This window comes from Nuphar pumila, chromosome 11, assembly GCF_984573655.1.
Source record: "Nuphar pumila chromosome 11, dmNupPumi1.hap1.1, whole genome shotgun sequence".
Lineage (NCBI taxonomy): Eukaryota > Viridiplantae > Streptophyta > Magnoliopsida > Nymphaeales > Nymphaeaceae > Nuphar > Nuphar pumila.
This window is the reverse complement of record NC_143259.1, coordinates 117,592,040-117,735,078: the sequence shown is the minus strand read 5'-3', so window position 1 is coordinate 117,735,078 and position 143,039 is coordinate 117,592,040. Positions and strand designations below refer to the sequence as shown.

Below are 143,039 nucleotides of genomic sequence, written 5' to 3'. Positions count from 1 at the left end.
CCTTCAGTCACCCATGTGGCGATAAGAGATGGCTACACTTTGCTTGAGGCTATTCCACTCTATGTACTATCTTTCTTGTATCCACACACACACATGCAGACTTGTCCTGATCACCTGAATGGTATCTAATATCAGGAAAAGGGCACTTCATAAAGGTGGTCAGATTGACGAGAAAAGGCTGCAGAACATCCACAAAAAGAATGAGGCAGCTTTAGTTGCAGGGGCTGATGAAGTCAGGATCTTCGTTGGGGACACTATCCTGCATATTATGAATGCCATAGGCAATCTCTCTCTCTCTCTCTCTCTCTCTCTCTCTCTCTCTCTCTCTCTCTCTCTCTCTCTCTCTCTCTCTCTCTCGTGCGCGCACGCCAGTCCATCGTCAGTCGACTTACTCTTATTAGGGCACATCATGTCCTCTATCCCAGAATTTTTTATGTTCATGTTTTTTATGCCCAAGAGTGTCGACCTACCATCTATTTTGTGTCTGCCCAATCTTTGTGAATCTCTTTAAAAGTATGTGGAATCAGCTTGAAGCCGTCGTGAGACAGGAATCCTTCGCGCTCGACCTTCTATGGGGTCCGCCACGGGTTCACAGTTGCAAGCGGTGGAGGCTGATCTGGAGAACTTGGCTTCTTACTTCCTTGTGTGTTGTGTAGATGACTCGCAACAAAGCGATCTTCCACCAAATTTCGGTTGCCTTCAATAAGCTCGTTCATTGTATCTTGGCTGATGTGTACGCAATTCTGTGCCTCTCTTTTCATGTTATCCACCTTCTCTTCCTCGAGACCTTGGCTGATCTTTGTGTTCTATTTTTATGTTTTGCCTTCGTGCTTTCGGCCCTTTGTTTTGGGTTTATTGTTTTTTTGTTTTTGCGAGCTAAACTTTTTGTTGATCCCCTGCCTTAGTAATGTTGATGTTTCTTTCGGCTCTCTCTCTCTCTTTCATGCTTCGTCTTATTCTGCAGTGAAGCACTCTCAATTGGCTAACTATTACGTGGTCACCGGGATCTGCCATACAGAGAGTAATATTTTCTGCTAATTTACTTTTTTCCAAACATTCAAGAATTCCAGTTTTGATTGTCCAACTCATTAGCATCCAACATGTTTACTTGCTTATTTATCTTTGATTTCACAACAGCTGCTGTTGGTTGCCCAAATGCAAACAAACTGGGTACTGCAATTTAGTTTATTTTCCCTTTCTAAAATGCATATATGTTGCATTCCAATATTTTAGGCATGATCTTTCTAACTTGCAGGCGGGCGAGCACCAAACCGAAGCACCTTTATGCAAGCACCTACACTGCACTGCTCCAGCAAAAAGCACCACTGAATGATGCTTGTTGAAGGACCATTTGACGAAGCAACTAAAGATACTCAGATTTACAATGGCAAGCATGTATAGCTCTAGCATTGTCAAGTTCTTGATTGGTTTTACAGTGGCATGTATAGTTCCAGTCATTGTTACGTTCTTATACTTTTTCATGTGTTTTGATCGTCTTTCCTAATCGTTGCTTAGGCTGTTTTCCTAGATGTCAAACTAATCCATCTGGTTCCTAAAGCTTCTGCTGTGAGAAGTTTTTCACTTGATTGGTGCCTTTGAAGCATTTCTGATGTGAGATGTGAGTAGTAATATAGCTGTTATAGATTATATTTTTTGCATCTTTTGATATCATCAAATGGCTTGCCTCGATGCTCCGTTTGGGAGCTAGTAGTTGGGTAAGGAGCTGTGGAATCGGGATGGTGGGTCACAATCCTCTCAAAAGTGGTTGTTTGGGAGATGTTTTACAGAATCTTATGGGGAGTTGAAGAGACGGCTTACAGTTTTGCTCTTTCATTTATGCACCCCAAAATAGGATGTATTTGCCAATTTGAAGAATTGGAACACCTTCATTTCTCCAAATCTCTCCGATGCCTTTCACCCAAAACAGTTCCTAAACGCTTTGCTTTAGCCGCTCTTAGTTTGATGGTTCACATCGATTATCTTTTGATCGTAGAGATGATAATTGAGTGCTTTGATCCTGGAATCTGCTTTGAAAGCGCCTGAGTGGAAGATTTTTTGGTGAAGCAAGCTATGCAGGATGCTCTTAATAATGACAAGATACAACCAACATCATTACTACACTTGTCAATTAGGGATGCAAATGCTTCGGATCCAAAACAGCTATATACATGGGGTTTCAAATTTTGGAACAGTCAAAGTGCAAAATCTTCATCCTGGAAGTGACCCATTTGCATCCCCATTGTCAATACCAACATTACCACCAGCATAAAGAATCCACAAAATAACAGAATTCACAACTTTGTCAAACATGATTCTTTTTCTTTTGCAGGAAGCAAGCAAAAGGACATGACATTTTTTAGCAGTTTATTAAAAAGTTAGTCCCTATTGCATCTTATAATTAGAAGTGAAATCAAACTCTAAATCTTATGCAATCCAGATAAATTACACTCTTAAAAAAAAGGAGATTTTTGCCTGTTTATCCACTTGAATGTGATTCGGCAGCATGAAAATACAGGGTAAAAGCAGCACGTACCATGAGAAAAAGCATTTCTACCAATACAAGAAAGCCCAACTGGCTAAAATTAGTCTTGTGACTGAATTACATATCACAATGAATATGAAAGAATAGACAATCCATAAAACCGCAGGAAATTGAAAACATTAAACATCATGACCGAGTGAACAACTACAACTTATACAGCATGTACATTTGAATCCATATACTAAAGAGTTGAGATATTGAGTAGGCCCATCTTGGGATTAAGTCATTCCAGTGATGAGCTAAGATCAAGCAATCCATTGGATTGCAAGGGTTTGATCATGTGCTGTATTGAAGATAGTTGCTCCGTGGACCCATTAACCAAAACCCAGACATCCATTTCGCTACTTGTATATGGTAAAGCCATTAACAAAAAATGACAGCTAGAAAGTGCCTCATCACCTACACCTTTGATTTCCAATCATGTCTCACGCACACAAGATCATCCAATCTGTTGCCATCCATTTTATACAGGGAGACACCCTCCATTTCTGTATAGTGTTCTTGTGCTTCTCTCCTAAGTTTTTCTAATGACATTACTTCCCACTTCATGTAATTTGAATTCTTACGAGTGTCAGTCATATCAGCTGATCCTGAAATCTTGCCGACTCCTGAGGTTGCAGTGCCCCACACCTTACAACTCCCAAATTGTCCCAACCCTTCCATACCATCGTCACTTCTCTTTAAATGCAGTGCAGCAGCATGGGCAGTTTTTATCATGTCTCTGCCAGGCACATCTGACCAATCTTGTTTCCGGCTTGCCCTCATAGGTGAATGAATTCTAATAACCTGTTCAATTCTCCCACCAAATTAATCAAACTTCACACACACACACACACAGAGAGAGAGAGAGAGAGACGTACACCAAGGCACTCAAGAAGCTGATAGTAAGCCCTCCCTTGCAGTGGGTTGTGACCCTTTCTTGGTGTTGAAAAGTAGCGTGTCCTACATGGTATACATATATGCATAAAAAGAATGCCAAAGATGACTAGATACCTACAAGCATATTAAAATGTATTTGCCTACCATTCTGTATAGCCAGGATCAACTGTGAAGCCATATATGTCAATAATATCACACATTGAGAGTGCTAGTTCAATTGATTTCATTCCAGTTCCTTTAGCACCTTTTCTAAGTACAATACCTTGAAAAAGATAAACGGGATTTGGAAGTGTCTGCATAACATGCAAAAGTTACATTAACAGATAAAACAAATCCAACATAGGATTTCCTTTTCTAATCTCTTCTTTAAGGCAGATAGAGTTTATATTGTGGACATGGTACGGATGTAAGACTTTTACATGACCAATTGACTATATATACATGATAAGCTAAAAGCCTAAAAAGCAAATATTAATGACCATGCATGAGGAAAACCAACCACCAATACAGTATAAGTTGATAGACTGACTCTTTTCCTAAGATCTATACTAATCATACCTTTATCATTGTGTTAAAGTCTCTGTGAGTCAAACTTTTGATTATTAGAACCTCATCAGCTGCAAAATCAAATGTTATGCACATAAGTCCAATCTGGACTGAGAATATGCACATGATTTTTAAAAGCAATAAATCACATCACATGCAGACATAGTCATTGTGGAGTACAACATAACCCATGAGCCATCAAACATAAGACCTATGTCACAGGGATTCGGCCAAACAGGTGCCACACCCACGTCGACGCGATGCGGGTGCAGCACCCGGTGCGGTCAACCCATCCCTGGGTGCGGTCAACGCACCCAGGATCATTTTGGTCCATTTTTTGATTTTTTTTAAAAAAAAAATTGCCCCAGCGGGACCCACACCGGGGGAACCCCCGCTTATATATATATATATATATATATATATATATATATATATATATATATATATATATATTTTTTTTTTTTTTTTTTTTTTGCAGCACCCCCGCACCAAGGTTTTTGAAAGTGCCGCACCCGCACCCATGTGACATAGCATAAGACTAATATTTGTTTAGAATTTTAAAGGAAAGTGTTTTTAAGGAATGATGAAGTTAATGAACTGAAAAACCAAAAAGAAAAGTGTGTCCAATGAAAGAATGAGAGTCGAGAGCAAAGGGCAAAAACATGAGGGAAATAAAGAACGAGTCCCCTTTCATCAAGCTGGAAATGTTTATCAACAAGAACAGTATAAAATACAAGACATGAACATGAAACTGAACCTTAATAAGTCGGGCTTTTACCTTTAAATTGAGCACCCTCTCTGCAAACAATAACAATTGTATCTATGTCTTAAGCCGGAAAAAGAGGTCTCAGTCCATTCAAAATGGGGTATACAAGAATATCATAGATGAGCTATGTCACAGGGATACGCCTTTTTGGCACACTGTACATGTGCCGAACAGATGTGGTTCCGATGCGAACAGGATACGGTCAAACCATATCCAGCACGGTTTGACCCTATCCAACCCATTTATGTCTGATACAGGGCAGGATGGACCCAGACCCATACCGCATGACCCGTGACCCGGATCCAGATGGGGCTTTTAAAAGCCTCATCTAGGGTTGCGTGCAGGAGGACAGATTTTTGGTGAATACGGCAGTCTTTCTTTTTGGCTTTTCTTTCAGCATTTGTTCCCTTTTTCCCCAGTCGTTCTTTCATTTGCTTAATATTGTTCAGAGTTTTGTCTTTAGTCTTCTTTAATATTCAGCATATTGTTTGGTTAACATTTGATTGAAATAAAATCAAGCTTCGTGGGCATTGCTATTCCATTTGTTCTGTGCACGACTGTGTGGGTCATGCCTTTCACAACAGCCATCAAAACTCGTGAAGGCTGCATCAAAGAGTCGTGCCTTCATCGCCACCAACAAGGATCGTCAAGGAACGAGGAAGCCGACACCCCCACTGCATCAAAGTGATATCAAAGCCAGCGCCTTTCCCCTCGTCAGCAAGATGGGTTCGGAGATGAGGGGCGATCCGGCGACGGAAATCGAGCAGGAGGATGTCGGCAACGCAGATCCAATGTTGCGGATGATGGAAATGATGACGAAGATGCAAGAGAATGTGCTGCGTATCAGCGGGGACGTGGCCGGCATACCCTGACGACTTGATGGGGTCGAAAATCGGGTTGCGAGGATCGAGTCGTCGGTGGCAACACCTATGCCTTCTACACAGCAAATGGATCCGATTAGGGGCGGCAGTGCTGGCATCCTCGTTGAAGCGGTGGCTAACAGTCCAGCCCAACCAACTCTTCAGGCTGTCGCGCCATCAGAAAACGCAGGGAGGGAACTGCGCAGGAACGCCAGCCTCGTATCGCCCCACTCCGAGGTATCGATGATGGCCTGTGGCGAGACGACCACTCAATTGGGGGAAGAGGGGGGTCCCAGTGGCAGCTTGGGTGTGTCTGCCTCGCACTGACCCACGCAGTAGGGGATGCAGGTCGGGCACGGCACGCGTGGCCCGAACGTGATGTCGGACCAGACCGAAGCGGGGCTCCCCAACCGCAGTTTGGGTGCGCCTGCCTAGCACCAACCCACGCAGTAGGGGCTGCAGGTCGGGCACGACCCGCGTGGCCCGACCGTGTCACCGGGTCAGGCAGCCGACGCGCCAGCCTTAGCCCGGGCTGAGGAGGGTCTCTCGACCTTCCCAGCACCTGCACGCAGGGGTACTTTCACAACCCACCCGCGGGTTAAGGGGGATGACCCTTTGTGGGCTGGATCTGACCTCTCATGGACCGGTCAAGACCCTATGTTAATTGAGTCCAGACCCGGTTACCGAGGAATACCCTTTGGGTTCTCGAGAGCGGGTCCGAGTCTAACACCCTCCTACCCAGTCTGCCCAGTTGGGTTTGGTTCGCAGTTTCCTACGAATCCGCCCCAACCCGTTAATTTTGAACCCCAAAACGGATCCTATACCAACCTAAACTTGTATCAGACCCGGACGGAACTCCAGTTTGATTTTGAGCCGGGTCAAAACCAGATCCATAATCATATGGATCGTGGATCGAGTTCAAACCAAGCCTTTTACCCCCACAACTCGATCCCCGATCCAACCTATCCAAATTTGGGTCCGACGAATAGTTTAGGATTAGGCCCGATCCATATCCAGTCGGGCGAATCATCTCAGTCCTATACCAACCCAACCAGATACCCGAACTCAAACCAACCCATTAACCCCTTATCGATCCAAAACCAGGTCCAACACCCTTGTCATAACCCAAACCCGTTTTACCCCGTTCCTACCCACTTAGAGCTCGAGACCCAACAAACTCGTCCGCCTTTAGTAGGACCTCCTTACATCCCGATGCAACAACATCATCCACAGATGGCCCCCACCCGCGGGCCAGCCAGACCGAGGCAGATTCAGCAGGGACCAGCGCGACCTGAGCGTCGTCCACACGTCGTCGGAGTACCACAGCACCAGCAGCCAGGCGAGCAGAACCGCGATGATAGAGCAGTGTGGGACAATGATACTTTTTGGAACGAGTACCCTGCAGGCACAGTGGAGGCCCGTCAGCAGAGAGCACCAAAGCGCCCCTCCACGTACGGGGTGAAGTTGGAGCTTCCAGAGTTCGCAGGTCGGTTCGATGCGGAGCAGTTCTCCAATTGGTCATATGTCGTCCAGTTCTTCTTCGAGTACCACGAGGTCGTCGAGCACTGTCGTGTCTCCCTAGCCTCTACTCGGTTGAGAGGACTAGCACAGACATGGTGGATTGAGCTGCAAAGGTCGAGGGAGCGACAGGGATTAGGGCACGTACAGACTTGGGAAGAAATGCAGCGGTTGATGCAGTCTCAGTTTGTGCCGTCAGATCACGTCGAGAGAGCCTACAAAGAGTACATGACCCTGCATCAAGGCACCAATACTGTGGCGGATTACACTGCTGAGTTCCATCGTCTTTCCCTACAAGTGCAGATCGAGGAGACCGCCCACCAACAAGTCACGAGGTATATTTTTGGTCTCCGTCTTGCTATTTCTGACGACTTCAGTTGTATCACAGTTAGTCATTAGATCAGGCAAGTGGTTATGCCATGAATGTAGAAGAGAAACTGAAAAAGAGGCAGGAACATAGGACTTCCCGTAGTGATCAGTCCAGTCACCCAAAGTCGAGTTTCCCAACCAGGGGAGCGAGCTCCCCTAGGAAAGAAGACTCAAAGTCCACCCCAGGAGTCGACCCTAGCAAACCCGATTAGTCTGGACCTGCGTACCACACCAGATCCAAGGGTAAACCTAGTGAGTCCACCGTTCGTTGTTTTAGGTGTCAAGAGTTAGGTCACATTGCGTCCAAGTGTCCCACCATGAGTAAGAACACCCATCTAGCAGAGGGCATTGTTGAGTCTGCGTTCGATAGTGAGAGCGAGGGTGAGTCGCTTGTTGAGGGGAATGATGAGGTGAAAGTCGTAGAGTTCGATGGCAGCACATGTGTTGACCACATCCCGAGAGTCGGCCCCAACAAAATGGTGGCGAAATAATATTTTTAGAACCCGATGCAACTGTGAAGGGCGTGCGTGTGATGTTAATCATTGATATCGGGGCGTGCAAGAATATGGTGTCTGAGAGTGTCGTGTCCACCTTGAACCTAAATACGAAAAAATTGCCCCAACCTTATAAAATGGCAAGGTTCAAGAAAAGCAACGAGGTGCCCATCACCCTGCGTTGTCTAGTTCGGTTCTCCATGGGGGAGCATTACCACGATGAAGTGTGGTGTGATGTGGCGCCTATGAGTGCTTGTCACATCCTATTGGGACGTCCTTGGCAGTTTGACCGTAAGACCACCCATGATGGCCGTAGGAATACTTACACATTTGTCTTTAAGGGTCATAGGATAGTTCTCCTTCCCACCAAGGAGACCGGGTTGCCTCGGCTAGCGGGCCTATCTGACCGATCTTCCCTCCTTGGGCTGCCTGAAACTTGGTATCTTTCTCCTACATTTAATGTGTCTGATCTATATGCTTACCGTGGAGACAAGTCGTCAGAGCAGACTTCTATCCCACCAGGGGAGAATGATGCAGGGCAGGATGAACCCAGACCCATACTGCATGACCCGTGACCCGTGACCCGGATCCAGGTGGGGCTTTTAAAAGCCTCATCTAGGGTTGCGTGCAGGAGGACAGATTTTTGGAGAATACGGCAGTCTTTCTTTTTGGCTTTTCTTTCAGCATTTGTTCCCTTTTTCCCCAGTCGTTCTTTCATTTGCTTAATATTGTTCAGAGTTTTGTCTTTAGTCTTCTTTAATATTCAACATATGGTTTGGTTAACATTTGATTGAAATAAAATCAAGCTTCGTGGGCATTGCTATTCCATTTGTTATGTGCACGACTGTGTGGGCCGTGCCTTTCACAACAACCATCAAAACTCGTGAAGGCTGCATCAAAGAGTCGTGCCTTCATCGCCACCAGCAAGGATCGTCAAGGAACGAGGAAGCCGACACCCCCACTGCATCAATGTCTCAACCAAATAATATTATTTGACTAAGCCTTTCATAAACCCCTACCCTTTTTTATCTATAACCATATTTGACTCATTTGACCATCTTTTTTAGGCCAAACAATTAATCAAACACTAGATTTAGAACTAAAAAAGTTGACTCCAGTGTGGATAAAGTTTGCACCTCCGACCAGACCACTTACATCCAGTCTGCCACTATCACCAACAATGTAACCATCATTCACACACACACACACACACACACACACACACACACACACACACACACACACACACACACAGATATATATACCCGTATCCCCGAATCCTGTTTTACAGAAATTGCCATTTGTACAATCCAAGCCTGTGCATATCCTGTTTCCACCACATCCGTATCAATGTGACATAGCATATGAGCAATGAGATGGACACACACATATGTATATTATACGTTCTCAAAGGCATTGTCACATGCATCACATGCAAGCATTTCAAGTCAAATCGCATTGATGGACTATACAAAAACTAAAATTCAAAGGAAACATCAAATAGGGAATAAGAAAATAAAAAAGAAGTGCATAAAAAATAAAAAATATTGTCAAACATTACATAAATACAATCAATAAGATTGTGGTGCTCACTTCAAGCAAGAGTAATTCAAATACCAGAATAACAAGCTTACCAGATCCATTGACAACAGCAATCATGTTGCGGGCAACACCCCTTGCTACTAGGCGGAAGTCCCTCTTCAACCCAACATACTTTGCATATTTCTACAATCATATAAATGCAGAACAAACATGGTCAAAGTACTGTAGTATGAAATTAAGTAAAGGCACAAATATGAGCACTGGTCTTTCTGTTAGAATAGAAAAAGCACTATACAGGTCATATTTTCAATGTGATTGCTGATAACAGCGAAGTTTATTAAAAATTTATAGATATGAATCTTGTCAAAATTATATCTTGACCTAAGGAACAAAAAGAAGACAAGAAACTAAAGGCAAATAATAATCTATATAGCAAGCCTTGCAGTGTTGCTTCATGTTCAGTATAGAGTGCAATACCTAAGTGCTAATATGCAATCATACACCGCCAAACACAAAGAAAACAAGGAAAAAGGAAAGAAAAGGAAAAATAACAAAGCAAAGTCACCAACGACATATTGAACCACATTCGACTATTTGTCAGTTGTGACCAGCAAGTAGTTTAGCGCTTGTTTTGGTCTTCCAATGCTGGGGCAACTTTTGGAAATTAAAATTCTTTATCAGAATTGATACATTGTCTTTAGACAGTATAAGTCTATAAGATAATAATAAACAGTAATGATATTATATTTTTATTTAAATTTTTATAACTTTGGATTTCCCAGTAACATAATCATCACCTATGGCCATGTGGTTAAAGGAAAGGATGGGGGTTTTGCCACCTAGACACCACCTACTGCTTTTAGCTCTAATTAAAACTAAATTGCAACCACCACATTATAGAAAATAATACTTCACCAACTGCAATAGTTTCAGAGCCGCATGGATAGTCACCAATCGAGCAGTGCTCTGAGTTACTTCAGTAAATATTATCCATCAAAACCCGAAAATAAAAGAAAGAACAAAGGTTAATTATGTATACCTCATTAACTGGTGCTTCATTATCTCGAATAACAGCATCATGTGCATCAATCTCTTGTCCAAACTGTGTCTGTAGAAGGTCTCCTGAGTTTCCAACAACTGCACAGGTCCTAAATTGGCGTGGATAGAAAGGTGGTTTGGATGGCAGAACCAATTCAAGGTGCTCCTCACAAAGCGTACGGTTGTAGCATTTATCGTCCCCTCTATAGTCAACATAATCAAACAAGTTAATTCTGGAATCTCCATGAGACTACAAAATTTGATCTTAGGAAGCTAAGGAAAACCAGTAAAGGTCTTTACCAACATACAATTGTGCAATCCTTTTTGCTGCATACTCTAGCCAACCATCAGGCCGAGCATCTAGATATTCCCTTGTCAAGATTGTAGTCATGTTCCGGTACTGCAATTCTTGAATGTTAGGATACATAACTCAACAGAAAAAATATGGCACCCATCTAAAAGAATGGCATTACCTGTTCCCATAACATAATAGCCTCACAAACATCATACGGATACTCAAGGGGTTCATATATTTTGAACTGTTCATTGTACTGCCAGATAGAGTATGTGAAAAGTCAGACAACATATGTCCCAACTGATGTACCAAAAAATAAAAAGCCACAACACACCAGGAGCTTACCCAGGTACTGTTTGTCCCTTCAGGAAATTTAAGGATCAGCTTGCAGTGATCAACAATTTCTGCAGTAAGACCAAGGCCTTTGTTTGCCTAGATATTATCTAACAGTTAGAACATGGCCAGACATATAGAATTAGAAGTTTCATACACCTCAAGAACTTAAGATGATTGATCTTATTGTGCAACATCAGCATCTACATTTGTTATTTTGTAGAGAACCAACTCGAACCAAATCAATTAAGCAGTGAATTGAACTTCACTGCTCTTATAGGAAATCTTATAATGATTAAACTGCAACTTGAAAATGAATAAATTCAATTCAGCCTACGCACTAGGACATACAACTGAGTTTCTATTGGCATGCCGAAAGATCCCCTTAATTTCTCAAAATTCTTACAAATTTATTTCTCAAAGATAATTGGGAGATGAAACTTGCACCAAAACCACACAGACCCAACAAAATAGAAACAATTGCATAAGGATTCAAATCAAGGTCTGGGCAGCTCATTGGCATCTCATACCCGATTTTCAACTCTCAAAGTTACTGTGAAGAAACAGATGTTGTAAAAGAGACCAAATTCTGTATACGAATCCGTAGACACCCCAAATTTTTCAGAATGCCCCAAAACCCTAGGAAGTCCTACCCCGAGATGGACATTTCTCGCCTTGTCCCGGGTATGGGCTGGGATGGCACCACTCTTGTGCCATTCTGCCCGTCCCATGTCTCATTCACTCAGTTCTGGGCTCGGACACACATGGTGTGTCGTCCTGACCATGGGGCGACACTGTATGTGTCATCCCGCCCCCCTTTGGTCCCAGTTATGGGCTGGGACCCTGACCCATCTTTTTGTTCTATGTATTACAAGGACGACAGTCCATAGATGGGCCGGCACACCGTCCCCGTCCATCGTGTCCAGGCTTTGTCACCCCCGGTCCTAGCCATCCCACCATAGGATGGCCCTAGGTCAGGCTAGATCCCCACCTTGGGATGGCCAGACTGGACTGGCCTGGTCCCACCTTGGAACTGCCACCAAAGGTTGTCCTTCCCACCATGGGATGACCCGTCTGGTCCAACCCGGTTCCGCCTCATCTTGCCTCATCCCATCTTGGGACGGCCTCCAATTTGGCCATCCCAGCTTGGGACGGCCCCATGGTTTGGCCGTCCTATCTTAGGACGGCCCTCAGCCAAACACTTAGTCATCCCATAACCCGAGTGAAGGGATAAGCCATTTGGCTTATCCCTATCGGTCTTTATTCCTATCCTCCTCCCCTCTTGAGCGTTTCTCAGGAGGGAAGGTCTCTTCTGGATGAGTCTTATCTCCATTTGGGATAGACTCAGATCTATTTGGATTGGATTTGAATCCACAAAATCCAATGATCCAGATTTCGCTCAAAATTCTATAATTAGGGGTTCACTCATACAGTCTAATCATCTTGAAATTCCCTATCCGATCGCTGGCCTTAAAGAGAATGAGCCCTAGCCTTGCCATACCCCTTATTCTCAAGTTGTCATATCTACGCAGAGGTGTTGCCGAAGCTACTGCAACAATCCTCGTACCTAAGTGGAGACGTTGTTGGACTAAAAAGAGCTAAAAGGAACAAAACAGGTTCTCGAGTCCGAAAAATATATTTTTCAAATCTTTATTTTGATTTTATTTAATCTTTTGATTGGTGCTTATACACGTTTGATTCTTATTTGCATACTTGAATTCGCGATGGTGTGATTCAAGTCACAAAAATCGAGAAACCTGTCTGGGCTTTACCTTTCTCTCATGCAAAGGACGATTAAGACTTGCATATGGCGTCCCCACATATTTCAAAAAAGGATGTAAATCCGGGTAAGTCATTTCTTTCCCAACTTCAAAATTTGCGGGTGCGGGGATTCGACACTTCCAAAAAACCCGGGTGCGGGAGTGCGGTAGGGGCAAAAATGTATATATATATATATATATATATATATATATATATATATATATATATATATATATATATATATATATATATATATATATATACCGTAGGTTCCCCCGGCGCGGGTCAGGGGTCCAGTTTTTTTTGTTGGTGTTTGTTTGAAGACTTGTTACCCACGTTCTGCTTGTGTACTTTGGCGCAACGAGACAAAATTGATGAACCGAAAGGATTGGCAATTTGATCGACCCAGCCTGCTGCGTTCTGCTGACTGTGACTGTCATGATTCAATCATGTCTGAAACTCCAACGAAAAAAAATATTAGCAAAGGTTTGATGTGGTTTGTTGAAGAGAGTCTTCACGAGGCCTACGACTCCACCGCCACTGCCACGCCACTGCCTAGGGTTCTTCAAATTTTATTTTATATACAGTTGCACACAGATGACAGCTAAAAGAAATTTATTGGATTTGACATGTGGAAAAGAGAGGTCTACACAAGGCTACGGCTAGAGCACCCATCTCGTCAGGAGAAAAGTGAATACTAATAGCCACCAAGGCTACCACCACCATTATCATTTATTATGGAGAGAGAAAATCCTTGACGAAGAAGGATCTGGATCGTTGAAGCCTTGAAGGATAAAGACTTCAAAAGGCTCTTGAATTTTGGTTTTAATTTTTGAGGAAGATGGATCATCATTTCCAAGTTAACAGTATGTTTTCCAACACTGCGAATTAATTGTTTGGAGGCATGAATAGCATGGGATGCCAACAAAGCTCGTCAGATGTTGTGGACACAAGTGCCCCTTTATAAAACAAGAGCAGCAACAACAAGCAGTTGTCAGCAGATTTTTTTTTTAAATTCCACAGCCCATTTCGTAGGGCATTTTTTTTTTTTTTAAATCCAAAAAAATGGACCGAAATGACCCTGGGTGCGGTCAACGCACCCAGGAACGGGTTGACCGCACCCGCGTCGAGTCACGTCGACGCGGGTGCGGCACCCTGCTAGCCGAATCCCTGTGACATAGCACTACGTGTATTTGTGTGCATTTATGTATTTATATATAATATAGATAAAAATGGACTTGATTAGGGCTAACTGAATCTATTTTTGGATAGAAATTGACCTCAGTGTGGTTGACTTCACTTAATATAAAGGAAGTTGTGTCCAAGTGTCGCACCCGCCCACGTGCGGGTGCGACGCGGGTGCAGTGCCATATTAGAAGAGCCTGTGTGCCATAGATCTAAAGCAAACTTAGATAGAGTCAGCAAATAGCCTTTAGAAGAATAAGCAACTTCTATACCAAGAAAAAAGTTTAAAAAACTAATGTGTTTTGAGAAACCTTTTAATGTTTTCAACTCTATGTTTATCACTTTCAATGATCATCATATCGTCTACGTAGAGGAGAAGGATAATAATATCTTCATCAGAAATCTTAACAAACAAAGTTGTGTCAGTCAAACAAGATTGAAAACCAAATTCAATCATAACTTGACTAAACTTGTCATACCAATCCTTTGGTGTTTGTTTAAGCTCATAGAGGGCCTTATCTAAATGAAGAGCTTTTCCTTTAGGGATAACAATGAAAGGTAACGATTCCATATAAACTTTTTCACTTTCCATTAAGAAATGCATTTTTGACATTCATTTGATATATAAGCCATTTTTTTACAGAGGCAAGAGCTACTAAGGTCCTAACTGTAATCATTCTAGCAATTGAAGCAAAAGTTTTCTCATAGTCTATTCCATACTTTTGCGAATATCCCTTAGCAACTAATATGGATTTATACTTTTCAAGAGTTTTGTCACTAGTTTTAACTGTGAAATGTCTTGAATAGTCCAAGTATTCGCCTTTTCTAAGGCATTTAATTTTACTGTCATAGCTTCTACCCACTCAGGATGTTTCTTTGCTTCAGCATAGTTAGAAAGTTCTATATAAGAATGTATTAATGCAATGTAGGTTTGATACTTAGGTGAAAAGGACTCATAGGACATAAATTTTCTAGGGATTTTTCTAGATGACCTTATTTGTAGCCCTTCATGTTTTTCATTAATGGTATATTTTTCGAGAGCACATAGATGTTCTAAATTATCACGCCTAGAATATTGAATACAATCGTGATCATTATAGGATGATTCTTCACTTATCATATCATTTTTAACTTCTTGGTTTTCATCAATATCACACTTATCAATCTTTGAAACTAAATCCAACAAAAAAAATACTCATTTATTTTCTTAGTTTTTTCATTTTTAACTTTTTTGTTTTATAGTTAAAAATGGCACGATGAGAGAATTTGTCATTTTTTTCAGAAAAAATGAAATGCTTGCATCCAAAAACCCTTAACCTAGAGTAATCTGGGATTTGTTTAAAAAAAAAATCAATAGGAGATACATTTTTTAAGGAAGAGGATGGCATTCTATTAATAAGGTAAACTACAGTTAGAGTGGCTTCAGCCCAAAAAACTTTAGGTACTTGATTTGTAATATGTAAAGTCCTTGTTGTTTTTATAATATGTCTATGCTTTCTTTCAGCTAAACCATTTTCTTGAGGGGTATAGGGACATGAGTTTTAATGTTGATACCGTATGGATTTAAATAATCTTTAAATTTTTTGATAAAAACTCTCATCCTGAATCAGTGCGAAAGATGAAAATATTATTCTTAAATTGATTTTTGACTAGATTATAAAATATTTGGAAGTGTGAAAAAACTTCAAATTTATGTTTAAGAAAATAAATCCAAGTGTGTCTCCTAAAATCATCCACAAAAATTATATAATACATAAAGTCACCCTTTGATATAATAGGTGCAGGTCCCCACACATCTGAATGTATTAACTCAAGTGGTCGAGAAGAAACAAAGGTCCTTTCTTGAAAAGGTAATCTCTTTATTTTACCAAAAATACAATTTTCACATGTAAAATTTTCAAAATTACAAAAAAAATCCATCTTTGAAAAAAACTGGATCTTGGATAAACTAGGATGGCCAAGTCTCTTATGATATAGATCCAAATCCACTTTCTAAACATTACAACAAAATGTATTCTTTGGTATTTCCAAAAAATCCATGTAGTATAAGCCTCCTCTATGGCCTTCCCCAATCAGCTTCCCTAACTGACGATCTTGCACTCGACAAGCACAAAAGAAGAAGAAAACATTACATCCATGGTCAGATAATTGAGAAACAGATAAAAGATTTAAGTTAAGTTTAAGAATATATCTAATTTGTGGAATACAAAATCTTTTTGAGTTGAGAGATATTTTCAAAAAAATTATTCCTTTTATCTTAAGAGATGTTTCATCGACAGTGAAAACATTTAACCCACTTGAATTATGACATTCAAATAACATATCATTATTTAGTGTCATATGAAAAGATGTATTGGAGTCAAGAAGCCAAAGAAATTTACCGGGATCGAAGACGCCAAAGGAAGAGACTGCGGCTCCAGTGGATGAAGATGCTCCTTTAAGTAGAGGTTGAAGTGCTTCCACTAATTGCATTAAGGATATGTTTCCAATGGATGGTTCACTTGATTTTTGTGGAGGTCAAACAGAGACAACCTTCTTCTCATAGGGCTTCTTCAATTTTGGATAATATGTTTTTACATGTTTCGATTCACGACAATAGTAACAAATAACTTTATTTCTTTCAAACTCATTTCCTTACTTCTCATCATTTGTTCTTCCATAGTGTGGGGGTTTGTAGGTACGAATATAGTTTCTGAGTCTAGATACGGCTAGGACCGAGTCATCATCACACAATGATATTCTCCTTTTAAGCCTATTTTCCTCCATACTTATATTTTCTATTGTATGTTCTATCGAAGAGACTTTCCCTCGATGAAGAAGAGCTTATTTGGTGGATTCAAACTCCGATCTCAATCCATTAATAAATTGAAAAAAATGCTTTGTAGCTATTTGATTTTGACGGAGTTTTATGTCTTCTGAACAATGCCATTTGGTTCAAAAAGAATCAACTCTTCCCATAATTCGGACAAAGTATTATAGTATTTTCTAATGCTTTTGTGCTTTTGAACCATATTTCGTACATTATCTTGTAGATTGCACACATGCAATATCTTTAAAAGAGTACATTCTCTTAAGATAATTCCATGCATTGTTTGCATATTCAAATTTTGCAAGACTTGAACACTTCTTGATGTCGACGCTACTAATGAGCTAAGACAGAATCTTGGCATATCTCGTTCTCCATTCCTTCTACGTTTTCTCGTAAGTGGTTATAACCTTATTTTTCTCAACCTCCGTAAGAGGTATCTCTTTCTCACCTTTAGAATTAGTTTAGGTTCTAAATCAATCACATCCACTAATCCCCACAACCCTTTTTCTCATATAAGATGTTTCATAATTGAAGCCCGTGTTATATTGTTGGAGTAATTGAGCTTAATGGGTTTTATAGTAACATTATCATTGTCATCGATTTTTACAAGGTTTGAGAAGAGAAAAGAAAAAAGAAGAATAGAGAAGGAGAAGAGAAAAGAAAAAGAGTAATGGTGAAAGTCACGATCACTTTACCACCACGCAAATGCCACCAATCACGAACACTTCAAATGGAAAATATAAGAGAGCTCCAACACTTTCAAATTTGGAGTGGCATGCTTCCCAATGTTCCGAACACAATTTTCAGCTTGATCACTGAGCGCTAATACCATGTAAAAATACGAGATCCTTCAAGGATATTCACTGGATCACCAACAATGGACACTCAGAGTTCCACTAAAAATACCGAAATGAACACTCAAAAGAACCACAAGAAAGGTTCATACACAAATACCCACTAAATGAGTTTCAAGAACAAGAGGAAAAAATAGTATTTTTATTGATTGTAATCCACACAAAAAACATACCCCATATTTATACACAAAAAGGAGGACGAGAGGAGAGAGTCGTTGGGCTCCCGTTGTTGGCCTCCCAATGGCTTTATTTAGAGTCGTTGGGAGTCCAACGACTCTTTTGTATTGACTAGTCAATGCTTTGACTAGTTCAATACAAACCTAACTGAAAATAAAAAAAAAGTAAAAAAAAAACTAAAAAATCCTAGTCAAGTTATGATACATTATTTTTAACAGGTTCCTCCCCCAACATCCTAGCACAAAAGGCCCATCGCAAAAAAAGATGACTTTCATGTCCGGCCTGTGTTGACCCAACCTAAGAAGCAAATTGACATGTCAATGGTTGGGTCAAAGGAGGAAACGACCTCATCACGTACCTCAATCATAGACGTGGCATCATCCAACTCGGCCCAGGTGTTAGTCAAAGATCTCTCCAAAAGGCCGAAGGTCTCAAGACCCATAGAATCTCACCTCAAGGGTCACCCCTTATATCAACATGTGCAAAAATGTGTTAATGGAAGGAGGATCCCCTTGCACATGGGGTACCAACCTTTTGAGAGATTGGGAAAAAGCCAACAAGGTATAAGAGACTCTCCCAACAGTGTCCAAAGTGGGAACCCAAGGTCTAGGCTACAAGGGAAGCAGATCAGGTCATGTTGAACATAAGAGTTTTTGCTCATGCCAGCATCGTGGCCGTCGGATTTGCATTTTGAAAAGCTAAAAAGTCAACAAAACTACGTGGCATTCATCCAAAATGCAAACAGATGGCCACGATGTTAGCATGAGCAAAAACGCTCATGTTCAGCATGACCTGATCTGCTTCCGACTACAAGGGGCTTAAACAGAAAAGAGGTATAAAGGAAAAACTCTCATGGGTCCTAAAGGATCACTTCAGAAAAGAGTCTATCATCAGCAGCTCAGTAAGAGGTCGGGCTACATCAAAAAACACATGATTAACTTTTCCTTTGTATGAACTCAGTGTTGGATCTCAAAAGTTGAACAACAATCTGAGCCATTTCATCTTTCCTCCTGAAGAAGGTCAGCATTGTTGGAGCAAGGCTACAACAAGTCAAGGCAGAACCACAATGCTATGGAGGAGAAAAGACATCATGCATGGGTCATCATCCCACGGCCTCAGGTAAGCCTTCAAAACCTGGATTCTGTAAAATAGCTTTTGAAAAAAAAAAGTGAAAAAAACTTTAAAAAATGAAAAAGTTTTGAAAAACCCAAAAAAAATGAAAAAGTTTTCAAAATCCAAAAAAATCCAAAAAATTGAAATATTCCAAAAATCCAAGAAAATGAGAAAAGGCAAGAAAATCCAAAAGATTTTTTTCTCCCGAGTCCAAGCTATCATCTTTGTTGCAGGAGTATGTTATTCCTATTAACAAGACTAAGGAAGCCTTTGTCAAACCACTTTCTTTGTTTTCTCTGATCACTCACAATGACGCATTTCTATCAAAATCATATAGGGGCATGTCAAAAGCGTCTGAACATATCTAAAACCCAAGGATAAGGCACCATAGAGCCATCTAAAGTCCAAATCTCATAGACAAGAAAGGACCTTTAGCAGTCAATCATCCAAACATTTTCTTTCAAACCAACTCAACCTCGTTAGACAAGACCCAAACGGTCTTAAAGGTCCGATTTACCTATAGACACTGGTTCGACCTCGTTCGGTAGGACCCGCAACGGTTTTTACACCCCAGTTGTCCTTGAACTGGTCAGACCTCGTTCAGCAAGACCCAGTACAGTCTTGACAATCCAATTCACCTAGACTCCAACGATCATAGGAAGAGCATAGAGCTTCATCGTGATGCAAGGCATATCACTGAAAGATTGTTAAAGGTCAGAAATCTTATCCCAAAACAGATCCAACTCTCTTTAAAATGGTCCTTCCTGCAAGTGTATCCTTGCACACGAGAGTCTATCAGATAAGACATCCAAGTCTTAGGAGAAAAATAAGGCAGTGATACAGTGAGGCCAAGGTATTTTAATATGATAGATCTAACCCATGAGTTTATAAAAATGAATTATAGGGGCATGGGATTATTATCAATGCATGAATGTAGATCCAGTGGAAACTTACCTAGGCGACCAACTCTTTAGAAAAAGGGTTAGGTGTTGAATACCTTCGATGCTAATCTGCCTCATAGGTTGGCCCCTGAGGAATCTTTTTCTTTTATCTTAATAAGGAAAAATATTGAAAAATCATGAAAAAAGCAAAAAATTTAATAAAAAAATGTCAAAAAAAAAAAAAAGCACAAAAAAAAGAAAAGTGCATTTAGGCTGACACTTGCTCTAAGCCCATGGCAAGGTAGCAGGCTCCGAACATGAGGTTGTCTTAGGGGTAGAGGTTAGAATAGAAAATTGTGTGCTAGGAGAAAGTCTATACTTACCTTTAGACCTATGGCAAGGTGGCAGACTCTAGTCATATGGCCTTTTAGAGGCAAAGGTCCGATAGATAGCAGCATCCCTTTTAGACCAGGAAGCTATGAGAGCCATAGCTGCTAAGGCTCAAGTCAAAGAATGACAAGAGTGAGGAATAAGCCCTTTCGAGCTAAAAATAAAGACTAATAACTTACCTAAGGGAAAAAGGTGTACTTGAATGCATTTTCACCTAGTTCTAGTCCTTTAGAGTTCAAGCCTTAATGGAGACCAAGAGACCCAACGGGAATGCCTTGAAACTTAATCTCATACCAATTGCTTGAAGCAAAGGCGAAATTAGAGGAGAAAAATTCTTGTGAAGACGAGTGTCGCTACCTTATACCAACCTGGGAAAATGAATAGGAATCAACTTGTCTGGAAGATCTAATCTTTGGGAAAGCGAGAAAAGAGAAAGCAAATCTTTGACCCTAAATGATCAATCATTCATAACTGTCATAGGCTACCCCACTCTATTATAAATGCATGAGTCACATTGCATATCATAAAAGTTTATTGCATGCATCATAATGCACCAAAGAGTCTAGCAATAGGGATCCTGAGTCTGAGGAGTACACAGAAAACTTTGTTTTTTTCCCTAATGTCGCTTGACCGAAGTATACCTGACTCGCCTTCTTGAAGCAGGAAGTCTTATGTCTAAATTGATCATACTAGAAAGGAGACCTCCGCCCTAAGGCCTTACTGGGGCAACCTTGAACCCACAAGAGGTGTAAGACTCCTGATGTTTTTCCTCCATAAATTCTCAACAAGAAAATCATCACCAAGGCATCAAAGTTCAAAATGAGCTTAAAAGGCATGAAAGGGAGTTGCATACCTTGTGCTACCCTCGCCTGATGCCCAACATTTTATGCTCGCCTGCATGAATAAAGTTGTTGATGGGAGTCAACAGTCGTTGTAAGTTTTTACCAAGTCAGCAATATCATGCCTTATCATATAGTACAGCCTACCCAACAACATCCAAAGTCACCAGCTCCTGAGAGAAGTTTGGATCAATACCTAGTGATCTTCCAAAAACACCGGCTCAATCTCATTCTACAAGACCCAAACGGTCTCCACAACCCAGTGGTTTTCAAACTGGTTTGACCTCGTTCGGCAAGACCAAGCACGATCTTGGCAACCGAGTTTTTCTCCAAAACCATTGCCCTGATCTCATTCGTTGGGACCCAAACAGTCCAAATACCCAGTGGTTTTCAAATTGGCCTAACCTCGTTCGGTAAGACCAATCACAGTCTTGGCAACTCAGTTTTTCTGCAAAAAAAAAAAATAACCTAACCTCGTTTGACGAGACCAAGCGCAGTCTTCACAACCCGATTTCTCTCTAAATATTGGCCCAACCTCATTCGGCGAGACCAAGCACGGTCTCAGCAACCAAGTTGTTTCAAAAATTGGGCGTGTCTTTTTCTTTGTCATAAATCGAATCACATCGATCAATGACAAAGAGGGGTATCTGTAGACGGCCCAAATTTTTCAAAATGCCCAAAACCCTAGGAAGTCCTACCCTGAGACGGGCATTTCTCGCCTTGTCCCGAGTATGGGGTGGGACAGCACCACTCTTGTGTTGTCTTGCTCATCCCATGTTTCATTCACTCAGTTTCGGGTTAGGACAACACATGGTGTGTTGTCCTGACCATGGGACAGCATTGTCTATGTCGTCCTGCCCCCCATTTGGACCTAGTTATGGGCTGGGACGACAACCTTTTGTGCCCTGACCCATCTTTATGTCCTATGTATTACAAGGACAGCAGACCATTGATGGGACAACATAGTACGTGACATCGTGTCCAAGCTTTGTTGCCCCCCAATCCTAGTTGTCCCACCATGGGATGGCCCTAGGTCAGGCTATCTCGGCATGATCCCCACCTTGGGATGGCCAGCCAAGGTTGGTCGTCCCACCATGGGATGACCCCTTGGCTGGGTCATCCTCTTCCATCCTGACTGGACTGACCATTCCCACCTTGGGACGGCCACCCTTGGTTGGGTCGTCTCGTCTTGTCTCATCTGGTACAGCCTGATACTGCCTCATCTTGCCTCGTCACATCTTGGGATGGCCCCCAATTTGTTAGTCCTGGCTTGGGACGGCCCCATGGTTTGGTTGTGCTATCTTGGGACGACCTTCAGTTTGGTCATCCCACCGTGAGAATGCCAAACACTTAGCCGTCCCATAACCCGAGTGAGGGGATAAGCTATTTGGCTTATCTCCATCCATTTTTATCCCTATCCTTCATACATGGCAAACTCATGACTCGGGCTCGGATCGGAAGCCTACTGGGTCACCGAGTCAGCAGGTTGACTCGATGACTCGAACGAGTTGGGACCTATATTTTATAGTGTAAGCACATGAATAAGACATGAAAATAACTAAACTTCAAGCTAATATATCAATAGCTAAGTTACAAAAACATATAATTATACATGAAAAAATGAGTGTAGCTGAGATGCGTATGCTGAGATGGATGTGTGGAAATACAATAAAAGATAAGATTCGGAACGAGGAGATACGTAAGAAGGTAGGCATTGCACCCATTGAAAATAAGATGAGAGAGAATCGTTTACGGTGGTTTGGACATATTCGGCGAAGGCCTAATGATGCTCCAGTTAGAAGGATGGAGAAATGGAAAAATATATTAGTAAAAAGAGGTCGGGGTAGGCCTAGGAAGACATGGATGGAGGTGATAGGAAAGGATATAAATGCTTTAAACCTCACCGAGGACATGGCATTGGATAGAAATGATTGGAGGAGAAGGATTCATGTGGAAGACCTAGAATGATTTTCTTTTTTGGTTCATATCGCCGACCCCAATTGTTTTGGGATGAAGGCGTAGTTGTTGTTGATTAACTTTTTTCATTGAACAATATAAGATTTTTTCATAACAAGTGACTTTAATTATGCATTAAAATAATAAAATACATGATAGCAATTTTATTTAATGGGTTGGATCGGCATTCCTGAATCGTGACCCAGTTGGGATTCGATCCGGGTTGACTCAGGCAATTTCTGAGTCGACTCGCCGAGTTTGCCAACTATGCTATCCTCCTTCCCTCATGCGTATTTTCATAAAGGAAGGACTCTTTTAGATGAGTCTTATCACCATTTGCGATAAGACTCGGATCTATTTGGATTGGATCTAAATCTGAAAAATTCAGTGATCCGAATCTCGTCAAAATTCTATGGGCTCACCCCTACAGTCTGATCATCTGAAAATTCCCTGCCTGAGCGTCGACCTTAAAGAGAACGAGCCCTAGCCTTGTCATACCCCTTCTTTTCAAGATATCATAACTACGCAGAGGTGCTCCTGAACTAATGCAACAACCCTCGTACCTACGCGGAGGAGTTGTCGGATTAAAAAGAACAAAACAAACCCTCGAGTCCAAAAATGGTATTTTTCATATCTTTAGTTCATTTATTTTGATTTTATATAATCTTTCAATTGGTGCTTATACATGTTTTATTCTTATTTGCATACTTAATTCACGGTGGTGCGATTCTAGCTACAAAAATCGAAAAAACTGTCTCGGCTTTATCTTTCTCTCGGAAAAAGGACGGTCAAGACTTGCATATGCGTCCCCACATATTTCAAAAAAGGATTTTGCGAATCTCGGTAAGTCATTTTTTGCCCAACTTCAAGGCCACTCAAATCATTGTTTGGGTTGTACCATAGAGACCACTTCAAATCATTGCTTGGGAAACTCCATTGAAAATTCGTAACTAATTTCCAACTCCATTAACAAACGGATGCATTAAAAGCTATTATAAAATCACATGGACTAGACACACTGCTCAAGAACCCAGATCAAAATGTGGCAAAATCAATGACTCTCGATTTTCAGCTCTCCGGATCACTGGAGTTGCCAAATGTAGAAAAAGGGTTGAACTTTATAAACTAATGCATAAATGCCCACCTATAAGCGCCCAATCAAAGCTCCTGTGACGACTTTATCAAGGAACTAAACCCACTTTCCAACTCTCCAAATCACTAGGAAGAAAAAAAAACAGCAAAATAAGGAAGACCCAAGTCTCTGTTTGAGCTCAAACCCGTAAAGACAAAAAACCCATCCGTGATTACCAACAAATCACGCATGGTAAGATCCAAAAGAAGAAAAAGAGAATAAAAAGATACAAAGATGAGGAATAAAAACGTTAAGAGAAAATAGGCATGGATCTATGCAACAGAAGGAATATCATATTGAAAGATGTACAAATTTTCGGCCAAATCTACACAGAAAAAACAAAAACGAAATGGGTGTGAATCAAATCGAGTAAAGAAAGCACTGACCACGCATTGCTGAAGTTGGCTTTGGAATTGGTACAGCCTCAGAACGCTCCTCTCTCTCAGCTCGTTTCTCCTCGATCCTACAAAGGCAGTCAGGAAACAGGATCAGAAAGAGGGTACTGAGGAGTAGGAAAGGAAGATGGAGAAAGGAATGGGAGGAAAAGAGGGAAATTAATTTTACGAGTGAATGAGAGTTGAATGGCGAAGATCAAGAGGGAGAAAGTAAGAACGATGAAGAGAAGGAGGAGGACGGTGGGGCGTCGGTGGAGAGGCTTCATGGTGGTTGCAGAATCCGTTTTGAGAGAGAGAGTCCGATCAATGAACACCAGCGCTGTGTGGGTGTTTAGCTGGGTTTGCGAACGGGTCGGATTCGGGTCACGTCTGGGTCGACACAATCGGATTAGCCTAATCGGGTTCAGCGATGGATTTGAAGATTGAACACGGATGAAGGACTTTGCTGAACCGGGATCCAGCTAGTTACGTATCCAGGGATGTACATGGATTCGGATTGGATGTTGCCAATACCATATTTGACAAATCGGATGTTTGCTAGACGGATTCAAATTCGGATGGTAAAAAGCTAATACCAGATCCGCATTTTTACATGTTCTGATTCGGTAACCAAAAATCAAAACCATCTGGGCATCCTATTATAATTGGATATGGTTTTGGCTTACCAAATGCAACTAAACACAATCAAATATGGTCAGATATTGGATGAGATTTGATTTTTTTTTTTTGAAAGATCAAGTTGGAGAGGGTGTTGTGTGTTCTCCCCCGAAGACAAATTTGTGTATTCCGGTGTGTATGAAGAAATATCTTGGAACCCGCGATAATTCATGTCAATGTTATCCGTGATGATTTTATAATAAAAATAACATATAAAAAAGGTAGATATGTGTTTGACAAAAATATTTTTTCATAAAATAGATATTCGTTTGACAAAAATGCCTTCTCGTAAATAGATTTGCACATTTTTGTGACTCATATCATTGTTTGAGTCGAAGTTCATCGGCTCCTTCAAGGGGATAGTGCCTGAGCTAAAGTTTATGAAGCATATTCTCAAGAGTGCATTATTGCTAGAGACTCTAAGAATCAGCCTCAGTCCGAGAAGAGTGGTGTAGTAGATTGTCATTACTAATAAGCTCATTTGTTTAGAGATGATGTATCATCAGTTGCACATAGAATAGCTTTGCAGCAGAAAAATGAACTCGACGATGAACGATATAGATGTTTTGGGGATCTCTTCTGTAAAAATGAGAGTCTCTAAAAGATATTCGTTTGACGAAAATGTTTTATCATAAATAGTTTTTCATATTCTCGTGAGTCCACATTCTCGAGGGTCTACGTTCTGGATCACCCTTTGACAACACACTCTCTGATCTGATTTTTACTGTAAATTGTTACTCTATGATCTGATTTCTACTGTAAATTGCTACTATATGATCTGATTTCTACTGTAAAACGCTACTCTCTGATATGATTTCTACTGTAAATCGTTACTCTTTGATCTGATCTCTGTTGTAAATCATTGTTCTTTGTCTACTCAGTTTGACGCTGTCATCATTATCTCTTCTATAAATCGTTATTTTATGTATACTTAATTCGACGCTTGCATCTTGGTATCATGATGAATAATAGATAAAATATTAATTTTTCTGGTAGTTTAACTATTTCTCACGAGCAAACGACGATAAAGGGTGCTCTGATGGCAATAAACGATGACAAAGGGTGCTTCGGCGGCAGCAGATGACGATAAAGTGTATGTCGTCAAAGGGAGCCCATGTTGTAGCAGATGGTGTGTTGTTAAAGGGTGATCCAGAACGTTTAGGGTGAAATATTGTGAGGAACTTCTATTACAGCAGAGGACTTTACTGCTTAGGGCAAAAACAAAACGTTTAAACTTTAAAGAGTTAAGATTTTCCTCCCTTTTCTAGATGAATGATATTTTTATCCTTTTCTAGAATCATCATTTCATGGCAGAAATAACGAGAAAGGGTACTTAAGTCTTTGCAACCGCACCAGACTCTGATACTAATCGATGCCAACACACACGGGGATACAAGCCTCACATGCTTACATATGTGGCGCTCATTCGGACCCCCAAGATGCACCTACGTGTCCAAATGAATTATATACGACACTGATCAAAATTATACAAGACTTTTACAAGGTATATATGTATCCTATGTGTTGAACCTACGACAAGCTGACCACTCTTGCTAAAATTTGATTAATTGACTTCCCTATATGTGTCACAGGCCAATTTCCTTCAATGGGCCAGTGTGGCGCGACGGTCCTTCCCCACCGCCGCAAGCCTACTTGTTAGCTCGCTCGTCGATCGCGGAAGCTTGTAATCAGAGTGCAAGAGAGCAAGAGAGAACAGGAGGAGAGAAATTGCAATCACAAGAAGCAATCACAACGAGGGTAAACAAAAGAAAGCTCAACGCATTTACTTCATTCACAATTTTGCCCGCAGGCTATTACAGTTCAAGTATACAGGCTACCCCTTTGGGGTATTGATTCACCTAAACCAGACAGCTTACATCAGACTCAACAAAAGCAAAACAGACTTTAAGCGCAACTGTACAATGTAAGTCACAAGAGAACATGCTCCCTCCTTCAAATCATGTGTTGTCCCCGGCACCATTTGTTTCGTGGTAAGCTCTGACTTTAGCCGGGTAGCGGTTGTTCATTCAGAAAGCAGGCTCCCACGTTGGTTCCACTGTTTCCTCCCACTGCACCAAGTATTTTTTGCCTCTCCCAAGTAGTTGACTTTGTGGAGAAGGATCTGACTGAGGTGCTTTTCGGCTTGTTGTGTTGTCGGGACCCTTTGCATAATGGAAGCGCGCTATGGCACACTACATTCCGGGTCTCCATCATCCGGATGAAACTGCTTGAAGTTGCACACGTGAAACACCGGGTGCACCTTGAAGTCTGGGGGCAACTCCAGCTTGTATGTCAGCTTTCCCACCTTCTTTGTGATAGTGAAGGGTCCTTTATACTTTCTGAGCAGTCTGCGGTGTCGCCTGCGGAAGATTCATGTACGACCAGGATATAGCTTCACCAACACTTGGTCCCCAACTTGGAAACATGCAGGCCGACGATGCTTGTCCACCCACTTCTTTATTCTCTTTGTCGCCTTGTGTAAGAATGTCTTCGCCAACTCATTCTGCTCGTGTCAGTCGCGAACAAACCGATAGGCGAAGGATGGCCTTCCCTTTTCTTGTGCGGCAAGAGTGTGCGGGTCAGTGGCTGCTGCCCCGTGGCTATCTCAAATAGGTTATGGCCTGAAGACTCGCTCTTTTGCAGATTGTAACAAAACTGTGCCACATCGAGGAGCTTCACCCATTTTTTCTGATTGGCACTAACAAAGTGCTTAAGATACTGCTCAAGTATCCCGCTGATGTGTTCTGTCTGTCCATCTGTTTGCGGATGGAAGCTTGTTGAAAATAGCAAATCAGAGCCAAGTAGATGAAATACTTCACGCCAGAACTTGCCCGTGAAGCGAGCATCGCGATCACTCACAATGCTCTTTGGTATGCCCTAGTGCTTCACCACATGCTTTACGAACAACTCTGCAGTCTTCTCTGCAGGGCACTCCTTAGAAGCTGGGATGAAGGTGACATACTTTGAGAAATGACCCACCACAACCAAAATAGAACTAAGGCCCTCTATCTTCGGCAGACTAACAATAAAGTCCATAAAGATGCTATCCCAAGGATGTTTTGGAATTCGTAGAAGCTCAAGGAGACCGACAGCTTTCTGGTTTGTCCTCTTATCTTGTTGGCAGATGAGGTATGTCCGCACATACCTCTCAACGTCGTCTCTCATCTGCGACCAATAGTAGCCGCGCTCAAGGAGTGCTAAGGTATGCTCCTAACCAGGATGGTCGGCCCATAGTGTATCATGGCACTCCTTAAGTAGTTCTCGGCAAAGGCTTTCCCACCGCGGCATAAAGACACGTCCCTCTTTTGTTACGAGGAGGTCATCTTGTAGTCAAAATCGTCAAGTCTTTCCTGCCTACGCCAGAAAAACAAAGTATTGTGCAATCGGATCCTGCTGCATACATTCGCGGATGCGGCTCAACAATGCGCTCTCCAAGTGCACTTCTAAAAGCTCTGCACGCGCAGCTGCCTGTTCAGCCCTACGACTCAAGGCATTTACCATAACATTGATCTTTCAAACCTTGTACTCCAAGGCAAAGTCGAACTCATCCAAAAACATCTGCCATTGAGTTTGTTAAGCGTTAACTTCTTCTGCGTCTGAAAATAGCTCGTGGCCACATTGTCCGTCTTGACGACGAACTCAGCACCCAAAAGGTAGTGCCGCCAGGTCCTGAGGCAATACACAATGGTGGTCATCTCACGTTTATGCACTGTGTAACGCCTCTCTGCATCTTTCAGCTTGCGACTCTCATATGCAATCGGATGACCATCTTGCATAATAACTTCGCCAATGGCAAAGTCTGAGGCATCCGTGTGGACTTCAAAGGGTCTCGAATGATTAGGCAGTCGCAGCACTGACTCTCTCACTAAGGCTTTCTTCAAGCTATCAAAGGCATCTTGGCACACTTTTGTTCAGAGCCATACCCGATTCTTCTTTAACAAATCTGTGAAGGGAGCAACAATGAGGGAATAGCCTTCGATGAAACACCGATAATAGTTTGCCAAACCGAGAAATGACTGCAATTCTGACACTTTGCTCGGCGGAACCCATTCCTGAATGACCTTTATCTTCTGCCCATCCATACGCAGCACGCTACACCCCACAACGTGGCCAAGAAAGCTGATCTCCTCATGCCCAAAGAGACACTTCTCTCGTTTGACACATAGGTCATTCTTCTTCAGCACCTGAAACACTGTTCGCAAGTGCCCGACATGTTCTTCCATGTTGTTGTTGTAGATCACGATATCATCCAGGTAGACTACCATAAACTTGTCTAAGTAAGGGTAGAAGATCTGGTTCATTAAAGTCGTGAACGTGGCTGGAGCATTTGTCAACCCGAATGACATTACTAGAAATTCGTAAGCACCATAGCGGGTGACGCAAGTTGTCTTTGGCTTATCACTTTCAGCAATTCTCACCTGCCAGTAACACGATCGTAGATCTAGCTTGGAAAAGATACAGGCACTGCCTAGTTGATCGAACAAGTCTGCTATCAGTGGCAATGCGTACTTGTTCTTCACCGTGACCTTGTTCAAAGCACGGTAATCCACACATAATCGTTTGAAGCCATCATGTTTCATCTGGAAAAGGACTGGGGCACCAAATGGGGCTTTTGATGGACGAACAATGCCTGCGTCCAATATCTCATCTAGCTGTTTGCGCAGCTTCTTCAGTTCAGCTGGCCTCATACAGTATGGAATTATTGCGGGAGGCTTTGCTCCCGGGGTCAACTCAATCTTGTGGTCGACCTCACGTCTTGGCGAAAGACGTTTTGGCAATTCTGGAGGCATCACCCCCTGAAACTCCTCCAATAGTGGGGCTAAAGTCGGTGACACTACTGCTTCTACCTTCCCTTCGTCTGCGCGCACTGTCACTAAGAATGTCTGCTCCCCCATGCTTGACACACTTCTTCAGCTGCATTGCCAATAACACTAAAGACTTGCCTTTCTGCATAAGGCACTACAATGTGTGAGACAGGTTTGACCCCATGATCGTCAATGTGTTAAACTTTGGCAGCATCATAACATTTTAGCTTCGCAGAAACTCCATACCCAAAATCACCTTGAAATCGTCCAGGGGCACCACGAAGAAGTTGGCTTTGCTGACCCAACTCTCCACTTGAATATCCACATCTCTTGCTTCACCAAGGATGGGCTTGGCCTGAGAGTTTATTGTCTTGATGGTCCTCTGCTTTGACCCATGCTTCAAGCTCAACTGTTCTGCCTCTTCCCGTGAGACAAAGTTGTGTGTGACCCCGGAGTCTATCATTGCTGAAGTAGACTTTTCATTCATAATGGCTTCCAAGTACATAAGTTCCTTACTGACCTGCATGTTCTTAGTCACGCAACTTCTAGTTGCATTAATTGATCGCATGACCCTTATCCTTGGCTGCATCCATTCAGTGTCACTGCATTCAATAACGTTGCATTTTTTTTGTGCAGTATTGGCTTGCCCGTCGTCCTTTACAAGGTGCTTTGGGCACTGCTTGACGATATGTCTATCGTCACAGAACCAACATGTCACAACCGCACTCTTGTTGATGTTGTTGTGTTTTGTGAAGTTCTATTTCTTTTCGGATTGATGGCGTGTCGACGCCTCACCTTTATCATTGCGCTGCTTATCCTTCTTGCCTCCGTGGTTAGGTTTCTTCTCAACTTTGGTTGATGGGGTGAAAGGTTTACGCTGAGTGTCAACTAAGCGCCCGACCGCCATATATGCATCTTTCAAAATACGGGGGTTGCTCCTTTCCACTTCAGACTGTGCCCATGGCTGAAGTCCCATAATGAACCAGTTGAGCATATCGTCTTCTGGCATGTTAGGTATCTCCAGCATAAGCTTCTGGAACGTTCTGACATAGTCTTGCAACGAACCAGAGTATTTGAGCTCACAAACAATCCGGTATGCCTGTCTCTGCGCATTTCTTGGCATGAAGTAGTTACACAACTCCATTTTGAAGTCATCAAAGGTGTTTATCACACATTGACCCATCTCCATGTCATTGCGCTTCCGCCTCCACCAAGCAATAGCATTTCCATCAAGTAAGGCCGCTGCAGCTTTAATCCTCAAAACTTCAAGGGTCACATTCTGGATATCCAAGTACTTTTCTACTTGGAACAAAAAATTCTCAATGGCCTTGCTGTCACGAGAACAATTGAATTTTGTGGGTCTTGACACATCAATCTTTGATGGCCTCTCACCATTTTCGCCATTTAGGGTCACCGTCCGCTGCAACATACAATTTTTCAACTGAAGCTCCCCTACTTCAGTCTGCAAGTCGGTCACTGTAGTCGTCAACGAAGTGACCTGCCCTATTAATAAGGTTACCTGCTCTTGCAGACTCGCCACCACATCATTCAGTCCATTGAATGATTCACATGCGCGTGAAATCGCTTCCTCATGCGAAGTCACCTCTTCCACGAGTTTGTTAACAGTTGCAACAAACTCTTCTTGGCCCCGAGGTGAACTCATCTCCTCAGCTTCAACAACTGCCTTGCCTTTGGTGTTGCGCAAGTTTTGATAAGGCGCCACGATGTCTTGCTCACAAATCGCAGCATGTCGACGTGTCTGTCGACACCGACTCCGGAGTCCATTCCCCAACACGAGAACGGGCTTTGGTACCACTTGTCACGGGCCTATTTCCTTCAATGAGCTAGCGCGACACGACAGTCCTTCCTCACCGCCGCAAGCCTACTTGTTAGCTTGCTTGCCGATCGCGGAAGCTTGTAATCAGAATGCAAGAGAGCAAGAGAGAATAGGGAGAGATAAATTGCAATCACAAGAAGCAATCACAACGAGGGTGAACAAAAGAAAGTTCAACGCATTTACTTCATTCACAATTTTGCCCGCAGGCTATTACAGTTCAAGTATACGGGCTGCCCCTTCGGGGTATTGATTCACCTGAACCAGACAACTTACATCAGACTCAATAAAAGCAAAACAGACTCTAAGCGCAAGTGTACAATGTAAGTCGCAAGGGAACAATATGTATCCTTTTTTATTTACATTCCAACTGACCACTCTAGTCAGATCCAGTCTCAGAATTGGTGTCTAATTTGAGTTCGCGTATAAAACCATATCTAACTAGTTTATCTAGACAGATCCAAAACTCTTTTGTTGAACCCAAGTAAACAGGTTCAGGTCAGTCAAGATTCAATTCAGGTATCTGACCAAATCCTAATCCATTTAGTCAGATTCGGTAGCCAAAGTTGGATCCTATTAATACTTGGATCTGGACTTGGAATAGAGTTTTGCACCAGAATTTAGAGTTTAAGTCTGAATAAAATCTGGATCTGACTAGGATCCAAATCCAAATCAGATCCGAATTTGAATTTGACTGATGCCCATCCAACTACAGATCTGATTAGTTCAGACTGGCTAATGCCTAGATCCAACACCCATTTACATCCCCTAGTTGGATCTAGGTAGAGATCTTGGACGTGTGTGTGTGTGACAAATTTCTCCAAACAACCAAATTGATCCCAAACGAGGACCTAAAACTTTTTTCTACTTGATTAAAGTTGAGTTGCAAGTAGGATCGAGTCACCTGGTTCAGTTAAACAATGTTCCGAGGAAAATGAGCCAGTAAGATTGCCAAAATCCAACCATAGCTATGATGAAGATAATAACCTTCTTGCCAAGGTGGTTTGGTTCAAATTTTCTCATTAAGTTGCTCATTTGTTGATTCCAAAAGGATACTAATATTCATTAACAAATTTTCACACCTGAATTAACCCATTTATACCAATTCTTCCCATTAGTAAGGTGAGCTGCAAAGAAGCTTACGGGAGGATCTCATGTAAGTGACTGAATGGCCATCTATGTCCCCTGTACAATAGAATAAGGGCAGGCAAAATCGATCCTTCCACTTTGCCTTCTCTCCCATCCAAAAGGATCCTACCCTTGACATATGATGAAAGAGGATCTATGTTGATCCAAGCCATCCAATTGATGCATGTGGATGGCTAGGTCCACATCCATACGAGGGTGAGGGCTAACCATAGTTATTGGCTGAAACGACTATGATTGAATGTAGGATGGATCTCACTTTATGCCAGATGGTGCTGTCTCTCTCTCTCCATAGACAATGGCTAGAAAAAGTAAGGGCTCATATGAGAGCAGTTACTGTCATATTGTACATGACGTTATATCCAATCCCCACCGTACATCACTTGAAAACCTTGGGGCATGTGGGAGTGAGGCATGATGTGCGGCAGTGATTGATATACACACAATAACTGCTCCAGCCCATATTGGGGTTGGATGACATATATGGATACAGTGGAAATATGATAAATAATATTATATGAGTTCAAGTATCAAGTGTTGAGATGGCCGAGTTGGTCTAAGGCGCCAGATTAAGGTTCTGGTCCGAAAGGGCGTGGGTTCAAATCCCACTCTCAACACTCAATTTTTTGCCCCTTTCTTGCTTCCTTTACATTTTTTTTTTTGCTTTTCAAATTTTTTTAATCCACCTATTGTCTTTTGTCCGATGTCTGTCTCCTCTCTCCCTCACCTTACCCTAAACCCAAGCTCCGACTCCGACCCCTCTCCTCCTGCCTTCCCCAGGCCGACTACCCCAAACCCTCCGACGCCGATCTGAAACCCCGCGATTGGAAGTCCAGGCTGAGCCCTAAGCTGAGCCGGTGGTCTCGAGCCCGGGCGATTCGTTCCGGCCGACCGATCGGAATCAGGCGAAAACCCTCCGCTGCGTGACTGCGTCTGCGACCACACCGGAGGCGCTGGCTTCGCTCCTCCTCCTGAGCGACGATGAGGAGGAAGAGGGGGTGTACTCGACGGCAGTGGCGGAGCCAGGGGTGGGCGGTCGCCCACCCCTGATTTTTTTATCGGACCCGGGTCGGATATGGACCCAACCTGGATCCGAGAACCCATTAGGGTTAAAATAGTAGGATCACAGGAAAACCCCTCTCGTCCGCCGCCGGCTCCCTCTCGTCCTCTCTATTTCCTTCCCAGCTTCCTCCTCTGCGATCCCCCGCGGCTCTCTCCACGCAAGTCTCCCTGTAACCCTATAACCCTAATCGTTGTCGTTATCCGATCGGTTTATGTGTGTGTTTTTTTGTTCTCTTATTTGATCAATCTCTCATTTTCGTCGCTTCTGATTTCTTCAGGAGAAATTCGAGGTTCTCAGCAAGAACGACTGCAATTTGGTTGGTGAGTTTATGATTTTTCGTTGGTTTCTTCTTATAAAGATTTGGGATCTCATGCGTATGGTTAATCAATATATGAAGATGTTCTAGATTTTGGGTTCAAATGGTTCTTCTTCTTCTTCCTCTTCTTTTTATCTTCTTGAGTGTTGAGCTTAGGGTTGTAGTAGAATCTGGCCCTTTTCAATGCGGTATGCTGAATGCTCTAATCAGGGGAAGCAAAAGCACGGAATCTTAACACCTCAAGTCTCACACGCAGTTGTGGGTTCTCCACGGAGGCCTTATTGAGAAAACTATTGCTATCGATGTCGGCAGTGAGTTGACTGGTTGGAATTGTATCGGGAAGTGTTTGTGTATATTCGAGAACCAATGTTTTTGTGCAATTGCTTTGGGTTGTGATTCGATTTGTGCATGTATTAGAAGATCAATGTGTTATTTGTTTTATGCCTTATCATATGGCCTGCTACGGCTTTCTTTGATATGGTTTAGTTTTGACGTATCGTGGTGATTTTGGTTGTGATGGCTTCCTGGTTCTCAATTGTAAATGATTAACTTCAACCAAAATATCAAAAAAAATCTGCATGAAGATAATGATGCTGGAGCCTTTGCTGATGATTTCTTGGTCTACATTAACACGCCTTTTTCTAGTACAGTAGTAGTTCAAGTGGAGGAATTGCATCCTTACTTGCATTTCATGTCCTACTTAAATTGATGTGAAGCCTTCTCTATGGGGGCATTTGGTTGCACCCACTTATCCAGAAAAGTGGGATAAGCTGGAATATGGCATTGCTGCATAGTGAAACATTCCAACTTGCCCCAATTACTAGGTAAGTGGGTGGATCCGAATCCTATGGGAGGTAGGAAATTGTTATGAAGTTATTAGTTCTGCATCTTGATTTATCTCAAATTTTTGAATTGCTCTTGCAATTGGAAATAGCGAAAGGTATTTACTTCTGAGATTTGATGTAACATTTGATTTCTTATGGATCTTTTGGCATGCCCAGAATGTGTTTTGTCCTATGCTAAGGAGCGCAAATGTTTACCAAAACAGGGTTACACATGTTGCTTCGTAAGTACCCAGATGTAATGCTGATAAGCCTTGGTGTCGGTGACACAACCCACCCTATTCCTGGAATCATAGCATAAGTTATGGCAGAGATATTAATTGTTCTAAATATTGTGTCTCATAAATTTAGATCATTATGTACTCTGTTATAATGTACAATTTCTACTGTTCTTGCATTTTTCCTGGGTGGGGTGGGAGCAGGAGCAGGAGCAGGAGCAGGAGCAGTGGATTATTGAATCTGTCTGATTTTTCACGAGATCAGTAATATCAGTCTCCTATCGATGAGACTGTTGTGAGGTGGATGTATCCAACTTAAGGAACAATATCTCCTCAATGCTAAGATGTTCACCAACACTAAGTATCTTACCCATGTATATGCTTATCAAGGTGCACTTCCACCCTTGTTCTTGTTAACCATTTTCTATATAGAGTTTGGAAAGCCTTTTTCTTTCCCTTCCTCGTGTTGATTTAGGTTAGCTCATGGAGTAGAAATTAATAGCAGTTTAGGATCACATCAGAGAAAATTGTGAACTGAATCAATAGAATATTTAATGATTTGTCATTACTTTATGCTTTTCTTATGTGATTTTTCATAAGAAATTGTCCAATATGCTTTATGCTTCTCTTATGTGATTTTCTTGAAAAGTGCAGAACTTGGATAATTTTTTTTATCTTTTTAATGATTTGTCATTACTTGCTAGAACTTGCAAACTGAAAATCGGGTTTGGACTTACTTGGCATTACTTCAGATGAGGTAAACTGATTATTTCATGTAAGAGGAAGATCCAGAGATCACTACATCAAAACAGTGCCTTCAAGGTCTGAGAGATAATGGATGGGACTCTCTCATAAACAAAGTGTCCATATTTTGTAAGAAATTTGATATTCTAATTCCTGATCTAGGGGACTCATATACACCTCAAGGGCGACCAAGATGTAAGGTTGAAAAGATCACCACATTGCATCATTATCGTATTGATGTATTTTGTGCTATTATTGATTTGCAACTTCAAGAGTTGAATGATCGTTTCATTGAAGCAAATACAAAGCTCCTCTTTTCAATGGCATGCTTGAGTCCAAAGAATTCTTTTTCTGCTTTTAATAAAGATAAGTTGTTTCGTTTTGTTGAGCTTTACCCTAAGGACTTTTCTAGAGTAAGCATAATTAGACTTGAAAATCAATTGGATATATATATATATATATATATATATATATATATATATATATATATATATTGCAGAAATGTGAAACAATGATCAATTTTCAAGTATAAAATCTTTAGCATAGCTAGCGGAGATAATGGTAGCAACTCAAAAGCACATTGTATTTTCTCATGTGTATCTATTGATTAAGTTGGCATTAACTTTGTCAGTTGCAACAACAAGTGTTGAAAGAGCATTTTCAGCTATAAACAATATCAAAAGTCGTCTACGTAATAGAATGGGAGATGAATGGATCAATGATGCTTTGGTTATTTACATAGAGAATAAGACATTTGATACCATCAGTGATGATGCAATTATGAATTGTTTTCAAAATATGAAAAATAGAAGATGCTCGTTGTAAAATTTTCATGAATTTAGTTGTTTGCATTTCTTAAGTGAACAATCTTTATTTTAGTTTAAAAGTACAATTTAAGGTTTTATCTTATTATGTTCATAAATTTAGTTGTTTATGTTTGTAACAATTGTTATTTTAATTCAAAGGCTTATTAAGTTTTATCTCTCCACAAATGACTGTTCCTCCAACGAAAAATTTCTGACTCCACCACTGGTCCGAATAAATGGATCGTCCTTCAAGACCATAGCATTGTCCCTAAGACCCGAAGTCTGCCCACCCAACAAAAAACTTCTGGCTCCGCCACTGCATGAAAGTCTCTTCCTCAAGCCAGAGCTGCCACAACCTTCACAAGACCTCTACTACTGCTAAACCCCCACAAAGCAGGCCAGTTAATCCATGGCAGACCGTGTCCCTCAATTCAGGTCTAATCCTTGCTCTCACAAACATGAGGTTCAGAACTATGATGGCTGTCAAGACGAGCCCCAACTGATGCCACCCCATGCTCCAAAGGCTGACAGGCTCCAGTGCTTCCTCAGGGCCGCACTGTGAAGCTGACATGCAAGAGCAACACTGACTATGCATTGGGTGTCAGGGACAACATGGTGGTCATGGTGTACTATGACCCCAATGATCTCACTCAGGTACTTTTATCAGTACCATCCCACTAATCTACACTCTTTGGTGCAAGTATGTGCAGTTTGGCAATAAGGCAATAAACCTAGCATACTTGGACTGCCTTCTTAAGCTCTTGTTGATGCCCCCCAGTATGGCACTTATTTTATGCATGCATCCTCCCAGAGTCTGCATTGCATGATACCATACGTAGGGTTGGTCCTGCTTGGTGCCAAATTCACACCAATTGAATATATATATATATATATATATATATGAGCTTATGGCTACCGATTATTTGTGATTACATGCATCATATTTAGTTTAATTCTCAACCTTATGCTGACAAATGAGTGCGCTGATCGTGCAGCAATGGATCAAAGATGAGTCATGGTGCACAAGTGTGAGGGACTCGGTTGGCCACCCAGCCTTCTGCCTCGTTAACAAGGCTACAGGGAAAGCACTTCGTCATGGACCAGGGGCATACCAACCGGTAATTAACATGACTAAATTGGATTCATTTGGTAGGGAAGGAATTACTCAGGTTCATGATTTCCTGAATGATGTTGATCATGTTTTCTTCAATTTCCCACTACTTTTATTGATTGTGTTCATTATGTGAAAAGAAGAAACAAGAAGGACGAGAATGCCCAGTCCATTTTGTCTTAGAAGTATTACATGCATGTAGCATGTAGCCCGTGTCTGTGTGTGTAATTTACAGATAACAAGAGATTGTTTAACTATGCATGTGCGTGATGCACCCATAGGCACATATTCATATATATACAAACTTTTCTAATAGTAAATTTCATTACTGTGTAGGTCCTATTGACAAATTACGAGCCTGGGTCCTACGCTGAATCAGTGATGTGGTCGCAAAGTGAGGAGATGGGATGGGGATTCAAGACCGTAAGGATGGCTCACAATATCCAGCTCAACCTTGACGTCTTCCAGGGTGACGTCATTCAGGGTGGAATCAAGGATGGGAACGCTTGCGTACTGTGGACCTGGAACAGGCAGGACAACCAGCTCTGGAAGATCAACCCCGTTTACTGAACCAAAATGCGGCAGCTACATACTGCTTTTAATGTCCGTGGTGCTTGTACGAGGCTATGTGCCTCATACTATAATATATCCTTCAGTGATAATAAATAAGAAATAAATGCTTATCCTAAGAGATTTTTTTTTGAAAGGCAAGCTGGGGTTAGGCGGACCCCTACCAGAACAACAGCCGCCCCATGTGGCAGAGGGATTGGATCCTGGGCCATCAGCTTGACACAGGACCCCACTTACCACATGGGATACAACCTCGATGGTTATCCTAAGAGAAAATTCCCCTCGCTAAACCTACTACAAGGAATACAGATGGTTAATTGGCTGTTCACAATCCATCTAAGAGTAGTAATAGAATAAAAAGAAAAAACAGTTCGCCCATAAATTAACAAGTTCTACTTCAAACTCTCAATCTAGGGTGCTATTGGGTCACCTTCATAACCTCTAAAAATTCAAGGTGATTTTCTGCCTTCATGATCTTGAAACAATGTGGAGCTCTGTTTCTTAAGCAGAAGGTCTTCTGTCCAAACCAACAAAGCTTGGATAGGCCATATATGGATATAGCACAAAACGTCACTGCTTTCTGGACATAGATTTGACCTACACAACTTACCAAATGAAGGTTCACTTGGAAAGCATATCATCTCTTGAAACAATCAATTAGAAGACAGAAAAAACATTAACTTGAAGAATTATAAAACTCCCATCTGTGAATAAAGTTCAATTGGTAGACCACTCGGCCATCCTGACCGAATGGTCTACAAATTAGCATTAACTTTGTCAGTTGCAACAACAAGTGTTGAAAGAGCATTTTCAGCTATAAACAATATCAAAAGTCGTCTACGTAATAGAATGGGAGATGAATGGATCAATGATGCTTTGGTTATTTACATAGAGAATGAGACATTTGATACCATCAATGATGATGCAATTATGAATTGTTTTCAAAATATGAAAAATAGAAGATGCTCATTGTAAAATTTTCATGAATTTAGTTGTTTGCATTTCTTAAGTGAACAATCTTTATTTTAGTTTAAAAGTACAATTTAAGGTTTTATCTTATTATGTTCATAAATTTAGTTGTTTATGTTTGTAACAATTGTTATTTTAATTCAAAGGCTTATTAAGTTTTATCTCCCAAATTTCTGACTCCACCACTGGTCCGAATAAATGGATCGTCCTTCAAGACCATAGCATTGTCCCTAAGACCCGAAGTCTGCCCACCCAACAAAAAACTTCTGGCTCCGCCACTATCAGGTAGTAAAATATATTTTCACATTTTACATGTATTGTTCTGTGATTATATTTCTCTCAGCTCTAAAACAATATATATATATATAAACAAGCCAGCTCGAACTCGGTTAGTTTAACTCGAGCCCGTAATGAGCTCAAACTCGGCTTGGCTCACTAGAAGAATGAGCCAAACTTGAACACTTTAATTTGGGGTCGTTCTACTCGTTTATTAGCAGCCCTAGTCAGAGTTTAGATAGTGTTGCTACTAATGGTTTGGGCTGGTAAATAAATTTCGCAGCTTGTGAATTGAGTTCACGAAGCCTAAACATTTTTGTCTCTTTCTTCCCTAAGCTCATGAAGGCTACTTCTCTGTTTGGGATCATAGAAACGCTATTTTTCATGTGTTACCAAAATATGGTTTTGCCAAAATGTGGAGTTAATAAGGATGGAATGGTGGAAAACATCCTCTCGATTTCGGCACTGTCAACTCCGCCCCAGGTGCAAGTGTTTTGGCAACACCACTGGTCTCAAACAGCAGAGAGTATGAGAGCACTTGGGAGAACAACAGCTAATTTGGCTATATCAACATTTTAAAATTGGAATATTGCCAATTTAAACATGGACAAAAATTATTGACTCATTTGTTTCTACAAACTAAACATGATTTTTGTTCACATTTCTTATGTTTTTTCTCGTTACATTTTTAGAACTTCTCTATCTTTTCTAAATAGTTAAGAAAATCTATGCTACATTGTTTGCTTATCTCAATTATTTGTTTTCGATAACATAAGAGATGATCCAGACGAGCCTGGACTCAGTAGGGGTAGTTCGGGAATGTTTTCCTTTACCCGAATTGCCGTTACCAATGCCTAAAATGCCTGTTAATGGTGCTGCCAAGTAAAAGCACCATTAGACACCATCTGGACCGTAGGTCTTGAAAGCTGACGGCTAAGATCTATGAGGGGACCCAGATCACATCATACAGAGATGGGCCACAAAAATTGCTTATGGACCATCATAAGGCTTTTCTAGTGGATGCCAAACAACCAGATTCAATTCTTGTGCATGTGGAATGCCTCAGAAATTCTTAGATTTTTTTTTTGGAGTTTCAAATGTTAAAGAGTAGCAGTGATGGGTTTTTTTCATGGCCCCACTGGAAACAGGACAATCTTAGATATTGTGGAGCATGAAATATCCAGATATTTGCAAGATGATCCATGTGTCCAGCTCTAAGCAAAACAAACACCTAGTGCCATCATAAAACTGCACAATTTAGTTCAGAAATTGGAAATTTGTGAAACAAAGCATAAACTTACAATATGTGACTTTTTTGGTTGGGTTGGGTGGGGGGATGCAGAGGTGACAGGGAAAGCAATGCAGTGGTGTGGTGGTAAGGATCTATCATGACCGGAAGCAGAAGTTTTGGATACCAAGGATCTCAAAGCGTTACTAACATGATGTGTGTGACCCTAGTCATCATGAAGGGAACTGTTGGCCTTAACCCAGGTGACATAAGTCATCTCAGAGATGTTCAACTTGGTGAATTTGGTTCAAAATTTAACCTATGCCTAAATGTGATAAGGAATCAACAAGACAAGCAAAATTGGAAAAAGCAGCCCTGTACGTATCGCATGCATGCAGAAGATCATATTTTGTATAGATAAAACTAAATAAAGTACAAATTTGATAAACTTTTTGCTAACTTATTCAATATCTTGATCTTATGGCACCATGAAGCCTAAAATCCTCACAGCTCAGGGCTCCGACCAGGCCTGTAAGAGACCATGTTTCAGGTGGGATTGTAGACTTTGACTTTCTGTTGTGCATGTCTAACGTAAATAGGTAGGCCGATTTTAAGAGAAAATCTACCCAACAGAAAAATAGGAATTAACAGAAAAATGCAGAAAATAAGAAAAGAAACTGAAAATTCAAGGAAATAAAATAACTAAATTTATATCCCAATCAACTACCCAATTACAAAGATCTCTCATCTATAAAGAATTGAGATTTTTTTAAATCCTAAATCAAACAAATTGCCTAATTTGATAACCTTCTAAAAAGATAACACTTATCTTAAATATATGAATCAAGGATAGTGATCCAATATCCAAATACATTTTTTTTAAAAAAAATCTAAAAATTAAAATAAATCAAAATGAACCCAAGTCTTCTGCTCTGCTCCTGCATGAACGTTCGTACTTTATGAAGCCACATGGGGTAATTAAGAAGTCGAAAGTATTAATGCAGCATTTTTCTTTAACTAAGACCCCCCACATTTACATCAAAAACTTGATGCCAAATGAATCTCCAACAGTGACATGGGGATGATTACTAGTCCCTTCTCTTGGAGTCGTTGAAATTTCAAGAGAAGTCATAATAAAAAATAATGAGTCATTCAATTCTTAGGTTAGGATAGCCGATACACCATTTAAATATCATATTCTCAAACAAGTAAAAACCCTTTTCCTAGCAATCAGGGTGTACCAGAAGAGACGGCTTGGATTGCTCAAAATTAACCATTTTCGTAGTAATCATAGTAAGAGTGTACTACAAGGGACCATACCTAGATTTCTATTAATAGCAGAGAAAACTACTGCAATTGCTTCCAAATAACAAGCAGAGTAGACCAACGATGTTTTTCAATTTTCTTTTTTTTAAAGTCAAATGACATGATCAATTAGATTTCAAAAAACTTTTGAAGCCCAAATAGTAGACAATAAGTACCACGTGGTGGCTACCGATGTGGTCAGTGGGGTCTCTCAGTCAAGCCGAAGGTGCAGGAAAAAAATGTTACTGGTGCATGGGGGCTGCCGTTGCTTTATCGTGGTTGGGACAGGATAAGGCTGCATGGTCGTGTCCTGAACCCAAGTTTTACCTCACAGGAAGGAGGGCCCATACCCCAAAGAGGTTTGGTGCAGGTGATCTAGGTTCAAATCTCATGGACATCATCCCTTGCACAAGCTAAAGTGAGATGACTCTATAAGGGTAAAGGGTAAGCCTACAGCATTTTATGTTCGCAGAACAGCGACTGTAAGTATGGTAGGCAGAGCCAACACTGCTAGGTCTCTCTTATATCCTGGAGACGGTTTCTCTCTGTAAATATGTGACCTGATTCTCGATGAGGGTTTTATTTCACCATAAAAAAGAAACAGTAAAAAGAATAAAGTCGTATGAAAGCATTCATGACTAGTATTCTTCTGTGTGCATCACTGCATGTGCTGTGGAGTGCTGGCGAAGGGAGAGACAAGCCAAATGCATGCACAAAAAAGAGACGGGGACACAAGCGGAGAACCTTGAAATAAAATGGTAAGATCAAATTTCTATGGTTGTCTTCGTTGAACTTAAGAGGTTCTTGCTTAGGCATTAGGTCAGATGACTGTGCCTCGTTATTCATGGGTCATTGAACTCAGGAGAGAATCCTGCCCTCGCATCTCTTGCTTACGCATTAGGTCACATGATTGAGCCCCATTTGTTTATGGCTATATGCAGATTGCTTGCTTAGGCATTAGGTCACATAATTGATAATCTCTCTCTCTCCCTCTCTCTCTCTCTCTCTCTCTCTGTGTGTGGGTTACTGTAGAGGTGCCAACGGGACAACCTTGGTTCGGAATCAAGTGAGACGAATCTCATATTCGATTTGAGATGCTGGTGCTGGGTCCAACCCGAGTTCAATTAGTCATATCATAAGAGAAACCACACGACAGATCCCGTAAGAATTACATGAACCAGACCCAGTAAAATAATCTTTTTTCCTCTTTTTTACATTGAAAATTTTCAGATCTTAGTTGAAACTTAGGTCGGGCCTGAGTCTGATGAAATTTCACAAACCATACTCAGCTCTATATATTAGTCTGACCAGTATTCTAATCGGGCCTCCTTATTTATCGCCAAACCCTAACCCTATAGGGTTTGATATGGGTCGGGTTTAAGTCAAACCCCGACCAATTGTGACAACCCTAGGTTAATTACTCCAAAACACTATAAGAAGATGAGAAAAATGTTTTCTAGACAACCGTATCCAAATAAAAAAACACTGCATTTCTGGAACACCAAAAGATTTATGTTTCCCATACTGCTACGACGGATCCGGACCCACCATTACCAGGCTGTCCTCTGATTCATTCACAATCCAATTTGCACATTGCGATATCCAAAAAAAAAAACTGATGAAAGGCCACACCACATATATATGCCTATACACGCTCAACACTTCTCTCCTTTATTCCCTTGTTCGAGTGAAAAAACTGTACAGTAGCCACAGTACATGAGCGCGCGCTCTGCTATCAAAGAATTATGGAAACCATTGGGAATTTCTGCAGAGCAACTCTACTTCTTAACTCCTTCCTCCACTAAAGCTGTATAAACTATACAGAAAAAGGCCAACCCACAAAATTTCCTGATTATTTTTGTGCCCGGGGTCCCACACCTTACATTGTGGCAAAAGGCTTAAAATGCCAAAAAAAAAGGAAAGACAAAAAGAGGGAAAAGAAAGAGAGAAAAGAAAACTCCTGAGAATCTTGTATCTTCTCCTTTTCATGATCCAAAGAAATGCTGTAGTATCATAACAGGTTGAGGATTTCCTTCTCTCGTTAGGACTGGGCACCATCACCATTGATCTTTCCGATTGTGAGAGTGAAGTATATCAGCAATATGGTTCCCATGCTTGACCTGGGAAAGAAGAAAAAATTCATAGGAAAATGAATCACCAAAAGAATTGAACCGGATCGGCTCTAGATAAGCACCATCTCCTATATCCACCATTTGGTCACCCAAATGAACCCCCTTGGTGGAGGATATGGATTGTAAACGTTTCGGATTCCATTTGGATGTGGCCAATACCATATTCAATCAATCGGATGTTGACTAAAAAGATTCGGGATTCGGATAGTGAAAAGCTCACCAGATCCGTTTTTATTTCACATGTAAACAGGTTTGAATATCTATCAAATTCGTATGTTTGTCAGACTTGGTAGATCTGATTATAATTGGAAATTGTTGTCTTGCCAAATGCAACTAAAGGAAATGGCGGAGTTCGGTCAGATATCAGATAAAATCCGATTCATTGACGTCCCTAGCGCGGAGAAGGTTACTTACAAAGAGGCGAATATCAACATGACTCTCCTGGGATGGAGCCAAGGCCGCCTGGACCTCTTCGATCTGCACTCTCCCGTCATCACCTGTGGATTGTACCCCTCCGAGCATATTGGAACCACAACCGATTGACATTTCTCATCCAAAGAAGAAGCTGACACCCAAACAAGCACATGTAACAATAATCAAATCCCCCAACTGAACTCAAGTTTTTCAATTAGCCACAACGTCAGAATGATAATCGCTGTAAGTCTAATGAATTTAAAACCCTTTGTTTGGTTCGTTCAGATAGTCTTGGTGGCCTGACATGCAATTGCTTATTTAAATCCAAAATTCAAGCCATGAGTTTTCTCAATGCCAATTGTAAAACTTGTGTCATCATCATCATCATCATCCACAGAATCTACAAGACACATTTTCCCATGGATTCCGAAGTACCATCTTACATGGGTCAGACAAAAAAAAAATTACAAAAAACATGCCTCACTTTTGGCCTATTAACAACCACACGCCCAACATTTGAGATATTATGAATACATGCCTAGACATGTATTTGTAATTTTTTCTGGGGCAGACAAGGCAGCACTCATGCCGACTTTGATTTTAAACAAACCCATCCAAACAGAAATAACAAAATCTTCGAAATCAATCAAACCACCAACAGCTTGCGGGTATATCTAATACAAAAAGAAAACCTTTTAATTACTTGTGAAACAAACACCAAAATCTCTTTTGATGGGAAACCTTTAATTTTTCATATGATTTTTTCCCCTTTTTTTGTGTCTGAAGAAACAAACTTCAGCTTTCCATTGATCACCATGTGGCAGACTTAATTTAGTGGTGGGCTTGAGTTTCAAGTCCAAAACATGTTCAAGATATACCAACCCAAAGTATAGCTCGACTTCAAAATCCAACTGAATAGTGAATACCTTTACATGGTTTGGAGCATTCGTCCTGATGAGCCTTCCTTTCGCCTCTAAACGATCCTTTGTGAGAGTGACTTCTTTGCACCTTCACACAAAGACAAAACCCAAGGAAAAATCTTGTTGTAGTTAGTGTCCTTTGTTTGGTACGCCCCCCCTCATCATGATTCATGGCATCTTGGAGCACATGAAGAATATCAAATTAAAAATAAGAAAACAAACAAACAAACAAACAGGAATAGTGAACTAAGAGACAATTTGACATATGGAGCAGATCCAGTGATCGGAACCACACAAAACATCACTGCCCCGTGTAGCGATTTTCTGTGTTTTGTGTGGCCCGAGTACTTTGTGAATCGAGGAGCTTCTTCGCACTGCTGAACATGTAGCCGCGTTTTAGACCAGACAGATGGATCATGGATACAGGCTCAACCGAGACGGCAGTCGGAAAATTTTTCGTGTTTAGGAGAAGACACCTGCCTGCCATCATCACCATCGAGTCGGATGGAATCCCCGACCCGGAAATATCTACCGAGTCGTATCCGTGTATGTAACACCATGTTCTCAATGGCGGAGATGATGGTTGGTGATGTCCATGATGGAAATATTGCAGAATCTGAAATTAATAAAACCGACCTTGTATTGGGGGCTTGATGGTGAGGTACCATTATCGTCGACTTGTATGCATACACCCTCCATGTCCAACAAGACATTCTCGAATTTCTCAAGTCGGTTTTGGGAATCCATCGAACCGGAAGTCGTCTTCTTCAGGGACGTCTCCACCGAACCGGAATTGCGAGAGACGCTCAGAGACGATTCATCGTCACTCTAGAGAGAGAGAGAGAGAGAGAGAGAGAGAGAGAGAGAGAGAGAGAGAGAGAGAGAGAGAGAGTCAACAGAAAGATCTGAGGAAGAAAATGAAGAAGAGTTCTTTTTTCTCTTGGTTTCTCTTAGATTTTCAAGACATTTAAAACCAAAGCAAGAGATAAACTGAAAAGAGATCGATTAAAAAACAACCCATATGATTCTCCAAAGTCCTTTCTTGGTAAAACCCCATATGCAAATTAAAGGGAAACCTCTCGCTCTCTCTCTCTCTCTCTAAAAGCTTGGAAAACAAACAAGACCGAATGGGGTCTTGCTTGCTTCTCTTCAATCAAACAGAAAAAAACTCGTTTTTGGATCTCCATAAACGCCCCAAAGAAACTACACAGAACCCAAAAAGAAACATGCAAATGAAAGAAACAAACTTTAAAAAAAACGCTTCATGTTTTTCTTGGTGTGAAAAGCATACCTGCGTTGGGATTTCCACCATGGCTGGAACTCAAGAAGAAGATGAACAAGGGGAAGGAAGGAAGGAAGGAAGGAAGAAACGGCCACAACGTTTGCGTGACTTAAACCTGACTACAAGTTGATGATATATACAAACAAATATATGAGACTCAAAAGGTGGACATATATATATACACGCAGGAGTGATAGCTTCCTACTCCCGTCCATACCGTGTGAACCGTTTTAATTTTTCAAATTATTTATTTTATCAGATTTTTTTTGGGGGAATTCAACCTTTCAAATGTGGTGATTGTGACCTATATGGTTTGCATAGCAGGAATCAGCTTTTGGATAATTCTGTTACGATATCTGAATTGTTTTTATAAGGCCTTAAATTCAATTGACGGAACATCACAAGTTCGAAACCCACAAGTGCATTGTGTGGTATTCAGTGCAATGTTGTTAGTACCGGTATCGGCCTTGTATTGTTTGGCCAACGATTCAAGTGAATCGGGCCGATACCGATACTCAAGTGAATCGTTATGAATCGGCCAAAAAATAATTTAAAAATATTATGTGTCAATCGGGATGTAACACATGTTAATTAAAGCTATTAAAATAATATTAAAAATTAATTTAAAGTAAATTTTATATTATTAAAAAAGAGCCAATTCTTCAGGGTGAAGCATATCGATTTTCTGGTGATTATGATAAGTATCGGCCGATATACACCGATACTGACAACATTGATCCGGTGGCAGGGGGACTTCAAAGGGTTATACCAACGGCCAGTCTATGTTAGGTCGGTGATGGGGGTTTTCCTTAAATTATCCAAAAAATAAAGACTTAAAATTTTCATAAATTTTAAGACTCATAAAATTGTATTTTTCATAAATAAAACATAAATTGTATTTCCTACTGAATGGATCATCCTTAACATATCATGTGGGGTCAGATTTGCAAAAAAATACTTAAAATACTAATGATCAGCAGTGTCTATACAGTATGGATGGTAGGAGGAACCGATTCCTCATAATTGTTTTACTCATTTATAAATAAATCAATTTAAAAAAAAGAGGTATACATATGGGGAAATATTCAATACTAGAAGTTAAGGCAAGTTGGGTAGTTAGACTTTCTTCCATGGGAGGCTGTCTGCACCCAAAATCACAAAGTGCGGAGACGTATGCATCACCCAACTACAAATGGGCTGTCAACAGACTTGGACCTTTCAAGTAGGTCCAGTGGGCTTATCAGGTTTGGTACCATCATTCTCCTGCTTCGGCAATGGTCCTGGTCTCAGATACTGTTTGTAGTTATTCAAGGATAATGGGATCGCCAACGATCTGGACCGGACCCATTTTGCATGTGAAACTAATGAATTAATTAACCAGTTTGAGTTGGATACAGTTGAAGCTGCACCAGATCTGGATCCACTCATATTGGATGGATAGAAGACTTGGAAGGTTGGACAGAATGAGGACCGTGGATATACCCAAAGAATCTAACCAAAAAGAGTCTCTCACTCCATGTTATCCAACTGCTTTAGGTTGGCTAGTTTACCAAATCAAAAAAGCTAGTTTTTTAGATTTACCAAACTAACACCAACTGCCCATTTGGTGGGCCTGAGTTGGGTGAGATCGAGCTGCCCTGGGTCCCTTGGCTTAACTGGGTGACCCATGCAAAGTTAGAGGATTGACCCAGCAAGACTTGGTTCAAGCCGCTTGGATAAGATAATTCTCAACATAGTGATGAAAGTTTAAAATTGGAATTATTCGGCTGTGTTTTTCAAAATTTCACTTTCTCAGTTTTTTATCGAATAATCTCCGGAAATAAATAAATTCAACAGTTAAAAAGCATAAAAAATTAGTTTTAAAAATATGTGAAAAGTAAAATAAACATCTTTTCTAAGACTGCTGATAAAAACATAAAATATCACAATAAAGTTGTCATATCGTCATTTAAAAGATAAAAAACATGATATGTTAAAAAATTTGCGATATATTAAACATTTTAAAAAGGTGGCACAGTATTCTTGTTGATATTTTTTTATAATATCACAAAATTTGTCACTATGGTTATCAAGCATTTTAGTCAGGTATATGTTGAGTAGACTCAACTGAACTCAAGTTCAGTTGCAACCTGTCTGGTACAACTGAGCTTGGCTACCATCAGAGTTGACGCCATCCCTGCCCTTAGTAGACCATTACTGCTAGGGGTGTCAATGGGCCCGGTTTACCCGGACATGACCAGAACCAAACCCTATAGGGTCCGGGTATGGTGATAAATAAGAAGACTCGATTAATTAGGCCCGGGTTCGGACTCGAAGGTCCGATTAATACATGGACCAGGGTATAGTTTGTGAAATTTTATACCGGACCTGGACACGACCCGAGTTCCGATTAAGACCTGCAACTTTTCAATGTAAAAATGATAAAAAATATGGTTTTACCAGGTATGGTCTGAGTTTGGTTCATGTAATTTTATCGGGTCCGGGTGTGTTTTTTCTCATAATGGACCTGATTAAACCTGGGTCCAGACCCGATACCACACCCAAAAATCTGGTCCAAGTCTGGTTCCACCTGGGTCCAAACCAAACCCGACCCGTTGACACCCCTAATTACTGCCCTCAAATCGGACCTAATCCACTTCCTATATAGAGGTGGAGTTAAGTAAGCACTAGTGACCCACGTTGAGCCAATAAGATTGGTGGTCCATACACCTAAACCATAGTCAACTAAACTGGACCTCATATATTAACCCTTTTTTTTTTTTGGCTAGTCCAAGGGAAAACTGGCGTATTTGGATGGGAACTAGGCCGCTAGGCAGGTGGTCTAGGTTCAAATCCCATTGGCATCTTCCCTTATGCAAGCCGAAGAGTGGTGACTCCCTGACGGCAAGGGGTAAGCCCACTGAGTTTTATGCTGTTAGGACAGCGACCTTAGTACAGCAGGCAAAGCCAGCGTGTCTGGGTCTCTGATCTTGGGGGTAGTTTCTCCGTGTAAATATCAAAAAAAAAAAAGGAAGAAGAAATCTTTCATCACCTAGGGCTGGCTGGCCTCCGGTTTGCTCCTAGTGGATTCATAGACATACCGAAAAAAAAAAAAAGATTTAGGCACCTAAACCTTATTAAAGTCGACTCGACAACGATCCTGGTCAAGTCTTAAACTGGACGCAGTTTTTTTATGTGTCAAAGCAGTCTAAGTCAGGGTTGGCTCACTAGAGGACCTGGGCTCAGCATAATCCAAGCCCATGCCACTTAGGTTCAAGTCCTCGTCTTTAAGGAAACAATCAGTAAAATGAGTTCATGTAGATGCTGCTCTTGGTGATTCAAGTTAAAGATTGGTCTAGGACCATCTGGGTTCAGCTGGCCTGAGTCCAGATACCAGCCGGCCATTTGAGAAAACATTTTTTATCGCTTTCTTTTGTTATTAATTATTAAATAATGATGCGATGATATTACTAATCATAGAGTCCCGATCAGGTGCAATCACATGGCACAAAATTTGTGAATTAAGTACCGGATCGCCCTCCATCAGGCCTTAGGATCAGGTGCTTAATGCACAAATATTTGTGCAATCATATTGCAGATCTTTTCACCTAATCATGGTAGGTAAACTGTCATTAACATGGCAATTTTGACGTCAATAACAAGATTTCTGATTTTTGCTTTCCCTTTCTAGAAATGGAGTTACAGTTAGGAAGAACATGTCAGGGAGGGTAGGAGCTGTCAGTGCACGTCTCTTTTGTGGTGAGACGTTGCAGGTTCAAACCTCTGTGGTAAGTTGAATAATAACTAGTGGGGGCCTCCCTAACCCTAGCTTGCCTTTCAAAAAAAAAACAAAACATGTGAGAGGGTTGACAAAAGAATACAAGAACTAAGGGCACGTTCGGTTGGATCATTCTGATTTACTGTATCATCGTTTGAATGCAAAAGTCAATAGAATTTGTATAAACTAAGTTGTGAGAAAGTGAATCTCATTTGCCTTTACAAAATTAAGTTACTTTTTAATTTGCTTAAGATTCAAAATCACATGAGACCCCCCATGTGATTCTGTATCTCAAGCAAATTAGAAAGTAATTATGAATCATATTTTTTAAAGGAGCAGCGAACGTACCTTTTTTTTTTTTTGTGTGTGTGTGTGTGGTGGTGGTGGTGGTGGTGGGTGTGTGTGTGAAATTTCATATCAGACTTAGGTCCGACCCGAGTTCCAACTAAGATCCGCAATTTTTCAATATAGAAAGATAACAATTTATTATTTTACTGAGAATGGTCTAGTTCATGTAATACTTATAAGATTTAAGTATGGTTTCTTTTATGGTGAGTCCGATTGAACCCGAGTCCGGATCTGATACCATCATCTTAAAATCAAGTCTGGGTTTGGTTCTACATGGATCTGAACCAAACCCTACCTGTTCACACCCCGACCATTATTTTCTAACCCCAGAACATCTCAAACTTTCTAACCCCAGCTTGCCTTAACAAAAAAAGAAGAAGAAGAAGCCAATCTTGTCTTCTTCAAAGTACAAAATCAATTATAGAGAGCCATTTGGTGAACAACTTTGGTGCAGTTTTTTTATATGGATACATCTAATCATTTGTTGCCAAGTGTTTTATTTTTTAATAGGCCAGACTAGGTTCAAGTTTGACCCAGAAAACCGCCCCCCTGCTCACTTGCTCAGGTCTTAATCAGGCTTGTGCCAGCAATGGAATTGAGGGTGTATGTTATCCACAAATCTGGGATAAGTTGGGGAACTGCATAAGGAGTAGGGGTGTCAATGGGTCTGGTTTGATTCAGATCTAAGTAAAACCAGACCCAGACTTGATTTGAGATGTTGGTACCAGGTCTGAATTCGGGTTCAATCGGACCCACCATAAGAGAAACCGTAAATAAATCCTATAAGGATTACATGAACCAGACCCCCGGACCAAACCTGATAATATTTTTTATCCTTTTTACATTGAAAATTTGTGCATCTTTGTGGGACCCGGATCTAGTATGAAATTTCACAAACCATACCCGACTCCATATATTAATCACACTTTGGGTCTGACCCAGATTGTAATTGGACCTTCTTATTTATCACCAAAACCTGACCCTATAGGGTTTAGTACGGGTCTGGTCCGAGTCCAACAAGTCCCACTGACACCCTTAATAAAGAACATGACTTAAATTCCCATTTCTCAACTTATCCAACCTTTTTCTGGATAAACATGTTCCTCCCCAACAAAGGAATTTCATGCTTCACAAAAAATGAAAACAAGAAGGAAACAAATATGGACAACTGGTTCCTTATATCCCAGTTTTGCTTCTTCTTTTTTCTCTGCACTTGCAGATATTGCCAGGAGTTCTGCACCAAATTTTCTCCACATTGCACGCATCCATCGCTTTTGGCTTTTTTTTTTCTTTTTCAAACTTTTAATATGTTTTTTTTTTAATGTTCTCATTCATACCATATTATTTCTTTTCTGGATCTGAGTGAGAAAAGCCATTGGTTTCGTTTCGTTTCTATCTGGTTCCCTTCTGTACTTGATACCCAATGTAGGACTAAAGCAAGACATTAGATGTGTGGGGATAATAAATAAATAAAAAATGCAAGGGATGATATTTAAAGGGAAGTCATATTTTTTTAACGATAAGAATCATGCCATGTTTTCAACATAAAATATGTGATGTATGTCTCTAGCACTATGTTCTTAATTAATAAATCATAACAGGACTCAATGATTATAGAAGTCTAAGGAAAAATTATTTGAACCTTGCTTGCCCACGATCATTAAGGTTGGTGATAAATAAGAAGGTTTGAATAGAATCTGGGTTGATCCCGAAGACATGTATGGTTTGTGAACTTTCATACCAGACCCAGGTCCATCCTTAGTTCTGACTAAGATCCACAAATTTTCAATGTAAAAAAGATAAAAAAAAATATAAATTTACCAGGTGTGGTTTCTCTTATGGTGGGTTTGATTGGACCCAAATCCGAACCAGCATCTCAAATCAGGTTTGGGTCTGGTTTCATCTGGATCTGAACCAAACCCGACTCGTTGACAACGCCTAATGATCATGTGCGTGAATCTTCATTCTTTTCTTTTGTTTGTGTAAAGAGAATTGGTGGTACATGAGAAATCACTGACACGGTGGGCATTTCCTCCCCCTTTTCCCTACTGATTGTTATTGTTCTTTGTGTCCGTTTGGCAAGTCACTCAAATCATGGTCACAAATCTGGTGCTTGGAAAATTAAGCCCTGGTGATACATGGCTGTCAACCAAGGTTGTTAAATGCGATGAGGCGAAGCGAGGCGTTGAGCCTGCGCTTCGCCTCTGAGGCGTACGCCTCAGGTACTGAGGCGTACGCCTCTCACAACTGGTATGGAAGTGAAGCGGTGGGAGGGGAGGCAGTAAGAGAAGGACCACACGCCCAGTTGGTACGGAAGCGAGGGATATGCCGGTCGTCCGGTGGTCAGAGAAGACTGAGCAGCAGCTGCAGCACAGCAACTCCGATGGTCGGTGGTCACAACTGGTCGGAGGTTGATGAGGGGCACATCACAGCAACGCCTCAGTACCTTGAGGGTGCGCCTCGCCTTGCGTACGCTTCAGGTACTGAGGCGTACGCCTCTCACAACACTGCTGTCAACCAGCTGGTCCCTGATAATGTGAATTCATCTGAAAATTAAACCCTGGCTTGTGACACCTGTCAATTGATCAAAGTTAAGCCCTAGCTGTAAATTGGTAGGGATTGAGCTGGACATAGCTAGGTGCAGATCTGACCCGGCCCGCTGTAGGCCGATTGATTCAATAGTCTAGGGGTGTCAATGGGTCGGGTTTGGTTTGTACTCAGGTAGAATAAAACCCAAACCTAATTTGAGATTATGGCACCAAGTCTAATTGGTCCCATCTTAAGAAAAATCATACTCGGATCCCATAAGGATTACATGAACCAGACCTGGTAAAATAATATTTGTTATCATTTTTACATTAAAATATTATGGATCTTAATCGGAATTTGGGTCAGTCTCAGGTCTGGTATGAAATTTTACAAACCATATCTGGCTTCATATATTAATCGGATCGTTCGGGTCTGACCTGGATTTTAATCGGGCCTTCTTATTTATCACCAAACCCTGACCCTTATATGGGTCGGATCTGGGTCAAATCCAACACATTGACACCATACAATAGTTCCAAGATTTACTCCCATGATGAGTTGGAACCTTAAATTAACCTGATTGGAGTCACTTAGTGTGGGACAGGGTCAAGGTGGATTCAACATATTGATTTGTTGGTCCTAACCAGATTCAACGTGAACAATAAGCTGAGCCCTACTCAACAACTGGCCCTGATTCTGATTCTTAAAAAACAAAAGAGAGAGAAAAAATTTGGTAAAATTTACATTACAAGGTGGAAATGGTTCAGCATGTTGGAGCCATTAATGATAATGGTCATAAAGGTTAGCTTGCTTCAATCTAGAATCGAGTCTGATCTTATCTGGATCCAAAGAAACCGATAGAAACTGTTTATCTGACTGCACATCTCGATATGAAAAGGTATAAGAAGATATATCCAATCTAATCGGAATACTCAAATGGATCTAATTGTTAGACCTGCATCAAAAGGCATCAGATCTGGATCAAAGATCCAGCTGAACCCGATTTGTTTCCAACCCTATGATGAACTCCAAAACCTAGATTTTTCTCACCAACCAAAAATTCTAAAAGACCATAGATGTCAAGGGTGTCCAACCACACCAATGATGCATGTGAACTCAAGTTCAGCTTTTTTTTTCTTCTTTTTCCTCTTTTTTCTTTTATATAATAGCTTTGACCCATAGTGGCAAAAAAAAAAACCCAGCAATTTATTGGCTTTGTTTTATCATGAACTTTTGACTTCAGATTTGTTGCATTTTTATTAGAAAAAGTCTCATCAAATTAGATAAATCAAATAAATAAAAAACATTATTAATATTTTAAGAATGAATATAAAAATCAATCTAAATGTTTTCCCCAAAATGATATTAAAAATTGTAAACGTCATTTTTTGAGATATTAATAATTGAATCTTGAGACTTCAATGTATCTTGATATGTTAAACGTATAAAAATCTTCCAAAATTATTTTTCAATACAAAATGTCACATGTTTATGTCTATCAAAGAAAAAACAAATATTGCATATTTGTCACGTAACATAAACCCTTGATCAGGGGCACATAGACAGCTAAGGTGACCACCGAATCAGGGAGGCATTTTATCTGTGATCGGAGCCGAACACATTGTAAGTGTTCAACCCTTTTGAAGGAGGTGTGGGGTCTCCTTTAAAAGAGGGGAGCACTGTGTGACGTGGCATCCAGTGGTTGGTGTTGGACCCGGATCACTACATCTGCCCATCAACGACTTCACCAGAGAGGTGTCCGATTGGACCATCGATTGTGGACCTAAGGTGTGACAAGAAGACCACACTCATGTTCTTACTGATCCATGTAACGCAACAGGTTATTTTATCGTTATCTTTACGAGTTGATAGTTGAGATGGACTAGCATCAGATGAACTAGCATGAGATGAACAAAAAGGGTGTTACTATGGGTGTCAACGGGTCTGGTTTATCCGGACCTGATCCAAACCAAATCCTATAGGGTTCGGGTATGGTGACAAATAAAAAGACCCAGATCCAGACCTGAAGGTCCAATTAATACATGGACCCGGGTATAGTTTGTAAAATTTTATACCAGACCCGGACCCAACCTAAGTTCCGATTAAGACCCACAAGTTTTTTAATGTAAAAATGATAAAAAAAATTTATGTTACCGGGTATGGTCCCAGTCGGGTTCATGTAGTTCTTACCACATCCAGGTATGGTTTCTCTTATAGTAGACTCAATTATACCCGAGTCCGGACCTGATACCATACCCGAAAATCTGGTCCAAGTCTGATTTTACTTGGGTCCGAACCAAACCCTACCCGTTGGGTCGGGTGATATGTCAAAACTTTTTTGTTTTCTTTTTAATGTTTTGAAATCAACACCGTTCATGGCCTTCATTGCCACTATTAATGAAACCCATGGACAGTGGTGACTTCAAAACACAAAAAAAAATTATGTTTTGACTAGGGGTGTCAACGGGTCAGATTTGGTTCAGACCCAAGTGGAACTAGATCCAGACCTGATTTGAGATGATAGTATCAGGTCTGGATTTGGGTTCAATTGGACCCACTATAAGAGAACCAATACCCTATAAGGATTATAGGGGTGTCAATTGGTTGGAACCCAAGTGGAACCAAACCCAGACCTGATTTGAGATGCTGGTATCGGGTCTGGATCCGAATTCAATCGAACCCACCATAAGAGAAACCATACCCTATTAGGATTACATGAATCAGACCAGACCAGACCTGGTAAATTTATATTTTTTATTCTTTTTACATTGAAAATTTGGAGATCTTAAACAGAACTCTGGTTGGGCCCGGGTCTGGTATGAAAGTTCACAAACCATACCCGGCTCCATATATTAATCGGACCCTTTGGGTTCAACCTGGATTCTATTCAAACCTTCTTATTTATCACCAAACCCTGACCCACAGTATATAGTATGGGTCCTGTTTAGGTCAAACTTGACCCATTCACACCCCTAGTTTTGACATATCACCTCATCTCACTTCTAGGTAAGAAGCTAACCAAGTAACCCAATTCTCGGTGAGGGTTCTTTGTCATAAAAAACAAACATACCCGAACCCATTCAGAGACAGCTACAAAACGAGCTGGATGAACTGAACAGAGTGTGTTCAAGTTCGGCTTGTTCTCATGGCGAGCCGAGTTCAACCTGGCTTGTTTAAAAAAATTACAATTTTTTAAATACAAAAAATAATAGAATTTTGGATTCTAAACCTACTGAGCCAAGCTCGAACTGACTTGTTTCTAGGAATGGCAGTGGACCAGGGGAAAACAGGGCTCCGCCCTGCCTCATCCCGTTTGGAACGGGGATGGAGAACATAAAATGTGGATGGAGGTTAAAATCAAAACTCGCAAGGCAGAAAAACTACCCTCAGAATCAGAGGACTAGTCGCGCTGGATAAAACCTACTGTGCTTACAGTCATTGTCCCAACGGTGTAAACACATAGTACACCTCTTGCCCTCAGGGAGTCGGCAAGCTTTGGCTGAGCAACGACTTATCATCATAGGCGGGGCATTACATTCATTAATGCAAGAAGTTGGTACTCATGGGAATGGAACCTTGATCACCCGTCTGATGGCCTTGCCCTCTCCACTGTGCCAAACACCTTGGGGCCACTGTACACCATCTTACTTTTTTAGTGGGCTTGCTCATGATGACAGGAAACTTTGTGGCTACTTATTTAAGCTTTAAATAGACTACTAGAATGCTGTAGATGCAAGTCGAGCACTATGAGATAGATTGGTGAACAACCAGAGGGGTTGTTGCTCCCACTTCCCACCATCTTTATCCCTTGCCTATCTACTTCTCTTTTTGAATAATGAGGAGTCACCCAAGTTTCCACATTCATGAGAAAAACGACTCACACAAGGATGGGGTTGGGCTTGACTGCCAAGATTCTGCAGCCACATTAATGCGCATCATGGCAGTGCATGGAGACTTCTCCAATCTTTGTCATGAAAGCAACAATTGTGGCCCAAGAAAAGCATGCAAAAGTTTAGCAGTCACATTGTTCTGATGGGATAAATGAACATATCAGATATCATGTTCATCTTGCTTTTGACAACATGAGGTGTCCTAATTAGGACAAGATAACTCTTGTGAATCAGGCGCCACTGTAATGATGGAGCAATGCTTCTTCAAAGCAGCATTCATGCATCACATTTAGGGGTGTCAACGGGTCAGGTTTGGTTCTACCAAACCCAAACCTGATTTGAGATGATGGTACTGGGTCCGGACTTGTGTCCAATCGGACCACCATAAGAGAAACCACACCCGGATCCTATAAGGATTACAAGAACCATACCTGTTAAAATAATAATTTTTATCTTATTTACATCAAAAAATTGCGGATCTTAGTGGGAACTCAGGTCGGGGCCCGGGTCTGGTATGAAATTTTACAAACCATACCCAGCTTCATATATTAATTGGACCCAACCTAGACTCTAATTGAACCTTCTTATTTATCACCAAACCCTGACATTATAGGGTTTGGTACAGTACGGGTCGGGTCAAACCCGACCCATTGACACCCCTAATCACATTACAATCGCCTTGAAAAAGAACACCTAATAATTTACCTTGAAATGAAATCCTTAATGCTGCGTTTGAATTTGGGACACAGCAGTCTGCGGGGACCGTTGTGTCCCTTTCCTTGTCTGCCCCACAGTGGAAGCAAACACAAGAAAAGTAATCTAAGACAGTTACATTGCCCAGAGAATCCTTGTGTCCTCATCTTTTGGGGGCAAAAGAGACACATGGAGGTGGCAAAAGAAGTGGAAGCTGGAATTCTTAAACTGCACATATTTTTTCCTACACGATGGCTTAAGAAGTTCTATTGCCCAGCAACTTGTTGCACGCCCCCCGATCAACTCAAAATGAACAACTCATCCCTTGGCAATCTATTTTGAGAAGACGCTTGAACATAAATTCAAATTGGGTAGGGGAAACTTCGTAGAGTACTAGCCGCAAAGATATGAAATTACATTATTTTGAGCCTTAAGATAGCTTGTTTTTGCCTCCTGTTTATGTGCCCAATTGTTTGTCTCCATGAAATTCATTTCCCTCAACTTTGCACTGTTGGGTTCGTCCGGCGTCACCGTCTCCCCTGATGCCGATGGCTTGCGCTGAGACAAAGAAAACACAGAGCACATTGTGTTAAGCAGAACAAAATACAGGGAACGCTTTATACCTGATCCGGCCATTGCCGGGCTGTGGTTACCGGAGATGGAGGTCGGCTGGAGCAGAGGAAGGTGATGGCTATTGAGGACGAAGGGAGTTCTCTTCTGAGTCGGGCTGCAGCCACCACAAGCGCAGGCTTCCTTAGGCAGACGATGAGTAGACCTATTCCCTGTTGGATGCACATTCACTACACTTCTGTTTCACACCATATCACCATATGAGGGTCGCTCATGATACCCTCTATTTATAGAGCATAGGGTGAGAACGATTTGCGTAACCGTTCCCCCTTATCCTATGCTGGTTTATCGGAATGGATCACCCCTGATGTGGGGATGTATCCATATTGTGAATAACCATCACATAAATCGTGGTGGTTAATCCAACATTCTCTCACTTGATCCGACGATAAACCTTTTAACCAGAAAACCTTATGGGAATAACTTGATGAATAAAATGACCTTTTTATTCTATTCTATAGGTTCTTAGTTAAATCTCTAATCCTTATGAGATTAACAACAACCATAATGAGAATAAAAAACTGAAAGTGATCACTTTATTTATATGCATATGTCAAAAAGAGTTTAACAATCTCATCCTCATTACATGTTCGAAATATAATTCTGGTGTTAGCCCTTTAGTAAGAGGATCAACGATCATCTTTTTTGTACCAATATTAACAATATGCACTAAATGATTCTCCGTTTTTTCTTTAACAACAAAATACTTCAATTCCATATGCTTACATGACGTAGTACTTTTGTTGTCCGAAAAGGACACTGCAACTTCATTATCGCAGTAGACCTTCAGTGGCTTCCCAATGGAATCAATCACCTTTAACTGTGATATGAAGTTCTTTAACAATATAGTCTGCGAGGTAGTCTCTTACAATGCTATGAATTCTGCCTCCATGGTGTGAACAACAGTGGTCGTCTGCTTCCCACTCTTTTAAGAGCTCGTGCCCCCAGCAAGTAAGAAGATGTACCCAGTAGTAGACTTTCTACTATCAAGGCATCCTCCTAAGTTCGCATCTGAGTAGTCAATGACCTCGAGGTGATCAACTTTATGATACGTCAACATACAGTCTTTTGTCCCTTGCAAGTACCGCAAGACTTTCTTGGCAGCCTTCCAATGAGGTATACTTGGGTTAGACTAAAATCTGTCAAGTACCCCTACTGCAAAAGAAATATCTGGTCAATAATATGTTTGCGCGTACTGCAAGCTGCTAACAACTGATGCATATGGATAAGCACAAATCTGTGCTTTGTCAATATCGTCTTGTGGACAATCCTTTAGGCTCAACTTGTCACCTTTTGATATGGGTGTTGAACTAGGAGAACAATTCTCCATCCCATATCGCTTTAACACCTTATCTATATAGAATCTTTGGGAGAGACCTAGAAAACCTTTTGCTTTGTCTCGACGGATCTCAATGCCAAGAACATAAGTGGCCTCACCTATATCTTTCATATCAAAATGTGATGCAAGAAACTGTTGTGTCTTTGAAAGCAACTTTATATCATTAGTTGCAAGTAAAATGTCATTCACATACAACATCAATATAATGAACTTACTCTCACTTTTCTTAAGGTATATACATTGATTAATAATGTTTTTTGTAAACCCGAAAGTCACAATGACTTGAGAAAATTTAATATACCACTGTCGGGAGGCCTGTTTAAGTCCATATATTGATTTGTTGAGCTTGCAAACCAGATGATCATTTTAAAAGAAACCAAGAGGTTGATCCATATATACCTCTTCATTCAGATCCCCATTGAGAAACATTTTCACATCTATCTGGCGTAGCTCTAAGTCATAATGAGCTACGAGGGCCAAAATTGACTCCTTAGTTGAGACAAGAGAAAATATCTCATTATAGTCAATGCCCTCCATCTGGGTGAATCCTTTAGCAACCAATCTTGCTTTATGTCTTTCTATGTTATCTTTGGAGTCCTTGGTCTTAAAGACTCATTTACACCCTACGGGCTTTACTCCCTTAGGTAACTCGACAAGATCTCACACTTGATTTTTAGCCATAGAGTTTAACTCTTCTTTCATGACTTCTATCCAGTGTGTAGATTGTTTGCTTTGCACAACTTCCATAAAAGTCAACCGATCATCATCCATATCTATGAAATCACTAGGATCCTGAAGGTACACCACATAATCAGGATATATGCCTGATCTCCTAATTCTTGTGGATATCTAAACAGGTCATTCTTCAGGTTCAGATTGAACCTGATCATCTTGTTTGTGCTCTTCCGCATTGTCCACAATAGGTTCACTTTGGATTTGTGCATCAACAACCGAATGATCAACCAGATCATCATTAGGAATAATAATGCGTTATCTTTCGGTGTTTTCCTTAACAGGTGACGAAACTGAATCTTGTACTTCTTCGAAACCAAGGCTTTGAAGTGCACTTAATCCTACTGAACCATCTTTAAAGAATTTTGCCTTATCCGTTTCAACAATCTGTGGTGAATGAGATGGGCAATAAAACATATACCCTTTTGATCTTTCTGGATAACCAATGAAATATCCACTGGTTGTTCTTGGATCAAAAGTTTTAATGTGAGGGTTATACAACTTAGCCTCTGCAGAACATCCCCATATGTGCATATAAGACAAAGATGATTTTTTACCTGTCCATAACTCATAAGGAGTTTTAGGCACATATTTTGTAGGTACCTTATTTAAAATATGCAGAGTTGTCCTTAAGGCTTCACCCCACAACTTAGGGAAGTGTTGAATAATTCAACATAGCTCTGGCCATTTCTTTAAGCGTTTGATTTCTCCTTTTAGCTACACCATTCTGGTAGGCACTACCAAACATGGTATATTGAGGCACAATGTCTTCCTCTTTCAGAAATCACGCTAATGGTCCTTCCATTTGCACCATCTTAGTAAACCCACCATAATATTCGCCACCTCTATCAGACCTGACTATTTTAATAACTTTATCGGTTTGTTTCTCCACTTCTTTCTTAAATTCTTTAAACATCTAAAAAATATCAGATTTTTCAAAAATCAAGTAAAGATACATATACCGTGAATAGTCATCAATAAAGGTTACAAAATATTTCTCGCCTATGTAACAGGGGGTAAATGGTCCGCATACATCCGTATAAACTATCTTCATTATCTCACTGCTGCGTTTGACACCCTCTTTATATGTGTTTGTATGCTTAACATTTATGTAATCAACACATGGGTCATTGTCGGTAAAATCTAGAGATTTCAAGATTTCTTCATTTACGAGTCTCTTTATTCTCTTTTCAGAGATGTGACCCAACCTTCGATGCCAAAGCATGTAAGATTTATCATTTATCAAGCTACGTTTATTTCCAACCAATGCATATTTGAAAGTCAGGGACTCCTGAGTTTGGATCTTCAGATGCAATCTATGCAAACCATCATAAACTGATGCAGAACCAATTTCAATTGAATTTCTATAAATAAACAATTTAGAATTTTTAAACTTAAAACAATATCCAAATTTATCTAATTTTAAAATTGAAATTAAGTTTTTACTATATGATGGAATATAAAAGACATCATAAAGATCTAAAACCACGCTTGTATCTAGAGTAATCCTGCAGATTTCAACACCCTTCACATGTGAACGCATCTTGTTTTCTGAATAGATGCTCTTCTCATGCATTGTTGGTTGTCTTCTGCTTAGGAACAACTGTAAACAGTTGAAAATATGAACAATAGCACCAAAATACACTAAATCATCTAACTATCCTTAATGCCAATATTAAATATAATACTTTGAACAAGTTGTAACTTGATGCTTATGCCCATATCCATATGAAAAAAATGGTAAATCGATGAATATAGACCTTGAAACGGTCACCAATTTATTGAATCGGTTCTCAATCCTTATGAACTGACTATAAAACCTTCAAAATGGTCCAAAAACTGGATGAACCAGCCATATGACCTATGAACCGGTCCGAAAACTGGATGAACCGATCATATGACCCCTGAACTGGTCGAATCAAGCTCTAAATCGATTTAGAATACACCGAACCGGGTCCGTAACACTCTGAACCGGTCTCTGTAGCAGTGAATCGGTCTCAGTTGTCTGAGAACCAGTTTCAGAGATATCCAGATCGGTTCAGAAACAGGTCAAACCGGCTGAACCAGTTCGTATCCTATTACAGTTTATTCAGATTCGATTTTGTCAAACTGACGGATCTAGAACCATATAATCTGGTTTTAATCGGATTTTGGATCAGTCACTGAAAGAACCGGGTCCGGCTTACCAGGATCTGATCCAGAGAATGTTTTCGGATTCAGGATCTGAGACCCAAATAATTGAATCTGGATCCGACCCGAATCGATATTATGGCTCGGTACGGGTCATCAGGTCCAGGTCTAAATCGCAATCTGATCCAAAAGGACTCAACAGATCGGTTGCAGTTCCAAAGAGATCCAAATGGATCTCTTAGACCTGACCCGAATCCAATCATCATATTGGGTCAGGGTCAAATGAACTTTAGATCCATTACCCGAGAATCAGATCTGATCCAAAAAACTTTTTATGGATCAGATCTGGTAAAATGGATGAGGGCATAATATTGACCTGATCCGGATCCAAAGGGTTACGGATCATGGGTTGAAACAAAGCGGGTCCCCCCACCCAAATCTCATATCTGATCCATATAAACTGTATGGATCAAATTCGGGTGGGGCGAGTTCGGTTCAGAAATTGAACCTGACCCAAATCGTTTAAAAGAAGCCTTATACGCGAAATAGGGGTTTTCAAACCTTATTTGTGTTTTCTTCTCCAGTCGCATTGGGGAATGGCTGCCTTCGGCCCTGGCAGTCCGAAAATCCCACGATTGTCGGATATCCGTAAAGCAACCGGTGGAGTTCCACCACCGCCAGTGACCCGACGATCACTTTCTTTCGACAGTGGGGGAAAACATAACCAGTGATGTCGGCGACTCGATAGTCACTGACAAAAGCGGAGTCGACTCTGCAACACCTAGATGGAGAAGAAGGAGACCACGGGCAGCCGGCGTACCCTGCCCGATTGAAAACCACCAAAATTTGAGGTAAGCCTCTCTTTTTTTTTGTCTGTCGCCCAACGGCGACCAGTTGCAGCATCGCCCCACGGCAACCTGCATTGCCAGACGACCAGAGCACACTCCGCACAATGAAAGCATGGTGGGCCCATAACCCAATGTTGGGTTCGTCCGGCGTTGCCCTCTCCCCTGATGCCGGTGGCCTGTGCTGAGACAAAGAAAACACAGAGCACACTGTGTTAAGCAAAACAAAATACAGGGGACGCTTTATACCTGATCCGGCCTTTGCCGGGTTGTGGTTACCAAAGATGGAGGTCGGCTGGAGCAGGGGAAGGTGATGGCAGTTGAGGACGAAAGGGAGTTCTTTGCTCAGCCAGGCTGCAGCCACCACAAGCGCATGCTTTCTTAGGCAGCCGATGAGTAGACTTATTCCCTGCTGGATGCGCATTCACTACACTTCTGTTTCACACATTATCACCTTATGAGGGTCGCTCATGATACCCTCTATTTATAGAGCATAGGGTGGGAACGATTTGCGTAACCGCTCCCCCTTATCCTATGCTGGTTTATCGGAATGGATCATCATCCCTAATGTGGGGATGTATCCACATTGTGAATAACCACCACGTAAATCGTGGTGGTTAATCCAACATGCACTAGTGCAAGTAGAACTTCCGAAAGAATCACGTGTAATATGTAACTCGTCCAGTTCCTCAAATATGGCTTGCAGAACTTTGTGAGAAAAATGGTTTGCTCCAATTACATGGATAATCACTATTAGTTACACAACATAAACAAGCGGATATGCATGATGCATGAACAACATACGCAATTTTCTTGCTCTGAAATTTTCTATATACATGCAAAAATCATATCAACAAACTGCACCTCAAAATTCCATTTCCAGTCATAGCTCAAATGTCCTTTATTATGTTTCTCGACCTCAGGAAAATCATCAACTGTTCACGATCAGTAACTTTCGCAATATCTCTCAACCACTTCTTCCTGAATTGTATAGAAGAAAGAATTTCAACATGAAAGATCCGCACAGAGATGCACGGAATATCAATAAACAGTAACTTACCATTACAGAAAAGAAAACTAACAGGAAGCACATACTCACCTATGTGAAGCCCATAGTAGATCATACGCAATGAAACTGGTGACAGCAACAAAACCTACCATTTCCAAACCTCCATGCCCTAAGCAAGACAAAATTATGTGAATCAATTATGATGATGAAGAAATTGTTACTGATAAGACAATGATATACCTCCAGTACTTAACATTCCCAAAGCGCCTGCTCCCATAGCAATTGCTGGCATAGCTCTATGCAGAGCAGCAGCCTCAGCAGATACTTCCTCCTGTTTCAACAGAGTAAAGACGGTAAAAAATTTAATTCAGGTAATCCTTTATGGTTCAGTGAAAAGATTCTAGAATGTTGTACTACATCATGAATTCAAACTTCAAACAATGTAGGTGAAGCCTAGAATCAGCTAGCAAGTCAGAATATAAAGCCTTATTTGATATGATTGCCAACAGTTCACCATAAAGACAGTCAGAATGCCACATTCAAATAACCAAGAAAGGTCATTTCATAATTCAGGAAAATGTGCATAGCAACTATGGATGACTGGACACCAGCTTGGGTATCGTGACATAGATCACCATTAAGAACGAGAAGATTAGAGTTGCTCCACCTGGGCATATCTCTCTCTCTCTCTCTCTCTCTCTCTCTCTCTCTGAAGCAATGGAGTCCTCCATTATCAAGATTGAAGAAGGAAGGCCTGCAGCAGACGACTTGCCATCCGTCGGCCCCGTCTACCGAAGCATCTACCCGAAAGACAGGATACTGGAGCCTCATGAAGAAATCAATTGCCCCTGGGATACTTCCCCCTTCCTCGTCATTCTTCCCCTTTCTTCTTCTTCTTCATTCTTCCCCCTTCTTCGTTCTCACCCCATCTTCTTCTTCTTCTTCGTTCTTCCCCCTGCCAAACAGTCTCTCTCTCTCTCTCTCCCTCTAGAATCATTTTGGATTCTCCATTTCTTAGTTTGGTAGATAGCAAATGTTAAAATATATGTAATCATCATACCCGATAAAGGGTATTTTTGTAATTCTGCCCATTATGGGCATTTTAGTCTTTTTATGGTATTTTATTTTTCATTTTCATTTTCTTTTTATTATTTATTTTTCTTTTTTTATTAAATATAAAATGCATTTAATGCATTGCATTGGGGGCCCAACCAAAGGAGTCGTTGGACCCCCAACGGTCACAAATGTGACCGTTGGGGGCCCAACGAGTTCCTTTTGAGCCTCCCAAGGTCCTCTCTCTCTCACTCCTTTGTGTATAAATAGAGGGGTTATCCCTCATGTATTTTATGACCTTTTAGGCCCTTATTCAATGAAGCATATGCAACTTATGTCTCTTCGTAGGCTTCTTGTGGTGTTCCTTAGTGGATCATTTTGTTATTCCCCATTGCGGGGCTGTGTTTGTCCAATGTTGGGCCTTATGAATGCATTATGCATTCTTGTAATTCATTTTCGCATACTTTCTAACATGGTATCAGAGCTCAATTGGGATCGAGTTGTTCTTTGGTGCATCGGTAAGCGTGTTATTCAAGAAATTTTTAATGGTGAAGTATTTATTTCTCTCTCTTTTCTTTCTTAAAGTTATTCGGTATCCATTCTATTTCTTTAAGTGTCGTATGGAGAATTTGATATGTTTTTCATGTGTTCTCTTTGTCATTATGTTTTTTTATAAGAATTTGAGTTACTTGATACTCCATTGAATCTTTTTCGTATACATACTTTTTCGTATGTTTTTCTTTGAAAATTTTAAATGATAATTTCTAAAAATCGGTGAACTTATTTTTCGAAAAATTAGATATATGATTGCTCCAAACTTTCTTTAATGGGTCGGTAAAAATTTATGACCATTGAAGCTTTGAATTTATATTTTATGACTAACTTTGTTTGTAAGAATACCTTTTACATGAATGGTAAGTCTTTAAAGAAAGGTATGTTAAGATTAAAATGTTTGTGAGATATGTAGTTTTTTGGAAAAACGCTTGACATATATGAAAAATTCCTTATTAAGTTTTGATTCACTTACCTAATGTGTCATTTTCATATGAGCAATATTTGATTAAGAAGGCTTTTTATAATACCGGTTGAATTAAGTTTTAAAATGGTCTTATGGAATATGGTGATTCTCTTTGCATCTTTATACTCTTAAAGATTTTTCAATTTGATTTAAAGAGTTTGTCTCATTGTAAAATTTATGGTCTTCATTAATGTTTGTTGCGTACTTATTGCATTAGAAGTTGGTAATAACCTATTAAGTCATATGTTTTTGATAAACTTATGAGTTTTGAATTTTTCCTCCTCAATAAATGTTTAATTTTATAGATTTATGCCATAGTACAATCTTATTTTGTCATAAGGTTTTTTAATAAATCTATTATTCTTCTTTGTTGAGATTTCTCCCACTTTAATGAAGTTTTCCCCCTCCTTTGGAAATTTTATGTGTTTTTGTGTTTGAGCTCTCTTTAAGGAGCCTTTCGGTCCTTATAATCTTCTTGTGAGTATATACTCTTTTGTGAAGATTTCATGGTTGTTGTGAGAAGATTGTTTGTGAGTATCTTTCTCTTGCATAATATCCTTCAAAGATTCATTAATACTTGTAAACCTTTGTGGATCTTTTGAGATTGGTTGTGAGCATCATTTTTAAGTTACAATTGTGGATTTCATAAGATTTTCAAACTTTATAATCTTACCATCTTTATGAATACCTATATTGGCCTAAATCTGTTATTTGCTCATTCAAGATTATTGTCATTTAACATCTTGTATTGCATAAAAGTGCATCTATTATCATTTGGTGTGCATATAATTGCACTTTATATCTATTATAGTTGAGGCTTGTTTTGACTCTTTGATTATTCCAAATCGGTTCTTACACATGATGTTGCTTAATATTTCATGTTGTGTTTGTTGCATGATAAGCCTTTTTGGTATAAATGACTTCTTTTGAAGAATTGATCATGATTAAGCATAATTCGTGTTTATGCAAAATTATTGTTATAAGGCATATTGTTGTGATTGATTATATTGGACCTTTGATTTGATTTTTTTCAAATCGGCCCTCTTTGTAAAATCACCTATTTGGAAAATGATTTCCTTATGTGTTCATTGCCTTTTTATGACATTTATATTTATCCATCACAAGTTGTTATATGATGCACCAATCCTTTTTGGCCTTATTATTGTTACATTAGAGATGTTTGTTGCCTCGTGTTATGTCATTTTAGGTTGTCAACTTGTAGTTTGACTCTAAAATGATTTGTTATGTGATCTCTAATTATGAGTGTGTCACTCATTTGTTTGTGGTCGTTTTTATGGATACTTTTAATTATGTATACTTATCATGGATGTCTATAGTTTGAAACCTTAGTGTTTTAAGGTATATTGAGAAATTGATGTTCTTTAATTGTATTTTCATTACAAGCTTTCTTGCCTCAAAAGTCTTCTCCTTTTATATCTCTTATCTAAGTGTCATCATATATAGACAAGATTTTTTATTACACCTTTGTGTGTTGGTAGCCCTTTGTTGGCTTTGTTCTCTTGGTCTAGTAGCTGAACACACTTGTCTTGAGTGTCATTATACGTAGACAAGGCACGTTGATTCACACCATTGTGTGTGATTTTAGTCCATGTTGGCATTTGTGTCCTTGTTCTAGTCGCTGAGATGTGTGCTCATGGTTGACTTCTTTCACTCATTTCAAGTGGCATTTTATGTAGACAAGAGATGTATTGTCACACATTCGTGTGTGTTTTAGCCCATGGTTGGCTTGGTACTCTTGTTCTAGTAGTTGAATATACTTGATTTTGAGTGTCTTTTTACGTAGACAAGAGATGTTTTTAGTCCATGTTGGCGTGTATTCTCTTGTTCTTGTCGTTGATACACTCATTTCAAGTATTATTACATGTAGACAAGAGGTATTTTTACACACCTTTGTGTGTGTGTCTTTAGCCTTTAATGACATTATATTTATGTTCTTGTTCTAGTAGCTTATACACTTGATTTATGGGTTTTGGAGCACTAATGAGGCGGTTGCTTGTAGTGGATGAACTATTGTTGAAATTTGCAAAATTTCATTCTTAATTTGTTTTTTATCTGAATATATCATATGGGATTTCCCTCTAAATGAGTTTTTCCTTAATCCTTATTACTTGCAAAGAAAAATATTTATCGATAAAAAGATCATATCATTGATATGCATATTCGAAAATCAACTTTACATTTTGGCATTTACCCTATAGGAAATTCAGGTACTTTGCATATTAAATATTTATGGTTTTCGGCCACCTAGTGAGCTTTTGTATTTGCAAATATTTGAGTGAGAAATTCCTCAATATGTAAGGTTCTCTATTCAAATAACATTTATTCTTGACTCTTGGGTGGATATTTTTAATGTAATCTTGTTCTTGCAAATTCTCACATGACAATTGTTTGGCATAGAATTTCTTCTCTCTAAAGATGTGAGAAGAATCATTAACTCATCTTTTATTGATAAAAAATCTCCTTAGTGTTGATTTATGTGCTTTTGTAAAGCTCCTCTTGGGATCTCATATATTGAAGTTCATATTTTTCATGCTTTTGTGCATGTGTATCCGTGCCTTTGTGCACTTGTGATTGTTCTCCTTTGTGCCTTTGTGCACTCTTTGTTTTTTTTGTATTGTGGTATTACACAAAATCTCTTTTTATAGAGATTTTCACATGTACTTTTGTGTACTTTTATTCAAGTATTCTTGATGTGTCTTTGTACACGTTTTCCTTTGGGTGTTGGAACTTGTAGGGCACATCTTTGAAGACATTTTCACATTTATTAGTGTTCTCTTCTTAGTGTAGCCCTTCTGTACATATCCTTCTTCATGAACATATTGTGTTTTATCAATAGAATATTTAAGTTTAAATCATTTTTGCATAATACTCAATTGAAATGCATGAAATATCTTATGAATTGTTGTTTTTGATGAAATTATATATCCTTCTTAATCAATGTTATGGTCTATTTTATTTGATATCTTTTATTTGATTAAGATACAAAGATACATTTTACTTGGAGTTCTTTTGGCTTGTTCTACAAGATCGCCAAGATGAGAGGAAAGGAGTATCTATGATGCATCATGGATGGAGTTTGGGGATGATCATTGAAGACAGTTAAAAGCTGAACTTTGCAAAGTTCTTTCATGCGTTATAAAGATGATGACTTCCATTGAAGATTTCGTTATCCCCACATAAAGTTTGAGGGGGGGTGTTAAAATATATGTAATCATCATACCCGATAAAGGTTATTTTTGTAATTCTGCCCATTAGGGGTATTTTAGTCTTTTTATAGTATTTTATTTTTTATTTTTATTTTCTTTTTATTATTCATTTTTCTTTTTTTATTAAATGTAAAATGCATTTAATGCATTGTATTGGGGGCCCAACCAAAGGAGTCGTTGGACCCCCAACGGTCACAAATGTGACCGTTGGGGGCCCAACGAGTTCCTTTTGGGCCTCCCAAGGTCCTCTCTCTCCCACTCCTTTGTGTATAAATAGAGGAGTTATCCCTCATGTATTTTATGGCCTTTTAGGCCCTCATTCAATGAAGCATATGCAACTTATGCCTCTTCGTAGGCTTCTTGTGGTGTCTCTTAGTATACCATTTTGTTATTCTCCATTGTGGGGTTGTGTTTGTCCAATGTTGGACCTTATGAATGCATTATGCATTCTTGTAATTCATTTTCGCATACTTTCTAACAACAAATATTCGAAGGGTACGATTTAGTGCTTCCTCTTTTATTATTTTGTGATTTTTTTCCGATTTATCCTATTATTTTCTTCCAATTTTTTGATGATTTTGTTATTTGGTTCTCTTCTGAAAATTGGGTTTTGTTTGTAGGAATTTTGTATGTTAGTTTCGATGACTTTTTGTGGTATATCTTGAAGGGCTGATGATAGAATTAGAGTTTGGCAATTTTTGTTCTTATCTTTATTGCATGACAGTTTTTGGTATTTCAATTTCTTTTCTGTTGAAATTTTTTAGTTTAATCAAGGTTTGTTTTACAATTTTGGTGGCTTGTTTTGTGGTGGTTGGATGTTTGGAATCTTCGTTCTTTAGAATGGCAACTCGACCTTGTTTTGATTTACTCTGATAGTGGTTTTCAGCTGGTTGATGTTTTCTTCATTTTCTGCAAATTCTTCATGTTAGGATGTTACTGCTCTAAAGGAGTATGAATGTTTGGTTTAATTTCAAGTGGAGAAGACGAGATTCACCTTTTGATTAAATCATTTATACATCAAACAAATATCAATTCTTATTTTTTTAGATCCAATCCAAGATTTTAGATTTTAAACATTTTTTTATGTTATGGTATTTAGATCCAATTCGAGATCCATATTTGGGGCAAAAATCTATGATTTTAGACATACGTTCGTAATTGGAACCATATCCGATACCAATTATAATGTTGTGATATCGAAAAAATTGTTGCTTATTTGTTTTACATATGTTTTTTTAAGTTATGGTATTTGGATCCAATTTGAGATCCATATTCAAGGCAAAAATCCATTATTTTAGACATACGTTCGTAATTGGATCCATATTCGAGGCAAAAATCCATTATAAACTTGTTAAAACATGTAAAATGATGGACGGATCGGGTCATACGATCCGAAACAAAGTAATCCGACCCATTATCCATGTCTGTCCAAGTTGTCCACACATCGTCACCAAACAATGAACATTTGGAACACAGGATCTGAGTATGGTCCAAACAAATGTTGGACTTGGTACAGTTGTTACAAAACGAACAGAACCAGTGTTCTGTCCGGGTTTTTTTGTTCATTTTGTCCAATCCTGGACAAGCCATCAAACAAGCCCCTAAGTATCTTCGAGTCCAGGTTTACACCATTAGGCTAGCACATCGAAAATTTGACAAAGTTCCCTAGCTTTTCAAGACCACTATGACCATTAGCATTCAACTGATGATCTTCTGAAGGGAAAATTGTCGTTTTTTGAAGTTTATCTTCCTCTTTCATTATATACATAATGGAAATTCACAAAAATTTCCATCTTCTCCATCTTATTGAGGATACCATCAATATCCAGACTACTGCAAGTTTCACCTTTAGAATGACTTGGCACAGTTTTATCAGGACCTTTTTCTTCCTTCTTTTCATGGTATTCCAGTTTAATTTTTTGGAACTTTTCTTCAACAAGAATAGTTTTACGTGACTTATAATATTCACAACTTATTGACATCTGATCAGTTTCTTTTGAGTGACAGATTTACTCGTGCATTCTCTACAATGTCTCACAAATTAGGTGTTAGTTATCCAAATCATTTCACTTATTCTTTTAATAACATGGGTTACATAATTGTGCGAGTATGCCTAATGTCAAATGTATGCATGAATTGCTATTTTGTTTAATGAATAAGTTATATAAACACAAAGCATGATTGACATTGCATGATATGTCAATTTGAAAGAAAATAGCAATAAGTAATGCTATTGCCCTGATTTGACAGCTAATCATAAAGTCTTCATGGTAACTGAAAATATTCGGATTTGCATTGTTATATATCTGCACCTATATGCAAATCACTGTAGTTAGCCATTGCTTGGTGATACTCAGATGGACACACAGGTTCTAGGTTCACTCTTAATTCTTTGGGTTGGCTTCATGTCCTTAGTGTTCCAGTGCTTCATTTTAGTCGGCTGATTTATAAGACCACCTAGTCAAGTTCACATCATAATTTGTCAGCAACTATGGTATGTGTCACACATTCAACAACATAGTAATATGATAGTCTCTTCTTGGATATGCATTATAGTTTACAGTCTGCATATTTCATATTGCATGATAATATCAACATGAAAGCCCACATAATAAATGTAGGCAAATCACAATAAAAGGCAGAGATCCTTTACAGGTAATTGAATTTACTTAGGCCTTAGATCATTATTTATCCCGCACCTGTACCTAACAGGCCTGGGTATAGTCACTTGGGGCCTGGCACCTTAACAACTTGATGCACTAACTCTAGGTTGACTCAAATCTACCCATCCAAGTGATTTGGGTATTCCTTAATCCTAGAATCCTCTTGTTCTTATTCTTGGTCAAATGAATACATTCAGTAAGGATTTTGGGGACTCCCTTGAGTCTTTTTCTTGCAACCCATATCATTGAGTCTACGCAAATCCATCATAGGCATCAAAAGCGTTGGATGAAGTTGCCTGACATCTAAAACTGCGTCTCACATCAAATGATTTTCTAACAGTTTAATGGTTAATCATCAAGGAGAGAAAGGCATCAATAAGAAATTCAGGATGCAGTTGACTTTCCGCTATGACGAAAGATAGAAAAAGGATAAAGAGTAAAAGTGAAAATCAACCTGTTCCTCAATCGTGGCATTCTCTAAGCCGAACTCCGAATGGATGGATGTCACTGGCACATAGTTCCTACTCGAATCATTCAGCATTGTCACTGGCTCACTCTCATCATCTTCTTCAGTGGGATAATCTGTTAATTTATAATTAGCTTCAATCACTTTGTCGCTCTGTTCGGTTTCCTCTTCCATCAACTGATGGTGGTTTTCTGTCACAATGGCATCCTTTCCCGTATCTCTAGAAGTTAATTCTGGCTCATCATAGAGAGAGTTTGTCAATTCGGGATAATTTCCAGTGAACTCTTTGTTTTCCTCTCTTTCATCATCCATCAATTGAAGATCAATTTCTTTCATGTTATCGTTTTCATGTACTTTAATGTTGCCAGAAACTGCTTCCCACCCTTCATAGGGAGAAGTGGGCAATCCCTCACTAACTTCGGTCACTTTGTTACTTTTTTCCCTTTCCTGGCCAACCAATTGATTGTGAATTTCATTCACATTGTCATCTGCATCCATCTTAGCATCACTAGAAATCTTTTGTGATTCTTCAAAGAAAGAATCATTTAATTCGTTGCTAATTTCTGTCACTTCTTGGCTTTCCTCCGTTTCTTCATTGTTCAATCCATGATGAATTTCTGCCACACTGTCGTTTCCGGTCATTTCTATATCACCAGAAGAAGTTTTTGATGCTCCATTCTGGAAATCTGCCAATTCTGAATCGATTTCAACCACACTCTTCCTCTCCTCGCTTACCTCATCAAACGATCGACGACGAACTCCCATCACAATGCCAATTCCATCCATTTCAGCACCCCCAGAAACAATTGTGGATCCATTCTCAACAATTTCGCCCTGCAATGCCTTCTGGACAGAAGAAGAATACTCGCATGAATCGCTAAACCCTAAACCCTGAAACTTCAAACCCTGGATGAAAGCATTCGATGGATCAATTAACGAAGAAACGACCGAATCAGCCCTGGAACTCCCAATTGCGTGAAGAACTCCGTTAATCTCTCCCTCATGCGTTCCCCCACTCGAAAACCTAACCCCAGCCCCAGAAACCCCAAGCAGATGCTCACCAGAAACCGCCGGATCGTCTGATCTCAATCGAACGCCTCCGTTGCCGTGGGAGACGATCTTCCTGTCAGAAATGCACTTCTTTCGCCCTAATTTCAAGATAAAAGCCAATGCGGCGAAGATCGACGATACGAAGAGGGCGACCGCCAAGGCATCACCGGAGAAACTCGGCGGGCGGTTGAAAATCCTGACGGGAAACGATACAGACGAGAAATTCTCCGGCCTGGAAATGGCGGAGGTCCGAGCAATCCTCTTCTTAGTCCTGCGATCGATCCGCAGAAGGGAACGTCGAGCGAGAGAAGGGTTCCACACCAGGATTTCTCCAGAATTAGGGATTGCAGAGAGGGAGAAGAAGAGAGGAGGAGAGTGAGGAGAGGCGACAACGAAGGGCGCCATCCGATATCCGGAAATTCGAAAATCGGGAAAAAAATTCTTCGTGATTTTGCTCGGCCGTTGCCAGCGGAGCTCCGATCTGCATAGTCCGAGCGCAAAGGAGATGACGGCGAGGTCAAAATTACGCAAATGCCCCTAATTCGCGGCAAAAGTGCTGTGGGGCGATTTGGGTCGACTCCCGTGGTCGGCGAGTCGCTGAAGATTTGGATATGGACTTAAAAAGTACCCGGATCCGTTTTATATGTAAGTAGAGAAGCCTAAATCAAATAAAATAAAATAAAAAACAATATGCTTTAAAAGGTAGACAACCACACTCATTTTGAAGCAACTCACAATTGGGTCTGTATCATTTTCCTTAATTTAAATTGGTTGGTGTCATAGTTTGCCTGATTGAGAAGATGATTTCTAGTAACTGGGTGCAGGTGCTCCCAACACAACAACAATTACGCCTTCATCCCAAAACAATTGGGGTCGGCCATATGAACTAAAAAAGAAAATCATTCTGGGTCTTCAACATGAATCCTTCTCTTCCAATCATTTTTATCCAATGTTATGTTCTCGGTGAGGTTCAAAGCATTCATATCCTTTCCTATCATCTCCATCCATGTTTTCCTAGGCCTATCCTGACCTCTTTTAACTAATATATTTATTTATTTATTTATCCTTTTAACTTAAGCATCATTAGGCTTTCGCCGAATATGTCCAAACCACCGTAAACGATTCTCTCTCATCTTATTTTTAATGGGTGCAACGCCTACCTTCTTATGTATCTTCTCGTTCCGAATCTTATTTTTTATTGTATTTTCACACATTCATCTAAGCATACGCATCTCAGCTACACTCATTTTTTGAATATGATGTATCTTGGCAGCCCAACATTCTGTACCATATAATAAAGCAGGCCTAATAGTTGTTCTATAAAACTTTTCCGTCAACTGTAATGGCATTCTACGATCGCACAACACTCAAGTTGCACTTTTTCATTTTATTCACCCAACCTTTATTTCCATCAATTTCTCCATACTTTTTAACGATAAATCCCAAATATTTGTAACCTCCACGAGCAACATTACTCTTTATAATTTCCTCTTTATTTAAAAGTTTTTTATATCATTCTTTATTTTCAGTAAAATTGAATAGCAACTTAGCAATCACACAAGCATGCATATAAGCAGAGATGATTCAGTATTTTATCCACTACTTTGGGGACCCTCTTGTCTTTCGTAGCTAATCACTTTTAAATTCCGAATATCTTGTCGTTAAAGAGGGCAAATTAAAGTCAAACAGTAACTGTACAAAAATTAATCGCCCACACCCTAAACCCTAAATCCTAATTCTTTAAATCTCATGACTCCTAAGGTTCAGCAATGTCTGCAGCTTAAGTGAGAAGAAGGGTAATCATAGTGAAATGGATATTTTTCATTTGGCTTTGGAAGCTTTGCTGCAGAAAATTTACACTTTGGGTATTGAACTCTTGACCTTCTTCAACTTGAAAGTCTTAGAGTAGACCCATTGCTTATCAGTGTATTCGTGCACAAGCACCTGACTATAGGGGTGTCAACGGGTCGGGTTTAATCCATACCCATCTTGTACCAAACCCTATAGGGTCAGGGTTTAAATAACAAGGTCCAATTAGAGTCGAACCCAAAGGGTCCAATTAATATATGGAGCTAGCTATGGTTTGTGAAATTTCATACCAGACCCCTGATCTAAGTTCAGACTAAGATACACAATTTTCAATGTAATATATATACATATATATTGCTAACATTTACGACGAGGAACCCTTGCTAAGAACCGGGCTACTTAATAGACAGTGAGGCAAACCCCTGGGGGCCACAACCACCCTGCCTTACATGGCCCACCTTCGAAACCTGGAATTGGTTCTACTTAGGGGTGTCAACTGGCCTGGTTTACCCAAACCGACCCGAACCAAACCCTATAGGGTTCGGGTATTGTGATAAATAAGAAGACCTAATTAAAACCTGGGTCCAGACCCAAAAGTCTTATTAATACATGGACCCCGTATAGTTTGTGAAATTTTATACCCGACCCGAGTTCTGATTAAGACTCGCAATTTTTCAATGTAAAAATGATAAAAAAAAATATGGTTTTACGAGGTATGGTTCTTGTAGTTTTTATCGGGTCTAGGTATGGTTTTTCTTATAGTGGATCTGATTAGACCTGATACCATACTCAAAAATCCGATCGGTTTCACCTAGATCTAATCTAAACCCAACCGTTGACACCCCTAGTTCTACTTGAAGATATATACCTAATAATTGGCTTGAGTTGTTGGCATCTAGGAGTCGTTTAAGTGGCATCGTGGCTTAACACATAATTTACTGGGTGTTTCCTGGGCAGCTATTCTTGTACTTCAGTCCGCATTAAAAATTGGGGATCATCATGCCGCCTTTTCTAGTATGTCTCGGTTATGACATTCCAAAAATCATATTTTTAGGTGTTTTATGCTTGATCTGATCCGTTAAATGTGTTTATTATTGGTTACTCAATAAAAAAACATGTATTTGATTAAGCATCTTTATGCTTTGTGTTTTAAAGAGGTAAAAAAAATCAACGGTTGATATTGTACTAAAATTTGATGATAAAATATTCATCAAATCAATTTGAAACAAAGGTTGTTTCTTAATAAATAAGCAATGATACACACTATCAAGCATAAAACTGTGATTTTGGAAGGTTTTAACAGTGGCCTAACGAAAAAGGGTTGTGATATATATATAAAAGAGAGAGAGAGACTCGAAGCAAATTTGCAGGAAAGCAAAGCCCACAAAGTGGCCTAAAAAAAGCAATATTGGAGTTGGTAAGCTAAAATTGATGTACAAATCCCCAACAGACAGGCATACCTCACCATTTGACGCTACTTTTTACTTATCATAAAAATTATGATTCATCATTTATCAAAAAAGATTCTCTGACCTGCTAATCGATGACCAAAGTTTTCAGTCCCACCTGTCATGAAACCACCAAAACTACGCGATGCCTGCTCTCTCTCACTTCGACATGACCTGTTTTAAATATTATAAAGAGGAAACTTTTAAGCAAATTGGATATTGAAACCACATGGGTTGCTTTCATGAATAGAAAAAAAAATCACTCCTTAATATGATTGAACATGTATAAATGGAGGGTGCCTGGAGCTGTCTACTCACACTTCAAAGCTCATTTGAATTGTAAAGAGTTTTGCTCAACTCTGGGGAGAAGAGAATATGAGAAATATGGGCTGTCTAGCTCTTCTTGGCTTTGCTCTTTTGGGCCTGCTTGGTGTCTCTCAGGCTCAACTTAAAGTTGGGTTCTATGACCAAGTCTGCCCACAAGCAGAGAGCATAATTGAAGGGTTTGTGAAGGAACACATTCCAAATGCACCCTCTTTAGCAGCTGCATTGCTTAGATTGAATTTCCATGACTGTTTTGTGAGGGTCAGTAAAAGTTGGCCTGCTTTTTCTTCTGGTTGTCGTTTCCAAATTCGGTTTTCAGTGTCCAAGTTGTGGCCAAGTGTCTGTCAAGCCTCTTTTTATGAAAAAAAATTGGACAGACTTTGTTGTTAAGTCTCTCCCCTGGTCACAGATCTCATGGGTTTCTTCTTATCTCTTTAGTTTCGGGTTTGGGAAGCACTTGTTCTATTGATTTATCTATTTATTTAAAGATAGCAATATATATATAAATGACTTGGTTCTGTTTCTGCCGTGAGGAACATGGGAAAGCGTGGTCCAAGTTCCTCATGTGGCAGCTCTTTGGTTAGTAACTGACTCAAGAAACATGGATTTTCTCAGGGCTGTGATGCATCTTTGTTGCTGAATTCCACCAAAAATAACACCGCAGAGAAGGATGCCACGCCAAATATGAGTCTGCGAGGTTTTGATTTCATTGACAGAGTGAAGAGCTTGGTAGAAGCAGTGTGTCCAGGAGTCGTATCGTGTGCAGATATTGTTGCATTGGTATCAAGAGATGCAGTTGGTGTTATAGTAAGACTACCTGAACACAATTACCTAGAATCAAGATTTTTGCTTATGCGTTTTTTATGAGCTAAACTCACTGGAACTCTTCTGTCACAGGGAGGTCCTTACTGGACAGTACCCACAGGCCGCAGGGATGGAATTGTTTCATTAGCTTCTGAAGCATTAAACAACATTCCTCCTCCAACATTCAATTTTACTTCTCTGAAAGCTAATTTTGCAAACAAGAGTCTTGATGTGAAGGACTTAGTTATATTGTCAGGTGAATCTTCATCAACCAATTAAATTTATTTGTTAATTTGAATTGTTATAATGTTGGTACTTAGGTAAAATTTTCCTCTGTTTGTTGCAGGGTCGCACACTATCGGCATTACTCACTGCAACTTTGTCTCAAACCGGCTCTACAATTTCACAGGAAAAGGTGACCAAGACCCAGCTCTAGACAATTTCTATGCTGCAAATCTGAAGCAGTACAAGTGCAAGACTCCTGTAGATAACAGCACCATTCTAGAAATGGATCCTGGGAGTTTCCGAACTTTCGACACCCATTATTACACCAATGTGGTGAAGAGAAGAGGTCTGTTCACATCCGATTCTTCCCTGCTTACAGACAGCACCACAAAGTCCTATATTGATGGAATACTCAGTGGCTACATAAATTTCTACAAGGAGTTTGCTTTGTCCATGGAGAAGATGATTCAGATTGAAGTGAAGACTGGAACTGCTGGTCAGATAAGGAAGGTTTGCAGTGTGGTGAACAGCTAAGAAGCAGGGGGCTTACATTGCTCCAGTCCCTGTGAGCACCGATCATGTGTGAAGTCATTTGAATTATTTTATTTGGTTTGGGTCTCCTTTGAAGTATGTGAGAATAATCTCCTATTAATGTGAATAAGATCCTTGTTATTTGATTTTCCGAACTGCTTGCAACTACTTGTATTGCAATATCAATGAACCATCTTCAAAAAGAAAAGAGTCTCACACAAAAGAAATATCAATGAACTATGCAGTTTAAAAGCAACAATAAACTGCTATTCACGAAAACAATTAACAATTTGCATTTTGGCAGTTTCATTCTCAATAGCAATAACCAAAAATTTTCTGATTATACGGTAAACTTCCGTAAATCGTTTCTGAAAAAGCATTGGATTATTGGCATAAGGTGCTGATTGTCTACTTATATCAGTGAACCCGAATTGCTGATCTAAGTGAAGAAATGCCTTGCCACTCACTACGCCTTGATAAAAATGAATTATACGGAGTAAAATGGTGCACTTGATACCTTATTCAAGAAAACTTTTGGATCGGTTGTAAGGTTAGTCACTGGAATTAGAGACTGGGGGAAGCTTTTTGGTAGGCTTGCAAGCAGGGTAGACTGGTAGAGTCCATTGTTGGATCAGGAAGACTGGTAGAGTCAATGCAGTGACTGAAACCAATGGCATGAACGCCTACATTTGTATAAAAAAGCAACACCTATGATTAGTTTATATAACCTTAACCTCAACCTTTTTAATTTATATATCCATTATCTTCTTAGTTGCTTCCTTTCTGTTTCTTAAAGAAAAATTTAAAGCGTTTCTCATTAGAGCCATACATGCTGAGTTCATTTTATACAATGGCATTGTTATGATCAAACTTAATTCATGAGAAAGAGTATGTAATAGAATGCATGTACAAAAAAGAAATGCAGCATGTATAACATTTAATAAATGAATTTCCTCATGTACTAAAGGCTACTGACTGAAGGATGCAAAATACTATTGTCAGGATCTTATAAAACAGACAAGTTCAAGCGCTAGAATCAAATTTCAATAAAGATTAACCATAATGAATAAAACATGCTACTGACAGATTTTAAAGGAAACACGGTTTTTTTTCCTGACAGAGATACTACCCTTTGCCTCTCCAGGAGAATGTGGAGATGGAATTTCTTCTTCTTCTTCTTCTTCTTCTTCTTCTTCTTCTTCTTCTTCTTCTTCTTCTGCTTTTGGATAATCCAAGGAACCCCCGGGCCTGAAGTTGGTAAAACCCTTGAGGTCCCCTGCCCACCAGGGAAACCTTGCGGCAAGGGATGCCACCGGTTGGTTTCAATCTTCAAACTTGGGACTTCCCGTCAACTTGGTGACATTCACGAGTCTCCCCTATCAGAAGAGCGGAGCCCTTGTGGGCGTAAAGGTGCAATTTCACTAGCATGAAATGCTATAAGAAAATGATTGTGGGGGATTTTCAACCTATGGTTTATTATACTGGTAGCTTTCTTAATTTTGAGCAATACGGAGCAGGCAAAGCCATGCTATTCATCTTGACCCAATTCATATCAATCGAACTAGAAGGATATATGCTGGTATGGATTCGACCCATTACCGTTGGTTGTGGTTTGTAGACTACTCAAAAGTTTTACTTCTCAGATCTACCAACCTATCATTGAATAGTATTATCTCCAACATTTCATACTGTTCCAACTTGTATTAAAAAAATGAGAGAACCGTTCTGAGAAAGACGAGTAGGATGACTTAAATGGAGTGCAGGACATTATAAGACATTTTTCAAAAAACAGAAAATTGGGTGCCCTTGTCTCGGGGTGTCTGCTTAAATGACAGAACAACACATTGTGTCTTTGTCCACTGCTGTCCATGAATCAAACGCCCTCGAAATGTCCAAGGTCACCAAAGTGCATTTTGTTGAGCATCGCATAACAAGTTTATTTTTTCTTTATAAGAGGAAACCACCTCATTGGTATAAAAAATCCACCTATTGGTTTTGAACTCCCAATGTCCAGATTGGTGTCATGCCTTCACAAGTCGCTCCTATCAAATGAGCAGAACCCTTAGGTGCAACTGTCAAATTCTCTTAATAGTAACCATTTACTAGCCTAAACTGCCAGTTAATAGAGGATTCAGCCAAAAAGTTACTATTTTACATGCAGTGAGTGATTTTAGGTAAAAAATCATCAAAAGAAAAAAAGTAGCTACTTTTTTTTTATATTTACACGAAACCACCACCAAGATATAAAAAAAAAACTAACATTACGGTATCGGAATTCTCAATATTCTTTGTTTCTCCATTATGCAGTACGCCTTTCACAACATAATGCCAGTGATAAACACCCTAGTTGAACTGGGCAATGTTGTCAGTATCGGAATCCGACTTGTTTCGTTTGGCCAACGATTCACCTATACCGATTCTCAAGTGAATCCTTCTGAATCGGCCAAAAAATAATTAAAGAATATTTACGAGTATACGTGACATGTGTTAAAGCTATTAAAAAATAATTTTAAGTTAGTTTTATATTTATTAAAAAATAGTCTATTCAGGTCAGTATCTTATCGATTTTCTGGCGATACGATAAACATTGGAACAGGGTTTTCCCAAGAAACTTGAGTGCAAGGAGGCTTCTATATAGTTCTCCCATTTTTCTCAATTTTGTTTATTTAAAAAGTCTACATCAATCAAAAGGTGTAACTTGTAAGCCTCCATGTCAAAATAGAAAAAAGAAGATGAAATAAAATCCATTTCCAAGATATTCTATTTTCCTCGCAGGGAGGCGAGCCCATTAAGTGACCCGGTTCTTAGTTACAGTTTTCCTTGGTAATAAAAAAAAAAATCATTTCCAAGATATTCTATTTTTTCATAGTCAACAGGAAAATGCAAACATTACTCGGCTATTCTTATCATTCATGCGAAGTAATTATTAGATATATTCATAGTCACAAATATCTTGGAGATTTTGAAAATCTTACGATATTATTGTGTTTTATTCACAAGCTGCGATAATAGATTTTCAAAATCTTGCTTCTTTTGTAAAACCTCACAATATTATCGCGATTTTATGCAATGGCCCTGCATGTTAAGCATGCAACTCCAACATTGCTGAAAACAATATTTGTGACTATGAATAAAAATAAAGAGGTCCCTTTTTTTATGCAGCGGCCCGGCATGCTTAGCATGCAAGTCTAATATCCACGAGATGGGATGAGGTGACCATTTCCGAAATCCACCGTCCATCCTGTGGTGGACCAAGGGCCGGATGCCAAATCTCACATTCAGGTAGGTCGCTGCATGCCAAATCTCACATGCAGTGAAGTTGCTTATGATTTGAAGTGAAGAATAAAATATGAATAAAGGAGACCAACAAAAAATATATCTCGAGTCCTGAACAGTCGTCAAACTGCCTTTTTCCCAACTTGTCCCAACTGTCCATGTCACATGATTATTAAGGTGGGGGTCTCTACTTTCTTCTCAAATAACGAATCACGTCATGGCCGACTATCCCTCTCACTCATCATTTCAAAAGGTAGCCGTTGGGGGAGGTTGGTTCGCGGACCTAGCTAAAGTTTTAAAATAAATAAATAAAAGTAAAATTAGATGGATATAGTGACAGGCATATTCTACTTTCCCGATAAAATAAAAATCTGAATATCAGTGAGCAATTCTTTATATTCTTGTTTTTTATAATTATTTTGAGAAACCATGTTCGGCAAGGGACATTAAGGATGTTAGTGGATCGAGAAAAACTGGGTGCCTCATTTTGTTTGGACCGGAGGACTTAGGGATGGAGGTTAAAATCAAAACCTATGCGGGGATGGACTTACTTTTGCCTTAGTCTAGCTTCGCTCTGTCCCCAATCTTCCTTAAAAAAATTAAAGCTCTCATTTCTCTCATCTCCTTCCTCTAACTGCGAAAGGCGACAATGGCGGAAGAACCGTAAAAACGGGGTGTAATGCCCAAAATTTTACCCAAATTTTTAATTTTTTTTAAAATAGTAAGCAGAACGAAAATGATTTTAAAATAAATGATGAACATCTTAGGCAAGTTACAGGTGTTAGCATTTTAACATGTCATCAATTGAAATTAATAAGATTAAAGTCTCATCATTTAGAAATTTAAAAGAGTTATTACAATAAAATTTATTCAAATGAATAGTAAAAGCTTTACATAAATAAACAATCAGGATCTTCAGAGATTATGTAAATCATGACTGCACCTGCAACATCCCACAAGAGCTCCTACATCGTCATTCCTTACCTGTAGATTTTTGGCAAAACGCCAGTCAGACTTCACTAGTCTCCATAAAAGACTCATCCCAAAACACGTAATCAACATACCAACATATAAAAACATGTATTGTAAGAAATTTAATGTTGAGCAATCATCAATAACATAATTACTACAAAACATGTGAAAGCATGCATTATAAGAAATTAAGTGTTTAATATTTATTAATGTTGAAATTATATATATCTCAAGGCATATTTAAACTAATCTATAACACATTCACATAATTCAGTATGATAAATCAATTGCATTCAAAAATGTAAAGTTGTACAGTTGTCATTTATATTCCATAATTAACCCCCTTGAGTACACTCTGTCACTTACATCGGCAGTTTTCAAACTATGACACCAACCAATTTAAATCATATATCTGGATCCAACCCTAGTCTAATTTTATTTATTTTTTTGCAGGTTTTACAAACCATCCAGTGTACTCACGGTGTCGAAACATCGATGAGGTCCAAAACCAAGCCCCAGTACAAAATCGATTGAGCTTTACCAGAACTTATCTGTCGCTACTTTGCGACGGATATGATCCATCGCGAGTCCTTCGCTATTTTAAATTAGCGATGGATAATATCCATCGCTAATCCGTCGTTAAATTTAAAAAAAAAAATTTAAAAATGATGGCTATGAACGCTGTGGTTTGTGGTTTTATTGGGATCTCCATCTCCTTGATCTCATGATGAGTTCTCTTGGTTCACTTGCACTTGGGACAGTACAGGACCTCCTTCCCTACCATGTACCTCAGCCAAGGCTTTAACTATTGAAGCCTGATAAGGATACAAAAGCCTAAGTCCCTCAAGGTGTACAAAGATAGGTTGAGTAAGTGTAGTCATTTGTGTCATTGTCTTTCTCCTCACTTCAGCTTGTACCTCCATCACTATGGTCGTCGTCTCTGCCTCACTCGATCCTCTCATAGTGGTTGTGTATGTTGCGCAGGATATGTGGCACCCTCGTGCATTCCTCTTGGCTCCTCGGGTCCTATGAGCAACTCCTCCTCTAACCAATAACCCGCCTTTGGCTGCTTCATCGCGAACTGCTCTTACACCTTTACGATAGAAACAATGAGCTCCACGAGAATTGAGTTGTGACTGCCCTCTTCGTGCCGGAGGTGGTATCGAAGGACCTTCCAACTGATCACGTGTCATCTCCTGAACTATGTTTCCCAAGTTCAGGATAACCATTAATATTATGGCTACTATCACGACAATATGACCCAAAGTCTTAGGGGTGATCTGTCTCCTAGCGTTACTGGTATTCTTTTGGTTTTTCATTCCTAAAACAAAATAACCCTAGTCCAAAAACTGATTTCTAATTGAGACTAATTTTGTGTTTGATCCAATCAATTATAAATGATATGATTTTGAGCTATCCTATTATTTTTGGGTTCTCAAATTCGTACACAAGAATTTAAATAACATGATCACATAACATATAAAGCAAATTCTATCCCAAAATAAAATAAATTAAACAATACAAGTTCTACTTACAAAGTGTTCTCGGGTTGCCTGAATGGACCATGATTCACACTTCTAGATCTGATTTCTAAATCTTGACTTTGATACCAAAGTTGTAACATCTTAAAATTTTACTCAAATTTTCAGTAATCTTTTTTTTGAAATAGTAAGCACATTAGAAATGATTTTAAATGAAATGACAAAAATCTTGGGCAAGTTACAAGTGTTAGCATCCAAACATGTCATCGATGAAAATTAATAAGATCATACTCTCGTCACTTAGAAATTTAAAAGGGTTATTACAATAAAATTTATTCAAATGAATGGTAAAAGCATCAAATAAATAAAAAATGACAACAATCCTCAGCGATTGTGTAAATCATAATTGTATCTGCAACATCTCATAATAGCTCCTGCATTGTCATTGTTTACCTGTAGATTTTTGGCAAAATGCGAGTCCGACTTCACTAGTCTTAGTAGGGAACTCGTCCCAAAATACACAAACAATATACCAACATATAAGAGCTTGTATTATAAGAAATTTAATATTGAGCAATCATCAGTAATATAATTACTATGAAACATGTGAAAGCATGCATTATAAATTCCAATAAAAAAGAAGGCAACTACGTCATTGTCTGTTAGTTTAACACCCTTTTAGGAAGGACAACTTTGCACTAACAGGTAAAGTTGGAACTGTTTTGCATAATAGGATAAGGTAGCAATCTTTTTGCAAATAACTAAAAAGGTGGGGGCTATTTTGCAAGAAACTCAAAAATAGAAAATAAAAGATGGCTTCCATTATCATTTTCATGAATTAGATGCTTCAAAAGTTAAATGATGTTCAAAAGTTAGCAAGGAGGTCAACGTTGTTACGTTGCTATGGGGATTCTTAGCCTTGGCTTTCGTCAGAAAAGGTTTGGTTTCCTACTTCGATATTTGCTATACCATAATTTACAGACCTAACAAAGTCTATTGTTTGTAGAGATGTGGACAGCCCCTACTTATTTTCATCTATATAATTTCCGTTAATGGTTGATGAAGCTTACAAAGCCGAGTGATAAAAAATTGTTGGCTCGAGACACATTTTTCACAATGTCTCGATCATTTGAACTGGACTTCCAATCATTGTTTAGTAATATGAATGATTGGAATTATCTCAATACAGACCCTAAATGACTCAATTAGGCTCATTTGTCCCAAACTAAATCCTTCTGTTACTTTTTGGATAATGAGGAGTAGGGATGCAAATGAGTCAGATTCAGATAAGCTAAATGCATGAGAGAGTAGGATCTGGATCAAGTCAGAACATCCAAAAATCACTAAACCCCAATATTGGATCTAAACCCATTTTCATCCCTAATGAGGAGTGTCTATAGTCATAGCGACAAAAGTTAAAAATGGCAAAATATGGGCAGCCAAAAACTCGCAAGAAATTGAAACTTTTTGAAAATCTCACAATTTTTTTAGCAAAATTTTGACAGTAAAAAATATAAAAATTATTTGTATAAGGAAATATAAATAAGAATATTTAAAAATAAAAAACCACACTGTTTTTCACGATAAATCGACTGTAAAAACATAAATATCGCATTGAAAATGTGATATTTATGTTTTTGACGAAAAACTCAGGATAAATTGCCGTTTTGAACTCTTGGGTAATTTTTTGCGAGATTTGTCACTTTGGCTATTGCTTTGGTTTCAACATCCTTTTATGGCTGAGAGGTGATATTGATCGTGCGTGATGTTGTTTTGATGTCCACAGTGTAAAACTCTTCAAGTACTGACCACAAGTCCACAATGGATGGTTTTTCACTGACTCCGGCCTTGCGGCAAGGGATGCCACCCCATTTATCGAACTACTGATGACCTTAGGTCACACTAAAAGATATTATTTAATGTGAAACAGGGCTTGTTTTAGCTCTATGAACAACTTAGGACTCGAGCCAACCTGTCTCCTGCCCACATTCATAAAATAAACGATTATCAGAACAAAAAAATTTAACATCTTACGTATAACACATGAATCAAGTACATATATATTTATATAGTATGTATATACTTGTATTTGAACATGCATATTATCTGTATATTTTCAGACAAGCAATAAGAAAAAATGTCTACCATTAGACTTGTTGAGAAAAGAGAGAAAGATGAATTTGGCAAATGCTTAAAGGTTTCCAGGGAAGCAAAGACCACAAGTGGCCCCATAAAAGATAATATTGGAGTTGGTGAGCTCTAAATGATATGAAAAGAAAAAAAAAACAGTTATACTTCCCCATCTGACATTAGTTTTGAGATATCATCAAAAAATAAGTCGTAGTTGATCAAGAATTGGATATAATTTTGCAATGCAATATGACATGATGAGATTCTGCAACCTGCCAATTAAATTGCCCAAGTATTTTAATCCTACTTATATGGTCAACTATCAGTAAACTGAACTACTACTGATTGGTGCTTTACTTGTTTCAAATATGATAAAGAGGAAACTTTAAGCAAATTGAGTATTAAAAGCACATGGCGGCATTGCATGAATAGAGAATAGCACCCATTCATATGATTGAACAAATAGCGGTTCCTGAACTGAGCCTAATCACACTGGAAAGCTAATTTTGAATTGTAAGAGTTTTGCTCAACTGAGCGGGAGAAGATAAAATGAGAAATATTGGCTCTCTTGCTTTTGTTGTCTTTGCTCTTTTGGGCCTGCTTGGTGTCTCTCAAGCTCAACTTAAAGTTGGGTTCTATGATCAAGTCTGCCCACAAGCAGACAGCATAATTCAGGGTTTTGTGAAGGAACACATCCCGAATGCACCGTCATTGGCACCAGCATTGCTTAGGTTGCATTTCCACGACTGTTTTGTGAGGGTCAGTAATAGTTGGCCTGCTTTTTCTTTTGTTGTATTTTCCAAATTTTGTTTTCAGTGTCTAAGTTGTTGCTGAGTGTTTTGTCAATCGTTTATCGAAAAAATAGTGTTAATCCTTTTTATTAGAAAATTTGGGCAAGCATGGCTGTTAAGCTAAGTCCCTCCCCTGGTTAGAGGTTTCATGGATTTCTTCGTGTTTCTCTTTAGTTTCTGGCTTGTGGAATACTTGTTTCATTGAATTTGTCAATTCATTTAAAGACAATAGTGTTTATAATGAATGGGTTATTATGTTTCTGCTGCGAGGTACCTGGGAAAGCTTGGTCCAAGTTCCTCATGTGGTACATCTTTGTTTGGTAACTGATTCAAGACACATGGATTTCCTCAGGGCTGTGATGCTTCTTTGTTGCTGAATTCCTCCAAAACTAACACCGCTCAGAACGATGCCACACCAAATATGAGTCTGTGAGGTTTTGATTTCATTGACAGAGTGAAGAGCTTGTTAGAGGCGGAATGCCCAGGGGTCGTCTCGTGTGCGGATATTGTTGCATTAGTAGCAAGAGATGCAGTTGTTGTCATAGTAAGACTACCTGCCAAGAACAATTACCAGAATCAAGATTTTTGCTTTTAAGTTCTTAATCTGAGTTAAAATGTACTGGAACTCTTCTGTCACAGGGAGGTCCCTCCTGGACAGTACCCACAGGCTGCAGGGATGGAACTGTTTCATTAGTTTCTGAGGCACTAAGCAACATTCCTGCTCCAACATTGAATTTTACTGGTCTCAAAACTAATTTTGCAAAAAAGAATCTTGATGTGAAGGATCTAGTTGTGTTGTCAGGTGAATCTTCATCAACCAGTTAATTTTGTTTGTGAATTTGAATTTTTATAGTGTTTACACTTATGTAACATTTTCCTCTATTTCTTGCAGGTGCTCATACGATCGGCATTACTCACTGCAACTTCGTTCACAGGCTCTACAATTTCACAGGAAAAGGTGATCAAGACCCAGCTTTGAACAAATTCTATGCTGCAAATCTGAAGCAGTACAAGTGCAAGACTCCTGCAGATAACTCCACTATTCTAAAAATGGATCCGGGGAGTTTCCTAACATTCGACACCCATTATTACATCAATTGTGGTGAAGAGAAGAGGTTTGTTCACATCTGATTCTTCCCTTCTTACCGATAGCACGGCAAAGTCCTACGTTGATGAAATACTCGTTGATTCCAAAAAATTCTTCAAGGAGTTTGCCTTGTCCATGGCGAATATGAATCAGATTGAAGTGAACACTGGAACTGCTGGTCAGATAAGGAAGGTTTGCAGTGTGGTGAACAGCTAAAAAGCAGGGGACATAGCATTGCTCCAGTCCTTCTGAGCTCTGATCATGTGTGAAGTAATCTGAATTATTTTATTTGGTTTGTGTTTGCTTTGAAGTGTGTGAGAATAAGATCCTATCAATGTGAATAAGATCCTGTTATTTTTTTTTCCAGAATTGCTTGCAACTGCTTGCCATTCAATATCAATGAGCTGTGCAATTTAAAAGCAACAGTAAACTTTTAATCACAAAATTAGTTGCAAACTTGCATATTGGTGACTTAATTCTCAAGTCAATGAACAAATATTTTCCGATCATACAGTAATGTTCGAAAAGACTACTGCCTCTTAACCACCTGCAATTGCCTCTGATTTCCCCTTGCTCTCTGGTTAGTATCCCGACATTCCCCAATTTGATCATCACCCACTTGAAATCATTTTTGAAAATCATTGGATTATTGGCATATCCTTCTGCTTGTATATTTGTCATATCAGTGAATGCCAATTCTTGATATAACTGAAGAAATGCCTTGCCACTCAACACACCTTGATAAAATGACTTATCCAGAGTAAATGGTGTACTTGATACATGATTTAAGAAAATTTTGGGGCCAGCTGTAAGGTTAGTTACTGGAATTGGAGACTGACGGCAGCTTTTATGTAGGTTTGTAAGCAGAGTCGAGCCCATTGTTGGGTCAGGAAGACCAATTTCATGGAAATTATACATCCGGTCAATAAAGAACCCACAGTGACTGAATCCAATGGCAGGAGCACCTACATGTACATAAAAAAGAAACACCTACGGTTAGATTATGTCATCATAACACCAACTTGGTTAATTTATAAATACTATTATTTTCATAGTTGCTTCATTTGTGTTTCTTAAAGAAAATGCTTCAGTGTTTTTTAATATAGGCATAAGATTAGTTCATTTGCATAAAAATGCCATATTATGATCGAACTTAATTCATGAGCAAGAGTTCGTAATAGAACTTATGTGCCAAAAAAAATGCAACATCTGTTAAATAGATAAATTTGTTGATGTACCAAAGGTTGCTGACTGAAAAATACAAAAGTAATACGTATTGTCAAAGGCTTCTAGAAAAGATTAACTCAATCACTAGAATCATATTTCAATTACAGATTAAACATGCTGAATAAAACATATCTACTAAGAGAACAACATCAGATCTTAAAGAAACTTTCATTAACCCACCTAGTAGTGCAGTGAGGTCGGATATAGTAAGATTAATGTAACACCCCGATCTGAGACCTCGGGAGTCTGAGTTCGGTTGGTATTACTTCTCAAAGGAAAAATATACAAAGTTCACACAAAGAAAACATGGCTAATTTTTTTTTTTCAATATCTTACTTTTTTCACAATGTTCATCATTTATAACAAAAAAAATAATAAATACATAAATGTTCAATGACATGAAAGATAAAAACTACCAAGTGCTCTATCGAAAAAGTAGTCGGTCAAATCCTGCCTGTACTAGTATGCCTGGAACCTACAGTTGTAATTAAATAGGAGGGCAAGTTTACAACCCAATAAAAATAATTATAAGTAAATAAACATTTAAACTTACAATTGCAGTGTGCTCTAAGCCCCTAGTTTGAATTTAGTTTTTTGACGTACCATACAAATTTGTATGTTTTAATTGTTCTCTTAAAACCTTTATCACACCAAACTAATCCTAAGTCGGTTATACCGGTCATAGTCGTTTATGGGCATAACAACCCGTGTAGAACACCTCAAATTTACATGTTGGCTAGACAATGAACCATACACTCTCAATGGTCCTCGAACCACTAGGCACTGTAGTGAAACAAAAAGGAGACCCCACTGGTAGCTAGCCGAGGGGTCAAACTCAATTTCAATCTCGATATGGTTCGTGCTACATTATAATTATGATGGTTCTCAACCATCCATAGTTGTCTAGATTTTCCAAACACTGTCTCAGTGTAACCCTAAGTCATAAGTTAAGTTCAACACATAGACCCACATTCTCAAACTCGTATTTCACTCATTCTCTCACGAGTGATATCGTGAAATGATCACAACATATCCTATTCTCTAATCTCATGATGACATTAAGACCCACGCTTATCTCATAATAAGCACGCAACAATGTAGGATATCCGCATCGTTAAGTCACCAGCGGCCCACTCTCCATGGTGGTTGCACTCTGGTCGCGAATCAGGTATCTCTTACAATAGGTCGCTACTTTCAGGATTTAATGGGTTAGGAATGCTAATCTCAATATATTCATTCATACAATATGAATAGAATAAAAAAAGACTCAAGTATAACCACAATTTCATCATAATGCATGTTATTAGTTATTTATCACATAGATGTGCTATTTCAAAATAATCTTTCTAACATGCATGACATACAACAATTAACATGTATTCCACAACTAACATGTGTATGCAACCTTCTCATAATATCATGCATAGTCAATTTATGCATATTATTTTTACACTAAAAATCTATCATGCTAATCATGTTAATTCACAATAATAACATGCAATGTACAAAGGCTTATTCACATCTAAAATTACTTATAATATTCCTTACCTCGAATATGAATATTGTGCTAGAGTCGCAATCCAATCTCAATATGCTCTAACAGTAGGATCTGGTCATTACATAAGTATATTTATATTAATGCACATAACCTCTTATACTTTGATAAAATTACCAAATTACCTCTCCTAAATTGACTCATGAAACCTCAATTTTTGTGTCCCTGATTTAACTAAAACCAGATGACAAGCAGATTTCTCTCTGTGATATGAGTGCAATGCACCAAACCTCACTCAATTCTGAGTTTGAAGTGTAAAGATATGTCTCTTTTATCAAAATAGATCTTGGGTACACAAGGGCATTTTGATCATTTCAAACATTATTCTTAAAATTTGAAAATAATCATAACCTGATCTATATCCACTTTTGATCTAGATCTAGAATTGTCTAATTGGATCTAAACTCATTACTTATCTGGATCCAAAACTGTCTGACTAGATTTAAACCCAGTTCTGATCTAGATCCAGAACTATCTGACCAGACCTAGACCCAATTCTCATCTTAATCTAGAACTGATCCAAACAGATTCATTTCTGTTTTAGATACAAAATTGATCTGAATCAGATCAGTTCGGTTCTAGATCTGGAATAGTCAGTCTGGATTCAGACCCAAATCTCCTTGGATCCAGTTCTATTTGGATCAATCAGGACTGACATCCAGATTCGATCTGGTCCAGATCAAATCAACATGGATTTGAGACCCAGTCATACCCGACTCGGTCTGGTTCAAACCCAGACTGGTTCGGTCTGACCTGGTTTGATCTAAACCGGTTCGATTGAGACCGGTTTTGTCTGAACCAACTCAACCTAAACCGGTTCGACCAGAACTGGTTCAACACGATCTGAACCCGGTTTGGTCTGAACCGGTTCGACCCAAACCCTTTTATTTATTTATTTTTATATATTTTTTAAAGAACCATGTGGTTCGGGACCCAATTTGGTATGGGTCACACCCGAACCGACCCAGTCTCCCTTTAATAAAACACAGGCGGAAGGGGCATTGCCCCTTTCGTCTTTCCTCTCCTTCTCAAACATAGAGGGGTCGATCGTCGAAGCCGGCTCTCTCTGTATTTCTCTGTGGCAAAGGGGCCAGCCACCGGCGTCGGTCGACCGGGCCCCTCTCCCTCTCTCTCTCGTAATCCTTTTTTTTTGCAGCTCGACAGCAGCTATGGTTGCCGCCCCCCTTTGCCCGAAAAAGAAAAGAGGAAATGAAAAAGATACAATGGAAGAAGAAGAAGAAAAGGAAGAGGCCCTTACCTCGTCTTTGGCGCTAAAATCCACTAAGTTCTGCAAAAAAAATTTTCTTCGTCCGTCTCCCTTTGTCGCTCTCTCTCCCTCTTGCTCGACTGAGAGAGAAAGACGCACCCCCCGGTCGATCGTAGGGGTTGAGGTTTATCCTCATCCCCCACCCTTTACGCAGATTGGAAAAGGCGGTTTCCCAATTTTGGGAGACCCCCCCCCCCCCCCCCCCCCCCCACACACACACACACACACACTGCCCTTTTTTTTCAAGGTTTTTTTTTACACAAAGGGGGTTTACAATTAATGGCTGGAAAATCAACCTGAACTTCGTCAACAGAGAAGGTAGGGCTGGGCAAATGAACTCCTGTAATACTTGAGATCACCATCTCTCCTACCAGTTGGCAATGCATAAGATGCTGCTCCAGCTAGTACAGCAGCATCCCTTGCAGCTAAATCCAAGATGTCAGCACAAGAGACTACCCCTCTGCATTTTCTCTAACTCGGCCTTAATCTCATCAATTATCTCAAACCCCCTCAGACTCGATTTAGGTGGGGCCTCCTCTGCTATATTGGTATCAGTACTGTCAATAATAACAGAAGCATCACAAACAACACAAATGTAAAGAACTGACAGTTCTTAGTTGAATTAAAATTTGAAAAAAAAGGGTGCCACAATAAGTTCTTATGGTAAGAAAAAAAGGTAGAAAGATGGACAAGTTTATTCTGATGCAACAGTCATGGACATGTAAGCGCAAGAAGCCTGCAGGGATTGTTTTGTCATTTTGGAAATATTTGGTCACCACTCCTGCCTCTGCCTGTGGGCATGAATCCCTGTAGAGTTCAAGGGTGGGGTAAGATGGTCACCACCAACTGTTGAATACTCAATATAAAAAAACAAACAATGCATAGGGAACAACTCATATCTCACCACCATGAACCGACCAATCCCTCCCCACCAAACATGCCCAGCTCAATTGGGTTACCACCACCACCCAATAGAAACCCCCCTGTGAGGCAACACCACACCAGGCAATACTATGCCCACCGAGTCAAGGAGAGCCTTACCAGCCGTGCAACCAAGTGCATTTGCTCTGTCTTCTTGACCTTCATTTTTGGTGTCATTGCTTTTGTCCTATGGCTTAGCCTGCGCCCCCACAGACCAAGATTTCACATAGAACAGTTCTCTATTCCGGGCATCAGCAAAGATGGTGGCTTCCAAAACACACTTATCACGTTCAATTTCACGATCCAAAATCCCAATCAAAATATTGGGATCTACTATGACAAGATGGAGGCTCAGGTGTACTATAGGGAGCAATTGCTTGGGGTATAACCCCATTGCTCTCTCCCTTCTACCAGGGTCCCAAGAACACCACAGTGGTACTGGGCCGGGTCAAGAAGATCCTGTTTGGAAGATGGTCATTGCAGACCAGGGCACCGGCACCAGCACTGTTGTTTTCCAGCTTGATATCACGGTCCAGGCTTGGTCAAAGGTCGCATCGCAGCTGTAGGGACCACACTATGCACGTTGACTGCCAAGTGGAGGTGGGTCCGTATGGGGTGATCTTGCCAAGGTCTGTGGATAGAAGGTGCCTGGTTTATTTTTACTAGGCTTCTTGTGAATTCATTAATTGTTCTGTGGGAATTGGGAAATGCTTTTATGCAGTCATTTTTTTCTATTTAAATTGGTTAATTGTGCAATGTATAGTGAACCTTCCATGTTGAAACGAAAGGCCATGGTAATGACCGACCAGGGCTAAGCTTGTCTGGTAGGAGCAGCTAGTGCACGTCACCCTGTGTTGGGATGTTGCAGGTTCAAAACCCAATGGTATAATTGTAAAACTGGTACCCAGCTTGCCTTTCAAAAAAAAAGGGGGCATGGTAATGAAGTTCAAAAATGACTAAGCACACCGTATGGCTGTTGATGTATAAAAGTGTTACTACCCCATAAAAAACTGAAAATGACCGACAAAAATAACATTTTTTTGAAATGCTTTATAATTTTGTAAAATCTACAGCATATCCAAATTTATAAATATGACTTTTTTAGGACTATTTTACTCTTTGCATGAGCGAACCTCTGGAAGTTTGCACGATATATGGGTTTGATTTTCATGTATCGCAAACTTTCGCTAAAAAGTGGATTCGTACATTTTTTGCAGACCTCACAAAGTTCACATAACTATAACTACAAACTTGTTGTAACTGAAACCTGTCAGTGGGTGAGGATAAGGCAAGAACAAAGGGATTTTAAAAGGGTCTTATATAGATGGTCTGATTATAAGATGATCTAAAGGTTCAGAGTCTCTCTCTCTCTCTCTCTCTCTCTCTCTCTCTCTCTCTCTCTCTCTCTCTCTCTCTCTCTCTTTCTCTCTCTTTCTCTCTATATATATATTTGCTACAAATGAAAGTAAAGAACTAATAAGCTAGAAATCATAAATACAATTTGTATCAACTCAATCTAGATATATAGATATGTTCAGCATGATTTGTTTGCTAAGAAAATGTGAATGTTTTGCTCCTTGTGTCATGTCTACATGGCCCTGATCGTGTCGGGCAAGTTAAAGTGCCCGTGTGAAATAGTTCATGATCTTTATCCAAGTGCAAGCTATTCTATCACTCGCCCAAACCTTATAGGACCCGGGTAGACCAACCCTAGACTGCCCGAACCTATATGAAATGCTCAATGTTGTCAAAATTGGATCGAATCCGCTGGTTCAATAAAATCTGCTCCTCACCAAATTGCAAATCAGCCTTTTCTTTGTGATAATCATGATATTTGTTTAATGCAATTTTTGTTTATTTTTGCATTTTTTTTGTTTTAGATAATTTTCTTCACTTTTAATTTTTAATTTTTGTATTTTCTTTTCATAGTCCAAGAGATAAACCCTCATCACCAACCGTACATTAGCTGGCCTTGGCTTGGTAAAACCCTTAGGTCCCCTGCCCACTGGAGAGTACACCCAGCTTTGACCTTGAGGCACATAAGCTACCCGTGGGTTTTGAACTTGTGACATCCCATCAACTTGATGACATTCACAAGTCACCCGAACCAGATGAGTGGAGCCCTTGTAGGCTCATTTTTTGTGTATTTTTATCGATTCAAGCCAATTCAATCAATTTGATTGAGGCAGATTTTTATGGATCTTTGTAAAAAAGTACTCGGTTCATAAACCGATTCTGACATTGGTTATACTAACACCATGCAAATTTTGAAATAATGGCCCCGTTTAGTAGCATAAGTTTTTTTTTTTTTTTTTTTTTGGGGGGGGGGGGGGGGGGGGGTTGATTAGACCACCAATCAAATTGAAAAAATCGATCCAATTCGTATAGTTTATATTTTAAGATCCACATCCGAAAACAAAATGTCACATCTGCTCCACACCGTTGCCAAACGGACTGGCTCAACCAGATTGTTCTAAAGGGGTCATGTTTCAACCATAACTACAAATCTTGTTCTTTTATTTTATTGACAACAAAAAATCTCATGATAAAATGAATTTTTTGGAAAAATATTGTTGAAATTCTCTGCATATTTGTATTAAAAATATTCAGCATATTTGTATTCAAAAGCATTAAAATAATAAAAGCATAACAATAATAAAAATTTAGAACACATCAAAATTATGATGACATCGTGATACATTGAAAATAAATAAAGTTCTAAAAATCTTGTAAAAGTATTTGGATTTTCACCGCTTATAAAATTCCTTGTAAATTTTAAAAGCGGTGACCTGGTTTTATCTGAAAGAAGATTTCCTTGTAAATTTTAAAATATTCAAGGATGTTGCCCAATTAATCCGGGTCTATTACTTACCACTTGAACATGGACCGGGACCTGGCTTTATCTGAGCCAGGTCCAATCTAACCTAGACTTGGACCAAGTACAAGCAGGCAGCAGCTCAGAGTGGGATCTTGATACGGGTCCATTGGGGTCCTCCTTAGATCCGACCCGTTGGCAGCCCCCAACTATACCCCTATTAACTAAGAGTTGTCAGCGGTCAGATCTGGTTCAGACCCAGGTGGATCCGAACCCGCATCTGACTTTGAAGTGCTTGTACCAGATCCGGACCTAGGTCTGATCGGGTCCACTACAAAGAAAACCATACCCGGGTCTTATAAGGACTACATGAACCAGACCCGTCCATACCCTATAAAATAATATTTTTTTCATTTTTTTACATTGAAAAATCACGGAACTTAATCGGAACTCGGGTCAGACCCAAGTCTCGTGTGAAATTTCATAAACCATACCCAGTTTCATATCCTAATCGAACCCTTTGGGTCGGACCCGAATTTCAATCGGACCTTTTTTTTATCACCAAACCCTGAGATATAGGGTTAGGTACGGGTCCAGACCGGGTCAAACCAGACCCATTGACACCCCTAGCGCCCTATTCTATCACTATAAATATCTAAAACCCTAGTGCTAATTTCATTCCTCTTGCCCACCTCTCCGTCTAGGCCGCCTGTCTTTGGTTTCTTCGCAACCCTTCTCTTCTCTTTCATTTTTTTTCATCAATCTTTGTGTTTCGTTTTGATGTGTGCTATTTTGCTTCTGTTTGGTATTCATGGATGTCGTGATATTTGATGCTTTATGGTTTTGCTCTTTTCGTTGTTTTTTTCTGGGTGCTGTGATGAAGCTATGTGGACTAGAGTTTCTGATCTAGTGGTTGAAGACAAACCCTTGGCTGTCTGAGCACTGAATCTGTTGTACCTGGTTTTCACCGTGTTTCTTTGTGTTTTTAACCTTTCTTTTCCATTTGTTTTTTGAGATCTCCCTGCACTTTTATGAGGTCCTGCTGCTTATTTTGTCCGGTTAGTGGATTCATGCTTGCACCCAATTATCCAGATAAGTGGAATGAATTTGCTTACCCCCATTTTCTCTCTTTTTCTGGGTAAGTGGGTTCTTCCAAATGCCCTTGTACTTCAAGAGTCGTACCATGGTTTTATGTTCTTCATCTGTTGTCAGTGCTGATCTTTTTTGTTTTTAACCTATTGAAATCCTGCAATTGTTTTGCTGTTTTCCCTTCTAATTATTCTTGCGCCCATTACCAATTTTGTGAGGACAATTACCATGCCTCCCAATGTAATGGCTCGGGCGCTAAAACAATATGCGTGGCTATCCTGAATTGTGGCTTCCCAAACAGTGCCATTGTTCTGGAAACACCACCTACACTCTCTTAATTTGTTCTTTCCTGTACTATTATACCTTTGGACGATTGCAGAATATTTTTGAAAGATTTTCATGGGAATCATTGAATCAATTCTTCAAAGGGAACGATTGAAAACGAAAAGATGTAGGAAAAAGTGATGCAAAATGGGCCTTTCCAAACGAGACTTTTTGTTTGAGAGTTTTCTAAAAAATACATTTTTTATAGAAAACATTCTTTCATGAAGGTGCTCAGGAATGTTTCTTACCAAGAAAAAAATTATTTTTACACTGCTTCCCCACTGCCAAATCTCACCACTTCTCGCTATCACCTTCACCACCACCCTCATTTTTTCACATTTTCCACTGTTTTGTTATGCCACACAAACAAGCTAAAAGCTTTCATTTGGAGAACTTCTCATATGAAAATCTCTCATAAGCAAAACTTTATTCTCCTGTTACGAGAGTTTCTCTCTTCCAAACGTGCCCTAAGTCTTTTTAAGTTTTTCATGTTTATCTTTGGACGCTATTTTTGAAAGCTTTTCCTCTTCAAGTCTTTTCTTCATCTTCGCAAAAAGAGAAGGCTGAACCCGACACAATTTAATCATCATTTGTGTTATGCTGTTTACAGTTGAGAACCATATCAAGCTGGGACAAAGTTGTTGCATATATTGGAGGCTTATGCCCAAGCGAGTACGGAATAATGCAACAGGAAGAGCAGCATATGCCACATCAATTACAGGATAAATGTAAAACATAAAAATTAGAAAGTCAGGATAACCATTGATTAAGAATCAATAATCAAGCAAACAGTAGTAATGTGGGAGCGATGAGTTTCTTCTACTATAAACAAGTAGTAAAGCAATCTTGCACAAAATAATAAACCAAATAAAAAAGCCATGTTTCTCCTACTTCCATTTGAAAACAAACTTTTAGATATGTACACACAACAGACTTTCTGGACTGCCACATGACTATGACTGTAGATGAACATGGTCATGTTAGTAAAGCTTTGCATTAGGACCATTACAAATAGTAATTACTAGAATATGGTATGAAATATATAAAAAAAAGACAATCGGTACATATACAACTTCAATTTATTTGCTAAAGTTTTACACTATTAACTATCGTCCAGCCTGGGGGGCTCAGTGAGTTCCCCGATCAGGTTTACATGTTTCTAATGAAGCTCCTTTTTTCGAACTTTTGAGAGCTCCCCGTATCGAATTTGCAGTTCTGATGGAGTCCAAGATTTCCAAGGACAAATTGGTAAGGAAAAGGAATTTCCTAGCCTTAAATTAATCGAAAATTTTGAAACTGCGGATAACGGTCGCATTGTATGTGCTTGGAACTACTGCACGGTCAGCGGACAGCGTCCTGACATAGTTATTAGAGCTCGAAACCTGCAGAAAGGAAGGCGGAATGACGATGGTGTTTCTCAATTAGAGGTGTATTTTGTATAGGTTTGATAGAGTAGATGTTAATGCTATATCAAATTGAATTTAATACTATATCGCTCGACACCTAGCTAAGGGGGGAATCCTCAAGTCATGGAAGGATCACCCAGATTGGTTCCCTGATAAAGATGGATAAATTGTAATTTTGTCACTAATTCAATGGCGTCTGCCTAACCCTAGTTTGCTTTTCAAAATAAAAAAATAAATAATGAATCGAGCTTTTTAGACCGACTCAAGACTTTAATTATATATATATATATATATATATATATATATATATATATATATATATATATATATATATATATAATGGCCAAAAACCTACTTAGGAAAGTGGGTCACTGACCAGGTGCTTGGTTTTCCAAGCCAAGGAGAGGAGATTTTGCAAGATCAACCAAATTATCATGTGGGCATGCCAAAATCTCACAGGTCACCATTATTTCCCTATGTCACAGGGATTCTTCAACTTGCCCTCTTGTTGCGTCTCTTTCTATACTGTTTTTAATAGAAATTTGCACAAAAATGGCGTCTCGTATGCTTTTACCTGTGTCCTTGTGACAAATATTTCCATTACCATTTCATACATAATCTTCTCCCAACCCAAATGAAGTAACTAGTTTTATTGAAAAAATTGGGCACCTAGCCAAATTTTACAAAGTTCACTTCCAGAAAAAAAATAGAACAAAAGAAAGCAATTTGTATTGAAATCAGTGATTCCACAGAGAAAGAAAGATTTTAAAAAGGTGTGTATAGTTCCCATGGATTGGTTTTTCTACCTCTTACTTGCAAGAAAATAACCAGAAGCAACAGCCACCCCAGCAACTGCAGCACCAAGGACGGTCCAGAATTTCTTGGATGACCAACATGATACGCTCTCTGGGATTATCAACAGATCAGATATCTGCCAGGTATTTGATGACAGAGATTTAGTAAAATAAGAAAACTACAAGCAAGAAACATTACTAAAATTCCCCAATATTTCAAAGATGTACTGAATGACAGAATATGTCATCATTCTCCAGTAAGCCATGCCACAAGCATTGATGTATCCTAGGCACTTAAAAGGATGTCAGTTTACGATATTCACATCAATTGAAACTTGTTTGGGTGTTAGTCTTAGATTAAAAGAGCTCCACATGAGATTCTTAAGAAGCAAAAATGGTATGAACAATCTACAGTTTCAAAATTTCTGGTTAGCATCATAAAAATCCAACGTTAGGCAGAATATCAATGCTTCACAAGCAAATGAAATTAGACCAGAAGTTCAATCAGAAATTAGGACCTTCACCTCAATCGGCTGCTTCCAGTTCTCCTTAATTCCAGCTAAATGACCCTTTCCAACAACACCCACAACGGAGTTATGCCTTCTTGCAACCTGTAGCAATGTATGTGACATATACCTGAAGGGGTAAAAGAAAAAAAGTAAGTTGAAGTCATTTTTCAGCTTAGTGCAAACTGAAGTGGGAAGTAAAAACAAAAACAAAATGGAGAAAAAATGACAGTAAATGAAACTCTTCAACATGAAAGAATGGTGAGCTCTTCCCAACAAAGCTGATCAGCCTAATATCAGCAACAACATAGCTTCATCTACTTTTGGAGTGACTACAGTGAGGGGCTTGTCGTTTTAATAAAAGCACCCAGAAAACTTACTAAACATGGATGAGAGAGAGGGAGAGGTCTAACTGAAAAAGCAATAAATAAAATACTCAAACTGTTTTCCTTTGTTTTGACACTTTGACGCTTTATCTTTGCTAAGTCCGTTCTTTACTTTTTTCTCCCTTGCTTTTCATGGTAAATTTTTGCAGCAACTACTCTCGACCCAGAATAAATTTCACAAAGAACAAATAATATGTTGAAAAAGAGGAACAGTACTAACCGATCACGTTCGTGAACAATTGTCTCCATAAACGTGGGGTAAGACTTGCTCATCTCTTGAACCACAAAGGTGAACATGTCAACATCACCCATTGCCTTCAGCTGATGAAAGATCTTGGTTATTATTATTCTTCACAAATACATGCTCCTCAAGTGAATTGTACTATACACCAGAATACATGAAGAATAACTATCAACCATATAGCATGTAATATCTAGATAAACTTAATGTCTATCCTAACACTGTAAATTATACTGTTAACCGAGTCAAACAAGTAGATGCAACATCACTTTGGCCATCATCAACGTAGTTGCAAAACAAGCTCTTGAGCCAAATGGATCTTAAATATGCTGTACAGCAAACAATCTCCCTGTGGAAGGATATTTTGTAGTCTAACAAAAGAATTTTTTTTTGAAGAGTGAAAAATGTGTGTTCCATATATTTTAATTCTCAAATACAAGATGTTAGAAACACATCTTGATCTAGAGGATCATCTTAATCTTGATTGAGAGAATAATCAAGTTCCGTGGTCTCATAATTAAACTCTGGACAATATTATAATTCACAAATGCTATATTCCTACCAACTATAACAAATTTGTCCAGGATCAGACGTACACATTATAAGTTAGCAGACTGTTGCTAAACCACAACCAGGACAAAGGAACAGATGTACACCTTACGAGTTAGCAGGCTATTGCTAAACCAAAACCAAAACAACATTTCCACAAGCACATTGAATTTCATATAGTCATAATGACCAACTTCCATTTCACAATTACTTGAAAGTTTAGACAATCTAACATTTGGGCTTCTAGATATGAAGATATACAAAATGAAAAGGCGAGCTGTTCATAGAAAATTTGCTGATAAAGAAGTACAGCATAAAATTCACTAAGGAATAGAATGACAAAACAGCTTAAAGCATTTAAATTTAGATTTAAAAAAGGCTATGTTAGACCAACCAATGTAAATCACAAGTTTCATGAAAAAACATACTAACCATCTCATTAAGTTCTTCTGCACCTGGTAAAGAGATTCCTTGGAAAAACATGTGCAATAAAAGCTTCACTTTTTGCCACATAGGCATCATTGCCCATGTCCTCCGCAATGTTACCTAGTTTAGTCAGTCAATGAAAGATACATAGATGAGCCACCATAGACCGTTAAAACAATACCTTGGAAAAACATAGGTAACCGTAAAATGTTAATATGCTCCAGTATCATTTAAGGATTTAGCTCATGAAAATAACAACTTCAGCATTCACGAAACATTTAAGTAAATGAATGATCAACCAAGTATTAGAAATACGGGTATTTGCTGAAATATAAAATAAAATTTAGGATGGTAAATTGAGAAGAGAGAAGAGAGAAGAGAAAATCCTCCAAAAACCATATCAAGACAAAATTAGAGCTAGTGACGAAGAGAATACAGAAAAGCAAAACTGAAAATCTGTTCTCACCATGATGCAAGACTTTTTATTTTAGAAGTAAAAGAGAAATTGCAGTTAGATATCTATAAGTTCAAAGACTGAGGCAGAGACACTGGATTATGAAAACCAAGTCAAGGACGCAAGGTCACTAAGAAGCTTGATCATATGACATAAAAAAGGTGAAGAAGAGACTTCAAAGAAAACAAAACCTACTGATTTTTCTTCTTAACAATATGATGTTCTGAATATCATATAATTTTTTCCTCTATAGGCAACAAAACAATCATCATTTTACCCTGATAGGTCGATCACCGAGTATAATCCTTGCACCATAAGTAATTGCTTCTTCATATGCTGTACGGAACTCAGCACCAGGGGCGACTTCAAGTTGACTAGCAACCTGAAGAACAGATCATTTTGCTTGTCAAGTACAACGAAATTAACAAATGCCAACAAAAACAAATAAAAATGCAAACAGCTGAGAAAATGGAATAATCTCAGGAAGAGCTGCAAAATCATAATGTCTGAAAGAAGGAAAACATAATTGATAGTAATATTAAGATCCTATTTCATGTTACACAAATTAAACATTGCCTTAGCAAAAAACCAGCTGTAGAGAAGCCCAAAAATATTCATCTCGCCCTTTTTCCATATATCAATCATTTCACGCAGTGATTGCACCTGCTGAAATTTAGATGGAGTATCATCAGATGAATGCAATGTACATTTGATGAACAAGAAACAATAGAAAACAAGAGAGAGTGGACTTTAATTCATAATATTTCTCTTTCCTTGGAGAATATATATGTGTATGTATGTGGTGACCACAATGTGTATCGTAGAAAACCATCATCAGAACAACAAATAATTGAAAGAGAGATAAAAGACTCACTTTCATAATATTTCCCTTGGATAAAAACATCATGCATGTGCATGTGTATGCATGGCGTGTGTGAGTGTGTGAACATGTGAGAGCTAATATTTGTCCAACCACAAAAGATTAAAATGGAATGTGAATGGCAACTGCTAAAACAAGCTGATGGCCTGCATGACCAGCGAAGAGATATTAACCTTACACATATCATGAATTTGCAAAGAATATGTTATGAATTCAACACTTTCAAATAACATGAAATTCATAGACCTATAACAAAGAATGAGGCCTCCACATTGACTATGTGATTCAACAATAAGAAGTGATAAAAAGAACCAAAATCAGGAACGATATTTTAACAGCAGATTCAACACGATTTACGTGATTGAAACACATTGTAGGTTGATGGCTCTTTAAACAATTGACATGGATATTAACATAGATCATCGAAAAGTTCCACCAGGCAGGAAACAACGGTACCTGAACATTGGGAGATAAGAAAGCTACTCGACTCGAGCACAACTCCAAATAGACCACCTGGAGACAACCAATAAAATGTTAATTAAATGCATTTGGTTTAAAAAACAAGATTAAGAATGGCCTGTTGAAAAGCAAAATCTGCTTCCACCTCCACCCCATGGAATAAAAGCAGCAGCAGCAGAAGATTAAGAAAATAAAAACATGCAGGCAGCTAACCTGCTAATGATCCATCGAGAGTTCAAAGAGGGAAGCACCTGCGGTTTGAAGAGGTTGATGATGGCTTGAACTTCATCGCATGATTCCTGCAGTAACATTGCCATGGTATCAGCATGAAATTTTTAAGATGACAATAACACTAATAAAACAACAGTGATTTAATGGTAGCAACCAACAATAGCTATCAATAGGCAGTGAACTTCGTCCATACATTTATCTCAGTATTTGACTGGATCAACAATAGGTCCCAATCAATAAAGACTTGGAGAACAATACTGCCTGGGTATCAAGGACTGATGCAAATCCAAGAACAATAGCACTAATAAAAAACTTCATCGCATGATTCCTGAATTAAGTTCTTTGAAAGCAACCACAGATTATCCGTGAGCAGCATAGTGTATCACAGAACACTATATTACAATTCTTTTGGCATTTCTTTGTATGTTATGTAACAATCAATTAACCAATATTTGCCGGAATGAGAAGAAAGCTGCAAAAGCTAAAATCATGTATCATAAAAAATAAAATTCGCAAACCATGGTATGAAACTATTCAAGGCCAAAACCCCAAGAGAACGATTGGTACTTCTTGTAAGATCATGAACTGAACTATTTGTCTACAACTTCAGGCAAATAGTTCTCCGAGGAATTTATTTACAATTGACGGTTGCGAAAAAATTAAATCTCATAAGTCAACAAATTTAAATAACTGAACGGCGAAAACACTAACGACCAAGAGAACAGATCTCCGTGAGAATTATTCAAGTAAATTATGCCAAGCAAAACTTTCATAAAATGTGCAGAATTATCGATATAACAGCAAACCCGCTGGAACATCCTAATTCACAGTTACAAATGCACGGAGTATCGATCGAGAAACATTCAGAATTCAAAATAATCATCCAGTAAAGCTCCGAAACCCTAAAAATGCATGTCAAATACGAATTCTAGATGTTGTGACTATCGACGGAGACGAAACAAGGGAAATCGCTCGAGAATTACCTTGGAGACATGAGCGGTTCCGATCAAACAGATCTGGCAGAGCCCGCCGGGTGCTGACGACTCGCACTCGAGAAACACGACGTTCTTTGTGAGCTCCGGCGGTAGCTCAAACTTCACATTCTCTCCGCTCCAGCCGTCGACACCTTCGTCCTCTTCGCTCAGGTGACAATCACGCCCAGTATCGGCATCTTCGTCCTCGGAAACTTCCAGAAACGCCGGCTGTTCCGTCGTCTCTTCTTTCTCCAGTTCAGTTCCGGCGGAGTGAATCGGGATTTCGTTCGGCTTTCCGGAGGAGGCATCGAAGATCGGAGTTAGGGTTCCGTCTATCTCGTTGGAGGAGGCATCCCCGATCAGGGTTGGGGGTTCGTCCAGATCGTCGGAGGAGGGGTCGCAGAAGAGGGCTGGGGCTTCGTCCGGCTCGCCGGAAGGGACGTGGACATAGTCATCGGTGGTGCTGGCAGAGAGGTCTACGGCGAAGGAGTCGCCGGATCCGGGCGAGGGATCCATGCGGCTGCCGACTGCCGTTTGCTTTTGGGTTGAACTTGCAGAGGACGGTATCTGGACAACGGCGGTGCTGTGCTGGTGATGCCTTTTTTTGGTGGTTCTGCCGATTTGCATGAACGTGCGTGCACGCTGACCTCTTTCTGGATCTGGACCAGATACTAACATTGGACCGTAGGGGTGTCAATGGATCGAGTTTACCCCGGACCCAACTCGTACCAAATTCTATATAGGGTCTTGGTGATACACAAGGAGGTCCGATTACAAACCAAGTCAGGCTCAAAGGGTCCGATTCATATATGAAACCAGGTACAATTTGTGAAATTTCATAACAGACCCATAAACGACCCGAGTTCCGATTAAGATCGGTAACTTTTTAATGTAAAAAAAAGTATATATATATATATATATATATATATATATATATATATATATATATATATATATATAATAAAAACATTATTTTATCATGTATGGGCTGGGTCTACTTCATGTAATTCTTATAAGATCCAAGTATGGTTTCTCTTATGATGGGTCCAATTGAACCTGAGTCCAAAGTCAGATTTAGGTTCGGTCCTACTTGAGTCCGAGCAAACCCAACCTGATGACACCCACCGCCCCAAATTAGGCAGTCTAACCGTGTAAGTAGGAGTGTCAACGGATCAGATCTGGTTTGGACTCAAGTGAGTCTAAACGCATATCTGACTTTGAGGTGCGGGTACCAGGTCTGATCGGGTCTACCATAAAGAAAACCATATCCGAGTTTTATAAAGATTACATGAACCAGACCCGATCCATAGTCTATAAAATAATATTTTTATCTCTTTTATAATGAAAAAATCATGGATCTTAAACTTGGGTCGGACCTGGGTTTGGTATGAAATTTTACACATCATACCCAACTTCATACAGTAATTGGACCCTTTGGGTCCAACCTTGTCTGACCTTCTTCTTTATCACTAAACCCTAACCCTGTAGGGTTTAGTACGGATTGGTTTCAGGTCAAACCTGACCCAATGACAACCCTAGGTTTAAACCTGTCCTCTTCACTGCCCTAACCACCGAACTGAAACCAGGTCCATATCCAATTAGGGATGGGAAAGGCTCGGTCTTGAGTTGGATATAAGACCAGATCCGGAGATTGGGTAAAGGAAATCAAGATTTGATTATTAACCGGATACAGATTTAGTTTTTAGAGTGTTCTAATTTGGATTTATATCCTGACCCAAAAACGAGTCTGAATCCAGCAAGAATCAAATTGTTGCGTGCAAGTCCATATCCAATTAGGAATAAATAGTTAACCAAAACCCGATTAAGTGAAGGCCTTCCTTACCCAAGAGTGTGAATCCCGATCCATGAAGCTGCATTCGATTATGTGCGACCCCAGCTTGCCTTTCAGAAAAAGAAAGTAAAGTGTAAACAGTTCAAAGGGATCCGGAACATTCATTTATCCTACTAAATGCAAACCCTTAATTTTTATTTATATAACCAATAACCCTCTCCAAGAACCGGGTCCTCTTGCAAGGTAAATCCATTTTTGTCCAAGTATTTTATATGTATTTTTAATAAATTTTTTTCTGAAATTATGTGGGTCTGGGTCTGAGTATGAGATTCTATTTTCGTGACCCGATAAAATCCGAACCTTAACCCGGTGATTTGTTATTTGGGCGGGTTCGAGTCCCCTAATGAGTGGGGTACCCGTACCCCGAACAGTTGAGAGCCCTAACTCGGGCGATACGAACGGGTGTAATCCAAACCGGTATATTCGCATCGCGATTCGCTCTCTGGTTGCTTAAGACCTCCCCCCCCCTCTCTCCCTCTTCGTTCTCTCCGTTTTCGCGCTTCAGTGATGCGTTCTCCTCCATGGTTACTCGAACGTTGTTCTTCCACAGAACTATTGATCTCTACATCGCAGACGACCTTTTGATGGGGTAAACCATCGGTGGTTCATGTTTCTTTCTTCTTTTATAGGTCTTTTCTTTGGGAAAAGTTCGCTACCAACTTCAAATTTTCCTCAATTTTTTTGCGTGTTTGAAATTTTTTAAATCTAGGTTGCATTTGGAAATGGAATTCTTTTTTTTTTGACATACTATTTCTTTCCTAGAATGAGTGTTGTTGAATTTGAGTTTCTATGCGATTTCCATGATGTTCAAGTATAGGTAATTCCCGTTCTTTTGAATAAAAATAGAAATGATTTAAGAGAAAATCGAGTAGTATATCATATTGAGTGATGAGGCATCGTCCGCAACATGGGAAAATTACCGTTTTTTACTGGGGTTTCGTTGTTGGGGATTAAGAAATGAGAGATTGGTAACTTGTTTTTTTCCTCTCTTTTTTTTTTAGTTTGTGATTGGATTCCTAAATTTTCGCTTTGATTTTTTAAAGCATTTTTTCCTTAAAAAAATGGAAATGGTATCATAGTTGTGTATTTTTTGGATGGTGAAACTTTCTGCCCATATTAGAAAAGAGATGTTTGAGTATGGCATTCGTTAATTGGGCAATTTATGCCCCCTCGCCTTCGTTGTCTATTGGTTCCAGGTTCTTTTTCTTCCTCTCATTGTTGGCAATCGTAGATTGTTGTGTTTATCGAGTCTAAATGGTGTTTTCTATTACCGAGTTGAGTTTGGAATGTCTTAATATGGAGCGTTCGCTTGTTGCCGATATGGAGGGTCTTAATATGTTCATGCGTTCGTGATACCATTATTACTCTTTCTTATGCTTTTGCACCGTTTGGAAAATGCCATTTTGCCAAACTGGGTTTTCAAGGTTTTCGTGATAGTGGCACGTCTGCTAGTCCATGCAGTTCACGTTTTTCCCCATACATATTATCGTTTAGATTTATGGATTTTTTTCCTTGTTTGGTTTTGGTCATTTTTACGCTTGTTTAATGATCTTGTATTTTGTTGGTTTCCAACTTGGGATGTTAAAGTGATAATCGCTCTTCCCGTTCTTTTTCAGGGAATTTTTCGCTTGAGCTAAACTTTTGGGAAGTCTTCGGTCTAATAATTGTATCAATTAATGGTCATCTTTGCATGTTCTCAATTTCGAACAAGTCATTTCCTCTTCTTTTGAGGTGGTAATCATCTTTTTATGCGCGCACATACTTCATCGATATGGTTGAGCGCAAATTGTTCAAAACAAAGTTATGCATCCTGTTTCAAAGAGGCCGCTGCCTGCGACAGAGCTGCACCTTCGCACATGGTGAAGCTGAACTTCGGAGGTTCTCGGTGGCTGCTGGTGGTGAGTTTCTTATGTTGACTATCTGCTGATTATGAAGGCTTTGTATTGCTGTTCTTTTTGTTTGCTATTCACTATGCAGCTGTAGCAGTTGTCTATATTGTCTAATGTACGTGGCGATGGTTGTCAGTATAAAATTTTACAAATGTGAGAAAATATGAAAACCTGTTTTTGTTGTATGTTTTAGTTATTAAGTATGCTGTTCCGTTATTGTGTGGATTTTCTAGTTGTAGGAGAATTTTCTTGGTAGACGATGTGTTGATAAGTTGTGCTTGCTGTGAACAGTGTTTCTTACTGTATAAAACCAATCCTTGTCCCCATATTGGACTAGGCGGAAGCTTTTTCTAGAAGCTTTGTACAAGTCTTACTCTCTAAAAGCGAGCATTTAAAAGAAAAATAGCATTTCTGGAACCTAAAGTAGGGGTGGCTGTCATCCCAAAGGCAAGATTGCTTAGATTTACTTCTAGAACAGGAGCTATGTGACAATTTCAAGCTTGAATTTATGCAATGAATTGAATAAAATGGTTTATGATGATGCTCAAACTAGGAAGTAAACTACCTAGGAATTAGAGTCTTATAAAAGCTCTTGTTAATTTTGTGGTGGAACGTAGTAATGGAAAATGCAAAATAACTAACGAATGAGGCTAGAACCACTGATTGTTGAGAAAAATGGTACTCGGTAGACAAGTTGCTTATTGTAATGCTGAATTTATTTGACCTTCTTAATATTACTAAAAAATGAAAGGATGCTGATTCACATTCTCTGTTTTTTAAAATTTGTAAAGATTGAATGAGGTGATAAGAACGATTTTGAAATGCAAATTCCTATCATTGGTGTTCAGAAGGGCTTCAATTCTCTTCTGTTGATATGGTCAATTTCATTTCATATATTTCTCCTTTTGTTCATCTCATTGCTTTTTGACATGCATGTCTCATGATTTCATGAAGAAAGCGACTATCTGGTCATGTTCGCTATCAGCTCTTAGTTTTTAATGGCGAATACAGCTATCTGGTTATGAAAAACATATCACTATTTTGTTTTCTGTTGCTTTTAAATTTGGTTGGAATGTGTTCCCTAAAATGATGAGTATCCACTAATTTGCTGCAAGTATGCGTTTTTGGTTAAACTTATGCTTTTGATCTATTTCATTTGTTTATAGTATACTCTCCCGATCATGGTCTTTCCTGCCAAAATATTCTTTGCTTGGGATAGGCTTTCTTCTTGCATTGGATGGTACCTTTTGTGTTTTTTGTTTCAAATTGATACTTCTATGTATAGTATTCATTTGATTGGCTGAAGTACTTGCTTCTATGTTATGTTCTTATCTTTCTTGCAACCTGGCTTTCACAACTTCTCTTTGATACTTGCAGTTCTTGCTGTTTTGGTGAATATAAATGGATGTCTAAACACATGGGTCCTTTGTTTAAATACCACTTTTCTGAAATCTATTGACTTAACATGTTTCAACTGTTTGGGGTGTGGCCTTTCATATAATAAAAGTTACCTAAATATGCTCACAATTACAACAAATTTTTTGTTGTGGAAATTTTAATTGTTTATACATGTTTATCTCTTCCATTGTTGCCAAGATCAGCCGGCTTGTAGAGCTTGTTATCGCATCTCATTATAGGGAATCTTGTCCTTTTTATTTCATCTGCTTGTGATTCTCATAAGTCAGGAGATTATGCAAGTTGGGTTACAACTTATAACCATGTGGTTAACATTGCGATGGCTTTTCTACAAGGTTGGCAGTTTCAATGTCATATGAATGTTTCTGATATGTGATAGCATTGCAATCTATGTAATGGTGAGGATATTATATTCCCAGCAACCATTCCTTTTTACATCTATGGCTGAAGGACTCCATGGATCGAGAGCTTTGCTGATTATGGTGGAATTCTGCTCAATTGTGCTGACATATTTCTTTGGGATCAGGGAGGGCTTCTGTATGGTTCAGATTTGTTGTTTTGCTTATTTCTCAAGAAGGCAGCTGTACCAGTCATCATCTAATTTTTGCTTCATTGTCAAAAGGATTTTCTCAGTGTTAGCACGGTTATATCTGTATATATTTGAATTTTATGACGGCATTGTAGACCATGGCCTTTTTTCTGATCTGGCAAGGAGGAACTGTATTATCCTTATTAGTTGTCTCATAGTACTCAATATAAGGGTAAGCTTTATGTAATTGGTAAGCTTAGTGTTTAACATGCTTTTGTGCATTCTACTGTTGTCATTTACTGCAATGCCACAAATAGGAGAATTTATCCTTAGTTCTGTTTTTTGCAGGAAGGAGGGATTATCGCGGTAGTGACTTGAGGGAGAGGCTTGACCGCCGACAGTCTCCTCACCGAAGATCTCCTCTAGGAAGAGACCTCAGAGGAAGAAATGTGTTTCGTGGCCAGAAGCATGATCGGGGTGAGTAAGGGCCTACATATAGCTGCTGTATTTCTATTTTGCTTTCTTGTTCTCAAGGATGGGAAATAGATCCATGTGCTGAATGATCATGCTTTTTGGTCTTCATTAAAAGGCAACAGATAGAAACAAATGCTTGGCTGTAGAGCCATTTACTTGATGTTATGGTAGTTGGTATTATGTAAAGGTATATACAAGATTAATAGGGTTTTCATATTCTTCCTGTTGTTGAAGTTCTAATATATTATGCTTTGTGAGATTGTAACACTGGATTCGATGTGCAGTACACAGCCCTTCTCGATCTCGTGGAAGAGGGAGGTGTGGACCTCTATTCTTTATTTCATTTCTTATGTTAATTTGCAGTTTGAAAGTTCATGCAACCATAATCCTTGCACGCTGAAAGTTAAACAGATTGAAGATGATTTTTTTTTACTTTTCTTTTGGATGATGTCTAAAATTTTAAGATCCTCTGGTCTGCTAGGACATATCTTACTATGCCCAAGTATTTGATGAAAAATCAAATATGCTTAACTGGATAATGAGCCTTAATTTAAGTTTGAATTGACCTCTTGCAGCTTGAGACATGAACTTTCTGGCTTCCCTTATTTGGTCAATGCATTTGTTTCAAGTTTCAGCCTTTATAATTCTGAGATTGTAGGAAAAATTTCTTGTGCAGTGAGAGAAGAAACTCAAAAAGGCAGCATCTGAGTGGACATAGTGATGTTTCTGATGACCTAAACTTCTCAGATGCTGATGGTGGTCGAACAAATGAGACCAACATGTACTCAAACGATGACAACGATAATATGGAAGAGCAGGTTTGCTTTGTTTGCTGATCATTATCATCATATCTTAGTAGACTACTATATCTAGCGGGTATTTAAGTTTCTGGTGTTGGCATTGTTGTTTATTATCTTAAAGTGAAGGTCATGCAGTTGCATGTTTTAACTGACTGCCTATATCTTGTCATGGATACTTGTGCAGTTGAAGAAGGTACAGTTGGATATTGAAATTCTTGATGCTCACAAGTGTGAATTAGAGGTATCCTCTTGGTCATCAAAATTTTATTGTTGGCGTGGAAAGAGAAGAATATTGTTGGATGTGCTGCCAATTTCCCTAGAAGGGATGTCATTTTCATTGTTTCTTATTATTTCTCTATTTTATAGCCTTAAGATTGCCGTTTTCATGTGCAAATAAGTACTGCTGATTATTTTTCAATCATCGTTTGTTATTCATATTTTCTTTCTTGATTGGTTTGTGTGTTTTGCTGAATTCTATACTTTTAAGGAGAACTTTCTATGTTTAAACAAAAACAACAACAACAACAACTACTCCTTCATCCCAAAACAATTGGGGTCGGCGATATGAACCAAAAAAGAAAATCATTCTGGGTCCTCCACATGAATCCTTCTCCTCCAATCATTTCTATCCAATGCCATGTCCTCGGTGAGGTTCAAAGCCTTCATATCCTTTCCTATCATCTCCATCCAAGTCTTCTTAGGCCTACCTCGACCTCTTTTGACTAATACATTTTTTCCCTTTGTCCATCCTTCTAACAGGAGCATCATTAGGCCTTCGCCGAATATGTCCAAACCACCGTAAACGATTTTCTCTCATCTTATTTTCAATGGATGCAACGCCTACCTTCTTACGTATCTTCTCGTTTCGAATCTTGTCTTTTATTGTATTTCCACACATCCATCGAAGCGTACGCATCTCAACTACACTCATTTTTTAAATATGATGTCTCTTGGCAGCCCAACATTCCGTACCATATAATAAAATGGGCCTGATTGTCGTCCTATAAAACTTTTCCTTCAATCGTAATGACATTCTACGATCGCATAGCACTCCAGTTGCACTTTTCCATTTCATTCACCCAACCTTTATCCTATGGTTTACATCTCCATCAATTTCTCCATCATTTCGAATGATAGATCCCAAATATTTGAAACAATCATCCACCGATATTTCTTGCTCGCCAAGCTTCACTACACTCATCACTACTGCGTTGCTTACTAAACTGACATTCCATATATTCTGTCTTACTCTTACTCAACGTAAAACCTCTTGCTTCCAATGTCTGTCTCCATAATTCTAACTTAGCATTAACCCCAGCTCTAGACTCATCAATCAAAACAATATCATCAGCAAACAACATACACCACGGCACATTTTCTTGAATTGATTTTGTAAGCTCATCCATCACTATAGCAAATAGGAAAGGGCTTAATGCAGATCCTTGATGTAACTCAACTGTTATAGGAAAATTGTTTGTCACCCCTCCACAAGTGCAGACATTGGTTACCACTCCTTCGTACATATCTTTAATTATACTAATGTACTTTAGAGAAACACTTTTCTTCATCATTGTCCACCAGAGAACATCCCTAGGTACTCTATCGTATGCATTCTCTAAATCAATAAAAACCATATGCAAATCTTTGTTCCTCTCTCTATATCTCTCAATAATTTGTCTAAGAAGATGTATAGTTTTTATAGTTGATCTTCCAGGCATAAAACCAAATTGATTCTCCGATATCATGACAACCTTCCTCAACCTATGCTCAATCACCCTCTCCCAAAGTTTCATAGTATGACTCATGAGTTTTATACCACGATAGTTTGTGCAATCTTGTATGTCACCCTTATTCTTATATAGAGGCACCAAGTACTCTTCCTCCACTCCTTAGGCATCTTATTTGTCCGCCAAATCTTGTTAAAAAGATTGTCAACCATTCTAAACCATTCTCACCCAAGCATTTCCAAGCCTCGATAGGTATACCATTTGGTCCAACTGACTTTCTTGATTTCATTTTCTTTAAAGTCTCTGCAATTTCTTTCTTTTGAATCTTGCGCATGAAGTCACGATTCATCTCATGAGAAGAAATGAAGAAGTCTTCAAGATCCTGAGCATGACTTCCATTAAAAAGCTTATCAAAATAATCTTTCCATCTCTCCTTAATCTCCTCATCTTTGACTAAAACCCTTTGAGTTTCGTCTTTGATGCATCTAACCATACCCAGATCCCTCGATTTCCTATCTCTCATCTTTGCAAGCCTATAAATACTTTTTCTCCCTCTTTGGTATCCAACTTGTCATAAACCTCCTTATATACTTTATTCCTCGCGTTTCAAACTACTTTCTTAGCTTCCTTCTTTGCTATCATATACTTTTCCAAATTCTCATTATCATGACTTTTACTTAGATTTCTATAACACTCTCTTTTAACCTTAATAGCTAATTTTACATCCTCGTTCCACCGTGATGTATCCTTACCTAGCAGTGCACCGCCTTTAGACTCACCAAATACCTCCTTAGCCACCTTTCTCATGCAACCCGCTATCTTATTCCACATTGATTCTGAATCCTCCTCGAGACACCAATCAACTTCCTTAACTACCTGCTCTAAAAACATTCATTGTTTAGCTCCTTTCAGTGCCCACCACTTAATTCTAGGATCTATCCTATGTCTATCCCTTTTGCGGCATTTTCTAATTCTAAGATCTAAAATTAAGACTCTATGTTGTGTAGCTACACTTTCTCCCAATATAACCTTACAATCGATGCAACAACCCCTATCTCTTTTTTTAAGTAGGAAAAAATCTATCTGACTCGTATTAACCCCACTTTTAAATGTTACTAGGTGAGACTCCCTCTTCCTAAACCAAGTGTTGGCTAAGATCATATCATAGGACAAACCAAAATCTAAAATCCTTTCTCCACTTTTGTTTCTTTCTCCTATACCATAGCCTCCATGGATACTCTCAAATACATCCATACTAATGCCTACATGTCCATTAAGGTCACCGTTGATGAAAATCTTATCTCCATGAGATATCCCTTGTACTACTCCGTCTAAATATTCCCAAAATTGACGCTTAATGGAATCATCTAAACCTACTTGAGGTGCATAAACACTAATAATATTAATGATATCCGTACCTAATACTAATTTAATAAGTAAAATCCTATCACCCTTCCTATGGACCTCAACTACATTATCTATACACTCACGACTACTAACAATCCCTACTCTATTCCTATTCCTATTTATTCCTGTATACCAAATCTTATATCCCCAAGGGTCTATCACTTTTGCCTTCTCACCTACCCTTTTGGTCTCTTGTAAACATAAAATATCAATCTTTGTCCTATACATAACATCTACTAACTCTACCAACTTACCAGTTAAAGACCCTATGTTCCAAGTGGCTAACCTAATTTTATGGTCTTAAACTATCGTCTTTACCTTCACCCGTCCAACAAAGTGAGGGAACCCTTGCCTATTTCACACCACACTCGGGCACCGGTGTGACCCGGCGCTCCTGGGCGATGACCTAGAGCTTTCTATGTTTAAATTGCAAAAAATCTCCTTCAGTTTGATTGGAGATTTTAACCCATCCGCACCTATAGCCACGCCAATTGGGGTGCCGTACCCGTGTCGACACTGAAAGACATGGGTACTGGTACCGGACTCAGTGTGGGTACGCCCTGGGTTGTGTCCAAACCAGACCGACCCAAACAGCCACGATAACCCCCTCTTTCTGGTCTCGTTCCCCCCTCTCTCGATTTCACTCTTCTCTCTCGATTCCCCCAAGAGCGAGAAGAAACGAGAGTGGAGGAGAGAGAAGAAGAAGAAACAAAGGAGAAGAGAGAGAGGAAGAAGTGGTGGAGAGAGAGAGGAGGAGGGGGGGGGGTCATACCTGGCTTCTTCTCCTTCCTTTTCTTCTTCTGTTGATGCTGGAAAAAGAGAAAGAAAAGGAACACAATATTATATACACACACACACACACACACACACACACACACACATATATATATATATATATACCCGTGTCCCCATACCCACGATTTTTTAAATTGCCGTGTCATACCCTACGCGCCCGTGCCCATGTGACATAGATCCACACAGTTTGAGACACAACAATTCCTGCAGAATGTTGTTTTCTGCCCATCAAATGCCCTCTTATGTTCTGCATTTATCAAATATTGCTGTTTTTATTGGGTCTCTGAGTTTTTAGCTGAATCCAGTTGCTTAGATTTTGGTTAGTTGGGTACCTGACCCAAGATCCAACCCATTGACAGCCTTGGAGAGTGGTTTTGGCTAGAGATGGGTGCGTGGAGAGAGGTTTTTTTGCAGCCTTATTCTCGGTATAGGCCAAACGTTGCTAACCCTTTAATGTTTGGTTTTCTCCATAATACTCTTCAACTTATTTTTTGTTCCCTTGATTTAGCTTGTATTCTTTTTATGTACAACAAAAATCATTTATGGAGCTTTTAATTCTCCAAGTTTGTACACTTGTCCACTCATCTCGACTACTGTTTTATTTAAAGAGCTCTTTGGAGAAGACAAATGAAGAAGCTGACAGACTTTCCACTAGAAATGAGGACCTTGAAATTCAATTGAAGCAGATGCAGGAAGATTCTAAGAGGTACTGCTAATCAATGTCGTCTTTGTATCTTTTCACTGGATTAATTAGAGTGGCTTGTCCCTGCCTGTATTTTTATCTTTGCTTCTGAATGCATTTTAAAATTATTTGCTGCTTTAAGAAAAATGCAGTTAATCTGTTTTACTGGCATTTAAGATATATTACACGATTCCTTTTCTCCTCAGGGTTACTTCAAAAATCAAGAAGTTTATTAAAGCTTATAGCCGGTATTCAAGGGCACAAGATGAACTAAAAAGGTGTGCTTAATCTCCTTTTATTTCTAATATCACATCTTTCCTTGCAATTGTGCTCAAGGTTGCTGAATGATCTACCTGGTTCTTGAAGTTGCTACCTTTGCTTTAAACTAGTGTTACATGTCTTCCAACCTTGGAGGAATATGCAATATATTCTGACCTAATTTTTTTTAACTGATATAACCTATGCAACTTTTTGTTGTATGCATACAAACTGCTCAGGACTCAAGCTCGGTTACAAAAATTGGGAGATCAAATTGTTTTAAACCCTGCAAAAACTATTCCCAACGAAGATGATTCAAGCATTAACATCATCAGTGATGGAGATGCAGATGGTTTCCGGTTTAGCCCTAGGATTCAACTGCAAAATGAAGTCTCTCCAAAATGGAAAAGGTTGCGTCTCGGCCATGCAGCTGGTGAAGAAGCTAAATCAGGTCAGTTTTGATTTCCAGAAAATCCGTGTTGTATGGTGCTACCAAAGGCAGGCTGTTGGAGCTAAATTTAGGTGTAGGCTTGTGTGCAATGAAAACAAACTTATAAAATTTCAGCAAGTTTAAGTTCATATGGCAGCTTGGGATGGGGTAATTGCTATTTAAAAATGTGAATGAACAAGTAATAATATAGGTGCCGCATCTTGACTAATGAATGCTCATACAATATATTTTAGTAGTTATTTTCAGTTCCAAATAGTATCATTAAAAATGCAAAACTTTTAGACACATTAAAATAATACCTGGTTCTCTTTCTAACAAGATAATCTTATTACGAATCTATAAAATCAAATTGTAAATGTGATGCTCTTATGCTCACAATGATATGGAGAATAAACTGATGTAAGAATATCGTTTTCAATATGCAGGGTGCCAATTGAATCCTGAAATGTGAGAATATGACGACAGTAATAATACCTCTCTTCAAAAAAAGGGGGGAAATATAAATTTGAGGGATCATGCCATCTTGAGGGCTTTCAGTACATCATTAGTCGCTCTCACCAAAGATTTGATATGTTACATGCTATGTGACATGGATACAGCTGCAGATACGGGGGATACAGCCATCTTAATGAAGTTTTCAATATGAGTAGTATATAAGGGGAGATGATATGGGGGCCAAAATGTAGTATTCATTTGACATATGTTACATGTAACTTTTGGTAATGTGGTGTATGTATAGAATGCATCCAATGTTGTTTTCCAAGAGTTGTGATTTATCGCTGTTAACTGTATTATAGTTCATTCCGACATCATGCAACCCTTGTAATTGGATGTTTTGAATCAATTGATTTGGATTACAAAGTTTTTCATCATCAAGTATTGTTGCTTTGCGATTGAAGGTGCTGGTATACATTCATAAAGATAATGCTCTTGAAATACAATGGCAAGCACAACCAGATGCCACTGGATGGAAGAAAAGGAGGGTTAGCACATAGTTCACTGCCTGGTGAACAACTTTGTAAACCCTCCTTTGTTTAGGAATGATCTCCCAAGGAAAAACAAGTAATTTTCTCTTGATCCATACTTTTGAATGTGAGAAATGCCAGAATCTATTTTCTTTTGTTGACAGACTTACTGTTCTTAATGCTTGTGTTTCAAACATGTTCAAGCAACATGTAATGTAAGTAAACTGATAGAGAACCCATAATAGAGCTCCAAAAGACGAGTACAATTTATGTCATGCTGCCATGATATCCTAGTAAGCTGCTAGGTTTTCCTTTGCAATGTAAAGCAGACTGTTACATGTGCATATCTGCTTGACATGATCTGGTGCAGACTGATACTTATTCCTGATGCAATTCATCAAAGAGAATCGATTACAGTGAGAAAATCATGCCAGGCCGCATAGGTATCAGTATCATTAGGCTGTTGATGAATCCCATGATATTTGGTATTTTGGTTTTCCATGTTTATTGGGGTGTAGAATTTCCAATCTAACTGCTCAAAATCTGCGGCATACCAAGGTATCTGGTTTGGGGAAATATAACAAACAAAGGAAGATTCAAGTATGCTCATCCCTCATCGCTTTTCAACAATATATTTCTGGCTTTCTGCTGATATCTTGATCTTGTTAAAAGCCCTTTTTTCAACAATATATTTGTGGTTTTTTCTTTATCTTGTAAAAAACTGAATGATTACTGGTTGTATTGTGATCATGTTGTTTATGGCCATTTTTTGGTTTTTGCTACTGTTAAGTATATGCTAAAGTTGGTATTGCGTTTAAGTTTCCTTGCAGCAAGTCTAAGAATATTTTTGTTTTCCTTGCAGCAAATCTAAGGAGCCGAGATGCACATCTGAGTGAAATAGCCAGACCTGATAAGCATTTCCAGAATGACAGGATGGCAATCCAGGCTGAAGAAAATGGTTCTCCGCCTGCCGTTCCACCTACAGAAAAGGTATCTGCTATTCATTTTCTCTTTGATGGTTCTAATGGTTTGCCCCAGGACGCCAAAGTAGCAATGTTGGTGGCTGTTTATTATCTATTCTAGATAAAATATGTGAATTTTCATGATCAGGATGTTGATTGATCAGGAGATTATCTCTAATCTTTTGGCCTTTTCTCATTTTCAATTGGAAAGCAATATCTTGCTGTTGATTTGATTCATGAACAGGCCAGAGGTTCAGATTTGGGTCATGCAGTGCCATCAACTAGCATGGCTGCTCATGCCGAAGATGAATTCGTTGAAGCAATCGAGATTGATGATAAACCTGAAGTGGCAAATGGCACAAACTTTTTGACAACTGGCTTGGGTGCAGCCTCAGATACTTCTGCAGATAAACCTATCCCACGCTCGTTTCTACTTCCTCCATTACCAGCCATCCCTCAGAATGCCTATGACCAGGTCTCGATCTCGTTAAACTTAATGGTTCTAGGGAATTTAAGTTCATGCTTTTGCTGGCCTTTTTATTTATTATGTGAAGAATCGTGAACCTGGAGGTCAGAAAACAACAATTTCTAGTTATCATCGTATTTAAGGTTTTTCAAATCCTTAGATCCAATGGAAGATATTGGTACTCCTCATTAGTCTCCACTATTATTTTTCGAACTTCCTGTCAGCTATTATATTTCAGGTACATTGTTATGTAAGGTCTCAGCTACAAACTTGTGCATCTGTAGATGAACCTATTTACAGAGCCATGAACACAAGTTTGGGAGCTTTGGTGAATTTGAACTGATTCTTAATTCTTCAATGATTGTTTTTCTCATTCAGTAAATGCTGATTGTAACTTGCCATTGATCCTGTGTCCATTTTATTTTTTTAATTTATTAAATTGTGGGTAATGGTTTCTTCTCTTTGTTGTGCAGTGTAAGGGTGATGATGAAGATGTGGACGTGGACGTGGATGTGGATGAAGTCCATGATGACTTGGGTGAAATTGACCTAAATAATGAAGTCGAAATTGAAAACTAGCTATCACTAGAGAGTAGGGAGTGGATAAAATGAGAGAAAGAGGGAAAGAAAACCATCCAATACGTGGAGCATTGTTCTCTGGCTTATTGAAATTGCAGCTGCAGATCTGATGCAATTGCGATGCCTTGCTTTTGCTTTATATCCTTTACTGGTTCTTCGTTTTCCCTCTTCCTATAGTTAATGGAAATGTGTTACCGCTTTCTTGTCGAGTTTGTCCCAACATTTGCACTAAAGTTAGCGTGGTAGTGTCTTTATGGTAACCTGTTTATTGACAGAACTTAGTTATTTCATGCAGCTCATATTTTGGATAATCTAGGTGCTAGCACTTAGGGAATGGGTGCAACATAAACTGCTCTACGTCTTTGATATTGACTATTTTGGATAATCTAAATGCTAGAACTTAGGGAATGGGTGCAACATAAACTGCTCTACGTCTTTGATACTGACCAACAAATGAACACTTCTGGAGTTGTTGCCAGGGGAAGAGATTTGAGATTGGATCAGGTGATATGCCAAAACACTTTTTTTTTGTGTTCTGAAATCACCACCGTCCATGGCCTTCATCTTTGTGTAATGATGACATCAGCATTTTGTGGCGGGGGTGATGGGGGTGATGAAGGTGACGGATGGCAGTGATTTCAAAACACAATTTGTGTGTGTGTGTGAGAGAGAGAGAGAGAGCCGAAAGTACTTTAACATTACCACTCATGAAGATCAACAAAATGGTGAACCCATGAACTGAACAAGAGCAAAAGCCAAAACAAATAAAGAAAGCACAAGAGAAAAGAACATCAGACAGATAAAATGGGCTTAAAATGGGCTCACGCCGGAGCCGCTTGCCCAGATTGCGACAAAGGATAAGTAGCATCAGCAGGAGGGAGTGGAAGATCACTAAGATGCATACACAAGATCGCATAAACATCTACCAAGATTTTATGCACCAGTTTTTGAATGTTAAATCGTTTTGCGCCATCTAAACAAACCACCAAGAATTAAGCAACCACGTCCGCGAGATGAACCTCAGAGAGAGAGAGAGAGAGCTTCCGCCGGTGGTCCTCTAGTCTTTAAGAGCTTCTTGACTAGTCAATGTGGATTTCTTCTTAAAATTTGGTTTGAACCCCCTAAATATACCTCTGTTCTCTTTCTCACTAGCCGTTTATTTTTCTCTCTCTTATTGAGCAGGGTCATTGTTTGCGTCGGGCTGGATCCCTGGCCCTCATCCAAATCTAACTCAGCCGTGTTGGTGTTGGGTGATAAGGAAAAACATGGGGGCATTTCTGGTATATTACCACACCCACATTGGTTCGGTCGGGATATATCTTTAGGAGGAAAGGAAAAGGGGGCGTACCTGGTTGCCTTGGTTTTCCTTCTTTGTGACCTCAGGTACCATCCCTTGGTTGAGTTTAGATCAGGTGCCATATGATGGCACAAAAAATTGTGCCTTACACACCTGATCGCCTCCATTAGGTCTTGGGCACCACAACTGACAGGCCCTATCCCAAGATGCAAGGTGACCAGGTGCGTAAGGCACAAATTTTTGTGCCATCGTATGGCAACTGATCCAATCCCCCTTGGTTGTGCTGTTGTGAATCAACGTTTGAGATGTCCTTGTTGCTGGCAGTCCTTGAGCCTACCACCCTTGCCTGTTGTACCTCCAGGCTCTTCCCTTCTCCGACCTTTATGGTGTGCCTTCAGGACGCACCCTTCCTCGTTGCAGCATCCCGTGTCCTTCATGATTGGGATATGCTGTTCCTCCCGTCTGCTCGCCGAGTCAACCACCACCTCGGCACGATCAACCGGCCTGCCGGCTATCGGTTTTTTGGATGAGCGCACTGTGACAACCCTGGTACCCGCACCCTCTTTTCATGGTCGTCGAGCCTCAGCCTGGACATGCTGTTGCTTGGTTGGGGGCTTGCGCTAGGTGGTTGTCGTACCTCCTCCACCCTTGTTGTGTCCTCCTCCATGCCCTCTGATAGAGGACCGAACTGGTTAGTGCGCTTGTTTCTCATCCCCTCTCTACCTTGTCATTGCTATTTTTGGGTCACCTTCACTTAGTGTCACCCCTCTTCAACCGGTTGTAGACTCTCCTCTGTCGCAGTTGGCCGGTCGCGACACCGGTCTGATGTGTGTGTTATCGCCCTGCAGTATTCACAGTATCAGATACTGCTCTCATACAATGAGACGCCTATGCTTGATTTCAATTTCCACAAGGGAGCCTGGCTGAAAATCCAGAGGCACATCACATTTCAGTCGTTGTTTGTTGTAATGAGGAATAGGTCTTCCTTGAGCGTCGAAAACATCACTCCCTTTAGGTGTGCCCACTGGTGTTTTAGCGCCTCTATTGTATATCGGTACTCCATCCTCTTGTCGTCCAGGCTCCCGGAGAAGCCTGAGAGCACTGTGAGGCCCACGAGTTGCGAATGTCTTGAGGCCGGGATTCTGACCCTTGGCTGTTGGTTAGTTTCACTGGCCTGAATTTTTTTTTTAAAGCCGATCCCGCCTGAGCGCTGCCTTTGGAGACTATGGTCACCCACGAGCATCCCTTGGTCGCTCCCTCTATGTTCGCAGACAATGGTTACAGGCCTTCCATCCCATGCCGCGCCTGCTTTCCCCTGTCGCCAGATTATCCCCATTTCTATTGACTCGAAAAGACTTTGATGAGCTTTAAGCCACTCATTCTATTTCATTCTCCTTCTACCGATTCATCAGCATACTTATATGACCATGTTCCTGTTCTTGAACAACACTGCGATTCCTAGGAATCAAAATTTTGTGTTTTCAGACGTTGGTTTTTGAATTACCAAAAAATCCTGCAAACAAGTCGGATTCTAATGTTGATATTCACTAAATGCACATTGTAGATCACATCTATAAAGTCCGATTTGATCGAAACAACTTGCATGAATGAAATCCCAAAAGGGGTATCAAGATAGGGTTGGCTTAGTGGATGAGTGGAACCCAACTATGAACCTAACATACACTTGAGTCCATACTCCTGACTCCCAACATAGAAGGCCAAAAAAAGACTCAAAACCAAGTCTGCCATCTACAATTGATATATACAATGAACTCCAATTATCATTTTATTTCACCAAATATAAAAACAGAACCGAATCAGTGACTCAGAAAGAATGAGCAACCAGAATGGCTTGTCTGCACCTGGTTTTTGCCTGCTTCAGCCTCTCAGCCAACGTCTCCTCCTTCTTGGCAGCCTTCACCATCTCAAGCTCCATGTCCATCAACTTCAACACTCTAAAGAGCTCAACCACCAACCTGTCTTCTACCTCACCCTTCTCTCTTAGGACTTCAGCCTCTTCCCTCACCGTCTCTGCCACTATCCCCCCAGCCTTTGCCAGCAGCTCGGTGGTACCGTACTGCCTGTCCATCAAGCCTTCCAACTTGTCCATGATCACATACCCTTTCTTCTTCTCTAAAGGGAGCTTCTTGGACATCTTCTATCCTATCTCAAAGTTTGGTGTCTCAGCTTTGTCCAAGTCTGATGGTTTCTTGTCCTTTGCTAGCTGGGGTTTGGGCCTCTTTTGGATTGAAGTTCCCTCTTCTTGTGGATCGGCTGTTTGTTGCAGTTGGGGTTGGGATTGCTGAGGTTGGGAAGTGCATTTTATGGCTGTTTTCTTTGATGGGTGAGAGAATTTTGGTGAGTTTGGAGTAAGGTTGGGAGAAAGAGAAGGTTTTAGGTCGGGGAAGATGTGAAGTAGGGTGGTGGACGCCGTTGGAGAGAGGAGGGGAGTGCAGAGAAGATAAGGTTTGTAACCAATAGGCCTATGCTTTTCTGGTTTCTTTTTTCCTTTTTTTTTTGTCATTTTCCCTTTTAACTAAGTATGAAAAATATGATTTAGTAAATATTCTTTTACTCCAGCTTTTGTTTCATAGGGCTTGCCTTTGCACATAAAAAATATGATTTAGTACATATTTTTGAGCTTGTCGTAAAGTATTTTGCTTAAATATAAATCTGTGTTCTAAACTTTTTTTCTCTAGAAAATGTGTTTTTCTTTGATATTTTGAAGAAGATGGGATTTCATTTTTTAATGTCAATGTTTTTGTTAAAAGCTGAACATTTTAAATGAAGTTTTGCTAGTTATAGAACAGTGCAGTCAACGACTCGGGTTTCTGACCCATCAAGGTGCACTTGAACAGTTGAGCCTGCCTAAATAACAAGCCGTTTGGTTCTAGTTATGTTGGTTTGAGAAATTGAAAGCTCAGATTTGGCTCATATGAGTTGAGTGTTTAGATATATATAATGATTTAATATTACATACAAAGTAATCAGATAAGGCTATCAAGAAAATTAATAGCTCAAATTGACCCACATGTTACTTGAGTTTAGGGATGTGGGCTGTCAATGGGTTGGGTATCCCACCCATGAAGTTGTACTTGAACTAGGGGTGTCAACCGGTCGGGTTTGATTCGGACCCATGTGGAACCAGACCCAAACTTTATTTGAAATGATGGTACTGGGTCCTGGCTCGGGTCTAATTCAGACCCACCATAAGAGAAACCATACTAGGATTCTATAAGGATTGCATGAACCAGACCCAGACCATATCCGGTAAAATAATATTTTTTTTATAATTTTTACATTGAAAATCTGTGAATCTTAATTGGAACTCAGGTCTGGTATGAAATTTCACAAACCATACCTGGCTCCATATATTAAAAGAACCCTTCCAGTCCGACCTGGATTCTAATCGGGCCTTCTTATTTATCACCAAACCCTGATCCAATAGGGTTTGGTACAGGTCGGGTTCAAACGTGATCCATTGACACCTTTAACTTGAACCCACCCAAATAACAAGCTGTAGGATTCGGGTTTTGTTGAGTCAAGAAAATGAAATCCTATGACCGGATTTGTATAATTTTAGGAGCTTACTTTCACTAAAAGTACATATAAAACACTCGGTCAATCCTCATCAGGTTGGATATCTGTATAAAATGAGAACCTGAACTCAGTCTGCTATTGCTTGGGTGGGGTTGAAGTTGACCAGAATAATATCCAGTTAGGCATTTTTATGTCCACGGTAGAACTTCAGGTTCGGGTCCGGTTGTGTACCTGGTACAAACCCAACCCATTGGCAGCCCTATACGCACGGTTCAGATTTGTGTCGGATGTAGCAAACACCAGATCCGACTAATTGGATATTAGCTAAACAAATTCAGATTTGGATCGATAAAAACTCGTACAGAAAAGTCAAATATCCATTAATCCAGATATCCGTCAGATTCATCATGAAAAAATCAACACATTCAAATCTGATTATAATTGGATATGGCTTTGGCTTACGAAGTTCAACTAAACGGAATCAGCTTCGATCGGATATCAGATAAAACCCGATCTTTTGACATCCTTACTTGTCTTAACAGCGTAAAACTCGGTGGGTTTACCCATTGCCCCCAAAAAATCATCAAACTTTGGCTTGCGCAAGGGGTGACACCCATGGGATTTGAACCTACACCGCCTGCCTAGCGGCCTAGGCCCCATCCCACTAGGCCAAAGCCCTTTGGAGAAGGTATGGGGTCACTTGATACTATCTCAATCCTATACAATCCTAAAGTGATAGAGGGAGGATGAGGTGCAATGTGGTTACACACTTCTAGTGTGCTGCTGCACCTGTTCACCATCCATCTTTGGGATACAGCCAGTATGCACTGTGGAGCCCAAGCAATGATGGACTCGAAGTGTGCTCCTGATCCTTCCTTGCCAACTTGTTATTTATAAAGTGTGTAGATTATAATAAATATAAATGCACTGTTATAAAAAATTTATTTTCATGTATGCATTTTCTAGCCTTTTACTATAACACATAAACATATATTAGCAACAAAACTATAAAACACTGAAAAATTATCAAAATATATTACACTATTACTTTTACCTTTTTAACTGTAAAAAATATCAACTTGCATATATGAGTCCTGTCATGGCGTGTCAAGCGGTCTGTGTCTGTGTACCGTGTCGTGTCCCCTAAACACGGGACTCAAATATTTTGCTATTTGGTTTTATTTTTTAATTATTAAAAGTTGTCAAAATGAAGGTGAAGACAGAACATCCCAACACGTTCTTAAATATTTAAATAAAATAAAAAGGGATAGTTGGCATGCAGCACCATACGTGCAGCAGTGATTTTACATTTAGCTGTCACAAGTTGCACCTACTTAAAAAAAAAACTCACTTTTCAAAAGTTATTCTCATGGTGCTCTTTGTTACTTTTAACTTTTTGAATTACTTATTCAACGTTAAGTGCATGATCTCTTTTTGTTGTTGAATGTGGTAAAATAATGGTTACATTCTAAAGTACCATCCCTTTTATCTAAAACTCATATATACAAGTTTTATTTGATTAATTTGATCTTGCACATGCATTCAGCATGATACATTTACAATCTGCCGCTAAATTGGTGATGGATATTCATTGCCAAATATCGTCGCCACTTTGCGACTGATTTTTTTTGGAAAATCCATCGCTAAATATTAGCGACAGATAATATCCGTCGCTAATATGACTCAAATTTTTTAAAAAAACAAAACAATTTTGTTTGAAATATAAATATTAAGAAAAAAAATTCTTGTTATACAATTTATATAACCTGTGTATAAAAACAAAGCACACATAAAAAATACATATACAAAGTAGGTAAAACAAATTTAACACAAGTTATAAGTGAAACAAATTTAACAACCTAGTATAATCCTCGCCAAGTTCTAATTAGTTATAAGTGAACAAATACAAAGAGTTTTGTTTGAAACAAGTACATGAAATAAATTCAATACATGAAGCTAATCATCGCCAAGATTCGGAGCATCATCCTCTTTATTGTCTCGATCTGCCCCTCCATCCATGCCTCTATCATCTCCTCTACGCTGATCATCTCCAGCATCCTACAAGAAAATTGAAATGTTAGTATTGATAAAAAAAAATATAATGAAATAAATTATATGCAATGCACCTAATCTAAGGCAATCAAAGTAACATGGCTAAACGCCACATAAACTAGCAATAAATTGAAGGACATTAACAGAATTCAGAGGTTGTCAAAAAAAAATTAGTAAGTTTACCCTTGCCTTTTTTTGATTGAATTTATAACCCGAAAAAAACTCACCCGGCACGAAGACCTGATTACTCTGGCTCAGCTTGCTATACCTGCAGTCTAAAACTTTGAGGTTAGGACCCCTGCCCCTGGGGCCTATGCTATGCATTGGCTTGCAAAGAGGAGCAATGCCCATCAGAATCAAACCTTGACTGCTCGTCTAGCAGCCAAGGCCCCCACCCCACTAGGCCAACTAGTTCCCTTGGGGCTTATCTCTTTCCCCCTTGCAAATGGAAAGCAGGTCATGCTGAACATGAGCGTTTTTGCTCATGCCGACATCGTGGCCAGCTTATTTGTATTTAAAAAAAGCTAAAAAGTCAACAAAACCGCGTGGCATTCATCCAAAATGCATACAGACGGCCACAATGTCGGCATGAGCTAAAACTATCATATTCAACATGACCTGATCTGCTTCCTTGCAAATACGTTTTTGATCAAATGGTTTTAGCATAAAAACATGACTCCCAATCAAGGTTGTTAAATGCGATGAGGCAAAGAGACGCATTGAGCCTGCGCTTCGCCTCTGAGGTGTACGCCTGAGGCGTACGCCTCTCACAACTGGTATGAAAGTGAAGCGGTGGGAGGGGAGGCAGTAAGAGAAGGACCACGCGCCCAACTGGTACGGAAGCGAGGGATATGCCGGTCGTCCGGTGGTCAGAGAAGACTGAGCAGCAGCTGCATCACAGCAACTCCGATGGTCGGTGGTCACAACTGGTCGGAGGTTGATGAGGGGCGCATCACAACAACGCCTCAGCACCTTGAATGTGCGCCTGGCCTCTGAGGCTTACGCCTCTCACAACACTGCTCCCAATGATGAAATTTTACACATTGTAAGCTGTTGAATTTTTTAAACCCTTGCAAAAAACAGTTTATACTAACACACATTTTTGGACCAAACAAATCACATAAATTATATCCACAGGGCATTATCCAAAAAAAAAATCAATAAGATGGGATAAATCACACAGAGTTTTACGCTGCTAGAACAGTGAGTGTAAGTACGACAGGTCTATGATGTGCTTTTTCTGTGTAAATCTAAAAATAGATAACTAATATTTTCGGGTATAATATGGCTATCCCATTCACAGCCAAATGTTTTCCACGGTCTCATGTATAAGCTCCTTTTGAAACCAACAAAGCCAACATCTTCATTGTCCAAATGCTTTCCAGGGTCTAAACTCTAAGGTCCTCATGAAATCAACAAAACAATCTTCCTTTTTATTAAAACTTGCCAACTTGTCTAGTTACTTGCTTAAAAGTATTTTTCTTTTGAAGTTTGCAGGACAATGATCCTAAGTACAGCAGGCTAAGCCAGTGCGGCTAACTCTCTGATCATGGGGGTGGTTTCTCCGTCTAAATAAAAAAAAAAACTCGATAAGTTATCTCAATATTTTACTAGAAAACTAGGTGTTAGATATTTAAGTATGGGTTAATATATGGTACAGAATGTTGGGCTGCAAAGAGACATCATATTCAAAAAATGAGTGTAGCTGAGATGCGGATGCTTAGATGGATGTGTGGAAATACAATAAGAGATAAGATTCGGAACGAGGAGATACGTAAGAAGGTAGGTGTTGCACCCATTGAAAATAAGATGCGAGAGAATCGTTTACGGTGGTTTGGACATATTCGGCGAAGGCCTAATGATGCTCCAGTTAGAAGGTTGGAGAAATGGGAAAATAGATTAGTTAAAAGAGGTCGGGGTAGGCCTAGGAAGACTTGGATGGAGATGATCGGAAAGGATATGAATGCTTTGAACCTCACCGAGGACATGGCATTGGATAGAAATGATTGGAGGAAAAGGATTCATGTGGAAGACCCAAAATGAATTTCTTGTTTGGTTCATATCGCTGACCCCAATTGTTTTGGGATGAAGGCGTAGTTGTTGTTGTTTGTTGTTGGGTTAATGTTTGCTAAACTCGTGGGTATGGAACAGTTTAGTAAAAAAAAAATTTGTAAAAAATTGCTCACATCTGACCCTTCAAATGTGATCCACATGTTGTTAGGGTTAGTAGAAATTACTACTTGGTTATTCCAATGCATGTAAGATTTTGTAAGGATTTAAAAATCAATGGCCTACGGTCTACTCAATTTTCAACACATACAAAATTACATTTTCTTATAAAAAAATGATCCAAAGGCACTAATGGTACATTTAACATTAGTGTTGAATATCCATAAATCAAATAAATATCTATTACATTTAAAATAAAATCTAAATCAGAGTTTTTAGCATCTATAAATTGCTCACAATCCAAAACAGTCAAAAGAATGAGAAAAGCATGACTCGATCCTTTTCACAACCTCCCGCCATTGCTTGTCAACTCATTGGCTACTTTGAAAATAATTCAAATTAATAGAATCAATAAAGTTATTCAAATACATAAATTAAAGCAAATAAGCAACAATTAATTTAATTTTTCACAAGTTCAAACAAGATTAAATACAAGTATGAATTTCTTAACATGTCATTCAAGCGTACATTCATGAAATTGTTTGAAGTTAATCGTCCAGTTAAACATGAACAATTAAAGATCGTACACCTACCATTACAAAAGTCGACATTATGCCATTTATTAAAACAAACAAGGTCAATTTTTATGCAATCGGGATGCTTACCATGCAGCTCCGCTGCAAATGACCATTTATCTCAACATTTCTCTATATCGACCACCACACCGAGATGGGTGGCTGTCAAGCATGTCAGCTTCATGCTCACCATGCACCGACGCTGCATAGAATGTGATTACATTCATGAATCATGAATTACCTTGTCGGCCATGGTTCTTCCAAAAGCCGTCAAAACAACATCTACTGGATGCCGTTCATCCAGAGATCTGACGGCGGTGGAGCCAGAGAACGTATCAGGTCTGCAACGCCAAAACCACCGCTCTCGCCGTCCATCATGGCATCGAAGGCAGAGCAAAAGGCCAAAAAGCCAAGCAAAGTTTCGCTTTTTCTCAGCCTTCTTCTTCAGAGCCTCGTCGCTGCCGCTGCCGTCCTTCTTCCTCACCTCCCGATAATAGATCTGCGTGTGTGTGCGAATCTATAGAGGAGCAAAGATCGGCAGAATTGTTTGTCTTAGTGAGTTTCCTCTCTTCTGTTGGAGCCCTGATCCCATTTGTTTCGTGCATCTTGTTCTATTCGTTTCGGGGATGATCGTAGATCTGCGTTTCTTCGAGGGCGAAGATCTAATCCGTCCTCTTTCCTCTTCTCGTGCGTCACAATTCGGAGGGATCTCGAGGTGCTTCTAGAAGCTTCTCCGGTCGGAAGCTTCTGGAATCGGTACGGTGATGGAGTCCATCCTGGGTAGGGCTCTGGAGTACACGCTCAGCCACTGGCTCAAGTCCTTCTCGAGGGACCAGTTCAGATGGCAAGGCCGGACCGTGCAGCTCTCGAATTTAGGTAGTCTCGGCTCCATTTCCGGTTTTTCTCTGTTTCATTCTGAAATTCATCATGTGCGTTGTTGGTAATGTCAGAGGATGAAGAATTTTCTCTCTCTCTCTCTCTCTCTCTTGGTTTTGAATTATTCCGGGTTTGATCTTTGGGTTCTGATGAGGTTTTGGGTTTGGAATTTGGATTAGATATAAATGGGGATGCTCTTCACGCCAGCATCGGGTTGCCGCCTGCGCTCAATGTTGCGCAGGCGAAAGTCGGGAAGTTTGAGATAAAGGTGAGGTTCTTCCTGCATTTTCTTTAGTTTCTTCTGCTTTGATTTGGAGAAGAATGAAAATGGTTGAATCTTTTTCTGCTTGTTTGGATATTTCGCTCGCGTTGAAACATGTTTATCCATGCAGATAAAGCTCTTTGGAACTCTGTTGTAGGAAACATTTCTAGATTAATTTGTTGGAGAAAGATCGATTTGTCTCAGTTACGAGGATAATTGATTGGTGGCTTAAAAAATTGGGTATGATAGGCTTGGTAATGATAGAATGAACTGGCATGAAAGTTCATGGTTTTACAATGGGATATATGTACTCGAAGAACTAGCTCAGTAACCTAACCTTTCTGAGTGAGTTACGTGAGATTTTCACAAGCCATGAAAATTCTGTTACTGTTGGGGGGTTGCAAAATCTTTCCTGTTTTAAATTATCATGTACTTGTATTTTTTTCAAGTTTTTAATAATTTTCATGTTTTTATTAGTTTTCTTGTACATTTAATTATAAATATGCCAAGTTTTCCCAATGTTGTCCTGATAAAAGCAAAAAAAAAGAAGTTGAATTTAGTGCTTGATTTTTCCTTTCCAAGAAAACTCCGAGAAGGAGATTTTTTTTACTATGGTAATAACAAATTTATGCCAAATTCAATGGTTTGGATTGATTTGATGTAACGGTTACTCTTGAACACTGGTTCTTTATAATAGCAGCCTACCAATGAGGAGTTGCTATAATTCAGATGTTCCTCTCCACAGTGTCTTGGCAAGCCACACCTTCAGTTTCTATTATATGAACGTAATTGTTTTTGTGATAATCTCACCCATCTCGATTGTGTATAAGGAAGAAATTTTTATGCTTATCTTATCTGTTACCTTCCCAACCACTTGAAATTATTTGAATCCAGTATGTGGGATTGTGCTTTAAAAGACAGACCTGCTTAATGATCCTCTTACTTATGGTTAGCTTGTTCAAGAAACATTCATCATGGTATTCCTAGTTATTTGAAGTCAATGATCATCATTAAAGTGTCTGTACCTACATAAACTGGGATGCTAAACTAAGACATCTCTCTCTCATTAAAAAAGTTGTGTTTCACTGACGTTTAAAGACTTGGAACCAAATTGGTCATGTTCAGCCTTCTTGGTTCTGGCCACTAAAATATTATCTTGGTCATGCACTTGTCTACCAAATAAAGTCTATGTCAATTCACAAGTTTATCTAGATATACATGCACATTTGTAACTGAGCTTGTGCCACGTATGTTTTCTATTTCCGACAAGAAATTTTTGTAGTGACTTCGCATCCTAGCTTCAATAGTTTTTAATTGAACTTCTGAGATTTAATTGTATGCGGCTCTCTAAATATTGTTATGAGCATCTGGATTAAAAACTGTAGTTCCTTTATGTTCATGTGTTGAGGAATCAGTGGCCTTCTTGTTGTCCTATGACCATTCTTTCTTTCCCTACTTCTCAATTATGGAACTTATCGTGTGATAACGTTCTTTCTGATTCTTGATTATTTCTCTATTAATAATCATACCTACAGGATTATCATATTGTACAATTTTCTACCAAAGTTTTCATTTTTTTTTCTTTTTTCTGTGATATTCTCTTATAATTTCTTGGTAAATCTAATTCTTGAACGTGGGCATTTCCTGTGTGTATCATCATGCTGGATGCCTATGTCAGTTGCCATCTGTTTCCTATGTGCAAACAGAACCGATCGTCATTCAGATTGATAAACTTGATTTGGTGCTTGAGGAAAATTCTGATGCTGAACCTGATAAGGCTTCTGTCAGGTAATCTCTTCCAATTCTTTCTTGGAGATGTTCCCAGCACATGATATTTCTTTGATTTTTTGTTCTTATTCTTTAGACAAGTATGAGAACTTTATGTGGTCATTTGCTAAATTTATTTACAGTTCCCAATCACCCCCAAGTTCTGCAAGAAGCAGTGGCTACGGCTTTGCGGATAAGGTGAGAAACTGAGAACTACATTTTGTTCTTGTCATATTTGATGTGTTCGCTTCCATGTTTTAATAATTTATTGAATTAGTTGTGTAATATTTTATGAGGACTTACGTTTCTTTTTTTTTGGAGAAATTATTAGCTTTCTATGAGTTGTGAATTGGTATTCATGAGATGCGCAAGAGCAAGAACAATTTCATCTCATTAATCAAATAGTTATCTAGTTCCTACTTTTTCAGTCATTTCCAGCCGTTGATTGATTTCATGTGAAGTTCAAAAATTCAGATTCCATTATTGTTTTATTACTTTATTCTCTGTCACACATGAAGTGCAGTGCATATAGATTAACCGCTATATCAGTAAGACTATTCCTCTATAATCCTTCTTGCAGAGCTATTAATTTATGTTTTTTTGTTAGGTCAATAAATTTTTTTATTTATTTTGTGACTTAGTTTTTTCTAATAACCCATTTTTAAGGAATTTGTTGTTTCTTTCTATCCATTTTTATATTTACTCCTTTTCATAAAACCTGACAAAACATGAAATTTTGAAAATCTCATGAGAAATTCAGCTGAGAAATTGTGTTGATTAACTTTTGATGCTTTGGTGTTACAAAGTACCTGTGATGCTTTTACCCTTGAGTTTAATTGCTTTCATGATGATGATTCTAGCAGAGTTTGTAGATTAAGTGAAATAGCTATTAAGTTTTCTAATGAGTTTTCACTTTTTGTTGTTTTAAATGAATCCATTGTAGTAGTGCTAATGGGCTTCATTTGTGCTAGCCTTAAGTTTCCCTAAATACATAGTATTTGGTCTAGATTATTATATGTTTGATTACAGTTTGTTCTAGAATGAATCTAACTTGGTCTCCGATCCCATCCATCTCTAGATTCAATCAGTTCTGACTCATGAAAAAATTGTTGTATGATATCAGATCAGTGCCAGATGCTACCATGAATGCCCAAATTTTCATTCCAGTGCTTTCTTGGGCAAGCGATACTTCTTTCCTTATGTGCCACGGGTACGGGTACAGATGGTATGACACGGCAATTCCAAAAAATGTGGGTACAGGGACATGGCTATATATATATATATATATCACATAAATACAGCATAAATTCAAAATAAACTGAATATAGTCTAAATATATATGCTATATCTAAAATATATATTATATACTGAAAATATAAATTTATAAACTGAAAAATATTTGTAAATTATAAATTGAATACAAACTTGCATGTACGGAGGGTAAAATGGTGTGTCCAGGTGTCGATGTGTGTCGACACGGGGACACGCATGTTGACACAGATACGGAGGGCAAAATGGAGTGTCCATGTGACATAGATTCTCGATGTAGGCTATTCACTTCTCTTTGCAGAATCCTTGCCAGTTCAGGTCGTTTCCTTTTTTTATTTCAAGGAACCAACCAGGACTGAACCTTAATTGGGCCCCCACCCTATAGTGGTTAACGCTGGGAGAGTGGACCCGCCCCATTATGCTACTCCATACCTGTTGCAGGTCTAACCCCAAGGGGAATTGAACTCATGACATCTTGGGCCTTGGGACACTCACCCTAACCAACTGGGCATCCCTGCAAGGCCGAATTGTAAATTTTTTTTACTGATCTCATGAAATGATCTCTGTTTGGTCATGATGCATACAAGTTTCTGCTCTCTTTAGCGGTGATATCAGGGCAGTTTGTTTGCTTCTAGCCAATTGCTCCAGTGCATTAAATTCATTGTTCATTGTAGAACCCATCCTTCCGCTATATAGCTTTCTATACAAATGGTTTGTGATTCACCTTGTAACTCGTTTCTTTGGTTGGGCATACTTCAAACATTGATTATGACTCTATGCTCCTGGTGTTTGCTTGCTTATCATTGTATCCACTCCGGGTATTTTGGTCTTTTCATATGTTTGGGTTTCACTTGTTCTTCTACTATTAGAACTCACTTTATCTTTTAACGCTGCACACTTTTATATTAATGATTTAATAGATGGTTTTCAGCTCATATGCCTTTCATCTTCTGCATAAGGTGAGTTTTATAAGAAGATTGAGAGACATGACATTGATAATTTAGTTTACCATGGGTTGTGGTTGTTATTTTTCTTGGTAGAATATCCTGTGATAAGTATTGAGGGGCTTAAACATTATCGTGCTTCCATTACAACTGATATGGTTTAGTCTTTCATTGACTGAATTCATCATTGAAATTTGTCTTCTGTTGTTAGTAGTCTCCAACTGTGTTGATAGTATATGGAAATGTATCAGATTGCAGATGGGATGACCATAGAAGTGGGTCAAGTTAATCTTATGCTTGAAACTCGAGGTGGTGCAGGAGGTCAGGGAGGTGCAACATGGTATTTTTTCTCCACCTTTTTCCTATCATTCAAGTTTTTATGCGATCATATTGTCACCCAGTCAAGTCAAACTTCGTTGAAACTCAAGCAGAACACCAAGCCAGTGCAGCATGCCTACCTTGTTTCCACCTTCTCCATTATGATGGTTTCATGTTCTTTTGCTATGTTCTTTTCTCTATGTTTGATGTGTATCCAAGATTTTCCTAAACCATTAGTTCCATTGACTCCAAAAATCAGGCTTCTTTTGACAAAAAGTTATAAAGGATATTTGTGCTCAGTATTTCCAGTAAGGTTTAAGATCCTAGCTAATGGTTGCATACATGCTTGAGGTTTTCAATTTTTTTTACTGGCAGGACACCACCTATGGCATCTATTACTATACGTAACCTTTTGCTTTTTACAACAAATGAAAAGTGGCAGGTATCATTTTGTTAATTTATAGCTGTTATCACTGATTATGTCCTTTTGTTTCTCTAAATTCTAATGCCTGATCATGTTTTTGGTGGCAGTTTGTCAACCTCAAAGAAGCAAGAGATTTCTCCAATGATAAGAAGTTCATTTATGTATTCAAGGTAATGACTGTGTTCTGTATTATGAACCTTGGTTAGAAAGCTTGTTATTTAAGGATGTCTCTAGATGTAGGGGAAGTAAGATTACTTCTACCTCTCCATCTCATGTTTGTTTACGCATGAGAAACACAGTTGTTGCCTCTCTTGATAGTCTGAAGAAAATGGACTTTGTGGGTTCTCACATGTCCAACTACCTGATTGAGGGGATCTCTGAATGAGTAGAATCATGTTTTGAATGTATGTAAGAAAGAAAAGGCAGATTCTCCTTCTGTGGTCATTCCATAAGTTAGTTTGAACTTTGAACTTCCTAAAGTGTGTTTTTTTTTTTTGCGATTTCCAGAAATTGCAATGGGAATCATTGTCTGTTGATCTTTTACCTCATCCCAACATGTTCTTGGATGAGCATCTTACACGTGCGGGTGTTGTAAACAATAAACGTGATGATGATGGTGCCAAACGTCTATTCTTTGGAGGGGAAAGATTTTTGGATGGCATATCTGGAGAGGCTTATGTAATACATATGGATATCTGAACTCTCTGAGTTTCATTCATTTGACAGTTGGCAATTGCATATCCTGTTTCTCATTTGTTTTGACATTCAGATCACTGTGCAAAGGACAGAGCAAAACAACCCATTAGGACTAGAGGTTCAGTTGCATGTTACAGAAGCTGTGTGTCCTTCGCTTAGTGAACCAGGTATGCAAAAGAAAAAAGTTCCATGTTGTTTTACTTTTGCACTTTCTCATATGTCTGAATCGTCTGATAATGCCAAATGATGAATAGGTCTGCGTGCTTTTTTGCGGTTCATGACTGGATTATATGTTTGCTTGAATAGGGGAGATGTGGACCCAAAGGCAAAGCAGGTTTACATGCCCACATAATGACTGGTTTTGTTTTTCATATTTGCAAGCAAATTTTCAAGTGGTTATTATGATATTGAAGATCATATGAAATCTAGCTTCTCTTACTGGATTTTTTGTTAATGGCATTCATGGCAGCGAACAAATGAGGCAGCAGGACGTTCTCTAGTGTCGATAATTATAGATCATATTTTTCTTTGTATTAAAGATGCTGGTTAGTTTCTTTTTTCTAAAGTACTTTTTTGAGCCTTTCTTTACTGGTTTCTAATGTGATAAGTTTTACTGCTTTTGTTTGTTCCTGTGTGTGGAATGCTTCCTATCACATTTTTTCACTTCTAAATGTCACCTTACAAGTTCATTTGATCACAGAGTTCCAGCTGGAGCTATTGATGCAGTCACTCTGCTTTACTCGGGTAATGTGTTGAATATTTAAGCTGATATTTATTTATTACTTCATTGTGTACTGTATCTAATAATACATACTGGTACCTGTGCAGGCTAGTGTATCTTGTGGCGACAAAACCAAGAACATGACCCGTGTTATGGTTGGTGGGTTATTCATGAGGTGCATTCTAGCTGCATCCATTTGTTCACCCTTTCTTTCGTTCATTTCAAGATCTTCTTTTGTTATGCCAATGCGACTTTTCCAAATGTGCATGCATGCATGTCTACCACTTCTGGAATGGTGTTTGTAAAGGACAATATACTAAGTGTATGCACAAAGGGCACGTTGATAAATCTGGTCTGACAATTGCAGTGCATCTGCTTGAGTGCAGGGACACATTTTCACAACCACCATGCACCCTGGTGCAGCCATCAATGCAGCTTGATCCAAAAGAAACTACTGTTCCAAGCTTTGGTATCCCTTTACTTGCCTGTACACTTGTTGGGGCCGGTTGTCATCTATGATTCAGAAGGCAACACTTTTGACTTTATCATATTGATCAATTTGCATCCGTCTTGTTTGCAGTTGATGAAAATGTCTGGCCTCACATTTATCCTATTGGAGAGCAGAACTGGCAAAAATATGATGCTGCTCCACTTCTTCGACTCTATTCTGTTCAGATAACTCCTGCACCCTCTCCACCTTCATTTGCCTCAGAAACAGTAATCAGATGCCTGCCTGTTATGGTATTTCCTTGATCATGTTAAGTGCAATTCTCTGTCCAATTTGTTTAAAAGATTGTAGTCCACAAAATGTTTTTCTTTTTTTATTATCAGATCAATCTTCAGGAAGAATCCTGCTTGAGGATAGCATCATTCTTGGCTGATGGAGTTGTGGTGAGCCCGGGTGCTGTTTTGCCTGATTCCTCAGTTAACTCTGTTCAATTCACGCTTGAAGAGTTTGATCTTACAGTTCCACTGGCTGTTGGAAGCTCTGGAAACAGCTGCTTTGCTGGTGCTAGGCTCCATGTGGAAGATTTAATTTTATATCAGTCACCAAAAATGAAATTTAAGCTGCTGAACCTGGAAAAGGATCCTGCTTGCTTTTGTCTTTGGGAAGATCAGCCAATTGATTCCAGCATGGGGAAATGGATGACACGAGCATCCCGTATTAGCCTGTCTCTCGAAACTGAAAGCAACTTGTTGAAATACCAGGGTTCTCCGGATTGGTCAGCAGGTTCACTGAGATGTGTTGAGCTCCATGATGCTGCTTTTGAGGTGGCTATGGCAACTGCTGATGGTGGCCCACTGATAACTGTGCCACCTCCTGGGGGGATTGTCAGAATTGGTGTTGCCTGTGAGAAATACTTATCTAATACTTCAGTTGAGCAGTTGTTTTTTGTTTTGGATCTCTATACTTACTTCGGAAGAGTAAGCAATAAGATAGCAAAAGTTGGAAAAACTACCAGGCAAGGAAAAAGAGAGAGCTTCACTAGGGAACTGATAGATGTAGTTCCAAGTGATACAGCAGTCAGTTTAGTTGTAAATATCCTCCAGCTTAAATTTCTCGAATCATCATCAGAGAATATTGAAACGATGCCTTTAGTTCATTTTGGAGGGGACAATTTGTTTATAACTGTTACTCATAGGACTCTCAGTGGTGCCATAGCTGTGTCATCCAGTCTGCGATGGGACAGTGTTCAGGTAGACTGTGTGGACATGGACAGAAATGTATCACATGCTAATTTTAGTGAAGCTTACTTGGGGGACAGTTCCATGTTGCCTGTTGGTAGTTACCCTCAAATGAGAGCTGTTTTCTGGATTGAGAGAGGTAGGGGGAGGCAGAATGAGCATGATTCAGCTGTCTCATTTTTAGAAATAAGCACCACTCATGTGATTCCTTACAAAGCCCAAGATTCAGAGTGTCATACTTTGAGTGTATCAGCTAAGGTGGCTGGGATACGGCTTGGTGGTGGGATGAATTACACTGAAGCCCTGCTGCGTCGGTTTGGAATACTTGGGCCAGATGGTGGGCCTGGGGATGGATTGTCAAAAGGGTTGAAGAACCTGTCTGAAGGACCACTGGCAAAACTTCTTAAAGCATCACCTCATGTTGAGATGGGCCAGAAAGAGAGTATGAGCTATCCTGGTTTTGTTCATGTTATAAGAATATCATGAAAAATATGCCTTTTTCTTGGGAGATTTTTTTTCCATGATATTTCCAGTTCCTCTTTTTGACCTTGCCAGTTTATCATTGACAAGGTGGAGATTGTGGTCAGAAGCACTTTTTGTTCAAAATTGAACGCTATTTTGCAAATGACTCCATTTTTCTCTGTGGTCGTGATGTTGGTGCTAGAGGCTGTTAATAGAAAGTTTGTCCATCTTTTCGTCATCTTTGATATTTCTTGGTCACATGCAGTGGCATGTTTCTGTTTTTTTCTGCCAACAATTCTAAAAACTGGAATATTAAGTTCATTGGTGCATCTATCTTTTGTTGGCAAAATGATAGAGATGCCATGAATTATTTAAGATTGATTGTGTTTCCTGACAGAAACTTACTGGGGTGTGTCAAAGTAGAAATTCCATCACCGTTCATACTGAATGCTATCTCTGTTATACAAACTAGTCTTTTATTTTTATCTTTGATTTGCCAACTGCAGATGGTGGTTCAGATGAGAGAAGCGATGATGGACTTTTTGATGTGGGAAGGCCAGATCACATGGAGCTGTTTATAGAATTGAAGGACTGGCTATTTGCACTGGAAGGTGAACAGGAGATGGCAGTATGTCAGCTGTGTGGTGATGATGTGAATATGGACAGAGAAGAAAGGTGTTGGCACACAACCTTCCATAGTTTGCAAATAAAAGCAAATAGTCAAATTGGCAACAGCAACGAGAAAACTGTTAGGCTGAAAAGGCATCCTCTAGAGTTGGTCACGGTGAGCTCATCCATGCCAAATTGGTAATTAAGTTTTAATTCCTTTTGCTGCTCTGTTTGTTTGGATGTCATCCCTTTCAGCTTTAGTTCACATATTCACTGCATTCTTTATACTTTTCGCTCTATAGTCAGCTTTGAGGAATTATTTTATGGGAGTTGCATTAAGATACATATTTAATGGTGTGTTTTAGAAACTGTAAGAGGCATCAATTGAATTCCAAATTGAATCATACCTTGGTGCTGAAAAGAAGATTCACTTTTCATGTTACATTGAAATTAAGATTCAAGATGTGCACATTATCACAGAGAGGCACAATGCGGTTAATCTGAGAAAATTGTCTAGCAAAGTGGCCTGTGATCTATGTAGATAAATTCTCTGCTTCAAAATGTCTGCAGGTGAGTGTAGATGGCTTGCAGGCCATAAAGCCTCAGGTTCGGCATCAGATTAGCCAGACTAACGGAGATAAATGGAGACATCTGAATGGATCAAGCAGAAGCAGTGGTGGTATTAATCTTGAAGCCCACTTGGTGTTAGCTGAAGATGATGAAACCATTGATGCAACAACATGGGTGCTTGAGAACCTAAAATTTGCTGTAAAAGAACCGGTAACAAACACAAACATTTCCTTTTCAGTCGTTTTCTTATTAATGTGGTGCATGCATCGTGAGATTGAGTTGCAAGCTTTCATGCAGATTGAAGCAGTTGCAACCAAGGAGGAACTGGAATACCTCCTCTTACTGTGCAGGTCAGAGTTTGATGCAATGGGTAGAATAGCTGCTGGAATATTACGGGTGCTTAAGCTTGAAAAATCCATTGGCCAGTCCACCATTGATCAGCTAAGCACTCTTGGTAAGAAATAACGTATATTAACACTATTATCTCAATGTGAATGATAAAACATGGACATTGTTTTCTTTCATGAAGAATTCCAGTTCATGAATGGTTTAAAACTACATTAATTCATGATCTTAATATGATTCATAATCCTTTTGGAGTAAAACTTGCATGATTTGGTGGTAAATATAATTAAATGCAGGAAGCGACAACTTGGACAAAATTTTTACACCAGATAAACTGAGCAGACGGAATAGCATTGCCAGTATTCCGTATACTCCACCAGCGCACCTTACAAATGGAGGCCATCAGGGCGTGGAATCTACAATAGCATCGCTTGAAGGTGCAGTTGCTGATTCGCAGGATGTTTGTGCTACTCTTGTATCTGAATGCTATGGTTCAGGATTGTCCACCAAGCATGTGAAGGACATAGAACTGCTGAACCTGAAACTTCACAAAATGAACATGTTACTTACCAGATTACGAGCAGATATATCAATGTTGTAATTTATAATTAGGGGGCTTTGTCAACAGATGGTTGGTCATTTTTCATGTATATAAAAGCACTCAGTTACTAGGCAATCCGTTATTATAGCCTGAATAATCAGAGGTGCTCTCCTGTATAAAAGCAGCAAATGCATGTTGTATAATCTGAGGATACACTGGAGCACGGTATGGATTTTGATCTCCATTTTTGTTTGGATCTTGTGTATTCATCTCTCTTCCCGGAGGTTTACAGAGTCTGATTGGTTGTTACAAACTCTTAATTGGTGAGAAAAAAGAAGGCCCAATAAAGGTGATTTTTGGAGCTCCAGCTGCTCTTTTGCTTTATAGTTTCTTGGAGAATGCTAGGTAAAGAAATTCAGTGATATAATTTGTAGATTTCTTCCCCTTTGATGGAACATGATGTTCACACTGTTCATGGTAACTGCAAGAGTCATGAGATGAAAAAACAGTCTTCCTTTAGCATATATATATAGATAGATAGATAGATAGATAGATAGATAGATAGATAGATAGAGAGAGAGAGAGAGAGAGA

General features: G+C 39.3%; 9 protein-coding genes, 1 long non-coding RNA gene, 3 other non-coding genes and 2 pseudogenes across 17 annotated transcripts; 10 read left to right on the top strand and 5 right to left on the bottom strand.

Moving 5' to 3' along the window:
* Positions 1–2,801: 2,801 nt before the first annotated feature.
* LOC149823087 (sialyltransferase-like protein 1) lies at positions 2,802–24,974 on the bottom strand. The gene is made up of 11 exons (XM_089980539.1): positions 24,844–24,974; positions 24,666–24,742; positions 11,195–11,281; positions 11,028–11,105; positions 10,863–10,954; positions 10,556–10,757; positions 9,609–9,699; positions 3,980–4,038; positions 3,566–3,714; positions 3,403–3,484; positions 2,802–3,328 (listed from the first exon to the last, which is right to left on the bottom strand). The coding sequence occupies exons 1-11, from the start codon at positions 24,938–24,940 to the stop codon at positions 2,942–2,944; spliced, it is 1,401 nt and encodes a 466-aa protein (XP_089836665.1). The 5' UTR covers positions 24,941–24,974; the 3' UTR covers positions 2,802–2,941.
* Positions 24,975–33,652: 8,678 nt separating this feature from the next.
* On the top strand, positions 33,653–33,733 carry TRNAL-AAG (transfer RNA leucine (anticodon AAG)). The gene has a single exon. It is a non-coding gene; the product is annotated as a tRNA-Leu (tRNA).
* Positions 33,734–33,833: 100 nt separating this feature from the next.
* Positions 33,834–38,896, top strand: LOC149823085 (ricin B-like lectin R40G3). 4 transcript variants are annotated; one of them, XM_089981410.1, is made up of 6 exons: positions 33,834–34,348; positions 34,457–34,499; positions 35,760–35,945; positions 37,359–37,759; positions 38,101–38,223; positions 38,553–38,896. In XM_089981410.1, exons 4-6 carry the CDS (start codon positions 37,718–37,720, stop codon positions 38,784–38,786), a joined length of 399 nt encoding a protein of 132 aa, XP_089837536.1. In that variant the 5' UTR covers positions 33,834–34,348; positions 34,457–34,499; positions 35,760–35,945; positions 37,359–37,717; the 3' UTR covers positions 38,787–38,896. The 4 variants fall into 4 exon arrangements, with proteins under 4 accessions (XP_089837536.1, XP_089837535.1, XP_089837534.1 ...); XM_089981409.1 differs by having other exon boundaries at positions 37,265–37,759; XM_089981408.1 differs by having other exon boundaries at positions 36,308–37,759.
* A 5,316-nt stretch (positions 38,897–44,212) lies between these two features.
* On the bottom strand, positions 44,213–47,464 carry LOC149823084 (uncharacterized). Of its 2 annotated transcripts, XM_089981406.1 has the most exons (5): positions 47,322–47,464; positions 46,667–46,858; positions 46,037–46,118; positions 45,111–45,261; positions 44,213–44,684 (listed from the first exon to the last, which is right to left on the bottom strand). In XM_089981406.1, exons 1-5 carry the CDS (start codon positions 47,340–47,342, stop codon positions 44,606–44,608), a joined length of 525 nt encoding a protein of 174 aa, XP_089837532.1. In that variant the 5' UTR covers positions 47,343–47,464; the 3' UTR covers positions 44,213–44,605. The 2 variants fall into 2 exon arrangements, with proteins under 2 accessions (XP_089837532.1, XP_089837533.1); XM_089981407.1 differs by lacking the exon at positions 46,667–46,858 and having other exon boundaries at positions 47,322–47,443.
* Positions 47,465–64,914: 17,450 nt separating this feature from the next.
* On the bottom strand, positions 64,915–75,173 carry LOC149823083 (uncharacterized). Its single transcript, XM_089981405.1, has 4 exons — positions 73,630–75,173; positions 65,455–65,545; positions 65,305–65,383; positions 64,915–65,186 (listed from the first exon to the last, which is right to left on the bottom strand). Exons 1-4 carry the CDS (start codon positions 75,094–75,096, stop codon positions 65,096–65,098), a joined length of 1,728 nt encoding a protein of 575 aa, XP_089837531.1. The 5' UTR covers positions 75,097–75,173; the 3' UTR covers positions 64,915–65,095.
* Positions 75,174–78,323: 3,150 nt separating this feature from the next.
* On the top strand, positions 78,324–79,835 carry LOC149823082 (peroxidase 3-like). Its single transcript, XM_089981404.1, has 4 exons — positions 78,324–78,533; positions 78,888–79,079; positions 79,170–79,332; positions 79,423–79,835. The coding sequence occupies exons 1-4, from the start codon at positions 78,324–78,326 to the stop codon at positions 79,833–79,835; spliced, it is 978 nt and encodes a 325-aa protein (XP_089837530.1).
* An 8,405-nt stretch (positions 79,836–88,240) lies between these two features.
* On the top strand, positions 88,241–89,785 carry LOC149823081 (peroxidase 3-like; annotated as a pseudogene).
* Positions 89,786–94,555: 4,770 nt separating this feature from the next.
* Positions 94,556–95,205, top strand: LOC149823080 (NDR1/HIN1-like protein 10; annotated as a pseudogene).
* A 3,014-nt stretch (positions 95,206–98,219) lies between these two features.
* On the top strand, positions 98,220–98,301 carry LOC149823079 (small nucleolar RNA Z157/R69/R10). Its single transcript, XR_016426257.1, has one exon. It is a non-coding gene; the product is annotated as a small nucleolar RNA Z157/R69/R10 (small nucleolar RNA).
* A 346-nt stretch (positions 98,302–98,647) lies between these two features.
* On the top strand, positions 98,648–98,775 carry LOC149823078 (small nucleolar RNA snoR80). The gene has a single exon (XR_016426253.1). It is a non-coding gene; the product is annotated as a small nucleolar RNA snoR80 (small nucleolar RNA).
* A 2,012-nt stretch (positions 98,776–100,787) lies between these two features.
* On the bottom strand, positions 100,788–106,673 carry LOC149823077 (uncharacterized). Its single transcript, XM_089981403.1, has 9 exons — positions 106,083–106,673; positions 105,120–105,167; positions 104,866–104,922; positions 104,106–104,192; positions 103,807–103,911; positions 103,082–103,195; positions 102,080–102,180; positions 101,492–101,603; positions 100,788–101,104 (listed from the first exon to the last, which is right to left on the bottom strand). The coding sequence occupies exons 1-9, from the start codon at positions 106,587–106,589 to the stop codon at positions 100,976–100,978; spliced, it is 1,260 nt and encodes a 419-aa protein (XP_089837529.1). The 5' UTR covers positions 106,590–106,673; the 3' UTR covers positions 100,788–100,975.
* Positions 106,674–112,727: 6,054 nt separating this feature from the next.
* Positions 112,728–118,990, top strand: LOC149823076 (zinc finger CCCH domain-containing protein 40-like). The gene is made up of 7 exons (XM_089980432.1): positions 112,728–112,735; positions 112,910–113,051; positions 113,218–113,274; positions 117,571–117,668; positions 117,851–117,922; positions 118,142–118,353; positions 118,779–118,990. The coding sequence occupies exons 1-7, from the start codon at positions 112,728–112,730 to the stop codon at positions 118,802–118,804; spliced, it is 615 nt and encodes a 204-aa protein (XP_089836558.1). The 3' UTR covers positions 118,805–118,990.
* Positions 118,991–120,318: 1,328 nt separating this feature from the next.
* LOC149823075 (uncharacterized) lies at positions 120,319–121,653 on the top strand. The gene is made up of 2 exons (XR_016425874.1): positions 120,319–120,755; positions 121,220–121,653. It is a non-coding gene; the product is annotated as an uncharacterized LOC149823075 (long non-coding RNA).
* Positions 121,654–122,479: 826 nt separating this feature from the next.
* On the bottom strand, positions 122,480–125,029 carry LOC149823074 (protein CHLORORESPIRATORY REDUCTION 41, chloroplastic-like). The gene has a single exon (XM_089980538.1). The coding sequence runs from the start codon at positions 124,774–124,776 to the stop codon at positions 124,447–124,449; it is 330 nt and encodes a 109-aa protein (XP_089836664.1). The 5' UTR covers positions 124,777–125,029; the 3' UTR covers positions 122,480–124,446.
* A 6,237-nt stretch (positions 125,030–131,266) lies between these two features.
* On the top strand, positions 131,267–142,814 carry LOC149823073 (uncharacterized). The gene is made up of 20 exons (XM_089980536.1): positions 131,267–131,833; positions 132,013–132,101; positions 133,774–133,883; positions 134,006–134,060; positions 136,327–136,415; positions 136,769–136,835; positions 136,925–136,987; positions 137,325–137,495; positions 137,587–137,680; positions 137,768–137,847; positions 137,983–138,058; positions 138,214–138,257; positions 138,342–138,409; positions 138,621–138,703; positions 138,815–138,975; positions 139,066–140,362; positions 140,889–141,166; positions 141,562–141,771; positions 141,859–142,015; positions 142,203–142,814. The coding sequence occupies exons 1-20, from the start codon at positions 131,722–131,724 to the stop codon at positions 142,505–142,507; spliced, it is 3,609 nt and encodes a 1,202-aa protein (XP_089836662.1). The 5' UTR covers positions 131,267–131,721; the 3' UTR covers positions 142,508–142,814.
* The last annotated feature ends 225 nt before the right edge of the window (positions 142,815–143,039 follow it).

What these genes read in the sequence shown, in the direction of transcription:
- LOC149823085 (XM_089981411.1), top strand. Translation starts at nt 37,718, where the DNA reads ATGGTGGTCATGGTGTACTATGACCCCAATGATCTCACTCAG. An exon ending in ACCCCAATGATCTCACTCAG is followed by an intron (nt 37,760 to 38,100) that starts GTACTTTTATCA and finishes CTGATCGTGCAG; the next exon opens with CAATGGATCAAAGATGAGTC. An exon ending in GACCAGGGGCATACCAACCG is followed by an intron (nt 38,224 to 38,552) that starts GTAATTAACATG and finishes ATTACTGTGTAG; the next exon opens with GTCCTATTGACAAATTACGA.
- LOC149823087 (XM_089980539.1), bottom strand. Translation starts at nt 24,940, where the DNA reads ATGAAGCCTCTCCACCGACGCCCCACCGTCCTCCTCCTTCTCTTCATC. An exon ending in GCAAAAAGGATTGCACAATT is followed by an intron (nt 10,758 to 10,862) that starts GTATGTTGGTAA and finishes TGTTGACTATAG; the next exon opens with AGGGGACGATAAATGCTACA. An exon ending in AGCTTCTTGAGTGCCTTGGT is followed by an intron (nt 3,329 to 3,402) that starts GTACGTCTCTCT and finishes AGAATTGAACAG; the next exon opens with GTTATTAGAATTCATTCACC.
- LOC149823083 (XM_089981405.1), bottom strand. Translation starts at nt 75,096, where the DNA reads ATGGCGCCCTTCGTTGTCGCCTCTCCTCACTCTCCTCCTCTCTTCTTC. An exon ending in ATGCCACGATTGAGGAACAG is followed by an intron (nt 65,546 to 73,629) that starts GTTGATTTTCAC and finishes CTGTTGAAACAG; the next exon opens with GAGGAAGTATCTGCTGAGGC. An exon ending in CTACTATGGGCTTCACATAG is followed by an intron (nt 65,187 to 65,304) that starts GTGAGTATGTGC and finishes TATACAATTCAG; the next exon opens with GAAGAAGTGGTTGAGAGATA.
- LOC149823077 (XM_089981403.1), bottom strand. Translation starts at nt 106,589, where the DNA reads ATGGATCCCTCGCCCGGATCCGGCGACTCCTTCGCCGTAGACCTCTCT. An exon ending in TCTTATCTCCCAATGTTCAG is followed by an intron (nt 104,193 to 104,865) that starts GTACCGTTGTTT and finishes AAATTTCAGCAG; the next exon opens with GTGCAATCACTGCGTGAAAT. An exon ending in ATTGTTCACGAACGTGATCG is followed by an intron (nt 101,604 to 102,079) that starts GTTAGTACTGTT and finishes TTACCCCTTCAG; the next exon opens with GTATATGTCACATACATTGC.
- LOC149823084 (XM_089981406.1), bottom strand. Translation starts at nt 47,342, where the DNA reads ATGGTGGAAATCCCAACGCAG. An exon ending in TGGTGGAAATCCCAACGCAG is followed by an intron (nt 46,859 to 47,321) that starts GTATGCTTTTCA and finishes CTCTCTCTCTAG; the next exon opens with AGTGACGATGAATCGTCTCT. An exon ending in ATGCTCCAAACCATGTAAAG is followed by an intron (nt 45,262 to 46,036) that starts GTATTCACTATT and finishes TTTGGGTGTCAG; the next exon opens with CTTCTTCTTTGGATGAGAAA.
- LOC149823074 (XM_089980538.1), bottom strand. Translation starts at nt 124,776, where the DNA reads ATGTCCAAGAAGCTCCCTTTAGAGAAGAAGAAAGGGTATGTGATCATG.
- LOC149823073 (XM_089980536.1), top strand. Translation starts at nt 131,722, where the DNA reads ATGGAGTCCATCCTGGGTAGGGCTCTGGAGTACACGCTCAGCCACTGG. An exon ending in AGTCACTCTGCTTTACTCGG is followed by an intron (nt 138,258 to 138,341) that starts GTAATGTGTTGA and finishes GTACCTGTGCAG; the next exon opens with GCTAGTGTATCTTGTGGCGA. An exon ending in AATTTGCTGTAAAAGAACCG is followed by an intron (nt 141,772 to 141,858) that starts GTAACAAACACA and finishes GCTTTCATGCAG; the next exon opens with ATTGAAGCAGTTGCAACCAA.
- LOC149823082 (XM_089981404.1), top strand. Translation starts at nt 78,324, where the DNA reads ATGAGAAATATGGGCTGTCTAGCTCTTCTTGGCTTTGCTCTTTTGGGC. An exon ending in TCCATGACTGTTTTGTGAGG is followed by an intron (nt 78,534 to 78,887) that starts GTCAGTAAAAGT and finishes GGATTTTCTCAG; the next exon opens with GGCTGTGATGCATCTTTGTT. An exon ending in GGACTTAGTTATATTGTCAG is followed by an intron (nt 79,333 to 79,422) that starts GTGAATCTTCAT and finishes TGTTTGTTGCAG; the next exon opens with GGTCGCACACTATCGGCATT.
- LOC149823076 (XM_089980432.1), top strand. An exon ending in CTCACAAGTGTGAATTAGAG is followed by an intron (nt 113,275 to 117,570) that starts GTATCCTCTTGG and finishes TTTTATTTAAAG; the next exon opens with AGCTCTTTGGAGAAGACAAA. An exon ending in GCACAAGATGAACTAAAAAG is followed by an intron (nt 117,923 to 118,141) that starts GTGTGCTTAATC and finishes CAAACTGCTCAG; the next exon opens with GACTCAAGCTCGGTTACAAA.